Source organism: Danio rerio, chromosome 20 (assembly GCF_052040795.2).
Source record: "Danio rerio strain M-AB ecotype USA chromosome 20, GRCz13ab, whole genome shotgun sequence".
NCBI classification, from domain to species: domain Eukaryota; kingdom Metazoa; phylum Chordata; class Actinopteri; order Cypriniformes; family Danionidae; genus Danio; species Danio rerio.
Window position 1 is genome coordinate 25,103,260 of NC_141040.1, and position 144,179 is coordinate 25,247,438.

At 37.0% G+C, this 144,179-nt stretch overlaps 1 protein-coding gene and 4 long non-coding RNA genes across 13 annotated transcripts; 2 read left to right on the forward strand and 3 right to left on the reverse strand.

Moving 5' to 3' along the window:
• The first annotated feature begins 3,044 nt into the window (after window positions 1-3,044).
• Window positions 3,045-87,912, forward strand: jag2b (jagged canonical Notch ligand 2b). Of its 2 annotated transcripts, NM_131862.1 has the most exon segments (26): window positions 3,053-3,268; window positions 3,724-4,044; window positions 31,608-31,662; window positions 39,351-39,608; window positions 42,266-42,326; window positions 50,778-50,908; window positions 51,491-51,610; window positions 52,992-53,105; window positions 54,855-54,968; window positions 60,784-60,897; window positions 61,207-61,253; window positions 61,337-61,513; window positions 65,072-65,234; window positions 66,588-66,752; window positions 67,975-68,088; window positions 68,176-68,289; window positions 68,390-68,503; window positions 71,320-71,436; window positions 71,583-71,610; window positions 75,320-75,405; window positions 75,792-75,905; window positions 78,022-78,137; window positions 78,212-78,463; window positions 79,958-80,089; window positions 82,048-82,198; window positions 85,863-87,900. In NM_131862.1, coding segments are annotated over 26 exon segments (3,765 nt in total). In that variant the 5' UTR covers window positions 3,053-3,199; the 3' UTR covers window positions 86,381-87,900.
• LOC147839144 (uncharacterized) lies at window positions 41,158-49,605 on the reverse strand. The gene is made up of 3 exons (XR_015518346.1): window positions 48,763-49,605; window positions 44,716-48,275; window positions 41,158-43,612 (listed from the first exon to the last, which is right to left on the reverse strand). It is a non-coding gene; the product is annotated as an uncharacterized LOC147839144 (long non-coding RNA).
• A 2,842-nt stretch (window positions 87,913-90,754) lies between the features above and the next one.
• LOC141379560 (uncharacterized) lies at window positions 90,755-109,143 on the forward strand. Of its 2 annotated transcripts, none has more exons than XR_015518325.1 (3): window positions 90,755-90,824; window positions 92,442-92,628; window positions 107,842-109,143. It is a non-coding gene; the product is annotated as an uncharacterized LOC141379560 (long non-coding RNA). The 2 variants fall into 2 exon arrangements; XR_015518326.1 differs by having other exon boundaries at window positions 90,755-90,796.
• LOC147839145 (uncharacterized) lies at window positions 95,857-96,691 on the reverse strand. Its single transcript, XR_015518309.1, has 3 exons — window positions 96,564-96,691; window positions 96,304-96,389; window positions 95,857-95,981 (listed from the first exon to the last, which is right to left on the reverse strand). It is a non-coding gene; the product is annotated as an uncharacterized LOC147839145 (long non-coding RNA).
• A 24,410-nt stretch (window positions 109,144-133,553) lies between the features above and the next one.
• Window positions 133,554-137,120, reverse strand: LOC147839146 (uncharacterized). Of its 7 annotated transcripts, none has more exons than XR_015518293.1 (8): window positions 137,076-137,120; window positions 136,442-136,514; window positions 135,428-135,485; window positions 135,245-135,338; window positions 134,964-135,121; window positions 134,773-134,868; window positions 134,481-134,598; window positions 133,554-133,707 (listed from the first exon to the last, which is right to left on the reverse strand). It is a non-coding gene; the product is annotated as an uncharacterized LOC147839146 (long non-coding RNA). The 7 variants fall into 7 exon arrangements; XR_015518292.1 differs by having other exon boundaries at window positions 134,469-134,598; XR_015518291.1 differs by lacking the exon at window positions 136,442-136,514.
• Between the last annotated feature and the right edge of the window lie 7,059 nt (window positions 137,121-144,179).

The window sequence follows — 144,179 nt, forward strand, 5'->3', positions numbered from 1 at the left end:
CTTTTGACTCACCCTGAAGTGCTGGCAAACCTTTATAAGTTCCTTTGTTCTGTTGAACACAAATGAAGATGTTTTAAAAATAGCTGAAAGCCTGTAACCTTTGACATCCGTATTGGGAAAAGCAAATACTATGGAAGTCAATGGTTTTCCAGCTCTCTTCAAAATATCTTCCTTTGTGATCAACTGAAGAAAGAAAGTCTAACAGGTTTGCATTAAGTATATGGTGAGTAAATAATAACAGAATTTAAATGCTTGGGCGAAGTGTCCCTTTAAAGGTTTTTTGGGAATCATATGATCCTTCTATGATGCCACTGATAAAACTCCATTTTGTAACCTCTGTTTTTAAGAGAGCATCTTTATCAAAGCAGCATGTAATGAGGGTAATCTCAAAATCTAAGCTTGAGTGTTATGTTTAAACTCTAACTTCAGGCGCTACATAAATATGTGGTCTACTGGAATTAACTAAATTTTGATTAAGTAACTTGCTAAAATATGCCTTAAAATGTGTGTGTGTGTACAGTTAATGTTATACACTTTATTAACTATTCTATGGCTAAACAACTTGTAATATGCGAGATGAGACATTTTCACTATTTTACTTTCAACTTTGATTTTTACATATACTCTCAGGTCTTTGATCTTTTTCTTGATCAGCCAAAAACCATTCATTCATTCATTTGTTTGTTCGTTCATTTGTTCGTTCATTCCTTTTGTTCGTTTATTCATTCATTTATTCATTTATTTATTCATTCATTCATTCATTCATTCATTCATCTTCCTTCGGCTTAGTCTCTATTTCAGAGGTTGCCACAGAGGAATAAACCACCAACTATTCCGGCATATGTTTTACCCAGAGGATGCCCTTTCAGCTGCAACCCAGTATTGTGAAACACCCATACACACTCATTCACGCACACACGCCCTCATACACCATGGGCAATTTAATTTACTCAGTTCACCTACACCACATGTCTTTGGACTGTTGGGAAAACCGGAACGTAACACTTGGAGGAAACCCATGCGAACATGGGGAGAGCATCCAAACTCCACACAGAAATGCCAACTAGCCCAGCTAGGACTCAAACCAGTGACCTTCTTGCTGTGAGAACAGTGCTAACTATTGAGTCACCATGCAACCCAAAGCCAAAAAACAAAGACGTCTTTTTTTTTTTTTTTTTGTGAAATGAAAGTACTTTGGTGGTATTGAACTGCTGTTCAGCCAAGCTACTTTTCTCCACACCATTCATAAAATCACGCAAGTTATGGGCTATGTAGACATTGTGTTTACACCGGTAAGTTAATTCACCTGGACCAGAGAGAGAGAGAGAGAGAGAGAGAGAGAAAGAGAAATGAAAACATTGACTTAACATTCACAATGTAATTTATTGACTGAAATAAAAGATACAAAAAAAACATATTTTAATGATGTATGTTTTGCAAAGGAAGTTACCAAATGCCCAACATAATGCTGGCTGCTGTGCTAAATCTGATGTGCAGTATGTTGTGAAGTTTTGAGAAATTGTTAAGGACTCAAAACAGAGCCAGGGACAAATTCATGCATGCACAAAAAATAAATAAATAAAATTCTGCTGCAAGGGGATGTGTTTCTGATGCCTGTCATAGGCAACATCATGTCTATAAGGAGAAAAAAACAGGTGCGCTTGAGCATTCTGTCCTTTTATAGTTGCAGCTTGTGACATCATGCTTTTGTTTTATGTACTGTAGGTGTCATTGGTTCATGTTGAATTCATATTCAGACACACTTTGTAAGTGTACTGGAACATTCTTTATTAAAGTACATTCAGTCTGCTTTATGGCTTGCTCCATGGTTTGCATGGCAGTGTACCAGTTTATTCCACAGTGAACCACAGCAACAGAGCAATCTCATCAGAGTTTGTTTTACTCTAACCAAATCGGATATAAATGAATATTTATACCAGTAAAGAATACACTTTTCTGACACTCAGTTCAGGACTTGAGGCTTTTATTAACAAGATTCTGATATAAATAAAGTGTAAGAAAGAGAGACAGAAAGAAAAAAAAGTGCGTTGTTGGGGTACAATCGAGGACAAGCAGGTCTAGCTGGTCTACCAGCCTAGCCAAGCTGATGTTCAGCTGGTTTAGCTGGTTGGCAACCAAATGGAAAATGCCCAAAATGCATGTAAAACCAGCCCAAGATGTATTTAGATTTGTTTTAGATACTTGATTGGTTTTCAGATGTTTTATTAGACTATTTTGAACATTTCCAGCAAGATTGAGAACTACTACATTGGATGCTAAGGTAATAGGAACTTATATAAATTAATTAGATGTTGAGATTTTGCTTGTAAATGTTTTTCAAAGTTTGTCTTCATCTTGTTAGGATGTCTCTTTCCAGGTCAATGCGAGGATGTACAGTAGAGGGCGCTCTCACCTGTGGCAAATCACACTAGCAGGCTGAGCACGCATCAGGACATCAGCGGGGATATACAGCTTTTTTGAGGTTTTCAAGGCTAATTTTCTTGGTTTTGTGGTTTCCACATATAATGCCAATTTTAAATGACAATTTAAAGCACTTCCATTCATAAAGCAATTTCATTCTTGTTTACCATAGTTGCTATTGTTTTAATAAATGTGCCACAATGGTACAGTAAACAAATGAAACAAATGAACAAACGTTAACATAGTGTCTATTTAAATGTAAGAAAATATTCTTGAGAATATATACACATTTCTAGTCAACATGTGGGCACTTTAAATGCGACATCTCTGTTATATTTGTAGTCTGGTCATCACTGTGTGTTTAGAAATCATTAACGTGATAAAAATACTAATTCTGCAAATTACGCATTACAAATATCCAAATTCCTGACAGAAAAGAAAGCACGCTGTTTAATTGCTCGTTGTGAAACAGAGGGAATAGAGCTCGTAAGTTTTTTGGCCAGGCTCCGCCCCCGAGTGGCGATTGGCCAACCGCATCAGCAGGGGGGATACTGATTGGCCCTTCCAGCTGTCAATCACGCGAGATCTCCTCAGGCGTGTGGTAGCCGTGAAACATATCATTTGCCGTGAAGTGATCAGACCGAGGGAGAGATCAGCACAGACCATCACCGCGCAAACACACCACGCTCGTGAATTTTTGCATGTCAGGAACGGAGGATCCTGTCGCCGGTCATCGGCCGTTTTCCATCTTGCGTTTATAACACATCAAATCGGCGGCATGTGGAATTGTATCAGGATTAGGAATTGGCTCCCAATCGCGTGCCTGCTGTTAACGATGTGGACGAAGGTGAGAGCTCTGATTGTTATTAGTGTTGCAGATCGATTTAATTGCCGTAGCACTGATCAGGAGGCAAAAGTTGATGGGTGTGGGCAGACGATTTCAACCGTTTCTGCTTAAAGTGATCGATATTTGAATTACGCAGCCACATGTGCGCGTGCATTTGGAAATGTCAGATGTAAGAAATGTTAACTTGAAACACGATTCCTCATTAAAAGCACGGGTGGATCAATTTTATAGGATATTGTATGAAATAAAGCCGATTTTCTCATCTCATCCGCATAACAGGTTTGCAAAATTGTAGACTGATTCTCTGGAGACTTGAATGCACAAGCGCACGCGACACATTCCCTCAAATTAACATTAGCACAGATTTATCTGCATTTCTGTAATGCACAATCAGCATTATGATTGCTCTGTTTGTTTGTTTATTATTTGTCTTTCTGTTTTCAATGTATTTTTAGGTGTCCCAGTCCTCTGGCTATTTTGAGCTGCAGCTGATTGCTGTAGAAAATGTAAACGGTGAGTTGTGGGACGGGGAATGTTGCGACAGCACGCGGAACTCTCAAGACCAGCGCTGCGTGCGGGACGAGTGCGATACTTACTTTAAAGTGTGTCTGAAGGAGTACCAGTCTGAAGTCACCACCACTGGACAGTGCACCTTCGGCTCTGGATCTACCGACGTTCTTGGTGGAAATATATTTTCTTTTAAGACCGCAAAAAACAGCCCCAGCAAAACGAGCGACGTGGGAAAGATCATCATCCCTTTTCACTTCGCCTGGCCGGTGAGTCCTCGTCTTCTCCATGGGCTGTAATAAAAAACGCGCCGCGGTGAGCTGTCACTGCTCGGAAGTTGAGTGCACTATATTGTTAGGGTGATGACAGGGTCTCTATTTTAATCGTGGGGCGTGTAGGCTGCTGTCTTTTAACGATTTTCTGTTATTTCTGTGACTGCTTCATCTGTAGGGCACCCACTTTGCTCTGCGTGTTTGAAACGGGCTGCTTGAAGGTGCATTTAAGGTGACACGCACCTCTTAAAGAGATAGCTCACTGTTGAATGGAAATTCTGCTACTTGGTCACCTTGTTTCCCACCTGTGTTGGTTATTTATTTTAGAAACACGAAGTAATTAGATAATATTGTTATTTACTCGAAGAAATATTGATTGAAAGTGAATGGTGACTTAAGTCTGTCATCCTGTCAAGCGGAAGCTTTAAAAGATACTTTCTAACAGAATAGTTTGTTTTAATTGGCTGTGTTACAAATCTGCTTAGTTGTACATCTTGTTTTGGTAGCATAAGAGAATATACAAGGCGGTTTAGGTAGACTGATTTTAATTTTGTTTCAGTTGACTTCTCATTATCAAGGTGCCAATCTTTCTCAAGTAGTGTACTAGCTATTCAAATGTGACGCGCTATCCATACTCATGGCGCTGCTTGGTCTTTATGATTTTGTTATATCGCATTTTAGCAGATTAATACCCCACACAGGTTTTTTTAAAGTACTATATTTACTTGTGTTATTGTTAAAGGAATAAAGTGAGTGATATAAGGCGGATTAACTACTGTAATGCTGTGGTTTTGCCTAAATCTTTGATTCTTTTTACTATTGGTTTGCTTGAACTTGCTACAAATGAATCAAAAAAAGCATGTTTTTGCAGGCAAACTGTTGTATTCACAAGTGAAGCATGGTTTTACTACACATAGTTTAATCATGGTATCTGTGGTAAATGGTTATGCAAAAGGTAGTCAATATGCTTAAAAATGAATGCTAATCTTTTACTGTAACACATAACAATAACACAAAACAAACACGTTGAGCTAAAGTTAGTTTTATATTCACATATTCAAATTTTCTCCATTGGTGTTATTTGCAAATTCTAAATAGGGAAATTATATCAATGACTATGAAAGCACACCATAGTCCACAGTCAATTAAATAGTGCTAATAAGTCATTCTTGCATGAGTTTTCAGACCTCATATTCAAAGTAGCGTGGTAGGGACCATGTCACAAGACAAAATTTAACTAATGTTTGAATATTAAACCAAATTTACCTCAGAAAGTGTGTTGTATATTCACACATTTGGAATTTCTCCTTAATAATATAATTTCAGAAAAGTATTAAAAAGTAACTGTTTTGAAATCATATTAGCAGCCAAAGACTAACAGTGTTGTACATAGTCTAAATAGTGCTAACAATGTTGTTTCGATGTCATACTTGCATGTGATTTCAGAAAGAATATTCTAAGTACCATGGTTAACAATATAGCGAAGGTGTCACAAGTTGGTACTGAAAAAATGTGCGAATATTAAACAAATTTTACCCCAATAACAACACTACTTGATCTTTATTTCAGCATGTTTAATCTTTTAGAATCTTTCCAAAAGCAGCATTTAAAGTTTGATTATTATTAGGTATTTTCTTAATGTCGGCTATTACCAATAAATGTATAATCTAATCCCACCGTAACCTTGATTAGAGGGAAGTTTAGTTGTCATGGAAATTAGTTGTAATGGTATCCGAATACTGATTGTGACTCCCTTGTGCTGATATGGGAAAAAAAAACTTATCGTGTGTCTCTCCAGACACTCAGGCACATTACTGATGCTGATATCAGGTGTCAAATCGCTGCAAATGTTTTATGCAGTTCGGTGTCACACCAGCAAACAACAAAAAGAGAGATGTCACGTAGTGTCAACTCTCTCAGTTTTGGACTGCAGCCCGATGAGACGCACATAAAGTACTCACCTGTGTTCCATGGCAGACCTAAAACCAGCTTTCCTTTAGTCTTTCATTTACTACCTCACTGCTTCCCCCAACACACAAACACTCAACCGTTTAAGTTAATGTGTAACGTGCTATCATACTGACCCTTTCAGGGCCGTCTTTGATGCTACACCTGCTTCTCTTCTGACCCCTGCTTGAAATTTCACCTAGATGTCTCTATATAGCTTGGATCACATGATATGTGGCTATGGTTTTGTGCCTGAAAGCCTGTGATTGAGTTTAAATTTAAAATGCCGTGTTTGCAGTTTCTTAGTGTCCCATGAAAGCTAATGAAATTGCTAGTGGAATGTGTTTCTGAGTGTCTCTGCATCCGGACATCTGTTTGATGTGCTCGGTGTAACCCCATCTAGGGTGCATTGTATAAAGATATCCAGCACCTCGCCCTCAGTATTAGAGACCGAGTTTGTCACCTGTTGTGGTGGCACCTGGTGGAGTTTGTTTTCTTGTATCACTGAGTTGTTTTGCTAAGATTGGTTTTGAGAAGCCTTTGCCTTCGTGGTTTGCTTTTGATTAGATTTCTTGCTTTGATTTGATAGAAGCTTTTGGTGTCATTCGAAGCTGATTTTGATTCTATTTTCTGCGGCATGTGGTATTCAATTAAACTTTCAGTTGCACTTTAACATGTTTTTATAGCAATGTGTGAAATTTGTGTATAATTATGATTCATTTCTGAAAAATTCAGTTTTCTGTTGATGAACCAATCGTGAATTAAATGGCCATTTCCAGCTGCAATTTTATAAGCAAAAACTGGCTAACTTTAAATAGGGTTTTTAAAAATAGATTTCTTCTAGTGTAAGATAAAAGAAAACATTAGATTACAAACTGTTTATTGGCTCCGTTACATGCAAATTTGACTCAACCACTGTATTTTAATAACAGTCCAAGAAAAATGTTTGAGTACATAATGTTACAGTTAAAGTTAGAATTTTTAGCCCCTCTTTGAATTTTTTCTTTTTAAAATATTTCCCAAATGATGATTAACAGAGCAAGGACATTTTCACAGTATGTCTGATAATATTCTTTCTTCTGGATAACGTCTTATTTGTTTAATTTGGCCAGAGTAAAAGCAGTTTTTAATTTTTTAAAAACAGTTTTAAGGTCAAAATTATTAGCTCCTTTAGGCTATATATTTTTTCGATAGTCTACAGAACAAACCATCATTATACAATAACTTGCCTAATTACCTTAACCTGCCCAATTAACCTAGTTAAGCCTTTAATGATCACTTTAAGTGTCTTAAAAATATCTAGTCAAATATTATTTACTGTCATCATGGCAAAAATAAAATAAATCAGTTATTAGAAATGAGTTATTAAAACTATTATGATTAGAAATGTGTTGAAAAAATAATTGGGGTCTAATAATTCAGGGGGGCTAATAATTCTGACTTCAACTGTACATGAACAGTTTTTGATTTTAAATAGTTTTTTTCTCTTCTAAAAGTAAAAACAAACTGTCTGACTTTCCTTTACATGAAACAGAAATGAAAACTGATTGGCAAAATATAATAAAAGCATACATGTGCACTCTTCACTGTAAGTAGGAGTTATTTATAAAATGATTCTGCTGTGTATAATCATGCAAACACTTGTTTGTAGTTTAACTGTTTTCTACAGTTTATTACTCCTAGTCATTTCTCCCATAGGCAACTGAAACGGAAGTTCTAAAACAGTAGCAAAAATGAGCACACTTCCACATTGCAGAATAAGGTCAATAGTGTATCTGTGGTTACCATTGTAAACAAAGAAAAGCCACACTTTTATAAATGGTACTTTTAATCAGAATAATATGAAAATAAAATTAAAAGAAAATACCATCTGAACTAGGGCTGCACAGTATACCGTTTCAAAATCGGCATCGTGATCAATGATCATTCACAATAGTCACATTGCAAGTAAACGCAATGTTGAGTCCGGATGATAATCGATCATTTGCATGTGTTTTTTGAGACCTGTGACTGTATGAGTATTTTATTTATTTAGCATTTAGGCATAATAAATTGTACTGTGTGTAATTTTAATATCAATAAGCAGTTAAAATTATTTCTAGAATGAAAACTATATAGTGTTATTTTTCATTTCTATGTTTGAGTACAATTTCAAGTTTATTTCAGGTGTATCTTTTTCTTTATTGTATTTATGTATGCTTGTAGATTGTTTACCATGCCCTACAGAATCCTCTCAATCCTAATCTAATTTAATATTATAATTGTCTTCCAATTTGAGAGATTCAACACATCTGGTGAAATAGGATTCTTATGGCAATATGGATCACAGAATAACAAAATATCGCAACGTTAGATTTTTCTAATATCGTGCAGCCCTAATCTGAACTCTAAATTCTTCCCAGAAATGTATTAATGTAACCTCTCCTACTTCCAATTAAATTTTTAGTATTTGTTTTCTTCCAATATTTTGTACATTGTGAATTATGAGCTTGCTATGCTTGGTACAATATTTTGTGTGGTGCATCTCTGGCTTCTGTTAATATCTCATGTACAGACTTCATTATAATTCCACACACATTGCATTTTCTTTTTAAATCGCAATGCAGTTTGAGCACACATCTGAAATGGAGATTGTCTGTAATATTGTAAAAAAAAAAAAAAAAACTCTTAAAAACCCAACCGCAACCTTAAGTCAACCTTTTAGTTTTTGATTAGATTTTTAATGATTTGCTTTGATTCACTACAAAAAACTCGTTCATGGAGTCATTTGTTTGTGAATCTTGTCATCTGTATGTTACTGCATGCGACCCATGAGGAAGGTTTTTGGTGATTATTTGATTGCCTTTTTTAAATTGCATCACATTCTATTGTATTTGCAAACAAGGCTAAAACTGTGTGTAGATTCAATGGCGAGGATGTAGGAAATACTTGAATTAGTTAAACATGGATCTTTACAGAAATCCATATTAAGATTAAATATAGATCTCAAGTGCTCCAAAAACAATACTTTGACCCGTGCCTATAGATTATCTCTTTATCAGATGGTTACCATATGATGAAAGCCATGGTCTCTTGAAAGTATCCCTCTGGCCTTTTACTTGTGTAATGAATCCATGCAGTCAGCAGCAGGTTAGTAAGTTGTAGATTTGTGTTACCGTTTTAGTAGATGTTGAACTTCAGGAGCGTGAGAGACCGTACCCACGAGAGCCTCTCTGGTGGCGCAGTGATATTGACGATAGAGACGGCAGCTGTATCTGTCTGTCAGAGGACCACTACGCTTCAAGGCTAAATGGCAGCGTCAGCCACACCTGATTGGGAGCTTGCTGGGCTGTTGCTAGGAGACGGTTACATGGGCCTTTAGTAAACAATTATCTATTGCCCTCCGAGTTCCCTTCCCCCTTAACTGGTCTTTCAGTGGAACCACTCGTTCCCATCTCACCTGGGAAAGAAGTGCCAGAGCCTCACAACTGATTACACTATTGACTGTGTAATTAGCCAGTCACAGCTGGCTGCGTCTCCGGTCAACAAAAAGCAGTAATTGTCCAGTTCAGCATCAGAGCAGGTGGCTGCTGATTGGGGCTGATTATAGATTGCTGCTCCCTTAGGGCCTTAAAATGTCCAAGGAACCAGCGTCCACCTTTTTTGGTTGATGTTTTGGCTTTTTGTGTGGGTTAACCCAAAGCTGCGGTCATGGCTTGGATGGTGTCACGTTTTCCCTGCTACTGCATTGTAAGGACAATACCTAATTAGTAACAAAGTCCCATTTTACTTGGCGGCCATCTTTGAAATGCCTCCTGGGCAGTATGCTCGGGTAAACTTTAGATGGGATACACGGCTGGCCGGAAGTGCGATACGCACATGAATGTAGCAGAATTTTTTTTTTATGGCACTGTATAACAGTTAATATCATTATAGTACTGTGACTGGTGCGTTCGTTTAGCACATCTTGATTTTGCCAAGTGCTAGTTCTGAGAGAAAAATTATTTTATGATGACTTAGGGACAACAACTCCATCAGCCAATCAAACGTCATGAAAAAAAAAAACACCTGCAATTTTTACCAGTGAAATAGACAAGTGAAAAGGTAAAATCATGAGTTTTCTCCTATCAATTTACAGAATGATCGCAAAATAAATATTTATGGATTTGCTTTTTTTTCCAGCTTAGTGAACATTTTACATTATTCTGCATTGACAAATTAGTTAGATTGATGTGCTTTAATGTACTTTCTGTCTCAAATTAAAACAAGATAACAAATTAACAATGTGCCTAGCTATCAAACGCAATTAAACTTGGCCTTTTTCTAGCTTAAAGCGACTGCAAAGTTGTCTAATACTTCTATTTTAGTTGCTATTCTGTTGCTTCGCATTCAGTTTCATTAAAAGACAAATGCCTGAAATGCAGAACAAAACACTTGTTTGAACAAACAAGATTATTCAAGACGCTGACATACTGTAATTCACTGTAAAATCCAGGTTGAGTCGATTTAAACAAATCCTTATTTTGCGATCATTCTGTGAATTGGTAGGAGAAAACTCGTGATCTTAGCTTTTGACTTGTCCTTTTCACTGGTAAAAATGAATTTTAGCGGTCTTTGCATGGGGCACATAATGATGACATCATGATGATTGATTGGCTGATGGAGTTGTTGTCCCTGGGTCATCATAAAAAATGTTGGTCTTAGTACAACTAGCACTTGGCAAAATCAGAAAATGCGTTGGGGTTATGGTAGGGGTAGACAATAAAAATACAATTTATGGAGTAATTTAATAGATAACATAATAAATACTCGATACAACTAATGTTTTTACATCACTGTGACTGTTGGGTTTAGGGTTGGGGTGGGGGTATATGTTAATAAAATACCTTTAATAGGAAATTTTATAAATATTATAAATCATTTTCGCTAACTTCCGGCTGCAACCATATCTGATCTAGCAACAACCATATGCTCGGTCATTCTGTTTGAAGGGGGAAACATCAAATTATTCGTAGTTGCTTGCCAAGCTTAGGATTTAATTTCATATTAGGAATCACCATTAAAATTAAACGACAACTTTGTCTTTAGTTTCATTTTTAAACGTTCGAGTCTAACTAAATCTGCAGATAATCTCATATGGTCTGAGCCCCTCCCCTGGAGAATCCTCAGTCTATAGTGATCGCTGATTGGCTCCTTTACTTGAAGGCAGGCCTTCATTCACCACATTGACCGTCATACTTTTCTCCATTCAAAGGTATACGAGTGAATTGTCTTGTGTCTGTTAGTATTTAGGGTTGCGTGATAAATCACATGCATGTCAGTAATGTGATGAGTGGTAAATTTTATAACACGTGCATTCAGATGAAGCAACGTTTACTACGTTATGCAAAATATCACATTCGATTATTCAAATCATAGATAATCATAATATTGACAACTGTTTGTGTGGCTACTCGGTGAACTTTGGCCCTTTTTAGTAAATGCTACTATTGCTACATCTGAAAGCATGTGGAAGTACCACACATAAACATCTGTTTTTACTCCAAACTCACTTCATAATTCAACTCAGTTGAGTGTTTGAAATAAACCACACAATTGTGCTTCCATGACAAGATGTGGATGGCAACCGCAAAATTTGCAAAATTTCGAATGTGATTTTATTTATTTGTTTGCCGTCCTTTTAGTAATAAATTGATAATTGGCTGGTATAAGTTGGGTATACTGTAATATGCAGTCAGATGTTTTTGTTTAACACAGCATCTTGAAGAACATGAAAAATAATCTTTAGTTTAAAACGTGGTCCTAGGTAATTCAAGGACTTCTTGCACTTTGATAATCAAAGTATATGCTGGATAAAAAAAAATCAATACTAGGGCTGCGTTATATTGGGAAAAAATGACTTTGCGATTATTTATTTATTATTATTTTTTCTGCGATTTATATATAATATATTACTTATATATGATGTCACGTGTGCTCCGAATTGTGGATTGTGATCTGTCTGAATCGCAGATCAACAGTGATACGTTACACTCCTAGCAGACGCACACATAGCGATATTGATGCTGATATTGTGCAGCCATAATGACTACCCATGGCTTCTGATAAAGCATTGAGATCTTAGAAAGTGAAAGAATTGGTCTGTGCATAAAAATGATCATTGAATCAATGAAACTGGCCACAAATTGATGGATTTTAATTGTTAAATTATGTGTAAAAAAGAAACAAGGTTGCCACCAAAAATGCTCCACTAAAGAACAAAGGTGATCTAAGTGCAAGAACATTTACCGTTTTTTTTTTGCCTGTTTTAGCTCACTGCGTCAAAAGCCATTTAATGTTCAAAGATAAATTTCTAACTGTGTTATGAGTGTTAGGAAGGGGTTGAATATAAACATGCAACGCATGTGATGATTTCATTGTCACAAAATTTTTAACAGCTAGTTATTAGCTCTTTAGTTAATGCATAAGTTAGTGGATGATTTGGTTGACCCTGTGGTGCAGCAACAGTCAAAGCAGAGCAGCTTTTGTTTGAGCTGGCTGCACTATTTGCAGTCATCTGCAGTGGTTTGTGATGTTACAGGAAGAGCCAGTATTGATTCCTCCCTCTCCATGGAGATCCGCTGTGGTGATTCACCAGGAAGTTTAAGATCATGAGGAATCTAGCTGGATGTGAGAGTCTCTCTCTCTCTCTTTTCCTGACCCTGAAATAGCTTTTTGTTCTGCCACCACAATAAACATTTTCTTTCTTGTGACCTGGGGCAGAGAGGCTTTTTGTACCCATGTCTTCCCATTAAATGAAGGGAAAGGCTGCATTTTCCTTCTCTTGAATGCAGCAGTCATGGTAGAATTATTTTTAGCAGTGGAAAGACTGGGCCAATTAAGAGACAGTGTGCCTGAGGTGACTTTATGAACAAAATCTGTTATGCTACAGGGTGGTTTGAGAGAGGTCGTCTTTGGATGGCACATTTTGTAAACACAGACTGCCTAGTTTTGACCATGTTTATTTGTAATAAAGCATTTAAAGAGAGACTGTTTAGATTCTCTGTAAAGCATAAAATCCAGGCACTTCCTACTCCATCACTCCCACACGATGGACTCTTCAAAACTATTAAATGGACCTTACTGGTTTGGAGATTGCAGAAGGGCCCTTGCCAAAATGCTGATAAATGATTAAAGGATAAAATGCTTTAACTGAAAATCCACTTAATGCAAGTATGACTGTAATGCTAGGGTTCTGGCAAGGGTCATTTACCATTCACACCAGTAGTCATGGGAGGATAACTGTTTTGTTGGAAAATTCAAGGTTTTAAAACCACCAAACTTTTCTGTAATACCATTCCTAAGGTATGTGTAAAATATTTTTAATTGACATTTTTTTGTTGCTCTTATAGGACAACAGTATCTTCAGGAGAAAATATATCCAAAGATGCCATTTTAAATTGTAAAAATATCTGTGTTTTTGAAACTAATGAAGGACGCAGAAGTCGATGATTCATTTTAATTAATCTGCCTTACATGTTTACTGCTCCAAAATATTTCTAATGTTTCAAAAAATAAAATGCATTGTGTTCAAAGGGGCAAAAAATGTTGTTTTTTTACACAGACATTGCAAAAAAATGTTTTTTTAGAGCATTAATAACAATACCGTGATACGGTGAAGTCGTGATATTTTCATTCAAGGTTCTCATAGCATCTTATATCAGCCAATGCCTAATCTAGAGGTGTGAACCTACACTGGTCTCATGATTCGGTTTGGTTACGATTATCTTGCCATCGATTCGGTTCAATTCGATATCTTGGTGCATCACGGTGCATTGACGATGCTTTCCATAAGCAATTAGATTTTTTCTTCACAACACAATTTTTTTTTTATTAAAATCTTTAAATATATTAATATTTATATTTTATTTGTAATAGAATTTTGTCCTTTAATACAAGCAGTAAGATATATGAACTGTACCTTTAATTTTACCTGCTCAAAGAAAACACACTTTTTGAATGTATGAAGCAAAACTTTAATATATGCACAGAAGACAATATGAGCATTTATAACAAATAAACTAATGTAAATATAATCCCGCTCCCTTTTTGAGGGCTGTCTTCACCCGCTCAACAGAAAGGGCTGCGCTTGGCTTTGGGAATGAAAGCGATATTTACCCATGAGTTACGTGGGAAGAACAGCCGCAGTTACAGTCTATATGTGCATAATATAATAGACAATATGATAGATATGTATTATAGTAATATAATAGACAATAAGATAATATGTGCGTAATAGACACAGTGGAGAAAACTTGCAACTGGATCCACAAGTATCGCTTTAACAGCTGAGAGGAGGAGAAAGTTACCTCACAAACAGGCCAGCGCAGCGGGCAAAGTGTATGTGAGAGAAGCAGAAATGTATTTTTACAGCATCTCCCCCTAGTAGTTAAAACGCGGCTCGTTAGCTGTGCCTTCTTCAGTGTCAACTGAAGACTTTCTAGCATACGAACAAGTAGCTGAACTGTGCATATTTATCTAATTTTTTTTAGTAGGAGCGTTTTATTTACTCGCCCTCGCCTCCTTTGCCATAGTATTCTACTGCGACATTGCTCATAGGAGATAAATGACGTCAGTATGTAATAACCGGTTATGATCTGTTACTGAACCGGTATCGAATTGTTCCCATCTGCATCGTGGTGCACCAAAGAAACAATTCATTTTGACACCCCTGAGCCTAATTTCTACACCAATACAAAAAGTTTTGATAATTATTAAATCTAATTGAGATATGCTCTCAGTGTGCTTAGTTTTCATTTTTGGTGTAAACAAAAGTGATTAGGACTGGCATCAGGAGGAGAGGACTGAAGAAAAACCACTCTTTTGTGCTGTACTTCAGCTAAGTGCTCAAGAAAGCATGTTGGTGCTTTTAGAAGAGCCTGACTATGTTGAGTGTTACCCTCATAAAGAGTGCAAGATAAACTGGTTCCCAAAAGAAGGACTTCCATTAGGTTGAACATACAGAGCTACCAGTGGTGGACATGATTGTATTAGGCAGAGCAATTATAATGGACTTTCTCTCTCCCCTGAGAAGGGTCGTAGAAAACATGGGGTCCTTTCAGTGGGAAGAAGTGGGAGTTAGAGAGCTTAACCCTGATGTCCCTTTCCAATAACACTGGAAGCTACTATGTGTGTGAGAGAGAGCTGTTTCTATTGTTAGTTCCTGCTCTTAACTAATTGTTTTCAACTACCCATGATGCTCTACCTCCCTGGCACTGGGTTCCTTAACGACAGTTTTGCACATGACAACATGAATGATGACTTGCAAGTACACAAAGTGCCTGCTTATTCATTTCCAGCTGTATGAATTTGTTCAGGAAGAGCCGGATTGTTTTTCTTCTTCTGTGTTAGCGTACATGGATGTGGCGCAAGTGGGATTGTGTCTGACTAATGCATGCGCACCTTCCTGAGGGAGCTAATGAATTGCGAGCAGGTGTGCTGCAGTGATTAAAGTGCATTACCGCATGGCAAGTTTAATTCCCGCTTGACCTCTGACCTTGTTCAAAATGATAATGATTGTAATGGAGTTGTTGCTCATGTGACTCTTACCTCTTGGGATGGCAGCACAATTCTAGATTGCTATTCCGCAAGTAGGTCTGTTCTAAATGATGTGAAGCTACTTAGCAAAGGTTCTGCCATTTTAACTTGATGCCAGTAATCGGCAGTACTGTAACTGGACTAGACTGACAGGGAGACAACTGGCTTGTCAGATGGTTTGATGATGAGCTAGCAGTCTAGAGTGTCAAATGGCCGCCTCACTGTAGTAACCGAAGGGCTGCTTGCCAAATGAACGCTTGCCAATGAGTTGAATATGGAATAGTGTCATTCCATATTGAGCTCATAACACTAGTGTAAGAGCAGCTATCAGGTGGAATAGTTCCACAGATGTCATTGATGGATTTACATTAATTTTTTGGAAGCCTACTTTAGAGTAGTATGGCCGGACCGCTGTGTAATACATGGTTTGGAAGGATTGAGAGCTGTGAGATTTGATCCAGGCCAGCGTCTTTGGGAGATCTGTGAGCTGTGCCCACTGGGATATGGCAGCTTCCAACCTCACAGCCTGTTTCGGTTGCTGCCAAGCAGCCATGCTAGTCTCAGTTTCTACAAATGCTGCAGTTAAAACCTCTCTGAAATGAGGAGGATATGAGCAATTGCTTTTTTGTATAATGGTGATTTGATGTAACTTGCCCCTTATGGCAAGTTATACTTCACTATACTATACTAAATTAGATTTCATTAGATTATTGTTTTGTTTTAGGTTGATTTGGTCTTGCTTTAACATAAATTTTTTTACATTTTTTAATGTTTTTTGGAAAATTGATTTGATAAACTGCAATAAAAAAAAGCTTTCTTACATTTTGTTGTTGTTTTAACAGAATAACCTGATTTAAGTGAATTTATTCAAGAACAAGCAAAATAATATGCCAACTGCCAGGTAAAACTATTTTCTTCTTTGTTTGAAACAAAATTATTTTACTTGGCACCCTCACATAGGCATTGGAGGATATAAGATTCTAACGGTATGATAACCTTGGATAAAAACATCATGATTTCTCACAGTATTGTAATTACTGCTCTAAAATATTTTCTTTTTAAATGTCTGGTTAAAAAAACAAAAAAAAAACTTTTCCCCCTTTGAACACAATATATTTTATACTTAGAAACATTTAAGATATTTAGGAACAGTAAACATGTCAGGCTGAATAAATCAAATGAATCGTTGACTTATGCTGTCTTTATTATTTTCTAAAACACTGATTTCTTTACAATTTTGTGATGATTTTCGGATACATTTCTGCTGGAAATACTGTTGTCATAAAAAAAACGTAAAAAAATACAACTTATATCGTAGGATTGGTATTGCAGAATTTTGGTGGTTTTAAAACTTTGACTTTTTCAAACCGCGGTATACCTTGAAAATGGTAATTGTCTCATGCCTACTCTGACATTATATTGCTGGTTCACACACAAAAAATACTCACTTAATTTGAACAAAACATTTATTTGACTTTTCCATAAAATAATTCCTACTTTAGAATTTGTTAGATATTTGGACTAGAATCAAGACAAAAACTGTAAGTAAGAAAAGCATGTGCATGATGGTAAATTTGCCACTAGGGTTGGTTACCGAAACTCAGTGCCACTATGGCACCGGTACCTTTGGAACCGGTATGCACCGGATCAAATCAGCATATGAATTTCGGTGCCTAATTTCGGTGCTGCAACAAGAACGTAAAGCAAGTCGCGCACCAGAAGCACCGCTCGGGGATGCGCATCGCCAGGCATTTAGAATTCGCAAGCCAGGGGCTGTCCAGGGGCATCCAACGGCCAGCCACGACTCATGACTGTTCATATTTCTGCCATGCCACAGAGCGCCATCTGAATAGCTTCATTTTAAATAACATGCGAATATGCACGTCTGGTGTGTGATACTATCAACTGTCATGTGCGCTCCGTGCCGTGGCTCTGAGTGGTGCATCTGCTGTGTGACGTGCTTAAGAAGCATAAAGGGGTGCATTAAAGACACACGTGAGTAAGCGTTGTGTCACACTATCTCTAAATGTTTAATTCTAAATAGCTTTGAGGGATACGGATGTCAGCGATGTCAGACAAAGCGCGCAGTTTAGCGAATGCGGCGAGCGACTCACTTCATCAACACGCAAGATCACGTTCAGCTAATTTGCTTAAACGAAGCATTCTACAGTATGGCTATATTTTACAAGCAAGGATTCTGACACACCAACATGCAGAAGATGTGTTAAAGTTGCGTCTAAGAGAGAAACACATCAAACTTATTAAATGCGAGGGCTCATGGAATCAACTTATAGGTGAGGAATGGACCATCTCTGACAGGTTGTGACATCATCTGACACATTATCTGAGTACGTTTACATGGACACCAATACTCTGATTTTAATATGATTAAGACAATACTCTGATCAAGAGTCTACCACGTAAACAGTGATTTTTTTTAACATCTTAAAGGACCACAGACACAAACTGCGGAGGAAACATTTATAGGCTGGTGACACAATGATGTTACTGATCTATGTGTTATAACGTAGCTGGGAATAAACACCTGAATCATATTATTGTCTTATTCAGATTAAGGCAAATCATTAGATCACTGATGTCCATGTAAAAGTAGTCACAAGCCCCAAACCCAGAAAAAAGGTGCTCCCTGATTTTGATGACAGCCTTTCCACAGCTTAGTAGTAAGCTAATGTTATGTTTTTAGCATAATGCAAATTGTGCATTTATGCTAAAAAACAAATGATCAAAATAAATACATTAATGCAGTTCAAATAAATTAAATATGAATTGATGTTTACTTTTAAACTTGTTATAAATATACATTTATATGGTTCAATTATAATGATAGTGATATATATAAAATTTTATATATATATATATATATATATAATTTTTTTTAAATTTATTTTGTTGATTAATTTTGTGGCTAAAAGGTATCGGTTCAGACACCGTTTTGGCACCGGTACAGTTTTAAAAGTATCGATTTAGCACCGGTATCGAAAAAAACCCAAAGCCACAGTGTGAGAGAGAGAGAAATGAAGTTTACTTTCATTTCTTCCGTCGCAGTGAAGTAGGGGCTTCTGCTGTAACTTCAGTGTCAGTGAAAGGCTGTCCAGTAAACAAACTGTACATTGTGCAGAGTTTTTGCGTTTTAATCACTCGCACTCACCTCCCTTGGCATAGTACTTTACCGCATATGAGATAAATGACATCAGTACATATTAACTGTTTAGGATCTATTTCTAAACTGAGCGAATTGTCCGCATCTGCATTGCGATGCACAGAAGAAACAATTAATTTTGACACCCCTACCACTTACCACTGTTACAAAGTTTTATGTCATGCACTCTTATTGCGAGTAGTACTCGCTCTTGGCGTGAGTAGTAGATTTTTTTTATTTAGTTTGTTTATATAGTACAATTCATAGAAGTGTGATAAGCCATACACACTTTTGCTTGTGTTTCTGTACGTACAGGATCTGACTGTGTGTGTGTTCATGGCCACTGCTGTCCCTTCTTGCTTAATTAGCACCCAGAGGGGAGGGGTTTGTTGTATTGTCATTGCTAATGATCTTGTTGGCATAGCAGCCGAATGCTAAATGAGCCGTGTGTGTACACACTCACCCAGAGCGTGCCCTGCGTTGGCCAAGTCTGCAGCGATAAGCACCACGCAAGCATAATTTTGTATCTCGCTTGGTGCTCCTGCCTTTCAGACTCACCGGACACTTGTCTGACTTGCTTTATTGATGGCGATGTCTCATGGGTCTGCAAGGTTAACTAGACCCATTGTAGTCGATGATAGTGCTTTATTATTGTGTCTGTAGGAACTCAACCCCAGTGTGGGAATTTGCTGAAAGAGGGGAGGTTACAGAGCTCCAGAATATCATTTACTGGCCTCAGGGCTCCGTGTGCATGTTGGTTTGCGGCGTCTTGTCCTCCCATGGTCATAATGCAGCTTAAACAATGCTATTGTCCGCTTTTGTGCCCTGGAAGCCTGGCGGAAAATGACAATTGACTGAGCTGAAAAAAGTCATGTCATATGGACTTGTAGTGTGCAGAGGTCACTGCCACATTTGAAGAGGGATTTCAGAGTTGGAATAAGCAGGGATTTCTCTTATAAGGTTGTGTTGATGATGAGGATAAATGTGAAAGACATTTCTCGATGTGGAGCTCATTGAATCACAATATTTTCCCCTCTCCAGTAGGCATGGGCCGGCATAAGATTCTAAAGTATGATAACCTTGGATAAAAATATCATGGTATGCTCTAAAATATATTCTTTTTAAATGTTTGGGTAAAAAAACGACAACTTTTTTTCCCCTTTGAACACAATATATCTTTTTTTGAGTAACATTTAAATATTTTGGAGTGGTAAACATGTCAAGCTAATTAATTTAAAAAAAAACTTTGACTTCTGTCGTCTTTGTTAGTTTCAAAACTCAGATTTCTTTGCATTTTAAATCAACATCTTTTGAGATCTTTACTGCTGGAGATACTATTGTCCTAAAAATGTAAAAGAAAATCGTACACATACCTTAGGCACAGGGATAACATGAGGCAGGGCTGTATTAAATCTATTGCATATGACAAAGTATTTCATAAAGGTAATTATAAACTCAGAAATGTTGAACACAGTAAATTACTTAAAACTGTATGATTAAAATCAGTTGAAAAAATTAACTTCTTAACTCTTTTTAGGTTTGTTTACTTATTAGATTCATGTGCATTTCTTAATATATTTCATAATAAATACTATCATAAAATAATTGTGGATTTTCGTAAGACATTTTTCAAAATAGATTGCATACATAATGTGTACACAATGTGAATAAACTTTGCAAAACGATTTAAACTGCAAGCACAAATGTTCTAAGTTAAATTAATATATACTAACTGATGTAGTTTTGACAGCAAATTAATGTGTTCACAATAATGCAAAATATATTGAACATTAAAGATTAATAACACAATAATTGTGTATGACTCACAATATGAGGCGATATGGAGAACAATTCGACTATCTCGACTTGCATGGTGTATAGGGTTGGGCTGATAGACGACACTATCGTCCATCGCCGATGGCCAATAAACAACACGATGCTGAGCCGGCATCGCAATCCATCACCCCCCCACCCCCCCCCCCCCCACCCACCCCCCCCACATACTCCATGACCAGTTTAGCTCATGCAATTCACCTATACTGCGCAGGTCTTTGGACTGTGAGGGAAAAATCCACGAAGAAATGCCAACTGCTCCAGCCAGGACTCAAACCATCGACTTTCTTTCTGTGAGGCACAGTGCTAACCACTGAGCCACCGTATTGCCCCACATACAGTACATGAATGCATAAATAATACATCAACTCACAAAATGCATTATAAATAATAAATTATGTTTACATTGACAAACTTGACAGAGTTAAAAAGCTGACGCTTGGCACTCGGTCAGCACTCTGCGAGCATTCAGCCCTCATGCACACACATCTTACAATTCCCATGTTCTACTCTATGTGAATCAGCGGCAACTTACAGAGAAGCACTGACCTGGTCCTCGGTCTGGTTAATGAGTTTTGCTCTCCAAAGTTTGATGATTTTTCAATAGCCCTCATCATTTGATGATAGTTCTCTGTGTCCTCAATGAAGACTCATCAAAGAGAAATTGATGTACTCAAAATTATAACTGATGTGCAAAATTATAACTTGCCCTTGTGGGACTGGTAACACATGCAATATTTAAATAAAATCTAAAATATATTACATTACATTTAACAATGCACTTTCATTTCTCAAGTCAAAGGCCCACATGGCAGGTGTCTGAACATCACATAAAGTTTGCCAGAACCTGTAATTACCTGTCTGAATTTTTTTGATAATTTCAAAGCAGCTTAAAATTTGAAGAAGGTGGCAACCTCATAATTCTTTGTGTAGGAAAAACACTTAGCAAATGGAGCCGCCTTATACTCTGACCTCTTCTGTGCTGTGTGCCCCCTAAGTATTTTCATTTTACATGCAGTGTTGTCTATAAATGTTGCTGTTTGACCTCATCATCAACAACTTCATTGTTCTGTCACAACCAGATAATTTTGGGTGTTGAACTTTCAGTGCATCCCTAATAAATGGCAAATCAGAGTTTATGAATGACAATGTTCAACTTATAGCAAAATCCATATCATGGCACAACATAATACCAGTAGACATGTTCATGCTGGTATAACCCCGACCCTCTGGTGTGACTTTTAAAGACAGCTAGAAATCCCTGTTGAGCTAAACCATTTTGGTTGGGGCTGAATGTGGGGTTGTTAATGAGGGTATATGGAGAAGATCACATTATTCTCGGAATGAAAGGCTATCAAAGCCACCCAGAATCCCTCTTGAGCTACAGGTTGGATGAGGGTTTCTCTCCAGGTTTTTCCTCAGCAATTTTTGCCAGACGTTTTCTTTGATCCCATCCCCTCCCCACCCTACTCTCCTGTCATTACTCAGATCCAAGGAGCTGCTTCCTTTGGTTTAATTAGACTGCAAGCTCACTTGTTTTCCTCTGAGAGTTGTTGTGGCTGGTCTTGTGAAGAAGCTAGATACAAAAAAAAAAAATGCATCGTGGGTTTGGAATTGAAGATGGATGTGTAATCAATAAAGGGTTGACAGACAAGAAAAGGGCAAGAGAAAAAGTGCAAATGAAATGACCTGGTCACCCCCTGTCGACAGTGTGGCTGAGGCCCCTGCGTATTGGTGATGGAGTAGGGGACACCTTTCTCTTGTGAGTGATTGATTACAGAGCTGGCTTTTCAACCTCCTCTTCCCATCACTAAAGCAATAATGTGGACTTTGTGAGGTGACTGGACCTCCCTGACACCCCCGAACATTCCCCTACCAAGTCTAGACTTGGTTGACACAAACATGACCTTGTCATGTTAGGGTGGGTGACAGCCATCAAGTTTCTTGCTTTTAGAGGGGCAGTGAGAACAAAGTGCACTCGTTGTGATCAGTCTTGTGCTGCGGGACCCTAGGGAAGAACAGAGACTGAATCTTGTTAAATTGATCTAAGGGATCGGATTGCACTTCATTTAAGGCTGATTTATACTTCTGTGTCAAGAGCACGCATGTCCTCCGGCGCAGCTTGCACGTGGTTGCTTAGCCCATGCCCTGACCGTCGCCGATGCTGACACACACCTCTTAAAATGTTACGTCACAACAACGCGTAGCACATACTCTGGGATTGGTCGGCTTGGTAGCGCTGACGAGTGTGGGCGGGACTGAGGGCCGCGTGAACCTGTTGAAGCAAGTGTTTGTAAGTGTCGAGTCCCATAAAGGAGGTCCAGATGGAAAGTTTTGTTTTGTGTTTACCTTATGATTAAAGTTGTTGCAGGTCCGCCAGTTCCTGCCTCAAAGTGAGCGAGTTTGAGCTACTTCTACATTAAAGTATCATTCAGAAAAAACAAAACCCCAGCAACGAAACTTGACACAGAAGAACATAACATACTTCCTGTTAGCGTTCATGAAATGTTCCTGCAGAGCAACACAAACGGCACAAAGAAGTACAATTGCACAACGTGCAAAGCAGGGAAGGTCATGCCAATCACTCAACGCAGAAGTATAAACCAGGCTTTAAAGGGCATTTGGATTCTTGCAGTATAATGTGCTGAATTTGCTGAAGAGGGATTTCTTTTTGATTAATATCCATCACAATCCTTTCAATAACTTCCTCCAAATAAAATAGTTAATCAGATTAATCGAAATGAAATTGAGCAAAAGTTGTGACTGTCATGCAGCTCTTGTCAGAGAAGCACTATTCCCTGAAGGCCAGAGGGCACTCTTGAGCAGAATCTCTAGCTATGCCAAATTTGATTATCTTTGAATCCTTCGGTCTTTCATTATTAGGCAAGTAAATTGTATGCAGTGAAAATGTATTATCAACTGATGCCATTTAAGAAACCTGTGATGTTGTTTAGAGTTGCTGATAAAATTTGCATCTTTATTTGATCTGTTTACTCAGGCATAGGTGAAAGCTGGGAACATGCATCCATATCTGGTTAGGCAATGAAATTCATGTAGGATTAACTGTGTTTGACAATTTCGTTTTAGCAATATTTTCTAAAATGGAATAGAGATTTTCTTGTTGCGTCCTAAAATCTACAATTCAAATGAATGGGAAACGTCCTTGCCTTGTTGCAACTTGATACAAAAAAGGATGTCAGTTGCCTTTAATTGGCATGGTGCTGTCTTGGATTTGTAGTAATTGAAGGTTGTGATCAGTGTTGTCCACTGCCTCTCCACCCTTAGTTTGGCCCATATCTCTGTGTCAGTCAACAGTTCAGCTAAAAAGATGGGATTGGCATGCCAGATTAATGGAGATTACATGCTGCAGTTGCTCACCATGGAATGAATAAATGACCTGCAGGTCCCCTGAGGACAATCAATAAGTCTGGCACAGAACTGGTGCGACGTGCTCATTCTTTGAATGAAGGATTTAGTGTGAATGTCAACTTGAATATATCACTTTAAACATGTTGCTTTATACTTTAATGTGAATTGTTTGGGATAAATGAAATTCAAGTGAATATCACTGTATAGCTAGCACAGTTTCAGGTTTCCCTGATCTATTTTGTTTTGCTGGGTGTTCACATCATTTAAGTATTTATGACAATTAGACAGAGCCAACATTATAGGATCTTAATCGAAACACTTGTGGGATTCTAACTTCCAAAAGTTAATTGACCTTAATAATGTCAATGGGTGAAGAGGATTGCATCTTCCTGGTAGGTCAGACGAGAGAGATTTGCCTCTCTCTGAAATTCCTTTCCCAAATGCAGCTGATGAAATGAAGCACTTTTTCTTACTGAGGTCACAGAGGACTGGAGACCCATTTTTTTCCCCTGTCTCTTTCACTTACCAAACCAAAATCTCTCCATTTCTGCTTCTTTTCTCATTCGGTCTCTTTGTAGGGTATTGACATGGTGCTGAAGACCTCAGTACTTTAGATAAGGTGTGTGAAAGCTCTCAGACTGCCTCACCTCACACTCTCTGTCAGCTGCATGTCACTTGTTCGTGACTGCCAGTGGTAAACACTTTACCCTGTTAGCAAATATGATCATGGGTTGATTTAAAATAGACATTGTATAATGTTGTAAACAGAAGACTTACACTTAGACGGTTCTTGTGTGTGAATGCATCAGAGCATTACAGCTGATTGCGTGTGTGTGCTGTTGCCAATTGAATTGGCGGTCTGGGAGCCTTTTGAAGCTGATGAGAAGCCTGATGAAAGGTCTCCAGGGTCATTCTTAGCCTCTCTCACTTCAGCCCCCTCTAATTTAAGCCCTGCCCCTCTTTAAACTGCCCTGTCCACTGACTGTGGGAACCTGCACCTGTGGCTCCCTCCACCACCACCCCGCTAACCACCCACCTACTTACACACGCACTCTCATGGTGTGTAGTCTTAACATCCCGACAAAACTCCAGTACATGCAAGTATATGATTTAGCTTGTGACGCGTATTGACCCACGCCAGGCTGTCTGTGTTAGCTTATTCACAGCCCGCTATAAATATCCTTGCTATCAGCGAAAGTAGTCCATGATATGGAGGAGAATTACTTGTAGTGAAACATGACGTGCATCTCCAAGGGAGCTTGTTTGGGTGTGTTTTGTGCTGCCATTGCATGTGCTGCTTTTAGGGGTCGGACTGTGTGTGTGTGTGTGTGTGGCCGGAGGAATGTTCTCGGAGTGTCACGAGACTCAGGTTGATGGTGTCTCACAGTGATGGGTTTTAGATGGAGGTCTTTGTTCACTGGTCACCTCCCCCACCAGTCTTTATCCGCATCTAGCCCTTTGGGCAGCTGTCACATAATCCAGCTAATCAGAGACCGAGTGTGTGGGAACAGGACTGTCCCCGTGTTACCGTGTCTCTCTCTCACACACACATACCCTCTCACACGCATACACCCTGACATTCTGACCTTTCTCTTTGGGTATGCGCATGGCATGCTCTGGTGCGCATTGACCTCATGTGCGCGACCAACCGGATCAATCTAGCATATTCATTTACTGATGGAGCTTTGGACCAAATCCACATGTCCAGATAAGCGTGCACACACAACAACACGCATTTCACGTTTGCGCAGATGCTCGCTACCACAAGACCCCACTAATACGCTCTCTCACACCGGCCGCCCCTCGTGTTGGGGGAGGGGAGGAGAGGTCAGAAGCCCAGTAGCATGTCGTGGGATGATCCACGTTCATGTCAAATAATCCATCTTTTTAAGACGCATCTGTTGTACGTCTGCATGGATATGCGGCCCACCCACTCCCAATCCAACCCATCCAGACAGACCTGGTGCTGACGCTAATCCCTGACTGCATCCACCAGACCGTACTACAGCCCCCAGCCTTTCCAACACACACATCCATGCTGTCTGGCTCCGCCCCTCTAACTCCACCTCTGGAGAAGCGTGGGTAAATCTAGCAGGTCGCCTCCATCTGTGTTTTTATGTGTGCATTCATCACTGATTGATTGATTAATTAGTCTACAGCAATCTCTGAAATTGTACTCAAATATAATGTGGGTGTATCTTGCCTTTTGTCAATTTGTCCAGTTGTCTGGTTTAGTATTCTTTGCAACTGTTAATTTATTATTATTATTATTATTATTATTATTATTATTATTTTTTGCCGGGTATTATGGAAATTTCCAGCAGGCAAATGTGTCAGTTGTCTGAGGTGATGCTACCAATGCTAACTCCCCAAAGGACTGTTATCATAAAGAATAATTTACATATGAAAATTATATTTACAATATTTTGGCAAACATTCTAATTCTACAGGCTGATTTATACTTCTGCATCAAGCGCACGTGCCTTTGCGCGGTCGTATAGCCTTCGCCACCTCTCAAAAAAAGTAACTACGGCCCAAATTCCGATTTGTTGCCTATATCTGATCATTTTGCTTGTCTGTTTCTACCTTCTTTAATTGTGAGCCATATCTGATTAATGTATTTACACTTGCCATACAATGTACGACGTTGCGCATGCGTAAAGGCGGGTTCTAGCATCTGCTCCACACTAGTCCTTGGTGTCCTTCACCATTCATAGGAATTTGTGGGTACGAGAGAGATCTCAAGTCTGGTGGGAGCAAATAGTGGTAACTGACCACTTTCTTTCTACATGGTTCCTCTAGTGTTCTTGTTTACCGAGTCGGTGTCTCCACACACGCACTTCCTTCCACATCAATAAACTGTGGACGAGTACCACAATATCGCAAGTTTAATGACATGCATAACGGAATGCCCCAATAAGTCTGAACTATTAACATGATAGTCACATACCCGATTTTTATATCCGATTTATTTCCACATGTGATGGAGGCCTGAAACCGATATCTGAATAACCGAATGCTTGTGTTTTTTTTTCGTGTTTACACGGTCATAAAACAGATCTGATCTGTGTCACATATGAGCAAAAATAAAATGGAGTTGGGTCACATTTAACTGTTAGTGTAAACGTGGCCTATACATTGCAATATTGCCTAGCGCAAGCTCTGTGATTGGTTTTATAGTGCAGACGAGTGTAGGTGGTGCTGAGAGCTGCAAGCTTGATTGAGCGAGTATTTACAAGTGTCAAGTCTCGTGAAGGAGCTCTAGATGGAAACTTTTGTTTAGGGTTTACCTCATAAATAAAGTTGTTGCACGTCCGTCAGTTCCTGCCTCTCAATGAGGGAGTTTGAGCTACTTGTAGCGTTCGGAAAAAACAAAATACCTGCAAAGAAGCTCGACACAGAGGAATATAAAAACCTACTGCCAGCTAGCTATTCGGAAGTGTTATTGCAGAGCAACACAAACCGTATGCAGAAGTATAAATGCACGACTAAGCGCAAGGTCCCGTGGGTCACTAGACGCAGAAGTATGGTCAGCCTTAAGAAAATTAGGTTAGGTCCCTATTCTGTCTCATAATGTTATAACTAATTTGTTTTGTGACTGGACCTGTCCTAAAGTGTTGACATTGGCAGACAAACATGCATTTTTTGTTGCACAAGAGCACAAATTATCAGTCTGTATTCAAAAAATAAACATTGATGACAAGAGACATACATTTAGTACACTTTCATCTTTCACTTGGACCAAAACAAATAAAAAAAAATATATATATATAAGGCTGCTGAGTTGATGTTTGCACTATTAAGTCATGACAGCATATTTGTGTGTTAATTCTACCTTAATAAACTTAGTTATTACATTTATTGCTTTGTTTTTCTGCAATATATTGTGATATGAAAATAACTTCACAAGATGACTCCATTTAGAAAGAATTCACAATTTTAGATTGATTGGGAATATTTTGGGGATAAGTTGTAGGAGAAAATTGGCATAAAATGTAATAAAGAAATCACATGCATAGATGAATACTATTGAACAAATATACAGATTAAATGAACCAAGCTTTATAATTTTCTGAGTCAAACATAAATTCAATCATCATGTGTAAATAAACACTCTACAGTGTTTCTTCTGTAAAACTAATTCAATGCAATTGTTCTTTGCTAAAGATTTTCAAAGATGTACAACTTGGTTTAAATTTGCTTAAAATCTTACACATTCCCAGATCTTAAAAACACATGCAAATAAAAATCATTCATTCATTTTCTTTTCGGTTTAGTACTTTTATTAATCTGAGGTCGCCACAGCGGAATGAACCACCAACTTATTCAGCAAATATTTTACCCAGCGGATGCCCTTCCAGCTGCAACCCATCACTGGGAAACATCCATACACTTTCATTCAAACACATACACTGGGGCTGTGCAATTAATCGAAAATCCAGTTTTGATTTCGATTTTTCGGCTTCTAACGATTATGAAAAACCATTAATCGAGATAAACGATTATTCCATCATATACCTGCCCTTTTCAGTTGTACACATTCATTGCTCTGCAAAGCTCAGTTCCACATGAAAATGACTAAAAGCATGTACTGTAATGTAACGTTTGCAGCACAAGATGCGCATCATTCATATTTTTAAAAGCACGAAAGAGCATGTGCTGTTGTGTGTGTGTATTATAGGAAATACTGTAAAAAAACATCTGTTAAACATCATTTGGAAATATTTATATATAAAAAAATTCACAGAAGGGCGAATAATTTTGACTTCAACTGATAATCGTTTTGAATAATTGTAAATACAATTATGACCAAAATAATTGTGATTATGATTTTTTCCATAATCGAGCAGCCCAACATACACTACAGACAGCACGTCTTTAGACTGTGGGGGAAACCGGAGCACCCAGAGGAAGCCAACGCAAAGACAGGGAGAAGATGCAAACCACACAGAACTGCAAACTGACCCACCCAAGGCTCAAATCAGCGACTTTTATGCTGTGAGGTGATCGTGCTACCACTGCACCCCCATGTCACCCAAATGAAATTCTTTTACTCTAATAGTTTTGAACTGTGAAACCATTAGGTCTGAACTCTAATAGGTCTCAACTGTTCTAACTGGTTATTATAATCCTAGCGTGATGTTGCAGATCCTGTGATGTGACTATTGCATACTCTGACATTTAAATATCAATGCTGAAACAATGTATTGTGCAGCTCTGCTTTTCAAGATATACAAGCTGTTTTTCAGTTTAATGAAGTTTCATAATGGCTCATAATCTTAATTTACTTGTTTAATATTTTCATAATAAACTATGGAATTTTTATAGCGTGTAAGTGTGTATAAACAGTCTATACCAATCAAAGTTAATCTAGATGGTCTCTCGGATGTCAGAGGAGCATTAAGAATGTTTCCAGATTTAGTTTGAGCATTCAAGGTGCGGCTGGAAATCTCTCCCTCCCTCCCTCCATCACATGGGTAACCTAACCTTACTCAACTGAAACACTGCCCGCTGTCATTAGAGAGGACTGTAATGGAGCTTTAGCATCTCTGTCATTTCATTAGCTCTGCTTGCTTAGGCAAACATCACTATTTCTATTGCTCATACTTGGTCAAGGGCTTGAATAAAACTCTTACTGAGTATTTTATTTACATTTAACAGACACCTTAATTCCAGAGTGCAATAACACTACTTAAAGTGTCTGCCACCATTTTTTCTTTTTGGATTTTTTAGCGGAGGTGTGCCGTTTCTATGTCCTATTTCACCTTGAGCATATAAAACAGGTCATGTACATTTGGAGGAGCTACCTGACCCATATCTGTCAACCTGGGTCAGTTAGCAACCACCTAGAATACCCTGAAAATAGGGGTAAGATTCTTTTGGGACTGCACAATCCAATCTGATTCTGGGAGTCGTGATTTGATTCCAAGATTATTCTTAATTTACACATTTTCCTATTCCTTCTGCTGCATAAAATATATCTTTCAGACTTCACATTTTGACCAGAATTGGTGTTGCAATGATTTTGTTTTTGATTGGAATCTAAGTGTGACAGCACTGCCATACTAAAAAAGATTCATTTTATCAACAAGGTTCTATTCAGCTTGAACAAGCTCTTAATTTTAAAATGCCAGATAATAAAGAGCAGCTCTTATATCAAAAATATAGCATTGTATAGGTTTTAACTTGTTTATAACCTTTATTCAATTTCAAAGAAATGCAAAAAAGTGTTTGTTAAAATAAAATTTGTTTATTTATGTATAGATTATATTGGAATTGCTTTTAGGTCAGAGCCACAGAGAACTAGTTAAAACAAAGTTGGACTCAATGCTTCATTCATTTGCAACGCTTTTATTTTCATTCACCGTCCGCATTGGCAAGACACAAGCCATGAGTGATATACAGTTCTAGAGGTTATATGCAGAGCTATTGTTTCTTCCCATACCGATAAGCTTCCGGTGAACGATTAATGTAACTTTTAATTTGATACAGTTCCTTTTACAGTAGCAATGTTGTAATGTACTTCAAATACAATCAGTTAAATAGACTTCAGCGTTCATTTAGTTGTTGAAGCGTAAACAGAGATGAAAAGTCATTTACATGTATGCGCCCCTCAGGATCAGCAGGCGAGCGCAAAAACACCATTGAAAATGGAGTAAAATAAATTTTAATATTTTAACAGACATGGCATGGAAAAATGTCATTTAATGCAGTGTTTGACCCAATTTCTGGCGTATATCATTTAGGCAGTGAAGATCGTTGATTTGTTTTTTTTTTATTTTTTTTGTTTTTTTTTGTTTTTTAAAACAGACCTTAAACGTGCCAATTTTGTAGTGACATACAGTTCACCAGAAGCGTTTGTCCAAGGTTACTGACAAATTAAAAGTCTTCTTGCATGCTTCTGCATATACAGTATGGTAGTTGGTGTCCTTGCATCACTTTATTGCCACACTGTCTGTTTTCTGTCATGATTTGAAAGATCTACGGGAACCACTGCATGCACTTCATCTAAAGACACTTGTTCTCGTTTTGCCATGCTGCCTGTAATTTGAACAACAGACACTGGACGAGAAGCGCTTTGCCGTGCCACATCTTAAACATCCCATAGGTTTGTCCAAATGAAGTGAGTTTGGCAACATGTTTATGCGCCTGTCAACACTTACTGTATGTTTCTGTTTCTAGCTCGCACCAATGCAGGTCAGCACCATTGTGATTTAGTTTGAATACAGAATTTATTCAGAACTTTTGAGAATTGCTTCATAATTGTGAGAAAGAATCGAAATGCATCAATGAATTTTTTGTTTCCCACCTCTACCGAATGAACACACGAGAATGCCCAATGTTTCAGTTAGAACCACCACAATCCGCATAGTAATGTGCAATATATTGAACTATGTATGGGTTTTTGTGTGTGCGCGTGCACACCACCTGGACATTGTCCCAAAATAGATTCATGAGGGATGTTAACAGCACTTTTACATTCTTACAATTTTTTTTTTCCCGAAATTAAAAGTACATAAGGTGTAAGTCTACTTGTTGTGTTTTCAGAATTGTTATTGAATTTATTGAATTTGAATTGATTGAATGGGATAGCCCCTTGAGATGAACCATCTCACTTTCGAGGGGATCCCTAAGAAGTACAAAATGTATTGTTATGTATTTTCTCCTAATGTTATTCTCTCTCTTTCTCTCTTAGCGATCCTACACACTCATCCTTGAAGCTTGGGACTGGGATAACTCCACTCAGAACAGTGAGTATTCGTCTGTAAACCCAATATGATTCACTGTTGCTGGCTGCTGTAACCTTTCTGGGTTCCATTTTTTTATCTTTTATTTTTTTGCTCGTAGTGGCTGTAGAGAGTTGTTAGCACTTTAGTGGATGACTTCATTTATAGGTGATGAAGCCTGATCCTTGACGATAAGATGAAAGTGTTGAAGCTTCCCCCGTGATGAATTTACAACATGTCAGGGGTGAATTTGTTTTGGCGTGTCAGGGTTTATCGGTCCCGAATAGGGTTATTTAAGGACCTTGTTATGTGTATTTACTGTGAAAGTTGTCAGTTTTCATGTTGGCATTTAGTGGGTTGGAGGTATGCGTTAGGTTTGATATTTTTAACCACACTAAGCAGGGGCTCATAATTTTTGACAGATATATTGGCTGGATGTGTTGCTTACCCAAGAATCATTACCTGAGCTTCCAAAGCATTCCAGAGCAGGGAAACTCGCACAGATGCGTAGTTTGAGGCTCAAACAAGCACAATCTTGCATCTTCCACACATGCTTCAATAGTGCACGCAAGTCCACCGAGATTTCCCAATAAATCGGATCATTTGAAGACCTCTGTTGGCTGTAACCGCTCTGTGAAATGTCCTGAGGATCTTGAGTGTTGTGTCATACAAATAAATTATGGTTACGAGTTCTTGCCAGACTGTCAGATTGACAATGTTCGATTGTTTAAAACATTACTTGATTGAAATTGTAAACCTTGATCATATCTATAAGCAGAGTAGCAATTATGTTTAGTTGATTTAAGCCCAAATGTGATGAAATTATTATATCAATTAGAGGCACAATCTTGACTTGCAACTACAGTTCTTGAGGGCTACCAACATGTAAAGATGTTGGGGAATTAACACGGGCACCATAATTCCACAGCTGTATCCTGTTTTCTCCCTCAGCTTTTGTCTGGCTTGAGGAATTGTCGGTAGGAAAGGGTCAGGCGAAGGAATTCTACATATGCAAAAGAAAGGTGAACGCTGGTAAAACGGGAGAGACGGAGGGGGAGGGGCTGGCTTTGATCTAAGGATGTGATCTGTAAAATTACTGTATATTTCAGTGTCTGTAAAAATTCCAAATGCAAACACACACCTCACCCTCTGCTTGAAGTCATTACGTCCTGTTTTTCGTTTTCATCTTTGGAAGGACTTCAGCCTGAAACAATGGCCCAGAGTACACTCATTTGACTCGCTGTGCGTTCACAATAAAAGCGGCGAGAGCAAAGTAGCTGGAAGTCTTTTTTTTTTTTTTTACAATGGGAGCCGGTGGCAATAAACAGTGAGGAGGACTTTTCCAGTGTGGCCGCGAGGAAAGTTGAAATCAAGTCAGCTTTATGGTAATGAGCTATGATGCCCGTTTCCACTGAGTGGTACAGTACGGTACGGTTCGCTACGGTCACCTTTTTTCAAGCTTGCGTTTCCACTGCCAATGGTGCCCTTTTGGTGGGTGTGGTGTATGACAGAAAGTGTCAGTCAACGTCATTTTTAATCAAGGAAATGTCAAAGTATGGTCTAAGCAAAGCAATGTCATTTTTTTTTTGTTTTTGGTTGCTGAAACAATCAGTTGCTTAGTTTTTTTTCTGTTTCTCTTTTGTTTTTTTTTGTTTCACTCTGGCGTTCGTCCTTTTCTGAAAGGATCGTCTGATGTCAGAAGCACTTCAATAATCACATGCATGTTATTATCATCAGCTCAAGAAGTTTGTTATTTCAAATGTAGATGTGTGGCTCAAATATAGAACCGCTCGCGCTTTAGACGGTTAACAAATACGGGGCACAGGATAGATTCTGCTCTTCTTCTTGCCTTTTGGCTGTTTATCAAGACGACAACAAGATTTGTTTAAGCTCGGGTCGACCATGGCTCGTAATTATGTGTATATATTATTATAGTGTAATGTCTCGGGTGTGTATTTAAAAATGGCTATTCCTTTGCTTTCATTCTCCTGCTTGTGCACGAGCGAGTGACTTATCTCTGTAGACCAATACAGTTCAGCTGCACGTCTTGCTCCTCCTTTTGGTACCCTTTTGTTGTGCTAGTTATCCTATCCAAAAGGGTACCCAAATAGAATGGTACAGTTCGCTTTTTAGTACCTTTTGACAGTGGAAACGGCCATAAAAGCGTACTGTACCACTTAATGAAAACGGGCCATTGAAGTTCACCGCTTGAGAGGATTCCAGAGAACACAGTCCTGTGAAATTGGGTTCCGACAACAGTTTTAGAGTTTATTGTAGTCACTGGATTTCCAGTTATGGATGATTTCTTACAGGGACATACATTTTAAAAAGTTACTTGTTAGTTGATGTGCAATAATGTTGTATATATTTTTTTGTTAAAGCAGGAATCTCATGCTTATTATAATGACAGTACAAAACCACAACACAAAGCCACATCACACACAGCAACTTGATCTTTCATAGTTAAATTTGATCAACGCTGATTCACACTGAAAACAGAAAGCATGTTTTTTTTTATTTAACTGATTTGCTGCAATGGCCCTTTTAAAAATGGAATTAATGTAGTAATTTTTGATGCTCTCACTGGCAGGGCAGTAGTGGCAGACAGCATTGTGGCCAGGGCGGCCAGTGAAAACTTTAATTCTCTTGTCGCCTTCGATGTAAACGTACAGTCACTCATTTGAGGTGACTCGGCCATCTTGTAGGCCTCTTCTGAGTTTATTCATCTGGAATACACTTAGCATGACTAGGCAGTGCACCCGGAGTTGAGGTAGCATGTAGTTGATTTGTTTGTTATTTAAATGTGTGTAAATTAGGCATGGAAAGAGAACAGTGTTCAGGGTATACCACGGTTTGGAAAAGTCAAGGTTATAAAAATGCTGAAATTTTCTACTATACCATTCTTATGATATTTGTAAGATATTTTATTTACCTTTTTTATTAATGTTTTAAGGAGAAAGGTATCTTCTGCAGAAAAGGTCCCCAAAGGTGCCATTTTAAACTGTAAAGAAATCTGTGTTTTAGAAACGAATAAAGACAGCAGGAGTCAAGGATTTATTTTGATTATTTAGCCTGATATGTTTACTGCTACAAAGTACTTTTAAATGTTTCTCAAAATAAAATATATTGTGTTCAAAGGGGAAAATTTTTTTTTGTTTTTTCCCAGACATTTAAAAAGAATATATTTTAGAGCCGTAATCACAATACCGTGAAACCGTGATATTTTTTTCCAAGGTAATTGTACCGTCAGATTCTTATATTGGCCCATGCCTAGTGTAAACGTATAAACTCAGTTTACATATTAATTTCATTAATAGTATTGTATAATATAAAAATATTAGCATTTTTGTACTGTATTTATATGAATGGTTTATTTTGAATGTGATTAATCGTTTAACAGCACTAATTATTTCATCATTTATTAAGGATATATGATTTATTATAAATGAGGATTTAGGCTTACAGTAGTATTCTCCTGACCAACTGTAAGCAATGGTGACCATTGATCAGAAATGCTTGAAACTGACCAGCTCCCTTTGATGATCTGGAGCACCCTCATTGACTTGGCAGGGCTCTGTTTGAGACAGTGGCTTCATTTATCACATGAGCCCATAGTAGAGTAGGCATGCCAAACATTAATGATCTTGTCATAGAGAGAAAACGCTGCCAAGGTCTGTCTGATGCGACTATCTGCAGTCTGTACTCACTCAAGGCTTGGCAACAAAAGCATCCTCCTCTCTCCAATGCCGTTTGATACTACTTGTTTAGTATGCAGTGTGAACGCTCAGAGCTGCCGCACCTCTTTTCTTAAACCGGACACGTCTCCACGCCTCCTTGTCTGTCTGTCAGAAACCCAAGGGCAAAAAATATCTCTCTCATTCCTTTGCTGGGGCGAATAAAGTTTAGCCTGGACACTTGGAGAAGTTGTTCTAGTTGAACCGATAAAATTAGCAAGCATACATTTTTCATCGATGCCTGAAATGATCTGTCAGAGTGGTTCACATGTGTACGTGTTCCCCGTAGGGCCCTGCAGGCCGCAGGAAAAGTCCTGTAGCATTGTTTACTCTGCAGGAAGGGCTCAGGACTGCCCAGTGTTTAGACATTGGGCAGAATGGGCCGGCAAAAGCTCGCTCCATTGTTCTTTATCTGGAAGCGCCAGGGCTATTTCTGTTTTTGTTGCTTAATTCGGTCGACATTGTCAGGGGACGGGGAGGAAGGTATGTGTATGTGCGCCCCGCATGTGTGTTTGCAAGAGGAGAAAGACGCGGACGCGCTGTCCGCGTCGGGACAGAGGAAATCGCAGGCCCCCCGTTTCCACCGTGATTGTTCACCGTCTCCGATCCCACTGCGATAAAGATTGCTTTCTTTGCAGAGAGGCTGGGAAAGCTTGGGAAAATGGAGCTCTTAATGTGAACGCTAACCGCTCTCAGTAGCAGGAGGGATTCGTGCTGAGGGTCCGTGTCCTCGTGGACCTGGACAATGTACTTGATGATTAGGACTAGGGTGGGATACAAGTCTTTCAAGGACGGCTTGGGCTAAGAGCTGAAAGTCGCCAGCTATGGAGACCAGTGGCTTCCTCTGCCTGCTGCTCTTGCCCAGATCTCCCTGGTAACAGCAGTCAAACTCACACCCCTCCCTCCGGCCAGACATCAGTGTTTTTATTAGAACAACTCCATTTTTGACTACAACACACGAGAAATTGCTTGCACAAGCTGCTGCAATGATGATGAGGTGCTTTAATGCAGTTGATAAGAGTGTTCGATGTGTGTTTAGATAGTTGTGGTGAGGTTACTGTCCAAACCCTTAAACGTTTTTAGATTTTGAACATTTTATCACCTCATCTCACACCTCAGGCCCTACAGTATAATACATGTAAAAATGATAATTGCTGACAATTTAAAGAATAGGTCTCAAACTCAAGGTTGGAGCAAAACTGTGCAGAGCTGCGACCCTCCAGAAATCAGTCAAGCACAATTAATCAATTAATCAAGGTCTTCAAGACTACTAGAGACTATTAAACAGGTGTGAGTTGGAGCTAAACTCTGCAGAGCTGTGGCCCGTCAGCAATTGAGTTTGAGACCATTGTTTTTAAGGGATAGTTCAACGAAAACTGAAAATTCTGTCATCATTTACTCATCTTTTACTTGTTTGAAACCTTTGAGTTTCTTTTGTTGGACACAAAAGAAGATATTCTGAAGAAAGCTAGAAGCTTGTAAACATTAGCTTTGTGTCCATCCAAAGATTCAAATTAAATTTATGTGCAAAGATGGATTATGCATAAAAGATGTGCAATTAAAGCAGCGTTTTCTATCCAATGAGTCAAAGAGAACAAAATTGTCACTCCCTGATAAACTGGCGTCAAAAATCAACCGTAAAAATGGAATTGGCAGCAGTAGGAGAATCTGTGTGAATCTTTTCTTCGTTTAATAAATGACTTGCATCTCAGAAGACATTGCCGACATGTAATAAACCAATAGTGGTGGTAGAAGGCGTGAGATGTGGAGTACAGCCGCTCTTGACAATTAATACTGAAACGGTTAAGGTTTTTTTATGCTGCGTTCACACCAGACGCAGAAGAATTGTCAAGCACGAGCAATTTACATGTTGAGTTGATGCAAAGACGCAAATAGACATCCTGCAGCGTGATATGCACGAATAAGGTGGTGGAATGATGCGACTCGTTCAAGTTGGTAAGTCTGAACTTTAGCGGACATTCAATTCACGTTAACCAATCAGGAGCTTTCTCTTTTAGGGGCAATTCTCTTGACTGAAGGACTTTTGTAGCTGAAGTGTTTTTCTTACAGTGAAGATGTTCATTTTCGAATTGACTTTAAAATCTTGATGTTAACATTCAAAGCCATCCACAATCTCGCCACTCCATATTTGTCTGCCCTCATCCACATTTCTGTTCCTTCTCGCACCCTACAATCTTCTTCCTCTCTCCACTTGTCTGTTCCCTCTTCTCGCCTTTCAGCTATGGGCAACAGAGCATTTAGCCGCTCTGCTCCGCGGCTTTGGAACTCACTACCACCTGCCATCAGAAACATTGACTCCCTCACACTGTTCAAATCAAGACTCAAAACCCACTTATTTAAGATGGCTTTTAATACTTAATTTTATCTGCACTATTGCTGTGTATATTTTATTATGTCTCTTGTTGTTTTATTGCTCTTGTTGATTGTACGGTGTCCTTGAGTTGCTAGAAAGGCGCCTTTTAAATAAAATGTATTATTATTATTATTATTATTATTATTATTATAAAGCACAGTTTAAACATAACATATTTAATAACTAATTTTTAATAACTGATTTTTTTATCTGTGCCATGATGACAGTACATAATATTTTACTAGATATTTTTCAAGATCCTAGTATTCAGCTTAAAGTGACATTCAAAGGCTTAATTAGTGTAACTAGGCAAGTCATTGTATAACAGTAGTTTCTTCTGCAGAAAATCTAAAATATATGTTGTTTAAGGGAACTAATAATATGGAATTGTTAAAGTAGGTTTTGAAATATTTAAACCTGCTTTTATTCTAGCCAAAATAAAACAAATAAGCCTTTCTCCAGACGAAAAAAATATTACAGGAAATACAGTGAAAATGTGTGTTGTGAAGTGAATTTGATACGCGAATGAATCAAGTAAACCCAAAATGTTCATGCATCTATTTACGCACGAATAGGGGAATTTATCCGTGCGTAGCATGTGGTGTGAACACAGCATTAGAATGACCAAAACAACATATCAGATGTTTTACAATGTGCTCAGCCTGCTGGTTTGTCCGTTCACACACATTTTTTTATTATCACATGATCTCTTACAACAAAATCACTTTACCATTTTTTTAATGTCCATACTGGAAAATGTTTGGTAAAAGTGTTTCCATTATGCGCATCTTTTATTTATTTTTTGTCCTACTCAGTTATGTGCATATGTTTTTGATGCGCATTTTCAAAATTTGTTTTTATTTTTTTATTTTTTAAGGGCATATCCAAAACGTGCAGAACAATAGTTGGATAGAAACATAGCTAATGACTATCTGTTTGTCCTACTATGAAAATCAATTGTTCCAGGCTTTCAGATTTCTTAAAAATATCTTCATTTTTATTTATCGGAAGAAATAAAAGTTTGAACCCACTTAACGGGGAATACATCATTTTTATAAATTTCATTTTCATCTGAACTATCCCTTTAACAAGACGATAGGTTGAAATGAAAACCCGCTGTAGTGATAGCTAATAAATTACTTGATTTCAGATGGTTAACTGAGAGCCCTTTGTTTTGGCAGTGGTGTCATTCATGTGTGAGTGTCTTTTTGTTGTGCAGTGATTTGTCTGAATGGATTTGTGAGGCAGGAAGCTGGCAGAGAAAGGACAGTGTGAGTCACTAGCGAGTTTATAGCTTTAAATCAGGGTCTGTCCTGTCTGCTGTCTTACAGCTGATCTACATTCACCCATTTGCCATCACAGTGTACTGGTTGTGTAAATGAGTTTTAGCTCTGTCTCACACATGGGGATTAACGGGAAAAGTAAGTTACGTGTTGTGTATTTGTTGTTTCATTTATTAGGTAATATATTGCTACATTTTCTTGTATTTAACTATGTTAAAATAGCAAAATAAACAGTAAATGTTAATTGCTAATTTGTCGTCATGACCCATACCTAGAAAGAAATAAGGTTGTATATTAATTAATTATTTCCTTTTTCTGCAGATGGTGAAGAAAATTTGATCGAACGGCACATTCACGCAAGCATGGTAAACCCCGGCGACCACTGGCAGTCCATCCGGCACCCTGGCATCACGGCCCACATTGAGTACCGCATCCGCGTCAGGTGTGATGAGAATTACTATGGGAGTAAGTGCAACAAACAGTGTCGCCCACGAGATGACTACTTCGGTCATTACCGATGCGATCCATCTGGAAATATTGTGTGTCTTGATGGCTGGATGGGAGAGGACTGTCGGACAGGTGGGTGACGTTGACCATCTTTGTTTTGTGCTTTGCATTTTAGTTTTAAGTTATATACATTCATTCATTTTCCTTCGACTTAGTCCCTTATCAGGGGTGGCCACAGCAAAATGAACCACCGACTATTCCAGCATATATTTTACACAGCGGATGCCCATCCAGCCGCAACCCAGTAGTGGGAAAAAGTAATGAAGAAAACATGGATAATATTCATACTTCAAGTTCAAGTTCTTTGTTATTATTTTGTCTGTGTAAAAACACGTGACCAGTGTTTTCAATACTGTTACATACATTGTAAAAATTATATGTTCAATTAGTCCTGACAGCATATGTTTTTAGGTTATGGTAACTTATTAAAATAAGTTAATCATGTTCTAATGTAATTTTATAAGTTTTGCAAGCTGTTTCAGATCAGTTTAACACAATATAAGTTCAATGGACTCATAAGGTTAAGGCCACCAGCATTGTTTTTATAGTGTATTATACTATTAACGATACTATTACAGACTAAGTAGATGAAGCAGCAATACAGGCTATCTCCTTGAAAATGACAATGTTTAATTCCTCTTGAGGACTTGAAACCTACAATTAATTTGTTCATAAACAAAACATGGCAAAGGGAATGGGACAACTGCATTAATAATAAATTACTTGAAATTAATGCAAAAAAAAATAAAAGACTCTTTATTATAGTTTTGAGACCAGGCATGATCAAACTATCTATACTAGATGTTGAATTGGACATTCTAGGTTGACTCATTTGTATTTACTGAATAAAGAAGCACCAGCTAAATGTAATTACTGCCAGGCTGCTCTTACCGTAAAACATATTTTGTTGGAATGTGGAATTTGAATACCATTAGACAACATTACCACCAGGAAGAATCTTAAATTATTTATCAAAAATTAAACAGAAAAAATATTTAATTTTGAACTTTTTGTGTACATTTAATTTATTTCTATCTTATATATATTTGTCTAAGTAACTATTTATTGTAATATGAATTTGTTTTTATCATTTAATATTTTTATGTGTATGCATTTTGGCATGAAATTGCCATAAGTTGCTAATGTGGCAATAAATAAATAAATTAATTAATTAATTACATACTATGTATTCATAAATAATTGTACTAGGTTTTTTATTGTTTATTTATTTTAGCTTTTGTAATTTTTGATTCAATAGTTTGTTTTTATTTATTTTAATAATGAATTGTATTTACATTTTTGTGTTCTATTTCAAGTAATTTCAACCAAAATGAACATTTACTCACTTTACTCTCTCTCAAGGGGTTTTAATTTCAAACCTTTATGAATTTCTTTTTTCTATCGAACCCAAAAAATATATATTTTGAAGAAAGCTGAAAACCTGTAACCATTGAGATTCCTGCTTTCTGCAAACATTCTGCTTTTGTGTTCAATCGAAGAAAGCAACTCAAACAGGTTTGAAATAAATAAATGGTGAGTTCACCTTTGGGTGAACTATCATTTTTGTTAAACGGTAAACTTGTTGTTTCAAATTATGCAAGTGAGTTTGGCCATCACAGCTTCTTATTCTAAAGTGTTCAGCATATATAAGTACACCCCCCACAAATCTATCTTTTAAATACCTATTTTTAATCGGAAGCTATACAATGTTATATTTGTGCATATACATATGGAATCTAATCTAACAAATCTGAAGCTTATCTAACAAAATGACTTGCGATAACGGTCCAAAAACTAGTACACCCAAACTTGTATGTTTTAGAAAAATATTAAATACAAATTTTAAAAAGAGGAAAAATGAAAAATTTATTTGAAATTTGGTATTTTTTTTTTTCACAATATTTTGCTTGAATTTAATTATATTATCTTTCAATTTCTAAATATGTTTGGTGACTAAAATAGTATTTTAATAAATATGTATGTTTAATAAATCTGTTTTGTTTAAATGAACCAAAATACACTGAATATATTCTCTCAAAAATGGATGAAAATATTCATTTTTAAAATGGGGTGTACTTAATTATGCTGAGCACTGTACAGTGAAAATAATGGAAATCAATTTAGAAAATTAGCAGTTTAATGAAAGGTCAAGCCTCCCCAATATCTTACAAAGCATTATTAGCCACATTGCCCTTGATGAAGGATGACGGCTGAACTAGGGCTGACAAATGTCTTGAAGTGTACATCGAGACGAACCCTGTTAAATCTGGCTCTTTACCACCCTGTAAAGAGACCTGCTGCTATCAGTGTTTTCACAGCCCTGCGATCTTTGCTTCTCTGCCTGGAGGTGAGATTGTGTTGTAAACGACACCTCTGGAGTCACACTTTCCATTAGCTCAATTAATCTGGGTGATGCTAGGGTTTTTGATTTCTTCAACCCATCACTGCAGGCAACCTAAACACCTTTCTTTTCCAACACTATAAGTCCGTATGTGTGCATATACACCACTAAAGAAAGGCAGTAAATCACCAGACACCATCTTAATGAGGGAGGGTACGAGTAGGTGGGCGTAGCAGGGATGGACGGGGGCAAGCGCATGTGTGTGTTTGAGCAATAAAGTTGTCTTCTGTCACGGCGAGCATGATGAATTTATCTTGTCGCACTTGTAAGGCAACACAAACAAACAAGACTGACCTCTCCTCCCTCCTCCCCTCTCTTTCTCTCTCAGCGATCTGCAAGCAGGGCTGTAATCTGATTCACGGAGGCTGTGCGGTGCCTGGAGAATGCAAGTAAGTGTCTGAGCATCATTTCATGGTCGGTTGGCCCGGCTAATCTAGCTCCTTAATTTCAGCAGGGCCATATGTGCTCATGCTGATAAGGTCTTTTCATTTGTTTACCTTGCTATTAATTAATTAGCGCAGTGAGGACATTGTTTGCGCAAGCAGTTTTTGTTTATTGTGCTTTTTTAAAAATCATGCTGTAGCGTTAAAAAGTTATTATTTGATTGTCATTTGATTAGATTAAATACTTGAAGGCGTCACTAGCACTGTTGTTCATGCTCAAAATGGATAGCTAACCAAAAACTAAACAAAAAAAATATGATAAACACTTTATAGCCTCCATATTGCCTCAAATGCATTTTCAATTATATTTAAAGGGTCACGAAACACCAAAACACATTTTTTGTCGAAACACATGTCGAAAAGTCAGCGCGCCCAAATAGACACTCCCACACCATGCCTCTTTTCTTTCTCCGACACTCCCCCCTAAACAAAGCTGGACACGCCCACTTTCCTTACTTTTTCCAAAGTAGAGGTCTGAAAACACCCTGCTGAAACGAGATGGTTTCATGGCCCTTTAAAACAAAATAAAGACTTTTGGATCACACTTTACAATGAGGTTGCAATGTTTACAATCTTAAAGATTGCCAGTGCAGGAGAAAGAGATTAACATTAATTTTGGGTGAAACACATAAGCAAACACACAATATCAACAAGTGAAGGACAAAATACCAAGACTAACTAAATGCAATGAAGTGAGTTTATTTACAAAAATAACGATAATAATAAGTGCAAAAATATGTATATGAAAAAAAACAGTAAATATTTACAAAAATATATTGACAGACAACAAATGGGAAACAAAATGTTTGAACAGATAGATGAAGGAATTGGAGAGATGACATGCGGGCGGCATCCAAGCAATAAAAATAAATGAAACAAAACAAGCCATTCTACTGGCCCAACCTCTACCTTAACTATCCAAAAGAAAAATATATCAATATAGAGAAGAAAATCTACACTAAGGTAAGAGAAAAAGCCTAGTGTGTCTAACAAAAGTCATATATAAAGCCTACGTGTGCACAATGGATGTCACGCATCATTCTTACCTGGCCCACTCTCCAACCTCAGATGTGTGTAACACTGATGGTAGACAAATGGACAAATAATAATAATAGACAAATAAAAGTGGACGTATACAGTACCAAACTGTAACACACACTGAAAACGAACACATCACAAAAATGTAAGTGTCCCGAGGGCCTGAGTAGCATCCTGTCATCACTTTTATGCCACTCAGTGGCGTAGCGGACAGGCCCGCGTGATTAGGGGGCCCCACGTCGTCGCGATTTTTAATAATTGAAAATCCAGGAACCGCAATAATCAAACTATTGGGAACAACTGTGGCCGGAACCAAAGTTTACAGGTCTGTGTTCTCTGAATTCCGCTCAAGCGGTGGACTACTTCATTCTGATTGCTTGCCGCCGAACCGCGTCATAGCCAATGAAGATGCGCCGCTGTTTCTCAACGCCGGTTCTCGTTAAAAAATGAATGACTTCTGGCTACTTTGACGCTCTCGCCACTTTCGGTTTGTGATCGCTCCTCAGTTTGTGAAGGATTCCCCGCGTTGTCACGCCACCCCGCCTCCTTTCTCCGCTCCTCAATTTGTGACATAGATATATGTACATAAGATATCGCATAGGGACCCTGAGCATGCGTCAATAGCGCCGCCACATTGGTACAGTGCTCCCAGGACAAATGTCATTCAACCGCACTAGTCAGGACAGTGTTATTACGTGAAGATGCTCGACTTAAGCGCTGTCTACGAGTGTAGTAACGAGAAAACAAAGCACAAAGGCAGAACATTTCATAGGATTAAGTTTTTTACGTTTTTGTATGTTTTGAAATTTGTGCTAAACAGGTCACGTTATTGACACTTACTGCATTCACCATAAGGCAAAGTAACACCAACTCGCACTAAACACTCGGTTTATGCTAGGTTTGTTGAATAAATCAGCAAACAATGCAAAAGAAATATGACAAAGAGATGCTGCACTGCCAGAAACTTGTATTATTGTCGGCTAGCGAACGAGTCGTTCATAACGGAGATTCAATCACAAACGAATCGCTCCCTCCGTCAGTATGAGAAGTGAAAGCAGGAGAGGAGGTGTGTTTCAGCACATGATTAGATCAAATTTAACAGGGAGAGTGAATAGTACATTTCCATACACACAAACACAAGCTTTTTGTCAGGAATGCCCGTGCGATAAGTGATCCATCAATGTAGAAAAGTGGTCAAATAAACATTTTCATAATTAAAAAAAATGCATACTTGGGGGCCCCGTCGGTGATCCCTGCAGGGGGGCCTCCGCATTTTGCGCTACGCCACTGATGCCACTGTGGCAGCGGCTGGATTGGAGACCATGTAATAACGTCAGAGAGGGACACTGCAAACAGCTGGGCAGCGTGAGCCAACAGGAGCCACTGTATAAATCCAACTGGGACAAGAGAGAGAGAGAGTGCTATTGAACTATTGAAAGAAAAAAAGTAATAGCCACACAACACAGGAATGTTTTAGTTAATGCCAAACAAGTTGTTTACTAACAAACTAAGACGGAAGAATACTAATCATTTACTAATGCAATATTAAAATTCAAGTTCTTGCAAGTTAACATTATTAATGTACTGTGATTTAAAAAGAAACTAGCAATTAAACAACTTTATTTCCATTAACTGGCATTAACAAAGATGAATAAATACTTTAATAATTGTATAGTTCATTGTTTGTTAATGTTAGTAAATACTTTAACTAGCATTAACAATACAGCATTTTTAAAACTGTATGCATTGTATACATTTAAATGTCAATTCATCAAAACTTCTGACAGAACTGTTGAACAGTCTCACTGCAACTCACACCGTTGAAAAGAGCTTTGGGTTTACGACCATAAACAATAAATACACTATATAGGAAACACACTTTACAACATATTTTGTGTTCTCTACACACATTCACCGCCCACTTTATTAGGTCCAACTGCAGACTGGTTTGAGCTGGTAGAAAGGTAACAGTAACTCAACTAACCGCTTGTTACAACCAAGAAATGCAGAGGAGCATCTCTAAATGCACAACATGTCGAACCTTAAGGCGGATGGGCTACAGCAGCAGAAAACCACACTAGGTGCCACTCTTGTCACCCAAGAACAGGAAACTGAAGCTACAATTCGCACAGGCTTACCAAAATTTTACAACAGATGACTGGAAAAACATTGCGTGGTCTGATGAGTCTCAATTTCTGCTGTGACATTAGCATGGTAGGGTCAGAATTTGGCATCAACAACATGAAAACATGGATCCATCTTGCCTTGTAACCTCAAAGGTTCAGGCTGGTGGTGGTGTAATGGTGTGGGTGATATTTTCTTGGCACACTTTGGGCCCATTAGTACTAATTGAGCATTGTGTCAACGCCACAGCGAACTTGAGTATTGTTGCTGACCATGTCCATCCCTTGATGACCACAGTGTACCCATCTTCTGATGGCTACTTCCAGCAGGATAACGCTCCATGTCATAAAGCGCGAATCATCTCAGACTGATTTCTTGAACATGACAATGAGTTCACTCTACTCAAATGGCCTCCACAGTCACCAGATCCTCAATCCAATAGAGCACCTTTGGGATGTGGTGGAACAGGAGATTTGCATCATAGATGTGCAGCGGACAAATCCTGATGCTATCATGTCAATATGGACCAAAATCTCTGAGGAATATTTCTAGTATTTTGTTGAAACTATGACCTGAAGGATAAAGGCAGTTCTGAGGGCAAAAGTGGGTTCAACTCGGTACTTGTAAGGTGTACCTAATAAAGTGGCCGGCGAGTGCATGTGCATTGATCAATATTTCTATGCTGGCTAAATGATGACTAAATTAAATTGGTTCATTCTGTAAAAGGATCATATCTTTTCAGACATTAACTGCTCAGTTTATATGGATTACTTTAAAATTCTCTTTTTGAAAACTTGGTCGAATGACAAATTAAGTTTTACTAAAATTTGTGTTTTGAAGATGGTAAAATGTACAAGTTTAATATGACATATCTTTAATCGTTTTTGTCCCTTTTAACAGTTTAAAAACCCTTCACAATTTGTCATATAATACCACAGTATATATGTAACAGCAGTTACAATAAGTGATAAAAAAAAATAGACTAGAAATTTATATCTGCTGACCTTTGTGTTCTTTTTTTCAAGGACCTAATGTTGAGTATATTGAACTCACAATAATACAGAACACATTTTGGTTGCTTCAAGAAAGCCCAAATCTCAGTGTCCCATCATGCCTTGTGTTTTGGATGTGAAATGGTGGTGTTTTGCTCTTGCTGTCACAGGAAACTCTGATGCTTCCTGTGCTGGAGCTCAGCGTGAAATCCACCTTACCATTCCACATCACATTCTCCTCACATTCTCTTCCTGTAGCTTGGCTCTGCCCTCTTCCTTTGCCAAAGGAAAAGCTTCCAGTCTTTGGCATGAAGAAAGCCATTTTTTCCCCATGCCACCTTCAACCCTACTAAGTCCAATATCACGAAAATAGTGATGATGACATGCTGTAATCTATTTACAACAAATAGAGGCATCCTTTTTCCAGTGTTCACCACTGCAGAGAACAGATACCTTCCTTCATTCTTCTCCGCTTCTTTACCTGCTGTGAGACCTGGGTGGTTAAAAAGGACATGGGAATTTTCTGTGTCAGGCTTTTAGAAAGGCCAAGAGTGGTGCCTCAAGGGACAGTGGGCTAAAAACATGCCTAAGGACACCATGTACTCAAGCCTCTGGATGGCCTGTAAGAAAGAGCTCCTGGCTAGAAAACAGAAGCCAATATGTTATTTCAGAGTTGAAGTATTTGGGAAGCTCTGTAAGCCTCACTCCCCAGCAGGATGTAGTGACTCGCTTTCCTGCCGTCACTAGCTTGATAGTCCTGGGAAGGAAGGAGGTGGAGACTAGAGGACTGAGTTTGTCAGAGTTTAATCACAGTTAACCAGTGGATACATTAGTGGGCTGCAGAATCGTTGGGTTATTATTGCTAAACCTAAAAGTATAGACTTGGTTTCATTTTTACTTTATTTTATCCTCATGATAATAAATTTACATGTGTAATTTTATACCCTATCTTCATATAGTATGTGTTGAGTATGCTTTGAATATGCTAATTAGTCCTCATGTGTAGTTAATAACTCCAGGTCAGACCTGCTTCTTTTTCACTTGTTTAACTGTAGTACACTTTACTTTATGGGAAGAGACGATGTTGGATTTACTGTTATTGCTACTGTATGTCGATCATTACAGTTTTGAGGATGATTTGATAAATGAATTAATTTCAAATGGATTATACCATAGAAAGTGTGCTGTTCTTATAATCCCTGCAAAGCTGTCATTCATCTTAGGTTATTGGGAACTCACAAAGTTTCATTATAATACTGTAATACGTACAATTATACAGCTGTAATGCTTTATTTAGTGCTCTGCATTGCACCATGAATTTCTCACAGCATTTGAACTTTGTTTGCTAGTGTGTAGCGTGCTGAATAGAACTATAATAGAAGAGAATTAACAAAATATGACATAATAGTAACATAACACCTCTTATTCGCCATTGCATAAAAAGACCTACGGATATACCTCTGATTGGTTAGATTGTTTAACACTACACAAATATTTTACAGACATTGTTTACTAATAGAGATAAGGAAATGAAAGTCTAACCAAGCAAGAAGACTGGATTTTATATATGCTTTGTAACTGTAGAAAACAAGGATCGGGCCAGTGCGTTGACAAATAGTGCAACTAAGTTTGTATCCTGCCTTGGAAGACCTTTCACGATCCCATCCTCCCTTTACAAAGATTTTCTTACTATGGGATAATAAAATGAATGCATTTCTTACCATTGGAAAAATTTGTAACACTAACTAGGTCAGATGAATCAATCACACGACTTTCTCCTTACCTGTCTACAGCCATAGAGACAGCATTAGCATCAGCCATTATGCTTCTTAAGCTAATCATTTAAGTCTTGCTTTCAACAGGCTTTGCCCTTTCACTTTCTGTTAAAATGCACTGTACTATCGTAAGGCAAAAATTAGATTTTTATTTTTTTTTAAAGGATAGTTTAAGTCACGTGGGCCTCAGCCATATCACCCTGTAGGCCAAGACCGGTTAGACTGTAAAAAATGCTTTTCTTGCTTAGATTTTTTTGTCTTATTTCTAGTCTAAATATCTAAAATTTCTTATATCAAGAAGCATTTTCTAGACAAGCAAAACATGTTGTCTTGTTTTGAGAAATAAAATGCCAATATTAAGTGAGTTTCTCCTTAAAACAAGCAAAATAATCTGCCAATGGGGTAAGCAAATTAATCTTGTTTTTTCTTTTGACGTAAGATTATTTTGCTTACTCCATTGGCAGATTAAAACTCACGTAATATTGGCATATTATTTCTCAAAACAAGACAGCATGTTTTGCTTGTCTAGAAAATTCTTCTTGATTTAGGAATTGTTAGATATTTGGACTAGAAACAAGACAAAAAATCTAAGTAAGAAAAGCATTTTTTGCAGTGTACTCACTGAAGCTAAGCAGAGCTCAACCTGGCCAGTACCTGGATGGGAGACCACACAGGAGAACTAGGTTGCGGTTTAAAGTGGTGTTAGTGAGGCCAGAAGGGGGCGCTCAACCTTTGTTCTGTGTGAGTGCTAATGCCCCAGTAAAATGAAGAAAACACTATACTGTCAGTGGGCGGCATCTTTCGGATGAGACTTTAATCCGAGGTCCTGACTATCTGTGGTCATTAAAAATCCCATGGCACTTGTCGTAAAGAGTAAGGGTGTAACCCCGGTGTCCTCACCAAATTCCCTCAATAGGCCCTTAACCATTCTGGCCTCCCAATCATACTCATCCACCGAATTGACTGTACCACTGTTTCTCCACTCCACCAATAGCTGGTGTGTGTGGTGAGCGCACTGGTGCCATTGATATTTGGCTGCTGTTGCATCATCCAAGTGGATGCTGCACACTGGTGGTGTGTATAGAGGACCCCCCCCCCCCACCCACCCATGATTGCGAAGCAATTTGGGTCTATGTAAATGCACTACATAAATACACATTACTTACTTGCACATATTTGTTACACTGTTTAAATACAGCACTGTTGCTGTTTACATTTTCTCCTCAAAATCTGTTTTTAAGCATAATAAAATTACCAGATAGGCATGTAAACAAAGTCCATTATAGTATGGATGACATTTTTAAAAAATAAAAATAATAAATTCATGGAGCCACTGTAAGCCTATGCTGCGAGTCAAATATGAAACAAACAGATTTATGATTTAAGTTTTGGTGGTTGTATTGGACATGTCCTGACACATAAAAGTCGATGCAATGCAACTTTCTGTTTGGAGTGAGTTAGTGAGCGAGCTTATGTTTGGCAGCGCTCAGCAGAGCTGAACGCCCCCATGCGCAGGCAGGGTTCAGACTCTCCCCACACACTCTGCTGCCTACATGCTCTTTCATACAATACTAGTAAGGTTGTTACTGGGCAGCGTGAGGCTGTGTGCACTCTGGTGTAAGTATTCCAGCCTCTGGCTTGCCCCTTGGGTACAGATCTAGGGGGCTATTTCAGAGACCTCATTGGAGATGTTATAAGTGGATTTGGATCAAGGCCTCCATGCGGAGAATGTGCCAGGTGTGTATGCAGTGGCTAAATCCACTTCGCCCACCTCCTCCAAGCCTTATTTAGTATTTAGTAAACATCATTGCTTTTTACCTTAAATGCTTGTAGAGTTGTTGTAAGCTAATGTTAGTCCAGTTATTGTGAAATGTATTGTTCATAGCTATTTCATAATACCTAATGCTCACATGCTGTTAATAAATTAAGTTTCATTTGCAATAAAATGTTCATATATTAAAGGTGAAACATAATTTTATTATTAGTAGAAGCACTGTAAGTTTTGTGGTATTTCCAATCGAACCCATTACTGTCTCCCTCCTTGGGCTGAGGTCGAAATATGCAGACAGCGTCTCTCTGCTTGGCAGCTGGAGTTAGGCCATACCTCTTCTGCAGGAGAGCCGTCTTAAAATAGCCTGCTCAGAAATGACAAGACAGCTGGGTGAGGGGTGTGAAGGGGGATGGCGAGAGCGCACCACTGGCCTTGGAATAGCGGAGTGTTGCTGTAAACCAATGATTAGTTAACCCCTCTGCAGCATTTCCCTCTGCGACTCAACCGTCCGAAGGGGGGAGTATGCATCTGTGCACGATCGCGAAAGTGTTCTTAACCTTTGTCGCCCGGAATGTCGCCTTGTCCTAAGATTAGGTGTCAGCGCAGAGATGTGCAGCTGTATGTTTATTCCTGTCTGTCATTAAGATGTCACAGTTGTATGGCTCTTTAAGCATTAACATGGTCATGTGGTTTTCAGGTGCAACTACGGCTGGCAGGGGCAGTTCTGCGACGAGTGTCTACCTTATCCTGGCTGTTTGCACGGTACCTGTGTTATGCCCTGGCAATGCACTTGTGAGAAGAACTGGGGCGGCCTCCTCTGCGATAAAGGTAAGGGTCCTGAATGCAGCTGACACACTGATGCTGAAAATGTGACCTAGTTAGTTTTGAAAAATTGAGGTCAACCTGGAATTGACCCATAAAAATGGTCAGCAGTAGATCCGAATGATTTGGTTAAGCCTGTGAACATGCAGCCGTGGAGGTGCCAAGGCAGCGAATTCATATCATGGTGTTAAATAGAATTACAGCATCTTACACTGAGCTGGTTTGTTGGCTGCGATGTCAGCACAGGCTGCGCATCATGTGACAACGCGCACACACAAACACGTACTCTGGATATTGTGGTTGTGATTGGAGTGGCGCTCGGATATCTGATCCATCGGTCAGCGTATGTCCTGGAAGGTGCTTAGGAATGAGAAGCAGCTGAGAGGTGCCTACAGTTCTGTTTATTTATTTACTAGCCTTTATGTGCTCGGCCTTGCCTTACAAGGCCTGCTGGGAGCCAAGCAATAGTTTTGCCAACTGTTTTCAGTAAATGTAGGACTAAAAAAACTCTACTAATACAGTGTTAGTCTTTATTTTCCCCATTGCCTATGAAAGTAAAGACATTCATTGCGTTTTGTGTCCCTTCAGATCTGAACTACTGCGGCACGCATCATCCTTGTGTCAATGGTGGAACCTGCATGAACTCTGAACCGGATGAATATAACTGTGCCTGTCCCGAAGGCTACTCTGGCAAGAACTGTGAGATAGGTAAGATGGATGGATAAATGAAGGCGTTGGTGGATTGATTGACCACTGAAGGGATGCAATATTGGATGAATGGAAATTGATGGATGCATCCGTATGTAGAGATTAGAGTATTGATTAGTGGACAGATTGAGCCATTTAAAATATGGAATGAATGGATAAGTAAATGAGTTTAAGACATGGAGTGTTGAAAGGATAAGTAGATGAATGAATTAATACATGAATCTATAGATGCATAAATAGAGGTAAAGATCAATGGATAGATGAATAGAAAAATAGGTTGCAAAAGGGGGGTTTGGTGAATAAATAGAAAACGGATTAAAGACATGAATGGGCAGATGAGTTATCTATTTATTTAGCCAGGAAGAGTCCCACTGAGAATTCAGTCTACAAAACAATCTGCACACAATCTACAAAACAAAATAATCATACAAAACTATTAAAGGGCACCTATTTTACCTCTTTTTCAAGATGATTCTTTTGTGTCTCCAAAATGTGTCTGACGTTTCAACTCAAAACACCCATCAGATTGTTTATTATACTTTTTAAAATAATAAACAAAATGTAGCTGTTTTTATTGCCTGTGCCTTTAATGCTAGTTTTCCTCACCCACCATTCCCACGTTTTCCACCTCGGCTGCATCATATAAACAGCACAGTGATAGACATAAAGGAAGCAGATCTCTTGTAACGTTTGTGAGAAATACTAAAGTAAGAACTTGCCCAATGATTATTTGATGTATTTGTTGTGGAGTCAAGTCAAGCCTTTCTGCAATGATGAGTCACAGATACACTCATGACCAGATACACATTATTATCCACTGCTGTATGGATATTTGTTATGTTAAACCTGATTTAGCGTCCATAAACCATGATTAAACCATCTTATTTTATAATTGTACTGACACGCGGCTGTGGTGATAAAGTAAAGACGGTAAAATCTCTGTACCAATAGCGTCTCTGCAACAATGTGATGTCATGCTGCACGCATTGCTGTTTCTGTGTGAAGTCAAGACATAATACTAACTCTGTGCCATCGGAAAACTATGATCTGTAAAAAATGAGAATATATACAGTATGTACATATATACTCGAGTCCTGATCAGGAGGTAACGTTCAATCTAGTCTGAAACTGCGTGATTGGGCTCGATTTCCGATCATGTGACCGGATTTGGACATCTCTACAAATCAATGGATAGGCTGATGGATTCATAGATAAATGAATGGAAGCAGTCGTAGTGGATAAGTGTAAAACTGCAGGGGAATATGGAGGATTGATTTACGCGTGTATGGTATTTTCCACTTGATATAGTGCTAATTGTTGTAGCTTTCAATGATAGTCGTCAACAATAAATATATCACACACATCATTGCATTTCTTGCAGCTGAACATGCATGCGTATCAAACCCCTGTGCAAACGGAGGCACGTGTCATGAAGTCCCGACCGGATTCGAGTGCCACTGTCCACCAGGCTGGGAGGGTCCCACTTGCGCTAAAGGTACGTGAAGCTTTTGTGCACCTTCCTCTCAGACTTCTTCTGTGTGTCAATCTGTTCAGTCTGGAGACCTAGTTATAGACTTAGACTAGAGCACAGACGCCCGTCCCCTCCCCACATGTGTCCAGATGCTGTTGCCCGAGTGCTGCTTGGCTGCTCGTCATGCTGGGATGTGTCAGGTACATGTCAGGGGAAGCCAGTCCTGGATCTTGGCAGCACAGCAGGGTCCCTTCACGGGGCCGATGAGTTTGAGCTGTTACGGGTCCAGGATTAAAGCCTGGTGATACCCATCACTGAGACAGGGGGGGTGGATTTGCATAATCTGTCTTCGCTTTGAACTAGCATTTGGCTTCACAAATTGAGAACGCAGTGTGGCATGGGCTACCCTTCCTCTTCCACCCCTCCCGTTTGACAAAGCATCCCACTTGAGCTCAAATTTGATCGTTTGCGAATCCGTTTCTCACCTCCAGGATGCCCAGTGTTTTAATTTTTTGGTATTTCTCACACTCTCTCTACATCCTACCTCCTCGGTTTCTTCCACCACACATATGGGGCTGTGTTTCCATCGTCATAGCAACAGTAGGGTCCCCTGCTGGAATTTGGACATTCGCTTCACCCCTCCCTCCCTCCACGATTTCGCCCATAAAGGTTTTCCCCCATCTCTTCTCTCTTCACTTGCCTGTCTGACCCTTTTACACACCCCGCTCCACCCCATTCACAACAATATATGTATAAGACTAAAGGGAGAAGAAAGGAGGGAGGAATTTCTCTTGTTTTTGTTTCCTGTTATTTTCCTTCAAATTACAAAAGGCTGCTGCTCAGTTCTTTGTGTCTTTGTGGCCGTATTAAAACTGTAACGATTTGTGTTCTTATAGCAGCTAATCTGGCGACCTGGATTATATCAAACTCTAATCGCGTTACTGTCTTGCATAAAGAAAAGCCTATGCTTTCACTGATGAAAACGCTGACACCATTACCAACTCTTTCTCTATAGCCATTTAATTGTACTGCCAATTAACAGTAGGTTATTTTTTGTTTTATTTCTTTTATTAGCTGGAAACTACATGATTCAGCAAAGCTCTTTTCTGCTATTTGATTAGAAGTAAAAAGAAATTTGGAGAAAATTTGCAGTTTAAATACCCCCAGACAGTGTCTACTCTGCTTTTGGAAAAAAAATGATGAATTAAACATGTCCTCTTCTCCAACAATGCTGTGTGTGAACCATTATTTAAAACAGTCATTCTTTAAATGACTTTAGCAATAATTATTTAAAACAGTCAAGCAGGCAGTTAAATGGTTAATGCAGCCTTTGTGAATGTAAAAGACATTAAACGCATATAAACTTATTTAATATTCACTTTTTAAAAAATATTTTTAAATTTTCACAATCTGTATTTTATTTATGTTGCAATATATAAATATACAATAACACAGACATCAGTCATAATGTATCGCCCTACTCTCTATCATTTTTTTTCATTGCAGCAGCACTGATCTTTTCTCTAGTAATATATCTGGCGAGTGTGTGTCTGTGTGTTGGGTAGTGGGCGGTGAAATAACCCGCACACCCATGCTGGGTGTAAAATTGCCCAGTTTGAATGTTAATATGGATGAAACCGAAAACATCCCATAATATTATGCCATCTAAATCCTGTAATGGCTCTTTTTCATGCGAGAGGCCTAACAGTTATTTTAAAGCACATATTAAGCATGTTCTGCAGAACGTGACATGATTTTGTGTTGATGTTGCAGACATGGATGAATGTGCCTCCAGCCCGTGTGCGCAAGGCGGAACATGTATCGACCTGGAAAATGGCTTTGAGTGTGTCTGTCCTCCGCAGTGGGTTGGAAAGACCTGTCAGATCGGTAAGATTGAGATCCCCTGTTATTCCTGGATGTTTTGATCTTTTGAAGTTCTTAATGCGCATGTTGTTCATTGCACCATCCATTCATGCCATGTTGTTCGTTTTTGCATTGCCATTGGTTGGAAAATTCAATCCATCATGCATTCAAATGGTTGTAAGAGAGGGTCTCCTACCACCATTTGAAACCATTTGAAATGGTCTTGGGCTGGGAGATATTTGAAGAAAATGATCACAGTAAAGTAATTCGAATCAGTTAACGTCGATAATTATCACAATAAATGTCAGAGAATTTTCTCTTTTAATGCAGATTTATGCTCTGAGTTAAAGCGGGCAGTTAATTTCTGATCTGATCACTACCAAGGCCCAAACCCGATCGCTTAGATCAAATTCTGACTGCCATCTATTGCAAATACCCTGATCTCTTCTCAAATGCAGGGGCGATAGTGCCTTTGCAGTTGTGGGTCCGAAACTATAGAATAAGTTACCATTAAATATCAGAATAGCAACCACTCTATCTATTTTTAAATCGATGTTAAAGACTTTTTTCGAGTGCAATTAATATTCCCTAATGGTGGTTCAAGCCTATACTAAATTGCTTCTTCTTTTGGAAACTTTCACTGTTCTTACTATTGTTTTATATAGATTTTTTTCAAATTGTCGTGTATAGCTGTTTTTTTTTACCCGCTACTGCTATTGTACAGCACCTTGGTCGACCAAAGGTTGCAATTAAGTGTGCACTAGAAGTAAACTTTGATAATTGTCAAAATATGTCAAACATAAATAAAAACAGGCAAACTTTTACAAATTTGAGGTGCTGAGTTTATCATAGTACGTATTTCTAAAACTAAAACTCCTTAGTTTATGCATGTTCTAACAGATGATAGTAAATTAGGGCTGTACAATATTGTAAAAAACAGACATTGCGATATTTTATGTTTCTACGATATATATATTGCGATTATTGAGCATAATTTCACCAGATTCATATAATAGAATGCATTTTCATGATTTTTATAGGGGAGAGCATCTGCAAATAATTATACTGTACAAATAAAATGCACAGTGTTGCATTTTTTTTTTTTTTGGATGTTTAGCAAAATTCAGACAAATTTAAAAATCAAATGTAAAATAACACTATAGTTTTCATCTAATAGTTCATAGTCCATCTCATTTTCAGTGACCAATCGTAAATGTTTTCAAATACAACTCCCAGTCAGTTATAATACCAGTTCAACATTGCAAATTCTGCGATGTGACTATTGCAGATGCGCATTTTGCGATATCGAACCTGAAATGATATATTATGCAGCCCTATATTAAATCATGAAAAAGATTTGTGTTTGAGGACATTATGCAAATGCACAAACACTGTGAATTAATAGCAACAATTACTTTTCATTATAATACATTGCTCCTTTAGAAGATTTAATGCATTTCTACATTAATAACTTAATATTAATTAACAATATAACAATCTTTTTTTTTCCCCAATCCTGCCTCAAAACCACAGTACTACAAAAAAAGAAACATGGTAACCCTATCATACATAAGTGTTAAATCTTCTGTGTGAATTTCTTTGTGACTATTATTTAGAATGTATAGTTTTAATGGCAACATGTCAGGTTTATTACATGACACTACAGCCCTGATGATTTATCTTTTTTTTTTTTTTCCATTGTCTGCAAGGATTGACAATCGTCTTGATTATATTGTGAACTATTTGATAATCCGATTTTCAAATACGTATATTTTGTAAATGGTGTTCATTTGATCTCCCAGCCCTAATCTAAACTGCATGAACTGCTTTTTTTTTAGCTAAAGTAGGATTTGAACCGAGTGATTTGATCAGTCGGTCACACTTTATTTTAACGTACAATTATTTCTATTTACAACCCTTAATGAATACTTTTGAACTCCATAAACTTATTAAATTATTAGTTAATATTTAAGGATGTTAGGGTTGTAACAATGCTGGAATTCAGGACCAATCAATACTGAAATTTTAAAAACATCCATTTCTTGATAACAATTCAGCGCTGTTGAGCTCGTTTCCTATATGGCAATTTTTAAACCGCGTTTTAAAGCAGCGATTTATAAGCGGATCACTCGTATGTCAGCTTATAGACAAACCAGCTGATCGACATGACTTTGAAACACTCCAGTGTTCCTTTATCTGTGGTTACACTCAGTAAACAGAGGTAAGTTCAGTGAACTGACGACCTTCAGAGCCAATCACAGTCATTTCTGTTGAGCATCTGAACATAATAACGCTCAACAGCACTCAAATGTTAGTGGGAAATGGATGTTTTTTTAAATTTCGGTACAGATTGGTACTGAATTCCAGTATCGTGACAACCCTAATGACAATAAGCAGGGTAGTAAGACAGAAATGAATAGTGGGAATTGGTACTTAAACTAAAGTGTTACCCATTAGTCTGCATGAGGATTTGGTAACAGTGGCAACCTGATCCTTGTTGACTGTAAGTCGGCCATATAGACCTGGATCTAAGACTAGATTAGATGGTCCAACGCTGGCGCCACAGGATTTTCCATCATCCTTCTGCTCACAATGGTGTGTAGGCCTTGTCAGGGGAAGTGATGAATGTGAAAGGAAGTGGATTGTGACCTGTAAACAAGCGTGGGGTGGGAACAGGAGTCGGGCTGCTCATCTTACGCTTCGAACCTTAGCCTGCAGCTTGTGTTTCGCTCACCAGAGCCGGGTCTGAGCGCAGTGGAGAGTCGTGTTTCCTGGTGGACAGGTGCGCATGGGAGCGGAGCACACCTCACTAGGGGCCCCTGATGAATTTTTAAACCACTAATAAGCGGCAGTTTTATTTTCAAGTCAAAGTGTCGAAGCCCCCTGAACGGACTGGTCACCCATTTAGGCTTATAGGAGAGAAATGAACAGAAAAAGGGGTGATTTTTATTTTATTTTATTTTTTTGTTTTTATTTTAAATTTTTTTTTAGAGATGCTCTAAGGGGTTTACAATTGTATTATAATTATATAATAATTGTATAACATATGTTATATATATTATATAACATAATTAATCATTCATCATTTAATTCTAGTAAAAATATAATGTATACATTTTCTTAAAAGAACGTATATTTAAAATGTATGGTTCCATTTATGTATTTATTTACGTATTACATCTGTCATAAAATTCAATTAAAGGGATAGGTCACCCAAAAATACACATTTACTCATTATTTATTCACGCTCAGTGGTTTCAAACCTTTGAGTTTATCTTTCTGTTCAACACAAAAGAAGATATTTTGAAGATTTCTGAAAACCGAAGTGTTTGTTTTAACTACTCATAAACAGACCCCCCTTGTTTTTCGCAATTCCACGATCGCTGAATCCAACGCAAAATCAACAGTCACAAATTTTTTCGATCTTGCAGTATTCTTAATTTAATATTCTTAATTTAAATACAAAATAATCACAAAAAATGAAATGAACTCATAAAACATCCAAATTCCAAACCATATAATCAAAATATATTTACTTTAGTTCGCAATTAATTGTTTTGCATGACTTGTAGACGTTGCATACACCGCGCAAGTGAAGTATTTGAGTCTCCTTTGAAAAATGACGTTTCATCTGCGCCCTCACAATCATTACATTAAATTACATTACATTCCATGGAAGGGAGAATTGTTTTGCAGCCTGTGCAGGAAGCGGACGTGGATGAAGCGCGAGTGATTTACATGTGAAGTCAAAGCAAGGATGGGATTAGACATCCTATGGCGTAAATTGGGCGTTTTGTGCATTTGACATGCTTCAAACCTCAAAAGAAGGTGAGAGCAAACATCTAACAAATGGAGCAATGGAACAGAGAGAAAGCAAGCAGCTTACAATGAAATTGGTTCAAGGATGACTGAGTTGAGGGACATTATTAGTGCTTCATGTGTAAGGCTGGTATTATGATGTGCGTCAAACCCATAAATGTTTTCATTTAACTCTTCCTGCAGTTAATGAGAGAAAACGCTTCCGGCAATCCGAGTTTTACAGCAATCCGTGTTTTAGGTGTATTACGGTAGGGGAAGCCCTAAAACATGTCCTGGGTATGAGGTACAAAATGTCAGATGCTCTGAGAGAAAGTAAGATCGTGGATAAAAATAAGAGTTATACAAACTTCTTTTGGCTTAATTCCTACTGTTTCTTGATCTTGTCTTGAGACCAACATAAAGAAGCTCTATTTTTATGATTTGTGTCCTTATCATTGTGTCAGATTGCACACCTAACGTAGTAGTTTATATATATATATATATATATATATATATATATATATATATATATTTTTTTTTTTTTTTTTTTCTCTGGGAATTACCACCACAAAAAGAGATTTTTATCAGAAAAAAAAATCGTGAAAAACTAGGGGGTTTGCATAAATTTTTAAAACAAGTAAAGATTAAGTAAAGGCTGGCTCACACTGTGTTTTTTTTTTTTTTTTTTTTTTACGTAAACAATCTGTAGCGGCAATTTTGCACACAGTATGCCTCAATAATAAAACCAGAAAAAAAAAAAAACTGTTCGCGTAATCGTCTGCAGGAATGTGTCAGAAATCTTCTGACGCTGCCAAGAATGTCGCAACGGGCTTTAAGCAGCTGTCAGTGAACATGTCAAACCAAAAATCAAAGATCATCGATTTTAGCCTAGGATTTCAGGAATCTTTTAGGATTTCCCAAATGTGTCTTGGCTATCATGGCTGAAATCTCACAGTGTGAGCAGGGCTTAAGGGTGCTTCACACTTGGTTCAATTGCCTGGACCGTATCCAAGTTTGATTGTCCCCCTTGCCACCTTCTCGTTTGGTTTGTGTCCACACTGTCTGTTTCCTTCTGAATCCTGGTACGCTTGCGTCATCGAGCTGCTGTTGTGTGTACGGCTGTTGCTAGGTGACGTACACAAAAGCAAAGCGTAAAAATGAAAAGACGTGTGTGCCGCGGCCGTTCTGCTTTTGCACTCGATGTCTGTAGAAGCTGTTTTTAAAGGAGACAAGCAGACATTATCACTGTGTTTGCCCTGGCTCAGTCCCGCTTGTCACCAAGGTGTATAGCATGTGTCACACAGACATGAGCGTTATGAAAACTAAAGTTTGTTGTACAGTTGGCGGTTCACTTCCGTTTTTGGGTAAGATTGCATTCATACCAGAAGTGAACTGAACCAGAAATTGCGTGAACTATACCACAGACGACCTTTTTCAGGCGGACTCAGGTACAATACATGGGTGCGCACCAGAGTTCAGAAGACACGTTCACACTAGCCAAATGTACCATACTCTGATGTCAAACAAACCCGTGTGCGGACTAAAAGTGCTAGTGTAAAAGCACCCTAAATGATCACACATTTTTCATTTTGGGGTAAACTAACCCTTTAAGCAGAACTCAAGCATCACTGTTTTTTGGAACCTTTACTTTTGAGATTGTAAAGATTGTTTTTGTGTGTAATCAAATTTATTGAATAACGAAAGATATTATTAATCTATTAAATTGTGTTTTTCCAGTAAAAATAGCTTTGTTTTTACTAGAACACAAACCAGATACACTAGTAAAGTGTTTTATGTGTGTGTGTGCCTGTGTTATGCTCATTGCTCAGGAAGTCAAGCAGCCCTGGCATCGTTGTGACTGTTAGAGTTTCAAGCCAACAAGCTTTTCAATGGGCTTAATGGTGGTGGGGTTACACAACAAGAGCTCCAATTTCGCCTGCTCCTCTCCTGCTACTCTACACTTCCCATCTCCACTTCGGTCTCGCAATCTACCAAATTGTCTACGAAATCTCCCAACTCTTTCTTTCCCTCACTTTCGCAGATGCAAATGAGTGTATGGGGAAGCCTTGCGTAAATGCTCACTCTTGCAAAAACATGATTGGTGGATATCACTGTGACTGCTTTCAAGGATGGGCCGGACAGAACTGTGACATCAGTCAGTATCTCCTCAAGCTCCTCTCCTCTCTTTTCCTCCATCTTTGAGCTCTATAATGGCAGCCAGGCTTTCCTCTTCAGACACTTGATGGCTTTTGGGATTCTTCACGCTGTATATTTGGTCTTAGGCTTCACCTACTGTTGCATGCTGGGCTTTTTTTTGTGTGCGTATGTTGATTTAAACTAACATTTCCATCTTCACAGCACTCACCAAAGCTCATCTGATTTGAGTTAATTGCACATCTTCAACTGCTCTCCTTTATTTCCTCCACTTAGCCATTGATTAATTTGCTTTGCTCATTGACTGCAGATCTCAATGGCTGCCATGGACAGTGCCAGAATGGAGCTACTTGCAAGGTATGTAGACTTTTAAGGTGCTGTATTGTCGCTTCAGCTAATTGTGCTGTTGGTGAAGTGTGGATTTATTTGTGTCTGTGCAGGAGCTGGTTCATGGAGGTTACCACTGTCAGTGTCCTGCGGGGTTTGTGGGCTTACACTGTGAAGTCTCAAGGAATAAATGTGCCAGCGGTCCATGTCAGAATGGTGGCCGCTGCCATGTCATTCTGGACAGCTTCGTTTGTGAGTGTCCGTCAAACTACGCAGGGATGCTCTGTGAGGTGAGAAGCATTAGTGATTATGGTATTATTATTATTTTAGTTTGGTTTGTATTTTTGGTTGGGATTAATTAATTAATTAATTTATTTATTTATTTACTTATTTATTTATTTATCTATGTATGTATTTTTGTATATCTATTTATCTTTATTTGTCTATTTATTTATTCATTTATCTGTTAATTAATTAATTAATTAATATTTTATGTATTTATTATTTATTTATATTTATTTGTCCATTTATTTATTTATTTATTTTATTTATCTGTTAATTAATTAAATTATGTTTTTATATATTTATATTTTTATTTATTTATATATTTATTTATTTACTTTTATTAAATTATTTATTTATCTGTTTATCTATTTGTCTATTTTTATTTATCTGTTAATTAATTATATTTTTTATGTATTTATATTTATTTGTTTATTTATTTATCTATCTATTTTTTCTTTTATTTATTTATTTATTCATCTGTTAATTAATTAACTAATTAGTTAATAATTTCATTTATTTATTTTTATTTATTTATCTATCTACCTATTCATTTATCTGTTTATTTATTTATTTATTTATCTATTTACTTATTTATTTATCTATTTATTTAGTTAATTAACTGTTGTTGTTTATTTCTTTGGTTTTGTGTCTTGTTTAGTTTTTGTTTTTAAGCTTGTTTGGATGGAGTTTTTGTTTTGTTTCTTTTTGTTTGGTTGTGTTTCATGTTGATTTATATTTGTTTTAGTTTGTTTTTCATTTACTTGTATTTCTTCTTTTTTTGTTTATTTTTGGTTTTTATTTTAGTTTACTTTTTGGTCGTGTGTTCAGACCTTTTTGACATTTGTTTCTATTACTAATAGCCGAAGAGCAGACATTAAACGACAGCTACTTCATTTTATTCAGATTTCATCTGTTACTGTAAGATATCTATTATTTCTCTGTTTGATAATTGAATGGAAATTGTGAGTCTTGATTAATTGATGACATTTAGCACTACAGATGGTGTTACTTCCCTATTCAAACTTTGCTCCTGATAGGCTCAGCTAAACTGGTTGGTTGCATGTATGCATGTTTAAAGCCCTGGTGTAAGGCAGATCAACCCTGCTATTCGGCCACAGGTGCACCAGAGTAACTAGAGTAGGGTTTGGGAGGAGGGTGGGAGTGTTTTTATTTAATTTTCTTCATGTAGCCATTATTGCTGTTGGCGGTGGAGAGCTCTGGTCTGGAGCCAGTGTAAGTCTAGTGGCCAGCTAAAGATGGACTTGCATAGTGGTCCTGGAAGCTGGTCCTGAGCCAGTCTCATCTTACCGTGCAGACTAAAAATAAGTTGTAGTGAATGAGGCAACTCTTCTCTTGGCCTCCTGGCAGTCTGCCCACAAACAGCCCGGGAAAGAGAAGGCCTTGATTTTTACATTATATTCATGCCTGGCGTGCCATTCGCTCACATTAGACCATACCGTCTACAGTCTCTTGGATAGCGAGCACTGTACTAGGCCAGCTTTTCTTTTGGTAAGGCTGTTGCTTGGGCAAATGCACAAATTGACAACATAAATAAAATCTTGTACCAAAAATCTTTTTCAAATCATTATATCTACAGTAAATGCTTTACTAACTATTTCTATTAATCTTTAATGCTACCATTGTCTTCTCATGATGCAAACAGAAAGTAAACTGTTCTAGTCATGGACAAAATGGCTTTGGATCTTTACAAGTATAAAACCAAAATGTATTTACATTTACTAAAGCAATAATCCTCAAGCAGCTGTGGTTTATGAGTGCTAAGGAGTGATAAACCCCCTGGAACCATTTAAAGTACAAATCACTATGAAATATTCAAAGATGTTTTTCTTTCAGTGTTTTAACATTAAATGTTGACTGGTTTTGCTTGCTGTTTGAAGCGTGTCCAGCTGGGTTTGTTCTTGGGATCCGGTACAGATGGATGATTATCTCTTACATCTGCCTGCTCTTGCAGTTTTCTGTAGTCTTTCTTGATACAGTCTGGTTTGCAGACTCCTGTTACATCACTGCTTTGTAAGTGCTCTGTGTAGGCCTTCGCCCTTTACAGTTTTTATTAATGCTAAAAGCAATTCAGCGTACTTTTTATTCAGGAGAAAAGCAAGATTGAAGTTCAATTTTATTTACTTGTTTGTTTTTTGTAAAAATGGGAATTGGGGAGAATGAGAGGGACGCAGAATGCTGCATAATCATCTATAATTAGTATGAGGTTGTTGTAAGGTTTTGCTATTTGCCTGTATAATAGTATATGATTCAAAATGTTGGGGGCCTTAAGATTTAGAATTTAAGTCTCTTATGATCATCAAGGAAACATTTGTTCAATAAAAATAACAAAAAAATATTAATAAATATGGTAATTTAAAATTGCTTTTCTAATTTAAAAGTATTTAGAAAATACTTTATGAAATGATGAATGAAAATTTATATTATATTATATTATATTATATTATATTATATTAGATTAGATTAGATTAGATTAGATTATATGGGTGGTAGTAGAAATGACAGTTATTTGTATAAAAATCTAAGTCATTTAGTCATGCCCTTTGACCCATCAAGCAGTTGACACAGCATCCTAAAAATGTGGCACTCATAATGAGAGACATGATGCAAAAGACAAGATTGACAAATTCAATTGCAAAATGATGGATTGCCATGGACTGTTGGCCAGTTATTGATTTATAGTCTGAAAATCTGCTTCAAAAGCCAATTTTTGCTAATTATATCAACTATTATTGATCTGATATAAAGGCCATTCACCGAAGGCAAAATTGTTTTTTCAAGTAGCTGCCACTTTAAGATTTTTAACTTTAGATTTTTTTTTTAATACTTTTTTTTTGTTTGTTTGGTTTTGTTTCTTGTTTTTTTTTTTTGTTTGTTTGTTTTAGGTTCATGATAAGATTGAATTTTTGTTTTCTTTAAGTTTTTTTTGTGTGTGTGTAGTTTAAGTTTATGATTATATTGAGATTTTGTTTTAAGTTTCTTTTTGTTTGGTTTTGTTTCTTGTTTTGATTTATATGTTTTTTAATTTAGGTTTACATTTAGTTTTATTTATATTTCTCTTAGTTCTTAATTTTTTGTGTAGTTCTTTTGTCTGTTTTAGTTTGTATTTTTGGTTTTCATTTTAATTTAGTAAAGTTTACTTTAGCTTTGATTCATGGAAAACAAACGAAATATCCTTTTAAGAGTTTTTTTTTTTCTTAAAATAAGTTCATGTTAAATATGTTAACAGTTGTGTGAATGATTGACTTCTAAGAATATTTACCAGAACAAGGCCAAGTCGAGATCAGAGGAGAACTAGATGAGCAAAAAGTGTTCCTCGTCCCAGTTGAATTTGCTCCGTAAGAACGGAAGGAGGTCTAAATTTAGCAGCACAGTTTGTTTTGATTGGTCTCTTGTGTGAGTGTAATGGTGCTGTCTCCTTTAGCTGGAGGCTTATGGGAGCTTTCACAGCTTACCTGACTGTTTATCTGTAGTTTAAGAGGACTACATTTTCAAAGCCTAGGCCAAACTCATTCATTAACTCAATCTCTTTTTTTTTTTTGAAGGTGGAGAGTCTGTCTCACCCAAACCCATGTGAGCCGAACCCTTGTCAGAATACAGCTTTGTGCTACAGTCTGCCGGGTGACTTTTACTGCGCCTGTCCTGAAGACTATGAGGGCAAGACCTGCGAAAACCGCAAGGACCACTGCAAGATGACCCCTTGCCAAGGTAACATATTTCCAGTTTGTATCCTGACCAATATAAAACTGCCTAAGAAGTCTATCTTCACTAGCGTTGTCCGAAGTCCTTATTGAAATATATAAATATTTAAGACAATAAAACTGCTTTTCCACTAAACAGTAGAAAAGCTGAACAGTTCTGTTTGGTTAGCTGTTTCAATCTGGTCCAGTTGGCGCAGTAATGGTTACTTTTTTCACTGTGGTGCTGAGAATGAAACTCATGGGAATGTAATATAAATGCGTCAGTCATTGTAAACAGTATAATGTAAATAAGTGTAATGGAAAGAGCGAAATGGATGAGGATCCGATAGTTCTAATTTTTGGACTTCTGTTTTTGTAGTATAACCATGCCCAGAATTTCATTCCAGACTTGGTATGGAAATCTGGATCCATACCTGACCATTTTTACAACAGTTTAGTACAATGTGGAGAAGTGGCTTATGATATCACTTATTTTGATATGTATGCTTAAATATTTGAAACAATACAATACCTCTTGGATTGATACTGTATAATGAACCTTTTAAAACTATGTTGTCATTTTTATTAAAAGTTTGCCTTTCATAGCTAATGCATTGAACTTCACACGTGTTTCAGGTTTCATTCGTTTAAAGATTAAGGTTAAGATGCGGTAAAAAACTCAATACTTGTGTTGTTTGTGTGTTTCTCTCAGCTCATGAATGCTAGGATACCTTTTAATTATTTGTTCTTGCCATTAATTAGGCTAAATACAGTTGAAGTCAGAATTATTAGCCCCCCCTTTGATTTTTTTTTTCTTTTTTAAATATTTCCCAAATAAAGTTTAACAGAGCAAGGACATTTTTACTGTATGTCTGATAATATAATTTTTTTCCTTTGGAGAAAGTCTTATTTGTTTTATTGCGGCTAGAGAGTGGCTAGAAAGCAGTTTTTTATTTTTAAATAAACATCTTAAGGTCAAAATTATTAGCGCCTTTGTTATATATTTTTTTATATATTTTTTTACTGTCTACAGAACAAACCATCATTATACAATAACTTGCCTAATTACCCTAACCTGCCTAGTTAAGCCTTTAAATGTCACTTTAAACTGTATAGTAGTCTCTTAAAAATATCTACTCAAATATTATTTTCTAATAATTTCTATAATAATTCTGACTTCAACTGTATATGTTAAATGTTGTATAAAAAATGCCTATTAACATTTTATTTGCATTATTCATATGGCAATATTTTCCTGTGATTTCAAAAATGGTATTTAATATTGTTATTTATTTTTTAAGGTATTGTATTGAAGTTAGAAATTCCAGTATCATGTCAGCACTAATATAACACACATTCCTGCTTGCTTTCTGTTTGTCAGTGATCGATAGCTGTACGATTGCTGTGGCGAGTAACAGTTCAGATGGAGGCGTGAGACATATTAACTCTAATGTTTGTGGTCCTCATGGCCGCTGTATCAGTCAGCCGGGTGGAAATTTCACCTGCACCTGTGAGCTTGGCTTTACAGGAACCTACTGTCACGAGAGTGAGTCTACTGTACTGTTTTAATTATTTTCCTCATAATAATATTTGTTTAAAAGTTCCCCATGTATTTACTGCTGAGGACACTGACCTAGACAGACTGTTGTGCATATATTTAGTTTATTATATTTTTTTAAACTGTTAAAACATTTATCAAATTTTATTTTTTTTTAAGTTTGTTGAAAAAAAGTATGAGTTTACAACTAGAGCTTAAATATTGACACTATTTAAAATATATTTTGCTAAATAATATTTAAAATATTTAAATTTGTTTTTATTAAATTGTCATTGTATTAACAAATGTGTTAAATTATTTTAAAAAAAATAATAATTAACAGGACAAATATAAATATTTTCCATCTAGGCCATTTAAAAAAACTTCCCAGCGTTTAGCCTTGTATGAGTCTAAAATTTCATTTATAATGGTCTGTAAATTGTCTTAATGTCTAAAGATGTCTTAAATTCAACTTGGTGACACCTGCAGAAACCCTGTTTTTGTTGTTCCTTCTTTAGTCTCAGTTCTTTTTTACAGAGTAAATGGTTATTAAAGCAACTTCAGCTGTATCCTGCTAATGGTTTACTGCTAAAACCTAACTCTCTTGTAGAACTAATTTCACTCGTAGTTTAGCGTTAGCATTTGTTTTATTTTTGTTATATTTTAGAATAGAATAATTATTTATTTAAAATATAATTGCTTTATCATCATTTAGTTTTAAATATTACATGGAATAATTGTTATTAGCACCACATGGGCAAAATAAACATTAAATAAACATAATAACATATAAACATAATAACAATAAACATATTGTCATCAAATATCTTTTATTTACAGTATTATTGAAATATTAACAGTATTAATTGCTTAAAATCTTTTAGATAATCACTAAAAGTAATGTAAAAATAATACAATTTTCTATTTAAAGCATTTCATTCCTAATAATTAAGTACTGATAATAATAACAGCTGAAAAATCACAATTAATTTAAAAGGTTTGTTGCCTCTTTGCTGTATTCATAGTAGCACTTAAGCTGCGTTAAGTCAGCAAGAACCAAATAATGTAAAAACAATGTACATTTCAAAAATGTAAATCTAATCTAAAAAAAAAAACACAAAACTTAACTCTAATTTTGGCTATCAAATGTGTTGTTTCAATTGTGAACTTGTTGTCTTTATTTTATTTTAAAATCTTAATGTTTGTGTAAATTTTACTTGTCGTCTACCAGATGTAAATGACTGTGTGAGCAATCCGTGTCGAAATGGAGGCACCTGTATTGACGGGATCAGCTCTTTCCAGTGCTTCTGTCCAGATGGCTGGGAAGGAGACCTCTGCAGCATCAGTGAGTGTCCCTCATCATCATCATCAACTTTATCATCTTAACCTTTTTTTACGCTCACTTCCTTACCCTTCCTACTTGTGCTTTTAGATGTGAACGAGTGCAGTCGGAGCCCCTGCAAAAATGGCGGGCACTGTGTGGATCTGGTCAATGACTTTTACTGTGAATGTGCCAATGGCTGGAAGGGAAAGACCTGCCATTCACGTCAGTCTTCGTTTTATATTTTATTTTTATTGTTTTTCCTGTCTTCTTCCTATTGTACTAAATATGTGAGCTGACTGATGATATTTTGTGTGTGTTTTAGGTGAAAGTCAGTGTGACTCCTCCACATGCAGTAATGGAGGAACCTGCTATGATCACGGAGATGCTTTCCGCTGTGCTTGTCCTCCAGGATGGGAAGGAAGTACATGCAATACAGGTAAGAAGAGCTCTAGGTACCTGGGTCTAGTTTTCATTAGCGATGCACTTAATTTTCGGCCACCAAAAATATATTACAATATTTTTGGGTATTTATTGCAAAAACAATACTATTGAAAATACAATGCATAAGTATCTAGACGCGCATTATATAAAAATAAAAACAAATAAATAACAGTTGATTTAAATTATTATTATATGTCTTTTTTTCTTAATTTTAAACGTATTTTTAAAGAATAGTGGGACAGTCTATCCAACGTGCTCAACCATAATTAAACACACTGAAGCAGCGAATCAAGCTTTTTAGGATTATATAAAATACACAAGCAGTTGTGCTGAAGCATGTTAAAAACAAAATTTGCAGGATTGTGCGTTCCCAGGAGCAAAAATCAAGACCCAAAAAAATAGTGATCACGCATTGTAATGCAATTTCTGTTTCATTCATACTGGACACTAGATGGCGGCTTCACACATAAACGCCACATATAGATTACTGAAGAAAAGACATCAGCTATGGCTGCCTCAAAGCAAACAGGATAAAGATGATAGAAATGGATTAATGGATCAAACATGAACATAATAAACAAACGCTTATGTCAGTCTATGGATTATTTCTGTTCAAGTCATCCTTGGGTATTTTATTTTAACGCATTATTCAATGCTAATTGACCTAGCCTTTATTACTGTATTGAATAAAATAAAGTAGTATGATTTCTTCAAAGTATGAAGGCAATATCACAGACTCAACTAATGTTATGAAGCGAATGAAATTTATTTAATAAATGTAAATCCAAAATCAAACAAAAAGTGCTTTGGGGGTAGTCAATGTGTCGGTGCTCTTTGAAGAAGGGATTCATAAAGATAAACAACAACATTATAGGTCCAAGCCACTCAAAGTAAGTGAAAAAGTTAAAAAGCCTCTATAAGCATGACTATTGTTTAAACAGCACTATTGTGCACCGTACCTGCTTGTCAGTAACTCAGTTTGTAAACGATCTCATGTATACTGTTTTGCTTGTGTGCTTCTGTAATAAATCATTGCACAAACCAATTATACACACAAACTTTTAATTTGCAGCCAGCCAATGTCAGGGCTTCTGGTGAACTGTAATTCGATTATAGAATCACAGCGTTTGAGGTCTGATTTTTTTAAAAATCAGTGATCTTTGATGCCTGATAGATATACTATATAAAGTGGGTCTCAGACCAGACAAGAAGCACGATGTTAAATTCAGTTTCCCCCCACCATGTCTATAAAATACAACCATATATTTTACCCCAGCATTTTTAATGAAATTTCTACGCTCACCTGCTGATCCTGATGGTTCTATCGGTTTTACAGTCTTTTGTCTTGTTTTACACTTGAACAACTTAATGAATGCTTAAGTCTGTATAGATGAATGTATTATAATTACATTACAACATCAATGCTATTATCGATGTCGAACCTTATGAAATTAAAAATTGTCATATTAAGCATTCACCGGACGTTTATCATTAGCTGTGCACATAGGCCATTGTTGGTTTTATCGTTTTTATTAATTTTTTTTTTTTTTTTGGTGCAGAATTTTTACTGGTATTTTGCAACTGATAAGATATCGGCAATTCCTACAGAAAACTGAAAATGCCATTTTCAAAGAGAAAACATCTAAAAATATGAGCTGAATAATAATAATAAAAAAAGTTATAAAAACGGTTGAAGGTTAAAAAAGTGATCAGCACACTGGTTGACAGTTCCAATATGCACTGTGCAGTCTGAAGCAGCTTTCACACAGGACATAGAAAATATTGCACTACAAAACCCATTAATTTCATTGTGCCACGCATTGTGAATGAATGACTAACTTTAAAGGCTTTTAACGCTTTAACTGCCTGCTCTACCAAATGGTTGACCATGTAATGACTGCTTTAAATAATGGTTTACACACACAGCATCGTTGGTTTACAAGAAAATCAAACAAACATAATCTTGCTGCACTAGTACACTTATTTTTGGTTTTATTGTAAAAAGAAAACATGTTAAATGAGAATCTGAAATAGTTTATGGCATAATTCACAAAATAAAGACGATTTAGTATTTAAAAATGTTTGTATTTTTAATTTTTTTTTTTAAATAAATTGGTCTTTATTAATACATATACTATGATAAATACAATCATTTTATCATAGTATATGTATTAATTCTAGTACTTTTATCATAAACCGACATATCAACCATTTGGTAGAGGTTGATATTTTAGAAATTTTAGGATGTGTTGAAATTGTGACACTGCAAAAAAAAATGCAATTTTTACTTAGATTTTTTTTGTCTTCTTTCTAGTCCAAATTTCTAAAAATTCTTATATCAAGAAGCATTTTATAGGCAAGCTAAACATATTGTCTTGTTTTCAGAAGTAATATGCCAATATTAAGTTAGTTTTTCCTTACAACAAGCAAAATAATCTGCCAATGGGATAAGCAAAATAATCTTGTTTTTTCATTTGATATAAGATTATTTTGCTTACCCCATTGGCAAATCATTTTTGCTTGTTTTAAGGAAAAACTCACTTAATTTTGGCATATTATTTCTGAAAATAAGACAATATGTTTTGTTAGTCTAGAAAATTCTTCTTGATTGAGGAATTTTTAGATATTTGGACTAGAAACAAGACGAAATTGAAGTAAGAAAGTATTTTTTGCAGTGCATTAGGACTTAAGAAATGCTATCCATTTTTTTTATTTATTTATTTTTTTTGGTAGGTGGGGCAGTTAAATGGTCTATATTGCTCTACAGACTTTACTCTCTTCTAACTTTTCCACTCCGTCTTTCTCCCTCAGCGAAGAACAGCACTTGCGCGTCCGGCCCCTGTCTGAATGGAGGCACGTGTGTGGGTGGCGGAGACACGTTCACCTGCATCTGTAAAGACGGCTGGGAGGGAGCCACCTGCGCCCAGAGTGAGTGAATTCCCCCATTCACAACTCCACTGCCAGTGCATGTCTGCATACCACAGAAAACAAACATCACATCCATAAACCTCATCTTAAATTACACTCAACCCATGACTCTCCCTGACTCTGTCTTTCTCTCCGATTCCTCACAGACACCAACGACTGCAACCCTCACCCCTGGTAAGAAAACCTATGCGACTCTCCAGTTGTTCCCCCTTTTATTTACTCTAAGTCCATCTCTTGTGTTGTTCGTGCCGAGCCTCCCCTTTCCTTGTACAACATAGACGGCTAGGAATAACGCGGCTTTCTGCCCTATTCCACCCTGTTGTTCTTGCCCCCCTAACCCCCATTCTCTGAGAGCGGATATACAGAGAGGAGGGGTCCAAGGGGGACGCTGGTTGTAAAGACGGGAGAAGATGTCCCTAAATCACCCCTAAATCCGACAGCTCAGGAGACCCCGGGCTGGTTTTAATGGGGACCACAATAGAGCCGATGGCCCTAAAAGAGCACCCCCAGCGGTGAGGGGAGGAGGGGATGGACAGGCTCTTTTTCTCCAGCCCACTCCGTCCTCTTGCCTTTCTTCACCGCTGACCTAGGAGCAGGGGATTTGGGAGGTGAGGGGGGTGGGGGTCCCAGCAAGGAGCCGCTGAGGGGGGATTTGCATCTGAAAAGTGCCGGTATTGATAAATGCATCCTTCTTCGTCCATCTCTCATCCACGTATGCCCCCTCCCCCCCTCTGTTTTCCTGCTCTATTGATGTGTATTGGGAGTATGATGCGATACAATACAGCTTTACAGTCAGTTCCGCTTTGTTAGATCACAGTCTCTATGCCAGATAAAAAAGATCCAGCCCCAGATGCCAATTCTTGTCAGAAAATTACAGTTTCTTTAAGTATTCAGACAAGTCAGCAGAGTTTCCACCACCCAAACCGGTTAACCAGTATTCAACTCAATTAACAGTCTACTATCAATATAGGAGTTGACTGTGCAAGGAAGCCAGAGAAGAGCAGAAGCTAGAGATGAAGTGATGAGAATAAATGAACAGGGTTTATTGAATAATCTTAGTTGCATTTGTTTCAGTGCGTTCTCATACTTCATCTGAGCAGCACAAACATAACAAATGTTATTATACATCAGGCCACAAGACCTTAAATTAGAGACATACCCTCATATCTCATATCAGTGGAGAAGAACATTTCAGCAGTCATTTAAACAGTCGAAAAAACACGAAAAGCAGTAATGAAAAATCTAAAACTTAAAGAAATTAAATCAATTAATTAATAATATAATAAATGATAAACATAAATGTATTAAAATTGTGAATCAAATAAATGAATGACTGAATAAATAACTAAGATTTGTAAATGATTATAAAGCCACAGCTGAAATTGTCAATGCAAAAGAAATACTAGAAAAATCTAAAACAATACAGAATAGAATAAAATAGAATGGAATAGAATAGAATTGAATTAATTTCATTTAAAGCACACACTGGTTATTACATTTTTCAGGTTTTACAGCTTCATTAATTGGATAAACATAATTCTTATGTCCCAACAACAGAAACTCTTATTTAACAAACTTTGCTAAGCAGTTAAAGGGACTGAATGGATCATAAGGGATTCTTCAGTTTGATTAATATTATTATTATTATTATATTATTATTACACTTATTATTGTTATTTTTATTGTCATTGTAAATTTAGTTTTTTTTAGGTCACAATCATCCACTTGAACATGACAGCATTGGTGAAATAATCACCTTCACAAAAATGACTAAAGCTTTATGATGCTTACCAGTAGTCGACGATGTCAAGTACAAATTCATTTTATGGTTTAGAGACTATCTGCTTGTTAAGTGTGACGTCACGCAAAGTGGCTTTCGGGTCCAAGCACTCTATCAAACTGTATGGGGAGACTCCGTAAATGGTAATAATAAACGTTTACGAACCGATGTAATACTTTCAAAAATCAAGATCGAAATATGTACATGCCTCATATCCATTGGCCAGAAAGTGATTCATTTTTTATAAATGTAAAAAATTTTGGTATTTGTGATGCAGCAAGTCCAGAGACTGTTGTACACCGTGATTTTATTTAAAATTCACTTTAATGTGTGATAGGACTAAAAAGGAATATTTTCTCAATTAAAATGAGTAGCGGCTTGGACCCAGTAACAGTATTTCATACGTCACCTATATTTTACGACTAAACAAGCGGATCGACTATTTTGAGGGATATAAACAATAACAATGGTCCTATCATATTTCCCTTTATACATATTTAATTTCCGTAGCTTCTGAGAATCCAAAAAGATCTACATATTGAAAATGTTATGATAGCTGTTAAATTGCTAAGTCGTGATTGAATTGCCTCTTGTTACATTTATGCAGTAGTTTGACAACAAGCAGGAAATGTTCAAGGGCCAATGATATCACTACATTGAAATGATCTAAAAATCTGTATGAAATGCTGTTGTTAGGTACTCTAAATAAACAGAATAAATGTGTAAAAAGGTTTCTTGTTTTTAAATAGTAAATAAAGTCATGTAGTAAACACATGTACTCAAATACAGAATAACACTCAGAAATATAGAAAAAATAAAAATAAATAAACAAGATTTATGGTCACGTTAGTGGAGAGGTGTATAATGATCAGTTGTCATTATAGCTAATGAATATTGGTAAAAATACTGTCTGTCGTTTTCACATACAGTGGTCACTCACTATAATACGGTTCTCTAAGTTTCGTGGATTTTCTTTAGTGCAATTTGACATGTTTTTTTAACAGCGAATTGTGTTCTTCGTCCTGATTGGCTGTAGACCATTGTCAATCAATCTTCTTTATGTCACTGGTACAGTACATAATGCACTCAGCTTGCCAAATAAGCGTAAAAATTTGATCGCTAGCAATCTGAGTTTCAACAAGAAAGCATAAAGGGTCGTAACTGTCCACAGCAAGACCATCGTAATGGGGGTCGCACACCGGATGTGCCACATTATGCAGCAACATACATTTCAGAATTGTAAACACCGCAAGTCTGCAGCTGTCTGCGGCGCCTAGCTCACTGAAAAAAGTGTTGCATGCAGAACTGTTGCAAATCATTTATTTGAGTTGAATTTAAACAAACAAATTAAGTTGAATAATGTTCAACTTCATTTGTTTGTTTAAATTCAACACAAATAAATTATTTACAACCACTTAACGTAAACAAATTGAGTAAATCCAAGGAATCATCTCTGAATAATTTTTTTAGTGTATGATTTAGGACACTGTTCATATTTCTGCCATGCCACAGAGCGCCATCTGAATAGTTTTATTTTAAATAGCATTTGAATGCGCGTGTCCTGTGTGTGTTGCGTTCAACTGTCATGTGCGTGACCCCCTTTTAGGGTGGAGTCTGCTAGTTTTGTTTATTAGTGACTGCAGGAAAAAGAACATTATGCTGGATGCCAACATTATCCGCACAAAAGCTAAGAGCCTTTTGCTGACAGCGATGAATGTTTGTGCCTGACAACAGGTTTTAATTTTTGGTTTCATTCTATAACACTGGAATTATTTTTCCAGGATAGTTTGAACTTTGAGTGTTAAAACGGGAGAAAAGTGTGAAAATGTTTATCCCTGTCTGAGAAAAGTGAGAAAAGTGTAGTGGCGGTTTAACAGCCTTAAAACATCTATAATAATTGTAAAAAATAAAGCTAATTATTTCGCCTGTTGCATGTTTTTTATAATGTAACTCCTGCGATTAATGAGGGACCCCTGTATTATAGTAGATAATAGTGAACATATTATGATAAAACCTTCACATCTATCATTTAGAAATCAAAATATGTCAATCAGTAGGGGAAAGTTGTCTCTTTCGACTAGTGAACTCATTGTCTTCTTGCAGTTACAATGGAGGAATCTGTGTGGATGGGGTGAACTGGTTCCGCTGTGAATGTGCTCCTGGATTTGCAGGACCCGACTGCCGTATCAGTGAGTATCTCAAAGAGGAAAGAATGGGGACATATAGAAAGAGGGGTGTTGGTGGATTACCGAGCATCCCGTGCCCTTTGACCTCCTCGGGGGTCAAAGGTTGGCCCTCGCTCACAAACAGACAGAGGGGATAAATTATTCAACCAGTGGAAAAATTCCTCTTCTTATGTCTCTTGTGTCCATTGATGCACATAGAAAACACTCCTTAAAGATTCCATGCATTTCCCCAGCCTCATTTTCTGAGGGCTGGTCATGGGAACGCCATCAATCCTGGCGTTTACAAATGCGTATTGATTTGAGATGACAGTTTTAACTTTCTCTGAATATGACATTTCTGCCTGGGCTGTAGCTGCATTGATGAATGTGTGTTCTCTTTGGTTTACCAGACATCGATGAGTGCCAGTCATCCCCCTGCGCCTATGGTGCCACCTGTGTGGATGAGATCAATGGTTTCCGGTGTGTTTGCCCACTCGGTCGCACTGGACCTCAATGCCAAGAGTGTAAGAGTTATTGTTTAATCGTTAAAACAGCCTGTCTCCTTTCAGTTCTCTCACCTAGGCTATATTGAGAAATGGACCCTAAAGTCCCCATGAAATCGATTGGCATTTAGAAAGGAAGTTGGAAAAGGACAAAGTGAACAGCTCAGAACTATCCAGTAGGATTTGTTTATATGGCACCCTTAGGGGCTGATCACACGAACGCCAACTATGTTCCCAACACGCAAGGCGCATCACACTGCCTTTTTTGTTGACAAGAAAAAATGAAGCGCGGTGTGCTTTTTGTATGTCGCTAGGCATGGACTGAGTCAGCTGTGTATTGTGTGCGAGTGCTGCTGTTGATATTAATATGATTCTAATACTTACAAATTTTGTGATATTCAAGAGTTTTGAATGCATGCAGTTCTGGATAACTCAAAACAGCAACCACTAGTCTCTCCTCAATCTTCAAATGTCTCCGTTGTTGTCTTGACAAACACTGCCGGCACCTCAATGGAAACCCCGTCTCTGCTTTCATTTAATTGGAGAATAAAAAACACATGAGTGACCTGACGCTTTTTACGCTCATGATTGACTTTTTTTTTTTTTTTAACTGCAAACGCTCTGCGCACAAGGACAAAAAGAGAGGCGCAGTAGGTGGTTAAAACGTGATGCACGCAGGGTGCATAAGCAGCACGCAAAAATACTCACGGCCGTTAGTAAATCATTCAAATATGTCACCTCTCAACGCAAAAAGGGCGTTTGGCGTGATCGGCTCCTTATTTATTTAGTTGCTAGTCAGAGGCATTTTTACTCTTCAAAGTTTTTGATTGGCCAAAAATCTCTCAAGTGCTGGATGAGTTCTCGGAATTATGAAAAAGATAGTCAATTTTAAATGCATACACAACTTTTCAAACGTTTGGGCTCCATACTATTTTGTTCAAGTCAATAGCTATGTTTCCATCCAAAAAGATGTGATTTAGTTTTTTTGTAAATAATGCAAAATTGTCACTTCCTGATAAACTAGTGGCAAATATCAAATTAAAAATGAAATTTGCTGCAATAGGAGAAGCCAAACTTGACAGTATTTTCTTTTGACTTTTTAATTTTTTTTATATTTAAAAAGTGAATTCAATGTTTACATCAAAATTTATGCAGATTTTTTTTTCTACCGTGTTGTGCACATACCATTTTATGCTCATTTTCAAAATGTATGCACATCATGACGTTTAAATTAAATGGCACCTATGATGAAAATCATCTTTTGTAAGCTGTTCGTACAGAACTGTGTGCAGGTACAGTATAGTGTGTCCACAGTCATATTGGGGTGATAAAAAGACAATAAGTCTCTTCTTTTTTTATTTCTTATTTGTTAAAATAGGATCCAAACCCCCCCTGTTGAGGCCGACCGCAACGTGATGTAAGAGTGCGGTTTCTCCGCCCACTGAATTGATTGACAGCCTCATATTAACATGTCTTTGTAGTATAACAGGTATAATTATACCCACAAGACAGAATGGCTGTGATCATCAATCATCGTCAAATTTGATCAAGAATGAGCTTAAAACATTTTTAAAGGTGCATTTCTGTCACTGTGCTGTTTATCTGATGCAGCCGTGGTGGAGATTGAGGCACACTCTGACAGGCACATGGAAATGTTGGGCGAGGAGAACTAGCATTAAAGGCACAGGCCACTAATACAGCTACATGGGGTTCAGAGCAGAAAATCCCAACATTCTTAAAGGTATACTAAATAATCTGATGGGTGTTTTGAGCTGAAACTTTACAGATACATTCTGAAGACACGAAAGACTCATCTTAAATCTTGAAAAAGGGGTAAAATAGGTTCCCTTTAAAAAAAAAAAAAAAAAGTAAAATGCCAATATGTGCGTAAAAAAAGTAGATGGAAACATAGCTAATGTCACATGATCCTTTAGAAATCATTCTAATATGCAGATTTGGATAAGCTAAAGGCTAGACCTGGAGTTGAAGCCACAAATCAGGGAATATGAAGTAATCGACATGAAAGGCAGACAGCATGGGCATTAGGCATCATGTGACCGATCACTCCAGACAGAAAGGGGATCTGCTCCTAAATTAGAATTGGCTGCAGTCTTACGTTGTTTGTGTTGTGTTGCAGTTATTGGCATTGGGAAGACGTGCCACTATGCTGGACTTCAGTTCCCGCATGGCAGCCACTGGGAGGAAGAATGCAACACTTGTCAGTGCGTCAACGGCAAGGTGGAGTGCACCAAGGTAAGTGACTGAAGAACATGCTCGTCTTTATCTTTTCGTTTCTATATCTATATAAAAGCTTCTCTCTTTCTCAGGTGGTCTGTGGTCGGAAGCCATGCCTTCTGCCAGGGACCCCAGGGCGAGAGCTTCACTACTGTCCAGGAGGTCGTGAATGCCTGGAGCACAACTTCCTGACATGCCTCTCACCCCCTTGTCACCAATGGGGGTTTTGTTCAAGCCCTGAGACCCCCCCAACCCTCCAAACCAAATGCGAGCCCAACTCGGTCTATCTGGACAAGAGCTGTGCTCGCATCACCCTTATTTTCAACAGGGACAAACTACCCACAGTAAGTATTCATGTTTGTAGTGGTGTTTGAACGGATTGCACAAAAGCCCTCATGATACACAGATGATATCAGATGGAATTGCAGTAGTCTATGAGATTTGGCCCAAACATGGTATTACTAAGTAAAAATGTTTTGAAAACAAGAAAATAAACCTTTTGTTGACCTTTTCCGTGTCTAATTTATAAGTCTGGTGAAAGTCTTGGGTCAGTAAGAAGAATACTTTGAATGAATACTTTTATTCAGCTGGGAAACATTAAATTGATCAAAAGTGACAGCAAAGGCATTTTGAAAAAGTATTCTGCTTGAAATAAACCAGAACTGAGTTGGAAAAATATATAACAGTTCAGCACTGTTAGTTATTAAAATTTGAGCACTGTAAATTTGGAAGGTTAATAAAGGATCATGCGAGTAATAGTTGCATGTAGGAATAAATCCCACATACTGTATTAAACAAAACACATGTAATAATTTACAACGTTTCTGTTTTAACTTTATTTTTGATTGAGTATAAAACATAAAATGATTAGTTCATTCTTAATAATTTTTGTAAAATCATTTAGAAAATCTTACTGACCCCAAACTGATACAAAAAAAATTGTATTACCAACATACGACAATCACCGTAGCTGTAGCATAGTGCTCTAGGCTGTGTGTCCACCAAATCATTTTAGGTAGCTAAAAGCACTAGCCCTGTTCTTTTAAAACCATATAGCTGTGGCAGGTTGAGAGCACATTTTCTGAATATGCAAAAGTAAATTGTGTATAATAGATCCCCTTTAGAATAAAATAAAAAAACACTGTGGTGAATGTACAGCTATTAATTATTGCCTGTGTACAAAAAAAAGGGCACTACTGGTCAAAAGTTTGAGGTCTGTAGAATTTTTAAATGTTTTAAAATAAGCATATCAGGCTCACCAAGGCTGCATTTATTTAATTAAAAATACAGTAAAAAATTGTGAAATGTTATTGCACTATAAAATAACTGTTCAACAGTAGTTTATAATTTAATTTAGTAATTTATTTAAGTGATTTTAAAGATGAATTTTCAGCTTCATTACTCCAGTCTTCAGAGCCACATGACCCTTCAGAAATCACTCTAATAATAATAATAAAATTATTATTATTATTATTAGTAGTAGTAGTAGTTTTAGTAGTAGTATTATTGGTAATAGTAATTAAAGCAATAATTATTGGAGTAATAATTGGATTTAAAACGACATGCAATAATACAGTTATTAAAATGTTTTAATAAATATTTAACAATGTAACATTTTTGTTTACATTTTAATAAATGCCACCTTGATAAACAGAATAATTTGAAAAGACAAAAAAAACTGACCTCAAACTTTTGACCGGTAGTGTAATTTCAGAAAAGGCTGCCTTACCAATGCTTTTATAGTAATGTTAACAGTACTTTTATCTCTTACATGTCAGTTATTTAAACATTGTTTCTGTTTCTGAAATATCCCTGTAAAAATCTGCCATGCTTTCTAGGGAACGACGGTGGAGAATGTCTGCTCGGAGCTGAGGTATATGCCTGCCACGCGGAGCCTGGCAAAGGATCATAAGCTGTTGGTTCTGTGTGACCTCTCCTACAAAAACCAGGACGCCGTAGAGGTAGCCATTGTAAGTAAATGTTGACCACTTTTACTTTGTGCACCTAGCAAGAGCTTTCTATGCGCATATAAGAGTAATATTCGGTACATTTTCAATATCAACACACTTTTAGATTCTTATTGTTGCACATTTCTGCTGTTTGATTGGCTCTTAGATCAACAAAGAGTGAAAAAGTCCAGAGCTTATCATTGTTATTGAAATAATATCGAATCACGATGAAATGTAACATTTATCAGCCCAGCCCTATGATGTTGCATTTTTCACTGTCATGTATGACAAAAATGAAGAGAATTAGTGCAGTCATTATTTAAAGTTCAGTAAATGGTTAAACATTTATTTGTATTCCATGGACTTCTAATAATTTTTTGTGTTTTTTTTTACATTTTCCAGCCAAATCACAAACTACAGTATGCTGTGGATAAGTGTAGTTCAATAAAGTACAGCTCTTATAGTTTAAAAAGAAATTCGTCAAATCCCTAATTAATATAGTTCAGGCCATATTTTTGTTATGCATATATTTCTGAAAGCAAAGGACCTTGATTAATTTAGTCACTGAAGACCATGTGATCCGGTGTGACCATTTATGCTCATTTTAAATCAATTCAATAATTAAAGTCAATTCCGCTCAAATTTAATTAGTTGAAGGACCCCATTTAAGATCATGTGACTGAGACCCCCTGTGAAGCCCATGACATGTACCTGCTAAGTGTTTGTTCAGAATTTTTCACATATTTAACTTTTTTGGAGCCACTATAAATTCAGTTTTTTTGTTTTTCCTTTGGTGTGGTGCCAGGTTTCACAAATTATGTAGGGGAAAATGATATAATTCATAATTTTATATGACATAAATAGCACTTTATGAAGGTAAGTGTCCAGCATTGAAGATAAATCACACTTATGCTATTTGTATATTATTAAGAGTTGTTTTTCTTCATTTTTGCTACACCACATCAAGTTGTTTAAGGAATAGTTCAGTAATTATGTAAAACAAAAAACTGAAAGAATTGATAACATTAGTGACCCCTTTATTTTTTTCAAAATTTAGGCTTGAAACTGCATAAGTCTTTTTTTTTTTTTTTTTTTAACTTCAAAAATTGTTTTACCAAAAAAAATTATCCTCTTTTTAAAATTTTTTTTTTACATCCTATTTGTCAGCTATCCATTCATGACTCTGTACCATTCACTTAGCATTGTTTTTGGCCCCTTAAGATCTATTAAAATTCAAAGTCAGAACCACGGGGGTCTTAAGATACAGTACTCATTGTAAAAATCTGTTAATGGATGCAAATTAGATTTCCTCCTCGAATCAAGTGCGGTTCCTCGAAATGCCCGGACGCCCAGAGCAATGCCAACTGGCCCGCTCTTCAAACCAACCCATTATGGTGTAATGAGATTCAGTTGAGTGACCAGCATTGGGTCGTACTGCATTGCAGCATTTCCTCCAGCTGCACACACATCATCTTACACAAAACCTTAGGATTACCACTTTTGTCTTTATATTGTAAAAAAGCTGTCTTTAACAAATATTCAGTGAATTAACAAAAAGCTAATGCTTGTGCATCAATATGAAAATGAATACCTTTGAGCTGCCAGGATAGTTTAGTGTAATTTGAAGCCACGTTTCCTCCGTTCAGTGAAACATTCTGCCTCACGGAAGTTACTTACAAATAGCGGTTATCTCCAAATGCATGCTTTATACTCGGTCAGATTACACTAAATCCCTGCGGTGTTATAACAAGTCACTGAGCGAAGGCCCGTGTTTAACTGGCCTGACTCATTAAAATGGAACCTGTAGGCAGGAACTTTGAACACTGCAGGTTTTTGCATGTTGAAATAATTGAGTCAACCGACTTTTTGATTTGAGTCAACCGCTTTAGTTAAAAGGTTTTTCAACATTTATCTACATGTTTTTGCAGTACAGTCTGATGTTTATAAACCCTCCATATTATTTTTTTGTTCTCCTGCAGTCGTTCCAGCAGGATGAGCAGCCCAGTCACAGTCAAATCCAGGAGGCTGCGAGTACCATCGTCAGCACACTGTCCAAGCGGCACAACAGCACCGTCATGCTTGCCGTCATCGAGGTCAAAGTGGAGATGCCGGTCACGTCTCAGCCAGTGGGTGAGTAGAGCCAACTGGCCTCAAGGCTAAACCAGCCCTCATCCCCCGACCCAGTGTCAATTCCCTGTTTCCAGCAATTAGTGCAGCTTAATTGTCTTTGTGAGTCACAGGAGGAAGGGACTGAGTGGCTCAGAGGATGCAGCAGTTGTGGGCAGGAGGCCATAAACCTGTGTGACAGTCATTCAGCTCCTCCACAGTCCTCTGCCATAGCACAGCAATGCATTTAAGATGGCTCACACTTTATTTTTTTTGGATTAAGGGAATTCTAAATAGGTTTTAAAGTATTTGTAACTGAGCACTGACTACATTGGATATAACTGTTGTCCTCAAGTTATTCACAAAGGTTACTGTTAACTTTCATATGTAAAATCAATGGAATCTGACAAGTGTCTCACAAATGTTGTTGTTCAAGGCTTGTGCACACCGGGTGTCGCTTTTTTTCAATGTTTGTTGGTTGTCAGCATTTTACGAGATGTTGTTCTACATTCAAACCCAGGCAATTTTTAACTGCATTGAGCAGAATAAATGTGCAAAATTACCCCCTGACGTTAGATGGTGCTTTATAATCTTGCAAGTCATGAAAGAAATGTAAAAGTAAACTTACCGCAATATCCTATTTGCTCTGTGTTCAGACACCAATGAAAAAAAGCAGCTCCACATTCATCTTGCCTTGATACATTATCTTTTTCATTGAAAGAAAGTGAAACTGGGATCACCTCAACTGTTTTGCACAAGTGGTGTTTACTGTAACTTCAGCAGCTCCAGGCCCGTGAACAAAAGTGCCAAACGATTGAAGTTTTGATGCGGGGCAGCAAAAGAGTATGGTCTGCCTGCACACTGCAAGACCTGGGGGCGTAACTTGAAGAGGGGTAACTTGTAGTAGAGGCATAACTTGAAGTTGTGGAGACCCACATGTCAAAACTATGTTGTCGGCAATATGGTGCTGATCAGTTTTTTACGTCTACACCTACTCCACACCTAAACCCAACCGTCACAGTTATTAACGTCTAAACCAGGAGTGCATACTCGATACTGAAAGGCCAGTTTCCTGCAAAGATTAGTTCCAACCCCAATTAGACACACCTAAACCAGCTAATCAAGCTCTTTCTATGTATACTTGAAACTTTCACGCAGATATTGAAGGAAGTTAAAGCTAAACTATGCAGGACACCGGCCCTCCAGGACTAAGTTTGGACTGCCCTGGTTTAAACGTACTACAGCTGTTAACCCAACCATCATTGATATTAACGTCTACACCTTCACCATACCTAAACCCAACCATCATCATAAACTTTTACACCTACCACTACCCTAAACCCAACCATTACAGTTATTAACATCTATACCTTCACCAAACCTAAACCCAACCACCATAGTCATTAATGTCTATACCTACCACAACCCTAAACCCAACCACCATCATTAACTTTTGCACCTAGCACTACCCTAAACCCAACCATTATAGTTATTCATGTCTATACCTTCCCCAAACCTAAACCCAACCATCATCATTAACTTTTACACTTACCACTACCCTAAACCCAAACATTATAGATATTATTGTCTATACCTTCTCCAAACCTAAACCCAACCACCATCGTTATTAACGTCTACACCTACCACTACCCTAAATCCAAACATTATAGATATTATTGTCTATACCTTCCCCAAACCTAAACCCAACCATCATCATTAATAACATACAGCTGCGGGTTTTAGAGTAGGCTAACTGTCATAACAAAACGAGTTGCATGGCGGAGTTGCTAAATGAATGAATTTAACCATATGTTAAATTAATAGGTTGTGGATGAATTTGGAGGAAACTCAAACATTTGGTGAAAATGTTCTCTGATAACTTCTACCATCTTGCCAACAACATCTCTTTGTGACATCTCGCATGCTTAAATAGGATCTTGATAAATGCAAGTTACGGCTCTAACCTACTACAAGTTACGCCCCTGTCTTGCAGTCTGCAGACAGATAAACTTGGATCAAAACAAATAACAAGCATTAGGTATCTCTTTTAAAAAATGACACTTACACCTGGGGCCTCATGTACGAAGACTTACTTAAACCTCATGTACGAAATCTTACTTAAACATTGCGTACGCACAAAGCTGTAAATGTGCGTACGCAGGAAAAAATTCAGATGTATGAAACACTGTGTACGCCGAATCTCACGCATATTCTTTTGTACATCTGAATGAACGTGAAACTGAGCGCAACATGCACGAGCACAAAACCCCTCCCTGCCTCCTCCCTCGTATGAATATGCTAATGACTATGCTAATGGAAAACCCAACGAAAAAAGCAATGGCAAAATCAAGCAAAAAGAGAAACTTTGAACAGAATGTGAAATGGAGGTGCTGCTTTCGGAGGTAGACCGGAGAAAAGCGGTGTTATTTGCAAGTTTGTTCTCCGGAATTAACAACAAAAGAAAAAAAATAGAGTGGGAGAGTTTAGCTGATGCGGTTAACACAGTTGGGTCTGAACATCGCACTGAGTGCATTAAAAATAGAAATAGTGTGGTTTATATCTGTAAAATGTTGCAGTACTCTTAGCAGTCTCAGTGGCGCACCTCGTAAGATGCACGTGATCATGTATTGATTCGGTTCGAATCTAGCGTCTGATGAACTCTTTCTTCTTTATTTCCTGCTACATATCAGATTTTGCCCACTATTTATCACGAGAAAGACAAGTAGGAATCATCAATAAGTTTGTGCATCATATTTTATTTGCACATTTATTGAATGGAAATGTTTCTGATTCACGCATGCAAATTCATCTTCAGATAGTGTCTTTATAGCAATGTGCGTGCGGTAGATAGCTCAGATTACATTGGGAAAACAGGCGACCGCTGCAAATTGTGCTTTAATGTTTGGCTGGTCAAATGTATGGTATGGAAACCTTACATACCTACTAGATGAACCCGTCTCATACAGCTGCCATTGCAAGGCTCAGACACTTTGTAGAGAGGAATTTAACACAACTGCCTCTAGGAGTCGCCAATGGAAATAAAACAGACACTCACAAAAAATGTGCGTACGCCAGCCAGAAAGCTGCCGTGAAGCTGCGCACATTCCCACGTTCAGTTCATTGTTAGTAAATCCAAACGTGAGCGATTCTGAGCGTGAAATCTGGCGTACGCAAAGTTTTTGTGCGTACGCAGCATTGATACATGAGGCCCCTGGTGTTTTGCACATTGGTGTTCACGATTATAATGGCGCCATTTGTTCAGTTAAGAGGAGTCAAACATTGACAAATCGCGAGCACATTATGTTCCTTTGTTACTGGGCCTTTACGCCAAAATACCCAGCAAATTCTGCAGCAAACGGAGCTTAAAAAAATTTGGTGACCATACAAGGTGTTTCTAATGCAGCGTCTATGGGGCTGAAAGAAAATTTGATGTTATTCTCTCCTCTGGCTGCCGTCATCAGTCTCCCAAATTTTTTTTTTTCATTGGGAAGTTTTTTTATTTTATTTCAGCAAATGAAATAATGAATTTGAATTTGTTGTATTCTTCCATTCACTTCGCTCCAAGTATACCTATGATGCCTTCCCCTGTTGAGAAACCCAGATCCCATGTGAAAAGGGTCAATTAACCATTGGCTCTTTATTTAAAAGGTGGAATTTGTTCCTGACTGTACTCTCTCTTTCCATATAGATTACCTGGTACCTGTGTTGTGCGTCGTCTTATGCGTCCTCTGGGTCTTCTGCGTCATCGTCTGTGTGTGGTGGACCCGCAAGCGGAGAAAAGAGCGTGAGAGACGTGAGCGCGTTCCAGTGGAGGAGAGTGTCAACAACCAGTGGGAACCGCTGAGGCCTGTGACGCGGCCGCAGCACAAGGACAACCGGGACGCGCAGTTTGAGCGCACCAAACTCATGGGCTCCCCAGACCGAACCTGCAACAGCGGGGACGACGAGGAGGACATGGAGGAGGATGAGCTGGAGCTGGTGGAAGAATGGTGCGGGACGGAAGGAGGCAAGCATCCCGTCCAAAAGTACTCTAAATCTGCAGCGCGGACCAAGAATGGGCTGATCTGCACCACGAGGAGCACCAGCGGCAGCAGTAGCCCTTCACTCAAAGCAGCCTACTGGACAGGCTTCAGCCCAAAGGACAACAACTGTAAAAATGTCAATAATGCCACCGCCGGCCAAGAGCACAAAGAACACTGCGTATGAGCTCCGATGAGCAGGACGAGGAGACCAAGGCCATCTCAGAAACCAAGACTGAGTTTGTTTTTTTTCCCCCATGTGTTGTTTTATTTTTGACTCTTTGGAGCGTTTTGAAGCTGAAAAAGTGGCAAATTTCTTTCCCTTTTTTTATGTACAGAGGAAGCAGACTGTATTTGTTTATGAGGAGGCATCGAGAAGCCTCGTTTTTGTTTTCGGGAAGAAAAAAAAACTAAACTGCTGGAATGGAAGCAAGACTAAGGAACTTGCGAATTTTATGTTGTTGTTTACAAACATTTGTGCTTTTGATTTCGTTTCGAGTGGCCCAACTTCGGTGCAGACCACGTGGGGACAAGCGTTCATCTGTTCTCCTTCCGCGCCTGCCTTACAGAGCTCGACGTTCACGAGGAGGGCTAGAGTGCCTATAAAGTGGCCTTGTTTTTTTTTCTGCCGACTTGGCTGAACGCTCTTTAAACAAACGGATTGCAGTATTTTGAGTCGTTCGCAAGTGCCTTCAGACAAGCCCCTCGGTTTCAGGGTCTCCAGCCCCGGTAGATCACGAAAAACACACACACGCGCACACACAAAAAATAGGTGGAGAGGCTGGTCCCAAAAGCAGCTCCCATATCACCATCAAGGTATTTGTTTAAAGACGAGATCTGTAAATACGTGTAAATAATAAAGGAGTCGCTGTGTATATTTGAATTTAGTAACTTAAGTCACTTTTTTTATTATTATAATTATTATTATGATTTAAATATTATGATTATTATTGTTTTTTATTTTTATTTTCCACCATTCCTTTTTATTTATGCCAGTTGTCATGGCAGGTTTTGTAAGATATACAGCGTCCCGCAGTCAGAGCAGAAATATAATCAGAGATCATCCTATTATGTTGTTGTTTTATTTTTGTTTTTCCACTAGACACCTATACGATCGTGTGCTGTATTGTGGCGTGTGTGTTCGCCTCCTTGAAGACCCACAATCCCTTCCCTTACCAGTCCTCCTGTTGCTGATCATAAAACCGAGACCTGCCGGTTCATGCTTGTTGCTTGTAAAGATGCTGATATGTCAAAATGATGACTTCCAAATGCTTTCTGTTTGCTTGTTTGTGTTTGTTTGGATCGAAACTTTCATGAAGGGAACAATTATGTTGTCAAGCATTTGTACTCGAGGTACCAGTTCAAAGAAGTGGATTATCTCTGAAACGGCTGGCTATGATTTGATTTTGTTCATCATGATGTTCAATATAAGACTCCTAGGAAGATGCTAAAAGTTCAAACTGTTTTGATTGGTTCAAAAATCAGGTGAACGCAAACTAGTAGAAATTAAGTTCAATGTTAAGTCCGTTATGGAAGGGAAACTGAGTGGAGCTGGAGAGGAGAATTTTCTTTGTTTTGTTTTATTTCTTTTTTAAAGATGTAATTTTTTTGTACAGAAGAATTGCTCTGAAAAAAGTTCATTTAGTGGAATTTATGTTTGTTCTTAGAAATAAATCAAACTATTTATTAAAGCATTTTATAACAATGTGCTCACGAGAACCACTGTCTGCTGGTGTTTAGTACTGAAGGCTTGTGGGTAAGTCTTTTCATCATATCGTATTACCGATACCTAAAAAAAAATCCCCCTGATCCTGCCAGAGGTGAGGACGACTCTGGATCGATACAGGAACTCTTGCTTCCAGTCGAGATGCTACCGTTAAGAAGCAGCCAATGGAAAGACGTCTCCTGTTCTCGGCTGACTGCTGCCTGGCCAATGGACGATGGCCTTTTCGTGGCTTCATGTGGTGTGAATGTTTTATGAGGATGATTATGATGATGCTGAGTTTATGTTATGGTTTTGTCTCACAACAGGCTCTAATGGAAAGAAGGGTTGGAGTCGCATTACACATCACTCAGAGTACCATAGTGTTGGGTTTAGGTGTCTCTGATGGTGTAATTGAACTTCATAGAAGTGGGGAAATACAGTAGTGCTTTGAGAGAGAACCCATTGAGGAAAAGGAAACCAGTGCTGGGGCCTGTAGCTAATGACAGTTTGGTAATTTAAAAAAGAAAATAGTAAATGTTTTGACTTTCTTTGTGTGTCTATTGTGACTCAAACTTTAATACAGTGTTGGCCATCACTTTAGTGAAATGTGTTTTTAACTTTCTTGAAGTATCTATCATAAAATCCGTCAGAATACTAAAGCATCTTTTTTAAATCACTATTTTGTGTTCTGGATGAACAGTGACAGAACCTGGTGAAAATATTTCCTGATTTGGTCAAGTTTTGATATTTGTTCACACCACATCTGATGGAGGTATAACAAATTGAATAGGGGTCAAAGGTATGTTGAAGACTGTATCAAATTTAATTTACAGAATTAATTTTACACACACAAAAGCATATTACATTCAAATAAAGTGTCTAATACAGGGGTGCTCAAACTTATCAAGGACCAGAAACCCAACTTGATTGAGAATAGAGGGCCGAAGGAAAATTTAGGTAGGGTAATTTGTCATGGGTAATTTCCTAATGTATTTAATAATGTTTAAAAATTACTAGAAACCATTGCTTTATATTAACTTATGCAGGATTATTTACATTGTGAACTTACGACAGTAAAAACAAAATGTAATTTATAACAGAATTACGCTAGTTTTTGCCTTGATTTGCTTGCCAGTCCGTCAAGTGATCGTATTTACATAAAAGAACAGATTCATTTACATTTAGTTGAAACATTTAATTCCAGTCAGCTTTTTTTGTAGCTCAACAATAAAACAAACAAAGAAATGTTACATCAAATTAGAAATGCATTTTGTGTTTTCAAAAGTATCTAATAGATATCCAATACATGTCTAAACACAGTCATCTTGCCTCAAACAAGGCTAAATTTGAGCTGTCAGTGAAAATCTAATAGAGATTTGGCCAAAAGAGTAAGAATGAGTCTAAGAATAGGCCAAAACTAGACTAGTCATCAAATAAACAGAAATGAATGACTACACTTATAAACTCTGTCTAATCTGTGTATCTGACGAATAGTCTAGTTTTGGCCTATTATTATGTCTATTCGATTTTCACTGACAGCCCAAATTTAGCCTTGTTTTAGCCAAGCTGTCTACGCTTGGATGTCTATTAGACTTGTTAAACACAAAATTGTTTGCTAGGGCCCCAATCGCCATCTCATACTCACTCTCCTCTCAAATAGAATGGTGGGCCAAATCAAAGGTTAAAACTTGTCCAATTTTTATTTTATTTTTTTTTTTACTTTGGGCATTTCTGTTCATTTAGATATTTTTGTTAGAGTAAGAAAAGTTTGAAAGTAAAACATCTGAACATGGATCAAATAAAGTTCCATTGACATTACCCTGACCAAAAATATTTTGAAGGATTAAATACTTCTAGTTGACAAATGAGTAAAAGTGGTTTTTAGTGTGGTCTAAAGGATGGTGGCTAGAGGCAAATATATATAGTTTAGGCTTTTAAAAATGTAAATGGCAATTAAGTACTCTGCTATTATGCTTATAGAGCTTTCTAATTGTCATGATTTTTGTTTAAAATATGCCTGACTAGATGCCTACATCTTAGTCATAAAAATGTGTTTAGTAAAAACTGGAAATTATAATAAATGGCAGTTAAAAATATTGCTTTGTTTATTTTGATGCTTAATTTTTTTTATAATAAATACATCACTTTATAAAAGTCTCAAATTGTACACAATTCACATACTTTGGAGCCAGATAGAGCATGTAACTTAACATTTACTGCTCTTATTTTGTTAAAAGTGCAGTATATAACTATATTTTTTTATTATGCGAAAAATGAGAATACATTAAATCAGAGTACATTTTAAAGAAAATGGAAAGACAAAAAGATAACATTACTGGAAAAAGAAACGACAACAAGCAGTAAGAGTATACATTACACATTAAAAAAAAAAGATATAATTTACAAATTTCAGTTGTTTTTAGAGCTTTTTTTGTAAAAGAGTTAGAAACAGTTTTATAAAAATATTTTTAAAAAAGGTTTTTGGTTTTTACATTTATGTATGTAACATTTTGTTAATAAGATAAGAAGAATAAGACAATATGTTTTCCTTTTATGTATAGCTCCTGTTTTGTAACAAACAAAACCAAACAAAACATTTCACACAGTAAGGAAAAGTCTTTATCAACATTCTCAATTACAAAAAGAGAAACATTTTTTCCAAAGCATATTAGAATTACTGCATTGCCCAAATAAGTGAAATAGGGACTCAGAATAGTGCTTACAAAACGAACAATTTATCAATATATTGTTTATATATCTTACTTAGAGAGAATTGACTGGGTATGTACCATGAATAATTCTAAAAGGTGCAGTATTTTTCATTGAGAAAAAGCCCGTCTAATGACATCATACTTCAGGAAGTGACATCTTTTGGAGGGAAAGCAACAAACCGCGAACGTAAGAGTTAAAAGTGGGCCCGAATGTGGTAATTTAAAGTTACTTTGTTTAACATTTCATTGATTTTAAATGTGGAGAAATCTGTATGATTTCAAAACCTGATTAAAAGAATCAAAAGAAGCGCGTTTGTTTGGTTTAGCTGTTAGCGGTTAGCCTTCCAATATTTTTTACAAAGGTTGTTAAATTAAAATGTTTTACTGCTAATTAACATGTTAGTTAACTTACATTGAGCAGAATATATTCTAAAACTCTGATCTATTTGCAGAATATATTCTAAAACTCTGATCTATTTAGAAAAAAATAAGTATCATAGCAGCCACAATATTCTTCCACTGCTACAGTACTTTGCTACAAACTTTACTGTAAGAGATTATCATTTGAGAAATGTCTCAGTGGGCTATTTTAGTTTTTTTTTTTTTTTTTTTTTAACAAATGGCAAATTCTTCTATTTGATTCTATGTCAATGTATGTGTTAGTTTTATTGCAAATGTCACATCTGTAACTGGCATTGCCTATATACTGATTACACAAAAATTCTCAACAATATGTTTTCTTTAATTTTATGGGCATATAATGACAATGTATCCTCTCCATCATGAAATGAGATGTTAGTCAATGAACTCTAATGCAGGTCTGGGGAGAATACATTATTAAATGATACATGTATTACTTAGTTATTAATTAAATGAACAAATGTATATATATACTATATATATATATATATATATATATATATATATATATATATATATATATATATATATATATATATATATATAGTTCTATGTATGTATATGTATACAACTATACTATGAAGTAAGACATTTTTAAACATTAATTTCTAATAACTGATTTATTTTATCTTTGCCATGATAACCGTACAAACTATTTTACTAGATATTTTTTACCAGTTTTTAGCTAAAGTGCAATTTAAAAGCTTATCTAGGTTAATTATATTAATTAGGCAAGTAAGTGTCATTGGGCAAGTCATTGTATAACAATGGTGGTATAACAATGGTAGCATGCTCGCCTCACAGCAAGAAGGTCGCTGGTTCGAGCCTCAGCTGGGTCAGTTGGCATTTCTGGAGTTTACATGTTCACCCACATGTGCGCGTGGGTTTCCTCCGGGTGCTCTGGTTTCCACACATGCCAAAGACGTGGTACAGGTGAATTGAGTATTCTAAAATTTATCGTAGTACATGAATGAGTGTGTATCGATGTTTCCCAGTGATGGGTTGCGGCTGGAAGGGCATCCACTGCGTAAAATAAATGCTGGATAAGTTGTTGGTTCATTCAGCTGTGGCAACCCCAGATTAATAAAGGGACTAAGCCGAAAAGAAAATGAATGAATGAATGAATGTATAACAATGGTTTGTTCCATGGATAAAAATTATATATTGCTTAAGGGGTCTTATGATATTCACCTTAAAATGTTTTTTGTTTTTTTATAATTAAAAACTGCTTTTATTCTAGCTGGAATAAAACAAATAAGACTTTTACCAGTAGAAAAAAAACATTACAGGAAATACTGTGAAATTTCCTTAAAACATCACTTAAGAAATTTCTCAAGTGATTAAACATCACTTGAGAAATGCTTGAAAAAGAATAAATATTATCTCTTATTTAAACTAACGTGTTTTCTCAGGCATGAGTGACCTACATGTGTGATGGAGTCTATAAAGTCACTCCATCCATGTCTCCCTGTGCAAGACGACTGCATGTGGCTGAAAGCTGATCCCAGATTCCTGGAGTGTTTCTCGGCAGTCAAGGACGTCTGACCCGCACTCATTTATACAACATTTTGTGCCTGTCATGATGACCCGAAATGAAAGGTACGCCAGTCTCATCCAGAACTCAGTCAGATAGTTCTTTAAGAGAAACTTCTCTTAATCTAAAATCTACACATTTAAAGACAATCAAAAATAGCTTTTGGGGCGTCACGGTAGCACACTGGGTAGCACAATCGCGTCACAGCAAGAAGGTCATTGGTTCGAGCCTCGGCTGGGTCAGTTAGCATTTCTGTGTGGAGTTTGCATGTTCTCCCCATGTTCATGTTGGTTTCCTACGAGTGCCCTGGTTTACCCCAAATGTCCAAAGACATGTGGTAGGTGATTTGGGTAAGCTAAATTGTCTATTGTGTATGTGTGTGAATAGGAGTGTAAGGGTGTTTCACTGTGATGGATTGCAGCTGGAAGGGCATCCACTGTGTATAACATATACTGCATAAGTTGGCGGTTCATTCCGCTGTGGCGACCCCAGATTAATAAAGGGACTAAGGCCAAAAGAAAATGAAAGAATAAAAATGGCTTGTGTAACTGATTTAAGTGCATTTCCCTTTGGGGACGGGTTGCTACAAGATTTTTCCAAATATACCAAATTAAGAAATTCTGGGGTTTCCGAAACCGCCTACTACTTGATAGGTACTGCATTTGAATTTCATCAAACTACTCGGCTGTTAGAAAAGTACGTTCTAGAAATTAAGAACCTGAAAAGTATGAACGGAATTCGGACGTACTACATCCACCATTTGTCATGGTCACGTGACCTACCTGCGTCAGTTGCGTTGCTTCATTCCCATTCATAAATTTTCTCACGGAGCATCATGGAATATCGCAGAGTGCATGGGATCTGCCGGAAGTAGTAAGTCATCCAGGTACTTTCGCATACTGATTTTTGAATTCTATGTATTCGGACAGTCGGTTCATTCCGCTGTGGCGACCCCGGATTAATAAAGGGACTAAGCCGACAAGAAAATAAATGAATGAATGTATTCGGACATACCACTCGGCTCGCATACTGATTTTAGCGTACTGTATAGTATGGAAGTATGCAGTTTCGGACGCAGCCTGGGTTAACTTGTGGTCTGTTGAGCTTTTAAAGAGATGACGGAGTTGATCTGAAGCTCAAACAAATGTGGCTTTACAGAATTAAGCAACAGTATGAGCCAATTGATATCCATTCCTTCAATAATAATTCCTCTTGGCATTTCATATCTCCCGTTTGGAGTTGTAATTGGTAACACTTGAGGAACACCAACATAGACTATTTACTTTTGCGACTGCCAACTTTTTGGCGCCCAGTGGAGATGGAGGATTATCCTTGTCTGGATTTAAAACGGTTCAGTTATTAGTATCCAGTCTAATAATTTACACAGGCAGATTTGATTTAAACTTTACTTTTGTTCTTTGGTTGCCTTCAAGTAGATCCACATTTTATCTGCCAGCCTACTGTGTTGGATTGTGTATTTAGGAACATGTGTGCTTTCAAAGCAAAAGTTTCATTTAAGATCAAGTAAATATGATTTTTTTTTTCCTGTTTATGTTTTAAAATACATTTTCAGGGGTTAATTTAAATGATTTTAATATGCAGAGCTTTGTTGGATTTTATTTAATTCCCTCATTAAGTATACAGTTTTTGATTTTGAATAGTTTTTTGCAGCATGAGTGAGCTACTTTAAAATGTCAACTTGTATATCATTCAAACACCAATTACAATATTTTTGCTGACAGTAAATATTGTAGACCCCTATATGTTCATTCATTCATTTTCATTTCCAGCTGCAACTCAACACTGGAAAACACCCATCAACTCTTGCATTCACACACATAGACTACGGCCAATTAACCCCTATATGTATGTTGTAACAATGTGTTTTCCATAAAAGAATCAGGCCATTTATTGGATGGAGACAGGTAGGCTGTATGAGAACTTAAAGTTGATGAAAAGGGGCAGATTAATAACAGACAAAAACATTGGAGAAGTCCAGCATATTTCCTACTTTTTTGTCAATGTCAATGTCAATAATAATTGCTGAATAATTGGGCGAATTCCATTTTATTTTGGTACCTATGGCCACATTAAATGATAAAAGTTCTTAAATTTGCTGGTTAAATGTGTGAAGACTATCACTGCTCCTTAGGTCCAGGGTAAACGAGTTCCATAGCCATAGAGCTTACAGATCTGTCCCCCATTGTGCTTAATTGAGTGCGAAGTGGCACCAGGCAGAGGATATATAGCTGACATTTTCCAGCCACAAATCCGCTCAAAATATTAAATTATAATTGTATTTAATTTTAATTTATTTAAATTGAAAATAACCTTTGTAGTTACTGTCATAATTTTGAACAATACAGCAACTAACACCAGCAGTCACAGAACCACAACATAACCAGATCACATCGAAACACTGCCCCCTCTCACCCACACACTGCACTTAATATTGTGTAGCTTACACTACACAGCAAAATATGGGGACCCAAAACAACTCTATGGGTGTTAATTTCAACACTTTGAAAGTGTCTCATGGGGTCCACTCAAAACAGAGTTAAATCAACACTTTCAAAAGGGTTGGCATATTGACACCGAAGTAAGGGTTAATTTTAACTCTGGGCAGAGTTAAAAAATGTAACTATATTTAACACCGCCTGGTGTAATATATTATTTTATTCAACTCTCTTGAGTGTAAATATGGTAAAAAACTCAAATAGACTGTAAATTACAAAAGAAAAAACATTTTATTTGAAAACATTCACCACTTCAACAATTCATTCAGTTTTTAAAATGCAACAATGTCAAATATGCTTTAAATGTTTTATTAGTACAGACAGTATCAACAAAATATGTATGACCAGTGCTCAAAATGGCTGTTTTAGTCCTTTGGTCCAAACTTTATGTTTCATCAGAGCAATTTGAAAGTTCAATATACAGTATCGTCACTCATAGTTTTCTTCTGAGCGCATAGTTTTCTTCTGAAATTACATTTTAAACAACTTGGCGTGCAAATCTTTCACTTCTGGTGTTTTTCCTTGGTCCTCCATATCAAACACAGCAGTTTAAATGAAGGTACAAATGCTGTAAACTTGTGTGAAAACAAACTGGAGCTAGGAAATCTCATCAAACATGTCCTGTGAATGAAGTGCTTCCCAGCCACAGGGTGACCTTTTTATCCATGACGATGTAGTAGCTGCTGATCCCTCGACTGCTGGTTCCTGATGCACGGAAATAGGGTGATGCTCATCTAAGAACTCTTCAAGACTTCAGCATGACTAAGAAAAATGTTTGAAAACAAATTGCAATCAAATTCTATGATATATTTAAAAGAACATTTAAAGTAAATAAAACATTCAAGAAATCTAAACTCGCCTTTTGAAAATCTTCATGATGATCCACAACTTGACTCTCCCAGCTGGTTGAGGTGACAGGATATGGAAAAGTAGAAAAAACACATACATCACTGTTGGATCTCCAAAAACAATTAGGTTAACCACTATGACTAGAACTGGAAAAACAGGCAGCTGTCTGTCCAGAATCCTCAATTAAACACAACACTTGGAGCAAAATTTAGAGGAGCTTAAAATCTTTTATATCATTTAGTGATGCTGACTTCCCCAAAATATTGGCCACAGTGTAAAATATATTCATAAACTTACAGTTTTCTGTAAGCGTGTGCGTGTGTGTGTGTGTGTGTGTGTGTGTGTGTGTGCGTGCGTGCGAGCGTGTTTCTTTACCAGATTCAACTTGTTAAGCCCTTTCAGGTCCAGTATTGACGCCACCTTTCCTGGAGTCTAGCAGATGTTTCAGGTCCAAATATAATCTTAACTATTAGGATAAGCAGAAGAGGAAAAGTGCAAAGCAAAGAGAAAACATTATTTAAGGAACAGTTCACCCACAATACAAAATTATCACCTTCATGTCATTTGTTATTCTCTAATGCTCTAATACCCTCTCAGCTTATTGTGAAACACATACAGAACTTTATCAAACATACCTTCATTATTATCACCACATATGACCAAGAAGGTGTGCTTGGTCATTTCACCAACTCTGGAAATACACCATCCGTCTCTAATCAGCCACCGACACAGGGTCTTGTGTTATTGTATAGAGAACTGTGGCTGTTAAAAAACAACAAAAAATTAGTATCTAACACATATGCATAACCTTCAGATAAAAAGGAGAGATGAACATCACAAAGTATGCCTCACACTTTTTCAGATATCTTTTGATTCAGATGTTGATAATTGATAATAAATCTACAAATCAAACCTGTATCATCATTAGGCTGCTCAAATATGAATCAGTTGATTAATTTTACAGACAGGTGGCTGTTTACAACGTACTAAATTGTCTTTAATAAAACGGAAATGTTGTGTACAGTACATGCTAAGTTTAGCCTATAGTTTTAAGCACAATATCATGCGGGTGAAAAAGCTTGACTAAGATGTTCCTGACTACAGAAATAGCCTAACTTACTAACGTCAGACATCCCGAGTTGGGAAAAGTCATTTTCGGGGGATACAGAGTTGATTTGCGGGAGGTAGCGGTAGAGATGGGTACCTGAAGAGCGGTGGGGTGATTTGCGCGCGACGTACCTGAAGAGCTGGGAGGGATGCGGTGGAAAGGGGTGTGCAAAGTGTTTAATGACCGGGCGGGAGACGCGCGATTTCCGGGAGATTATCATTCATTTGCGGGCATCAACTTGGGCATCTGGGAGTCTCGGTGCATTTGCGGGATAACGTTAACGTTAGTCCCGCAACTCCGGGAGACTTCTGTAACGTCAAATGTCTGAGAAAGTGCAAACGCGGTCATTTAAAGACATTAATGTTAACATTCCGACTTTAATGGTTGTCAACACTTAATATGATTCAAGCTTACGTTATCACGCGAGTCTATGGACTAACGGTTTATGGAAGGCCACGAATGAACCAGTTTAAAAGGGCTGCGGTGTTTAAAATAACCAAATTAACATACACGGATAACAAACAATCATAAATTTTAGTCAGGAAGCCTTTTACAAGTAAGCATATGTTCATTTACTCACCAGATATGTTTTAGAAACTCTCCAGAGCTTATGGAAACCGTCCTGTGTTGCCGTTAGCATCCGGGCAGAGTAGGCTAGGCTGCTCCGGGAATTCCCTCGCTAGTTTGCTTAGAATTAAAGGAGAAGTGTCGATTTTATTTTACAGATGGGTAACAACGCACAAAATGGCATTAAGCGTGACAGAAATGTGTTGAACATGTACATTTGATGTTTTTATGCACTATGTATCCGTTAGCATACATAAAAACATTCTTGAAAAGAAGTCGATAGTAATGCAGTTAAGCTAGATACACAAACGACCATGAATGAACCGCAGAAGTTTAAAATTGTCACTACATTCTAAAGTTATTAACTTAACAATATGTTTACAACTGTATTTCCTTAAAGAAACTAATGCTTAAAGAAAGTCAGTAAAATACCAACATTTAGGTAGTTTGACTCACCAGTTGCTGTTCTAAACTTCAGATGGAAAATGGCGTCTGGAAAATTCTTCAGTGACTGGGGCTGCATGAATTCCCGGATGTTGGAAATAACACCACCAAGTGTAAAAAAGATAACTCCTTGATTTCGCACTGAATAAAATCAATTCTAACTCTTATTATATTCATTTATCAAAATCTAACTCTTTAACGTCAACACTTTACTCTGAAATGCTTCAACACCGAGAATTTAACTCTGATGAATTTGCTGTGTACCTATTAGATTGTTTCACTTTTGAAATGGGGTGTAGATTCGTCCCATTTGGCATTTTAAATTCTTTTTAACACAATTTATTGCAGCTCGTCAATCAGACAGTGCTTCTATGTTTGTTCTTGCTGTCAATTGTGGAAAAAAATCATCGATAAAAGTGTCATGATAAGCTGCTGTGAGTTTACCTGCAGGCGCTGTATGATGCACGTGCACGTGAAGGGGAGTCAGATTTGTCCGGGGAGTCAGATTTTGATACAACTTTCCTTCAGCTTTTCTTACATGTGGGCTCACACGGTTTACGGTATGCACTGGTCACTATTAAGTGAATGTAGTAGGAGCACACAGTTATGTTTCGTTAAACATGTTGCATATAAAATTTACCTTTCAAAACTGCCCAAATGTTGTCAACCCGCCAATGCCATTTTTTATCTGCACAAAAAATATAAAACCGCCCAATTTGGCAGGAAATCATCCAATCTGGCAACACTGGGAGTGGGGAGACCCCCCTCAATCAGTAATTGTGAAGTGCTTGGGGTGTATGACCACACATAATAAACATGCTATATACATACATATTACTTGCTAATTAAAAAGCAGTCTGTCACTCTGCTCTATATACAGCTTTATTTTATTATGAACTGCTTCTGCCCAGGTAATTATGATTCAATCTAAGATTGTCACTCACTCTTTGGCTTCTGATTTGGCCTTTAGATGAGTTTGACTGGGATGTCAAGGCAGAGATTTACACCAGATCCCGGGAGAGCAGGAATGCTCACATGTGTCACGTGTGTATGTTTTAACCGTAAATGTGACACACCATCATTCCCACCATTGAATGAGCTTTTACTTATATCCTTGCACAAACAGTAGAACATAAGTAAAATATTCATTCATTAAAAGGATAACCTTTGACTTAATTGTATCACAAGCTATATTTAGCCCTTTTCCTCACAGCGTTTGAGACCTGTGGCAGAGCTGGCCCTTGAGTTAGCAGTGGCTATCGGCCAAATTGGTGTACAAGCCCATTTACAACAAGAATGATTACTACAGAGACAGTATTAGCATCCACACCAATGCACAATTAAGTTGTTTATTTTAAGTAGACTCTAATTTGTCATCTTTCACTTTGAAGGTGGTTTCTGATTGGCTGTAAATGGCCAAAAGTGTAGCCAACTCACTTATTGCCTTGCTGTGCTATAAGTCAATAGCTATGTTTCCATCCACCTATTTTTATATGCATTTGCAGATGCGCATAAAAAAACAGTTGATGGAAATGGCAAGGTTCGCATAGATTTTAAAAATGCGCATCAAAAACGTATGCGCATAACAGAGTAGGATCAACTTTTTATTCAGTGGGAAAAAATGTGCATAAACTACGATGGAAACACTTTCACCGAACAAATATCAGTATGCATATTAAAAAAAAGTCATGTGATTTTGTTATAAGAGACCTTGTGATGATAAAAAATGTGTGTGGATGGACAAACCAGCAGGCTGAACACATTTTAAAACATCTGAAATGTTGCTTTGGTCATTCTAAAACACCTTTATCATTTCAGTATTAGTGTTATTATACTATTAATTACCTCCAGAACTGTCAAGAGCATTTGTGTTTCACGTCTCATGCCTTCAAACATCACCATGCGTTTACTGCTTGTCGACATTGCCTTCTGAGTAGCAAGTAATATAATAAATAAGGAAAAGATTTATGCAGCTTCTTCTACCTCAATTAATTCCATTTTACTGCTGATATTTGGTGCCAATTAATCAGGAAGTGTTGCACGAAGTGGGGGTTGGGGGGTTGTGGTGCGCGCAAACTGAACAGCGTGGAGCGCGTATGAAGATGGTTCCGTGTTGGGTTGGTGAAATTGAGCTGATGGAATTCCGGGAGTTTTCCGGGAGACAGAACAATACGGGAGATGGGTGGGAGATGGGTCTGAAACGGGAAAAACGGGAGTGTTGGCAGTTATGTAATTGGTATATTTGGATGGAAACATAGGTAATGACTTTTGCGTGAAGGTACCTTACCATAGTGAATCCACACAGACTACAAAATGCTTGATAACAAAGTCTTTATTTTCTTGAATAAAATACAAATTTCTCAATAGAAATATGAAAATTGAATAAATTGGTCATCTTCACAAAAACTGACCACCAGACACAACTTCTCAGATCTCTTAGGATCGAAAATTGAATGAGATGGATACATACTACAGTATGCATACTTCAGAAATCGACCAAAAGAAGGTCTCTCAGTAGACAGGATATGACTCAATTTGATTCAGACTTGATTCAGAGCTTGTTGCTTTTCTGTATGTTGAAATTTTCAGACAAAGCAAATGTTTCTTCTGTTCATTGAATAGATTTCTAAAAGTTCTAACAGTGACTCTGTTGATATTCTTTTTCTAATAAAGAATAGGTGACCTTTTTTTGTCAGTAGAACGTTAGAGAATATTTGAGCTAAAACCTTGATTTATTAAATGCCAGAAAGCAGCTACTGGCAGTTTGAGAGCTGCATACACATACAATGGCAAAACTCAGCAATGTTTGCTGAGGCTGTGGGTTAAAGGTAAATATGTTATGAAGAATGTTCAGTTTCTTGCTTAGAGCGATTGTGTATCACATCATAAGACCTCAGTGTATCATCAGGACTTCAGTTTTTACTCCCAAAGTGCCAGTTGACTTACATGTTATGAATCACAAATGAACGCAATTTCAATGTTGCAGTAAATAAATTTAAGTGTTCGTGAATAAATCAAATAACTGACAACACATACTGTAGATGAAATCATTCATTGATGTGTTTATTTCAAATGACCTCCATCTAGATATGGGATGGAGCAGATGAACTCCACCCAGGGGCCTTTATTCCAGCAATGAGGCATGGATTATGCGGCAAGGTCTCATGGGTAAGGCTTTGGCAGCACGATAAAGGTCATGAGCCCCCATGCAAGCATCACCCCCTCCATACAAGATCAAGAATTACTCCCATGGCAGGAACTGTCATCATGTGTCTATGTTCAGATTCATCTAGCGCAGCTCAAGATTGAGGGTGTGCCTTGAATCGTGTTTTCTGCTGCATTCACTTGATGAGAATCATCACTGGCACAGTTTGCTCATGTCCCACAGTCTTATATGCTACTGGGAAATTTATCACACTGCCAAGGAACAGCTGAAATGTTATCATTGCTGGAGAAGGTGAATTCAGAAAGGAAGAAGAGTACAGGCGGAATGCCCTATTCTTGAGAACACGCTGAGTTGATCTGTTTACTTTGGGACGGTCTTGCTTCCTCCGACTTGAAGCCAGATCTTCCTATTTTCAAAGTCAGCTGACATTCAAATAATGCTTTTCTCAGCTTGGATGGAATAACTGTTGATCACTGTCTTGGTGACCTAGAAAGCGAAATTTTCCCACTGACATCAAAGAGAGGGCCTTCCAAAATATACACATTCATACGGATTCACCTCTCAAATATCCACAGGCTCTTGCAGCCCATGGACATCAAACAGACTTGAAAGAGACTTCCTGACCCTGATGTGACTTATTCATTGTTCAAGTTCCCGTTCCTGGTTTCATTTTCCTTCAGTTTGTGCTGGTCTTGTTAGTATTTTCACTGAGGAAACATCAGTGATAAAGTTGTTAATTTACTGATTATATTAAGAAATTAAGGTCAACTATATATAAAAGTTTAAGTTAATGGTAATTTTACAAATAAATCTGGGTGGAAACAATAATATAATTTTAATGTAATTCAGAGTGTTTTCTCTTCAGCACAAACACTCATTATTTCTTTGTCACTTCATAGTTTCAAAATACTACACTGAAAAAAATAATGTCTGCAAGATTGTTGCAAACAATTTATATGTGTTGAATTTAAACAAACCCATTAAATTAAGTAATGTTCAACTTAATTAGTTTGTCTAAATTCAGCCCAAATAAATAGTTTACAACCACTTAACTTAAAAAAAAAAATTAAATCCAAGGAATCATCTTTGAATCATTTTTTTTCAGTGTACCAATGTCTGTTCGTGGAGATATGACTACACGACACAATGGCAAAGAAAGCATTCTTGCAGGACTTCCAGAGTTCATCAAGATTCTTTGGATTCATTTTTAATGCCTCCTCCTTCAGTTCCCCAGGCATGCTCAATCATGTTCATGTCTGGTAACTGGGCTGGCCAATCCTGCAGCACATTGACCTTCTTTGCTTTCAGGAACTTTGATGTGGAGGCTGAAGTATGACAAGGAGCGCTATCCTGCTGGAGAACTTCTCCTTTCCTGTGGTTTGTAATGTAATGGGCAGCACAAATATCTTGATACCTGAGGCTGTTGATGTTGTTATCCACTCTGCAGACCTTTCGCATGCCACCATACTGAATGTAACCCCAAACTATGGTTTTTTCCTCACCAAACTTGACTGATTTCTGTGAGAATCTTGGGTCCATGTGGATTCCATCAGGTCTTCTGCAATATTTGTGATGAGTGGGATACAGTTCAACATGATTCATTGGAAAACTTTTGTCAGGTAGTGTAGTTCTAAAGTATTTTGACACAGTTCTTAAAAGATAAAGCAACTAACATGTAAAATAAACATTTAACATTTTAATTAAATTAATGTTAAATTAAATTAACCTTACCAAAATTAAGGAATGTTTTCCCAGCACCATAATTTCTTAGGGTTGTTATCAAACACAATAAATCATTTCAAACAGCAAACAATAACAGCCGAACAAGCCAGAGTGAAAAGTGAGCCTTTTTCTCCACTGGACCAAAAGTGCTTATAGTTGAAGAAACACCCTTATAAAGGCCTATATTTTTTTCTCTTTATCTCCCTGTGGATCTTGTCATATTTTCCTGCCAGATGTATTTTGAAGAACAAATCTGATAGAATCATTTTGTAATATCACATTCCAATGGCAGTTCAGGCTTGTCTTGAGAACCCTCAACTTTTGTGGAACGCAATTTTCAAAAGAATGATTTCACCTACTGTACTTGAAAGGTATGAAAACCACCGGGGGCATTGAATAAAACGTTGACCACTGAGCACTGGGATATCGTGTCTCAGTGTAATAACTACTATAATCATAATCCTGTGCACACCTTATTGTCTCGTGTCCATTAGAGAGGGCAGAACTCTGGCATTATCTGTGAACTAAAGCCCAAGGAGTTGGTCAAATGCCGCAGCAGGGTTGGGTCCTGCTGCTGCTCTGGACTACAGATGTTGTGTTTTCCAGCAGCTGCCTCTACAAAAGCTTAGGGAGTGGTGGCCTTCATTGGAGTTGTGTCTGAAAAGGAGTACAGATCTAGCAAGTATTACTTTTACCTATTTTTTTTTCACAAGCCTGAACAGGAAACGGGCACTAATTCGTCATATGTTAAAAGGACATGCTGGGGTAATAATGTGATGTCGATTTTTTTGGCACAAGGGAGAGAAGGGACCTCCCCACGAAGCTGCAGCTTGTTATGCAAAAGGTCAGGTTTGAACACGATAGACGTGGGCATGGCAGGAACAACTGGGGTTGGCAGGTCACCATGTATGCTGGCACACTGCCCTGCTGGCTCGGATGCTGCTCTTTGATCTTTCGCACAACATGTGGAGTTCATGGTACCCAAAATTCCCCTGGGAGTCTTGTCTGCTGGTAAAAATATGGGCTAGCATCTGACACCAGGATGCTGCACGTCATCTTTGTCTCTCTGAGTGCTATGTTCTATTTATTAGATCTGATTATTGCACAGCGCACCAGAATCTGTGATTATGATTGGCCAGTCGTGCCATTCAGCAGTGGCTTATTTGCAAATGGAGCACAACAGTCACATAAATAAAAGTCATGCTCATTATCCCAGAAAGGAAATGATTCTGATTGATAATGATAAGCTGTGAGATGCAATATTGTACAAGCATTGTTATACACTACCTGACAAAAGTCTTGTCGTTGATCCCACTTGAAAGAGCAACAAATAATAACTTGACTTCTAGTTGATCATTGAAAAGTGGCAGGAGGGAAGGTAGATTTTCCTGATGAATCATCTGTTGAACTGATAAATCACAAATACTGCAGAAGACCTATTAAAACTGATCTCATATGAAGTAAGAGATCGCAATGACATATGATGATGTATGCAGGTGCTGTAGCGGTGTCTCAATTCTTAGGGGTACATTTTGAAGCCCTTTCCCTTCACACTCGGTTGTAAGGGCCAAGGGGAAGGGGTACAAACATAGAACTGGGATTTGGCCTTACGCCTGTTTCACACCGCAAGCGTCAGCGGCGCGTGAGCAGAGCGTGAGCAGCGCGTATGTCGAGCAGTAGCAGCACGCAGGCGTTTGCCTTTCACACCAGCTGCGTCTGCAGCGCGCAGCTCTTCGGCAGCTGCTGCTGAGATCAACCTATCTCTGTCTATTCTATCTAGTTACCCATGTCTCTCTATATACAAATACACCTTTTAAACTTTTCATCTGTCCAGCGGCAGAATAACAGCTCGTTAATTCATGCTCGTGCAGATGATGAGACGGACAAAAGTTACCAATGCATGCCATTATTTTACTTATTTTCGTGTTGTCAGATTCACAGTGCAAACAGCTCCCGGTAGGAATAACTCGAGTGAACATAAAACAAAGCCGATTAAAACTTTCTTCCTCTGCTCAGCTGCACAGAACACAGCGAGCTCACATAATCCAGCATGCGTGTCGAACTACACTACCCACAATACACTTCGCCATGGACTACAAATCCCGTAAATATTCTATTTCCCCTCTCCTACAACACTAGTGTGCAACTTAAGCAAAACTGATACTAAAATTGTTTTACATTTGGTTTTGTAGTTCGGGCCTAAATAAATGTTTGTTGCCGTTTTAAATCGTTTTAAGTTAATTTGAATGACCATATATAAACCATTTGACATTATTAACGCATTTATTGGGTAAAATTGCTACTTTTTACTGTCATTCAATGTGTTTTGGTCATTATCAATGCACTGTCACTTTAATTGAGCGTGAGCAGCGCGTCAAAAATAGACCCAGCGCCGAAACTATCGCTGCACTGCTGCTTCGGCGACGCTCACGCCTCGCTCTGACGCGTTGCTGCTGCGTGCGGTATGAAAGCTCTAATCTGTTAACATGGACGCCGAAAACACACGCGCTGCTCACGCTCTGCTCACGCGCCGCTGACGCTTGCGGTGTGAAACAGGCGTTAGTCTTATTTAAATACTTAATTTAAGGTGGGCAAAGTGTGCCAAGAAAATGTTCCCCATACCATGTCACAACTAACTTCTGGATGGTCCTTTTACATTTATTTGTTATTAATAATGTAAGCCTACCATGTCATCAAACACAAACTCTCAGTCACTCCGTCCAACTGGGTCAATGAGATGTCAGTAATTTTGGAAGAGGTCTTATTACTACCTCAAAGAGACTAGCATGAGGCACTGACTAGCACTGCCAATGATAAATGCAAAAATAGGTAGTGTGGAATGGAGGGTGACTTACTGCTGAAGAAAAAAAGAACTGTAAAGTCGTTAAGCTGTAGCTTTGTTTTTCTCGAACCAGCAGACATCACTAGCGTAGGGTTCCCTGTTGTTTTGGGGGTTGTTGCGGTGACTGAGGTCATAAGAAATCTTCCTGTCATCCTGTACAGCTGGAAGAGGCATCGACATGGCACTTGGTGCCATGCTCAAACTGGAGCTGATAGCGCTCTCTTGACAAGGTGTCTGATTTGATACCTCGAGCCCTTAACTTATCACAAAGAGAGAGATTATGAGACAGGCAGACACTCTGCACTTTATAGATCACATAGGCTGTCACAAGATGTTCATAGAGCTAATTTCAATTTGACAGGACATCAATCAGGATTTATTCCTTATCCTTATTAAATTGATTTTAACAGCTGTAGAGAAATTGACCTTCTTGTAAGATGTCTGCCACTAAAATATTGCGTATTGAATTATTGTATTGTATTGCGTAATGAATTAAAAAATAACACAGATATATATATATATATATATATATACATACATACATATATATATATATATATATATATATATATATATATATATATATATATATATATATATATATATATATATATATATAATTTTTAGCTTAGGTAAATAAGCCTCTGGTGTGAACAAACACATAAGTATGAGCTTCAAATTATATTTGATATTTTTTATATATTTTAGATTTATTTTATAAACTATTATTTTATTATCTAACTATTTATTGATCAATTTTATTGATAGATTTATTGAAATGGCATTTACTGTATTTTTTTGTTGTAGTTTATGAAAACAGATTGTCTATGTCAATTTATTTTCTGAATAAATGTCATTATTGGGCAAATTCATTGTTATAAATATATTTACATGCAAATGCTAGACATACACTCACCGGTCACTTTATTAGGTACACCTTACAAGTACAGGGTTGGACCCCCTTTTGCCTTCAGAACTGCCTTAATCCTTTGTGGCATAAATTCAACAACGTACTCGAAATATTCAACGTTTTTCGTTCATATATGCTTTTTTGCATACCTCGGTTGTACTGAGTGGTTATTTGATTTACCATTGACTTTCTATCAGCTCAAACCAATCTGGCCAATCTCCTCTGACCTCTGGCTTCAACAAGGCATTTGTGCCCACAGAATTGCCGCTGGATATTTTCTCTTATTCTGACCATTCTTTGTAAACCCTAGAGATGGTTGTGGATGAAAATCCAAGAAGATCAGCAGTTTCTGAAATACTTGGACCAGCCCGTCTGGCACCTACCACTATGCCACGTTCAAAGTCACTTAAACCACCTTTCTTCCCCATTCTGATGCTCGGTTTGAACTGCAGGAGATCGCCTTGACTATGTCTACATGCCTAAATGCATTGAGTTGCTGTCATGTGATTGGCTGATTACAAATTTGGGACACTTGTACCTAAAGTGAGTGTATGTGTAATTAGAAATTGCATTAAAGTAAAAAGTATTAACTGCTAATCCTAAAACTAAAAATGTGCAAGATAATATACTAACCCTACATAAAATGAAGGCAATTGGCCCCCGGCATGTGCAGAAGCACACCCTCCAGACTATAATGAACGCTCAGTACAGTCTCCAGACTGTTCATTTAAGGTAATAAATAATGTTCTGTTTCCTGCACAGATTGATTGTATTCACCTCATAAGACCTGAATGCATTGTCAGGAGTATTCATTTTATTTTGCCTGTATATGTTTTCTTGACTCACAGTTTGACAGAATTTTCCATGTATAGTAAGTTATGTGTACTTACTTCTATATGTTGAACTGGTTGAACTCTTGTTCTGGAGGCCATTGATCAGTGCTAAAGATAAATCTATTTCAGGGGCATTGTGTGGGTCTCTCCACATCAACAGCTCTCAGTGTCTCTCCTTCTGCACATTTCCAGCTGCAGTGCCGCACTGCCTCCCATGGCCAGCCTTTACTCACAATGCTGAGACAGCTTGTCATTCTAAGCTCAAGTGTTGACATATATTCTCAAACTGTCTCAAATTGTATTTCTCTCGTCTTCATTCAGGGCTCCACTCCATCCAGGTTTATTTATGACAGCAAACAGCCATCCTGCTGCCTGCACTTCAACAGTCTGAGGATGTTTCTGATGTATCAAATATCAGACAGAGTTCCTGATGGTGTCTTCAGTCTGACTGCAGAGTAAAGGGAGGAGCTGATCTGCAGCATCTTCTCTCAGTGTGACCTCTGTCAAAGACACACTCTGATGAAACTGTGGCTAATATTAACTCAGGTTGACTCAGGCCAAGTTGGTTTGATTCAGGTTAACTGAGTGATTTATGTTTCCCAGTACAGGGTTGCAGCTGGAAGGGCATCCGCTGTGTAACACATATGCTGAAATAGTTGGCGGTTCATTCTTCTGTAGCCACCTCTGATAAATAAGAGACTAAGCTGAAGGAAAATGAATGAATGAATAAATTATATATTTTTAAAGGGGATGAGAAAAGCTGAGCAGGCTTTTTAAGTTTTTTAATAATATTAATTGTTTAGCATTAATATTTTATAGCCTTACCTATTAAAAATTGTTTTTCTAAGTGTGATTTTGTGCTGAAAATGTTGTTGCTTATCAAAAATCCTTAGCCATGCATAATAATGATCTGAATGCTACATGCGTCTGGGTTCTCTTAATGACGTCAGGTTCGGATGAATGACCTAAAGTAGTCATACATGCAAATGCGGAGGGCATGGACCGGAAGTCTTGTCACAGATTGTTTTGTACTCTGATCTGCCTGTTGTCCACTAGGCTTTTACACTCGTGGAATTTACATGATAACAAGTTAACATTGTTCTCTGAGGCTAACAGTATGTCCATTTCCATATACTGATCTCTTGTTATGCTACTATGCCTTGGTATACCCAAATTTTAATTATAGGGCACCTTTAAAGAGTTATTCATTAAAAAGTTGATTCAAATGATTCAAATCATCCTTTTTTGTATTACTTTTTAAAACATCCAATAAGATTAATTGAAACAGATTCATTCAGGAACAAAACACCACAGAATTGTCCCTTTGTTGTACAAACATCCCTCTGACTTTGTTTGGAGCTACTGTATTTTCATTGAAGATACAGGTAAAACAGGCAATACAGAATTTAAAATGTCTGTTAAACTTGTATCACTAAATATATTGTGATTTCATTCCTGTGCTGATCTTCATAACTAAAGCTTTGATCATGCTGTGAATGCTTTTTGACTCTTAAGACATATTTTTGACTAAAATGATTGCAGACAATAAATATCGAACAACCCTGGTTGGACTACAGTACTTGTTAGTGTTTTATGTTTGGATTTAGAGATTTAGAAGAGTCTTGAGGTTGTGGTTATGGTGAAAAGTAGCAAACATAAAAGACATCATTCCATCTGTGGTTAGAAGCTCCACTTTTCATTGAAACATTTCTGTGATGCACACTTGGAACTGAACATGCGCAAAATCCTGAAATACATATGGTATATTGTCAGATTTTGTAACTGATTTGAAATTTGTTTTTTTACTGTATATGTGCCAAGCCATATTTGAGATTTCAGGCTTGGATGCTCAAAATGGCTGCCCGGAAGCATTGCAAATATGACTGCCAAGTAAAAAACTAGTTTTTGTTTGTATATAAGAAATTGAATAGAATAAAAGTGTATGTATTTATTTAGTTTTTAATTCTTATGTGTGAGGGTGTCCTTAATAATTAGACCTTTTTTACTGGGCAAAAACAGTGATTTCATACTTTGACAATAGTTTCTGGAAGACACCAACTAGAATAATTCATTGTAAACTTATTATATACCAACATATATTTTCAAGCATATTTACAACCGTTTGGTTGTAATAGTAGAAGATGGCAAAGTAGAAGAGGATCACAGTGCTACCCTAAAAACTATTAACTGTCTAATCCAGGGGTCACCAACATGGTGCACGTGGGCACCAGGTGGCCCGCCAGGTTCACATGAGTTGCCCGTGGGCCTGTTCTAAAAATAGCTCACCATACCACCACATTTGAGTAAGCTGCATCTAATATTTTTACAGGTATTCTTTTTAAATCACACTTGCATTGGTGTAAATTTGAAAATTACTTTAAGTTATATATTAAAAAAAAACTTTAAAAACAATTTCAGACAAATGAAGTGTTGCATATCACTATATTTATCTAACTTGTTAAATCATTGTTGACAACTATTGTGAGAAATCATTAACATGATCAATGTCTTCACATAGATGAATATTATTAATTATTAATAATAACATATAATTAAAAGTAAATTAGGAAAAATGTGTTATTTAATAACTGGTAGCCCTTCACACTAATCGGTACCCAAGAAGTAGCTCTCAGTTTCCAAAAGTTTGGTTACCCCTGGTCTAATCTTTATACTTTATTGTTGTCCTTTACACAACTCCTGTACGTTTTACCTAATTGTCAGCAAGAAGTTAACTTAATATTATGAAATATAGCATTATCACTTATTTTTTTAATAGTTCCCAATGAAAATGGATCACTATTTCACCCACTTTTTGTCATGTAAACTTAAATAAATTTATATATTAAAAAAAGTGTATACAACTACAGTTTTCATATTTTTAAAACATTAAAATATGTGATTAAGAAATAACTACATTTTATTTTTCCAACTCCATTGGCCATTACAAAAATGCTTGGTGTTTAGCCCCATAGCTGTCTAAAATTTCCTTCATAATTGTCTTAAAATTACTTTAAAAAGCTTAAATTTGACTTGATAAAGCCTGCCGAAAATCCTATATTTTCATAATGTTATGTTTATTTAAGACATTTAAGTAGACACTAAGATTTTAATATGCTTTCTGTGCATATAAAATCACATTTTTTATAAGTTTGATAAAGAATGGGATAAGTTGTGTGATGAATAAAGGTTTTTGTCCAACATATTAATTTCTTATTATAGTATATATTTTTAACAAGCAATATAAACTGTGTATGTGTATAATCCTGTCCTGTGATAAAACAACGCTGTCAAAACCCCCCTGTATTCTGACAAGCCCACCTTGCCTGTGAAATCGACGTCTTGTTCTGACTCACCTAATTACACTAAGACTGGCAAAGGAAATACATGGAGAAATACTTGAGGGGAGGAATGAGAAGTTCTGTGTTCGCATGCGAGTGGAAGTAATTACACAGTTGACGTACCATCGCTCCTGATAGAGAAATGTGATACATGGGTTATGAGACTTAGCAGAGCTTAAGCTGTCACAAAAAGGCCTCAGTAACCAGATTAATGTTCTGACGAGGCTGTCTGATTGTCGCCATGAGGCTAATGATTAAAGGAAAGAAGACGCTGTGTGCTGTCACTAAGGGCGTTTGTATTTTGCATCTCAGCCTCAAATACAGGCTCAACTTTGGCTTCTTTTGTCTCGCCGAACATAAATAGGGTCGACGTGCAGTATTGAACTTAAGACTGTTATTAATTACATAAAAGGCTGTTAAATGGTCTGTTTGGTGGTACAATATAACTGGTCAGTGTGATGGATTGAGGATTACATTAGAAGGGGTAACCATTCAGAGCTTCCTGCTATAAGTTATATCCTGTCAAATCCATTGTTCGAGAATCTTTCTTTGGTTTGAACACTCACTACTTCAGTGTTTGAGCGCAGAAACGGCTCCCAGCCCCTCAGTCCCCAGAGCTGATTACAGAAAGCCCCTTAACGTGTATTGTAGGAGTCAAACAATGACAATTCCATAGTAGGAACTGTAAGTTCCTGTTGATAAGCAGCCCGCTGTTCCAAGCCAACTAGTGTTTATGTGTGTTTATGCACCGGGTGAAAACAATATCTGATCGCTCAAGGAGAACAAGTGTTGGTGTAAAAATAGCGATGCGTGGTTTAGCATCAAAGGCCAGAAAATTCCTTCCAATAAACAATGTTTTGCAAGAACTTCACAAAGAATTCAATCCCACACATTTATTTCAAACTCAATTGAATGTTTCTTAGACACATTTGTTTGGGGAGCTTGAATAATGTTGTTTTCTAAAGTTTTCCATACTGTGAACTCTGGTCCACTCTAACCTATGGTGGAGTTTTATGAATGCAGTACATAAATATGTATTACTGAAAGATCAACAGAGGCTAATTTGGAAAATGAATAGAAAGAAAACTTAATGGGTGAATTTTATCTTTATGTTTTTCATTGTTAATTGAAAAACAAAGTTGGAACAAAATAAATAGCGTAGTTTAGTTTGGCTTTTGATTTTGTTTTGTTTGATTCCTGTATTTGACATCATTAATTTTTTTTTAATTTGTGTCACAAAATCTGCGTAAATGTGCTATATGTTGAATGAAGATAATGTAAGGCGATCAGCATGAAATTGGTTGGGTTTCTGACATGCCAGAAATTTGGTTTGCTCTTTATGAATTTATTGCACAGTTGAAGCAGCACATTTGATCCCTGAATAAAAACTGGTTGCCCTACTGAGCCTTTGTGAAAGCAAAGAAATGTGTAGTATAGATCAAAGCTATGTATGTTGGCTATACTTGTATCATTGTAAATACATCTACAGTAACAAGCTGACATATTAAGGTCTGGGTAGATTGGTCAGAAGCCTACTGTCAGGCTACTGTCTTATAGCCTGTTTCCACTGAGTGGTATAGTACAGTACGGTGCAGGTCGGTACGGGTCACCTTTATCGGGCTTGCATTTCAACTGCTAAAAGGATACCAATGGGCGGGTGTATGATAAAAAGTTTTAGTTGACGTCATTCTCGCTCAAGAAAATGTCAAAGTAAAGCTTTACAGGTTGTTCACATATCACATGAGAAGCACATCTCAAAAAACTATGTATGTACTTGTGTATAAATGTTCATTACTAACCTTTCTATGAACATGAGTTGATTAGAACTGCAGAACACCGATCTGCAACATCTACAATTATAAAATAAATAAATACATGCAACATATACGAACACATACAGCCCCTTAACAGTCTCCGATATGTTACAGAAATAGCATAGATTTAGTCCATATTTGGCTTCAAAAACTACACACAACATATAGCCCACTCATGCTTTTAGTCTGCCTCGTAAACAACAGGAGATGGTGGATTCAGCTCTTCTTCTTGGCTTTGTGTGTGTTCATTAAGGATACCACAAGGCTGACCATGGCTTGTTATTATATGTATACATTATATGTTTTCATTACACTGGCTTGTGCACACGCTTAGTGGCGTTTCTTTGTAAACCAACAGGGTTCAGGTGCGTGTCTTGCTCCGCCTTTTGGTACCATTTGGTGTACTAGGTACTCTTTAGAAAGGGTATTCCAAAAGTGGTACGGTTCACTTTTTGGTACTTTTGACATTGGAAACAGCCATAAAAAGCATACTGAACCATACCGTAGCATACCACTCAGTGGAAACGGGCCATTAGTCAACATGTTAGATGTCAGAGAAATAGGCAGGAATATATATTTGAGCATCTTTTTACAAGGGCCACATTGTTATGGTAAGCTAACCAGGCTTACTATCTAAGTAACACCAAAGCTTGCGGGCTGTTCCCAGTCATCAGTGGTGAGAATTTACCAACAGTGGTCAACAAAGACAAACCACAAACCAAAGACAGAGTGACAAGGGAATGAAGACTATACTGTGTGGCCAAGCTAACAGAAGGTCTACTGTCACACAAGACAGACAACATAATAATGATGGTCATGAGAACAGTGTGTCACAGTTCAATATGCTGAGTGTGGGGTGGAGTATCTGCAGACCCATCAGAGTGCATTTGATTACCCCTGCACACTGTTTAGATGTCTTACAATGGGCATGCGAAGCACCTGGTCCAGCAAGTCCCATTGTCTTTTATACTGTAGCATGTGGGTGACTGTATGAGTATGCTGTTGACCTTTCTATGTCATGGCATCAGGATGCATCATGGGATGACAACCCTGTTGTAGGGATGCTCTGGGCTGTGTTATGCTGGGAACTTTTATTCAGGCCATGATTACTCTCTACATACTGTAAATATTGTTACAGTCCGCACCCCTTCATAACAGTGGAGTTCTCTGGAGAAGCAGCCTCTTAAAGAACCGAAAGAGTTCAAGATGATGCACTGACCTCCAAAATCTCCAGATCTTGGTCCAAATGAGCTTCAGGGGATGTGCTAGACCAACAAGATCAACCCATTCATTATGGCTCTAGCTTACAAAGACTTGAAGGATCTATTCCTGTTGTTAAGTACCTCAAGACACCTTCAAGAGTCCCAGTGGGCCACAGTTTTTGTTGGCACATGGAGGACCAATAGCATATTATTTCGCTGGTCATGTTTAATTACTTGATTGCATAATGAGACTGGGCAACTCTGATACTGAAGATCTACATTCTGCAAAGATCTGCAGAGTGTATATCTAACCCTATTAATGCACAATTTGAATAAGCTAATCAAGGTCATATACTAAACATTTACAATGTGGGGAGCTGGGGATAAACTCTGAAAGAATGTTGCCCAGCCCTGTTGAATAAGTTCAAATATTATTTGAAGAAGAGATTGAAAGATGAGAGGGGATGTCTATGGTAAATAAAAACTAATAGTTTCCTAGAAGCACCTTGCAGATGCAATTTGCAGTCTAAATGAATTAAATTTAGCCTGTGCGGATCTATTTATTTGTGACCTTTGGTTCTGCCTCTTTACTCCAGATAGTATTTAAAACATAAACCACAAGGCGTAGTGAAACACAATCTCTGTTTGATATGTCACTTCAGTCATATGCTTAGGCCAACAACAGCTGTCTTGTGCGACTGAAGACGGGAAGAGGTTAGTAGCTTACCAGCAGCTCTTTGAACTTAATGCAGGTTATTTACTGACTGGCAGCACGGAGAAACACCCTGGTTACCCTGTTCCCTCCTGTTTGCTAAAGAGGCGGCACTGAAAGAAATGGATTACGCTGCTTGCTTCTCTTTGTGCTGTACCTATAACTGCACCATAATAGGTCAGGTGCTGAAAAATTTGGGGGGCTTATTTGAATTTGGTTTTCTTAAGTCTTTGCATTGTATCCGCATTGTGACCGTAGCTTTATGGTCTTCAGGAAAGTGAAGGACATCATGAAAGTGTTCTCCGAGGAGCTTGTTCTAGAATCTACAGTACTTCATGTTGACACTCTAAAAATAGAAGTCTGGTCACTCACAGCACCCCCTCATCACTTGATCAAATAACCCATGAGACGGGGTCCTGAAGAATATAGGGTTCTGCTAGAGTCCTGTCCAGCTGAGTTGCCCAAAAGGAGAGCAACTCATTTCAGAGCTGACAGTTTGTGTACTCACTGCACTGGTTTTAAGTTTCAGAACAACATAAGCTCTAATCGAGGATATGATAGGAAAGCGCACTTGTGACTTCAGAGAAAACTTCTGCAAGATTATATGGGATATATGGAGAGCTTATTTGCTCCCTGTTGGGCTTAAAATTGTTTACCCGAAACCATTTAACCTGGGTAAATGTAATCTTAGGTTACCTTGTTTCATACTGTTCATATTTGTCTCTGAGTAAGTCATTAATCCTAGGTAGTCAGGTTTCAATATGTGATACTGTATATGTGTGAACTCTACTCCTGTTATTATTTGCATTGTTTATAAGTAGGCCCACACGGAATCTGCACGCCCAGAATTACGCATATTTTGAGCCCACAATTGATTCTGTTTTTTAACTTGTGTAAATGTGTGAAAATTTATATTTATTCAGTTTTTAAATTAATTTCAGTAATATTATCGACTACAATGAAAATTTCATACAGTATGATTTATTTATAATATGCTTTGTAAAGTAATATTTTCTGTCTTTTAATTCATTTATTATATGAGAGACTTGCTTTTTTACCACATAAAGTGGATCTAATTGGATTTGCGTTGTTAACATTAAATAAAAGTTAAAAGGGTTTTTATTTTTATTTCATATATACATTATTTGTTTATGATACTTCTAAAATCCTTTCGCATAAATCCGCAGAGTTTCATCATTCCATTTTACAAAATTCAGCGCAAAATTAGCAAAAAATGCTTCCGATTCTATCTGGCCTTTATGAGTTTATCAGTTTTGTAAAACTGATTGAAATCTCGAAATGTCTCCTAAAAAAAAAGAAAAAAAAAGAAATATTGATAATGAAATATTAAAGTCTGCATGAACTGAAAGCTGCAGCCATTTATTTTATTTTATTTTTTGTATTGTGCTGGAGTTATAAGAGAAACGGAATGTTAAATAAGAAAACAGTGGGTGTGGCTTGTTTTTTCTGCTGCGAGCTGATTGGATGTTATAAAGTAGGCATTTCATTTAAAAAAGATCTGGAAAAGGGTTTCATTCTGCGATATATATTGAGATAGGAATACATTTTCACTAGATGAGTTGAATAACTATTTGGAAAGAATTTTTAATTTTAGGTTGATTGGGATGATTCTGTAGGAGAATGCATATGCATAAAATATTAAAAAAAAGATCTGCAATAAATTCAATAAACAAAAAGATACAAATGAAACAAACATTCATTGTTATTTTACTGTTTTATTGTTTTCAGGGAAGTCGAACTGTATTTAGGTAAACAGTAGTTGTATAACCAAATAAAAAAATAATAATTCTGCAGTCTTTGTTTTATAAACAATTCAATAAAATTAATCATTATTCATTTGTCATTTATACAAACGGTACAATTTCTTATGCCTGAATGCTTTTAAAATCCTCACGCAGTCACCGAACACTTGCAAAATTCTAAATTTACAATCCAGACTCAACATTGCGAAAACTCACGATTTGACTATTGCTAATGATAATGTTCACATACAAATATAATGCCTTAGCCTACACCTAACTTAAAATAATGTGTCAAAAGACCTCATTAGGTATGAAAATTAAGTATTTTAAGTATTATGAGGACACAAGGCATGCCCTTTTAAACTATTCATTCATTCTTTTTTTTCGGTTTTGTCCCTTTATTAATCTGGGGTCACTACAGCGGAATGAACCGCCAACTTATCCAGCATATGTTTTATGCAGTGAATGCCCTTCCAGCTGCAACCCGTCACTGGGAAACACCCATACACTCATTCACAAACATACACTTCAAACAATTTAGCCTACCCAATTCACCATGTCTTTGGACTTGTGGGGGAAACTGGAGCACCCAGATGAAACCCACATGAACACGGGGAGAAAACTCCACACAGAAATGACCCGGCCGGGGCTCTAACCAGCAACCTTTTTGCTGTGAGGCAAGTGTCTCAGCATTGAAGCATGATTAGTCCTGCCAGCCAAGATCTTCTATAGTATGAAGCATTGAATATGTGTGTAAGGTACTCATGACAGCAGCATCTATCAGTGACTGATGGGCTGATGTGGATGCCTCAGGTTTCTGGCTTTGGCTGCTGACTGACTGAAGACTCGCTGCCGTTGCAGTCTGATATTTTAATCGGATGCTCTATTGAGTTAATGGACACCCAAGGCAGGATGAGGCCCCAGGAGCACAGGTGGAGCTTTCTCTTTCATTTTGATGCGTGCTTAGTCTTGATTTCAGCTATCACATGGTCAGAGCTGTGGCGCAATCATACCTGCTGCTTATTGTGATGATGACTGAAACAAACATAAGAAGCACTAGTTAAAAATACTGCTGTAATAATAAATAACTCATTGATGGATTTATGAAAGAAGATTACTTCTGTCACAATATCCACCTGAGACCCCTGAGAAATGTGATTTCCTACATCCTTTGTGTTAAAAAAATTCTACAATTTAGATTTTTTTACATTTTGTTTTTATCTTTAATTTTACAGCATGTCCTCTGTAGTGGACCAAAGGACCATTTTAGTTTGAAACGACTGCCACTCAGACAACAAAACTGTACAGGATATGGCTGCAAAGGGATATTAATCCAATATTAATGTAACAAAAAGTAAACTAAAGCCATTTTTTCCTTTTGTATTCAAATTCCTAAAACAGTTTAGTCTAGTGAAAGAGAGCCGAACTGTCGAAAAAAAAAAAGAAGTGATGTTTATCCAAAACAAATTTAACATAAAAGTGATTGTCATTCTCTAATTGTCTGATTGTCGGTCCTGGTGTCCATTATACTGGATATTTAACAAAGGATGATATTATGAAACACAAACAAGTTAACAGCTTTGAAAGCTAAATTTATTGTTCCTGACACTTTAATAAACAAATATAAATATGTATTAATAATAGTAAAAAAAACATTTTAAGAGCTAAATTTTACATGCCTCTCTCCTTCCCATAAAACGTGCTTTTTTGTATGTAGGCCATTTTTGATGCAGTGTAAGAAGTGGTTCCTAACATGCCAGCCAATTAAATGACATAACACTAGAAAGCCCAGGATGTCCTCTGAACAGTACAACAAGACTGGACAGAGTATCTCAAAAAACTCAAAGAAAATTCATGTAAACACAATGTTCACTACATAGGACACAAGTCAGTGGGCGGGTTCTCAGGAGGATATTTATTTATTTAGGTGTATTTGTGTGCATTTGTGTTTGTTTGTTTGTTGTTTGCAGATCTCTGATCAATAAGCAGATGATTGCAAACATATTAATCAAAAAGGTTTGGCCTTTCTCAACATTATGTTTGTTTGTTTGTTTGTTTGTTTGTTTGTTTGTTTGTTTGTTTGTTTGTTTGCTTGCTTGCTTGCTTGCTTGTTTGTTTGTTTGTTTGTTTGTTTGTTTGTTTGTTTGTTTGTTTGTTTGTTTGTTTGTTTGTTTGTTTGTTTGTTTTCTTATGTAGATCTCTAGCCAAAAAGTAAATAATTCCTGAGCTAAAATGGGATTGGTCAGTTGATTGATTGATTGACCTGCTCATAAAAAGTAAGATTCGTATTAAAATTTGTTATTTATTTATTTTTTTGTTTGTTTTCTGTATGAAGATTTCTGATAAAATAGTATATGATTTCTGATCTATTTTAACTGTAATTGATCTAAACTGTAGACAAACCCAACAGTGTCTATTTGTACATTATACCCGAACCCAACCTGTGATTTGTTAGGTATTACTAATTGTTGTGTTGTTGTCTTTAAGAAGATGTGTGTGTAATTTCTCATTTGGGTTGAGTCATTTGATATAACATTGCACTGAAAACCACAAAGCTTTAGACAATAAAATATGGAAAAATTCTACTAAGTCATAACGTATTCCCTCTGGATGTGTTAGTCGTGCTCAAGCTATTTAGTTGATGTCATTTGTTTGGTTTAAACTTGTCCTCATGTGTATTCATAATCACCCAATCTTATGTCTGTGCTTATATGCTAGAGTCTGTAGAATACTGACTCTCCTCGTTTTCATCATTCTTCTGTTTGCCTCTACATACCTGACCCCTCCTGTTTTTTCATCTTTCTTTATAGGAATCACTGCCAGATATTCAATTACACTTCTTTTTTAAATATCCTTCTTATGAGCCTCCCATGATTCAGATCATCTGCAATGTATTTGATTAGATTCCATTTATAACATCTTGAGGCCAGTTTTGAGAACTGAAATAACTTTGACCACACTGTAAATATTTTGAACCTGAATGACTTGGCAGCCCTGATTCAAAACTTGAGTAATTTCTTATAGTCTATTTCTTTAATTATTCATAATAGATTTTTGTAATTTATTACTAGTAGGCTTAGGGGAGATATATTTCAAATATTTTACACACGCAGAAGTGTTTTTTTTAGTGGTTCATACATTCAATTTATTGTAAATACTAAAAAGGTTATTTTCCGTCCAGTACAGCCTGTACTTAAAAACATACCCATACCAAAACATATTCACGTTTTAGCAAATTGCCAGCTTATATTTACACTTCCTTTCTTTTCGAAGGATGAGGTACAGGTGAATTGGGTAGGCTACTGTAAATGGCCGAAGTGTACATGTGTGAATGAGTGTGTATGAAGGTTTTCCAGTGATGGTTTGCAGTTGGCTGTTGATTCCCCCATGGTGATCCCAGATTAATAAAGGGACTAAGCCGAAAAGAAAATGAATGAATGAATGAATGAATTATTTCAAAAGTGTTTGAGAAGTTGTTTTTTATCGACTTTTTTTCATTTCTTAAAAAAGCCACATATTGGACAAGTTTCAGTGTGGGTTCAGTGCTTAGTATAGTACTGTATAGTGTTAAACAATTTGTTATTAGCGGTGAATTTTGCGAGACATGGGATATTGGCCCTTCTGGGTCTCAGCTCGGCTTTTGACATTGTCAGTCAATCTGTTGGAGAAGTAATTTGGAATTGGAATATATGATGGTTTGCATTCTTTCCTATAAGGATCTTTCTGTATCTGAGAAGAAATTGACCTCTTTCAGTGCACCATGCCCATGTGGGGTACCACAGTGTTCCATTTTAGGGCCTATGACTATATACAGTAGTCAACATTTGAAGGAGATCAAAAAATAAATAACAATTGTCTGAAACTATTGAACAACACACATTCTTGTCTTGGGACAATTTTTAAAATCTTTTGTGATCTACTTCAAATGTTGACTGCTGTATATAAGTGTGTATGTATAATATATAATATATGTGCATATACTGTATATGGCAAAAGTGTTGGATGTTCTGTGCTGCTAAATTTCTAAAATATTGCATCCTATAACTTAAGCTGTAGGAACTTGTGCTCAGAATTTAAGTGTTCGTTTCATTTCGGTAATTCAATTTGATAAACAGATACATTCTGGTGTAAAATCTGCATTTTTTTAAATTGCTAGAATAAAATATTGTTGTTTTTTTTCTAAGGGTCTGTAAACTCTCATAAATGCATTTATCTCAAAAAGATTATATTACTGTTACTTTATTTTTAGGAATTACTCAGTATTGTTAACTTGTTTCCAGGTGGTCCAAAATGCTTCAGCCAGACTTTTAACAGGGACCGAAAAGAGGAAGTATTACTCCAGATTTGATTAGTTTGCATTGGCTTCCTATTGAGTTTAAAATTCAGTTTAGGGCTGTTTAAATCTATGGCATGTTTGGCACAGTCTTACTTATTTGATCTTCTCTCATACTATGTGACCTTTAAGGTCATCCAGTTCTTGTCAGTACCAAATTCCGTTTATTCACCCTTTACTTGTTTAAAACCTGTTTGACTTTCTTCTTTTTAACAGAAAAGATGTTGAAGAAAGCTGGAAACCTCTAATCTTAGTATTTCTTTTTCTTACTTGGGAAGTCAATGCATACAGGTTTTTAGCTTCTTTAGTGTTCAACAGAATAAACTTCTAAAGGTTTGATACCATTTGAAGGTGAGTAAATGGTGAGTACATTTTCATTGTTGGGTGAACTATCGCAGTTGCTTTGGTGGCAGCACCAATAATTGGCAATATATAATGATTAGCCTTTTCAGGTTTTTACATCCTTACTTATAATATATCTTTTTAAATCTGCTTATTGGAGTAAAATTTAAATAATAAAAGTCAGTAGTTTTATTTAAAGCAAGTTAGTAGTGACTTGATTGTTTCTTGTCATTTAAAATGCCCCGATGGATTCTAAAAGGTTTATATTTTAATTTGCAAGTTGCCATCTACAGGCTGAAATACATTCAAACCATTTATGTCTCCTATATGTTTGTTTAGCGATTAATTTTTCCAAACCTCTCTGTTTTTTTATATTAATCTGCGGTGATTGGTCAATTGTGTGTAGCTCATGTTTGAAGCAGAATGCTCAACACAGCTCATCAAGTGTTGCAGCAGCAATGGTATAGTATATGTGTGAGCACAATGCAGTAACAGATTAGCTGTGGTTTGTAGACTAGAGTAATAAAAATGAATCTAATCAGTGTTAATCGTCACGACAAAAGTTGAACTTTTTAAAACTTTGACCATGCTGTGTGCGTAAACTTGTTTCCAGGTACTCTGCTGTGTGTGCACTGTGGCTGACATAGTTCAAGCCATTGTTATGAATAGATTTCATAGCGCAGTGCAGCACATTCCGCATCCAGTGTGAAAGCCTACAAGCTGTGCAGAGAGAACACAACACAACTAAATACATATTTTGCATGTTACAGAGACTAAAGAGGCAACCACTGTAATCACATGTACAGGTTGTGATTCAAAGGAAGAAGAAGCTGGACTAAATTACCTGGGTACTGACAGAGTCTGACAAAGTCCCATGCACATCTATAGTCTTTGGCATCGATCCATACTTTAATAACAAAAGGCTGGCAAATCCCACGTTGTAGTGGGATCGGCAATCATCGGTAAAATGTCAGGAACATAGCACAAGGTTGGGGCTATACTGTGGTTTTGTTGTGAAAATAAATTTGAATCCCTGATTCCTCATAGCATTGTCTTTAGGCAGTACAAAAAAAGAGATTTTGCCAGGTTTGCACAAACAAAATGTGGATATTTCACGGAGGTGTCATTACAAAAAGTCTAAAGATAGAGGACAACTCATATTATCGATTCTTATTGACTCACTTTTTACACTTTCAGATTAAAATAAGATTTTTTTTATTCACTTAAAGCTATGTTACACACTGAATGAATGATAATTTTCACAAACCCATTATAGGGGCACTTTTCATGCTGAAAGAGTTTTACAGCATTATTCTGATTTACTATACACATATAAACACAGTACTTCTGTATTGTGATCCAGAAATCTGTTTTAATATCATAAATCACCAGACGGACTCCTGTGTGTCAGTTTGGTCATCAGAAACAATCCTGTTTGCTGAAGCCTTTGACAGCAGTACTCACTGCTCAGCGTCCAGCTCAGCTCAGTTGTAAGAGAGATCCATTGACAATAGACCTCAGCTCCCCCACCTCCACACTGCGTTCCTGCCTGTCTGGCTCACAGTCTGATCTTCTTCCTGGCTGGATATCAGTGGCTAATTGCCAGTGATGTTTAGTAATTCTGTGCATGAGACAACGCGTCTGATATCCAGCGAACAAGCCACTTTACCCCTGATTCACTTTGCATCTAAGTCCGTAATCATGACCAACCCCTAGACTTTCTTTCATGTTGTCTTTCCCACGCTTGTCCCAGCCATGATCACCAGTACTGCAAGTCGGGACGCTGTAAATGTGTGTGTGGCTTCAAATCAGCCCCCTGTAATTGGTGTTTCAGACATGAAAGGCATTGTGGGATTAGTTGTTGCATGGACTCCCTCTGTGGCTAAGATGAATTAGAGTATATTAGAGCATTAAAGGTCATGCACAAAATACCATGGCACTGCTGTAAATGCAAGTGAGCTTCAGTCAGGTGAGGAAACCTGCAATGGTCAAGACTGATATATTTTAATAGAATAGTTCAGATGAATATTATGTCAATAGCTATGTTTCCATCCAAAAATGTAAATTAACTATATTGCATAAAAGACGTGCGAATAAAGCATTCCCATCAACGAAAACAAAATCGGCACTTCCTGATTAACTGGTGCCAAATATTAAAAGTAAAAATGAAAATTGTTGCGGTAGGAGAAGAATCTTTTCCTTATTTAATAAATGACTTGCTGCTCAGAAGACGATGCCGACACGTAAAGAACATGTGGTGGCGTTTAAAGGTGTGAGATGCGTAGCACAAACTCTAGACAGTTTTGGAGGTCATTAATAATACGTTAATAATTAATTATGTGTTTTTAGAATGACCAAAACAACATTTCAGATGTTTTACAATGTGGTCGGCCTGCTGTTTGTCCATTCACACACATTTTTATCATCACATGGTCTCTTTCACATGATCTTTTTAATGAGCATACTGGGGTTCGTTCGGTAAAAGTGTTTCCATTTTTTCTTATTGGATAAAAAGTTTAACCTACTCAGTTATACGCATCTTGGCATTTCCTTCAACCTATTTTTTATGCTTGTATCCAAAATGCGCATAAAAATAGCTGGATGGAAATGTTTATCCAGCCTTGTCTCATGTAAACTATGTAGAATTTATATGAATATGAGTCTAAAACTAACAAACTTTTTTAAAAAAATGTAAAAAAAAAAAAAAAAAACCTTAGTTGTCTGATCCACGAGAAAAAAACTATGTTACGTTTTGTCAGTTCAGTGGCAAATTTACTTTCAAGTTCAATCATACAAAAATGTACAAATTTAAACAGGAGGCGTGGCACCCAACCCAACCCCGCCCCTAAACCCAACCGTCATTGAGGGATGAGCAAATCGTACTAAATTGTACAAAATACATGGTTCATATTCAAAGGAATTAGCCACTGAATCAAAAAGTCATGAATTGCTGTAAGATTGTATTGATATATCTTCCTTTAAGATAGATAAGGTTTAAGATATGTATACTTTATATGACAGGATAACTTCTATAACATAATATATACATCTGTATATCTTTGTGTTAAGAACAGAATTAAAAAAAAATCTCACCAGTGAGCTGTTTACCATTACATTTGTACTACAACAATGTATTAAAAACTGAAATTTGTCCATAAAGTGAAATTGGGAAACAAAGCAAAAGTTTAACTTTTCAGGCGCCCAAAACACGATTGTTGTGTCAATGAACAGCCAAAATGCATGAAAATATTTCTATCATGAATTGCAAAAAAAATGCCTGCACAAAAGACAGTCAATGATTTGGAATTAAGAACTAGATTAGTCAGTTTTGTGAACACATCGCTCAGGCTAGTTTCTCAGTGTCAACTGATTCATTGAAAAGATACTTCTTAAATCAGTGATTCATTCAGGAATCAGACATCACTCATTTCATTCAACTTACAGCTGAGCCAAAGAATATGTTTTTGATGTTGTGTACTTGCAGATATTTATGTTACATTTTAAAAATGTCAAACTAAAATTTGTCCCTAAATAATTACTTAATTGTCCCTTAAAAAATTGTTTTTATAACATTTTGACATGCTATAAAGAATACATTTATTATTATGTTTTGACTACATATGTAAAATACTTTTTTAACTATGGTGTGTTTTTTGATATAATATTAAAAGAACAAAGTATTTATTCCTTTGAATGTTACTTTTCAACTAGTGTAATCTCAACGCTATCTCACGATTTAGTGGCTAATTCGTATGAATTTTTATAATCTCATTTATACAATTGAGAACGATTTGCTTATCCCCAACGGTTGGGTTTAGGGGTTGGGTTGGGTGCCACACCTCCTTTTAAAATTTTACATTTTTGTACGACTGAACTCATTCTGGTTATGTAGTTGTTTATATTTTTGTTTTGTATTAATGCATGCATGTTAAATAACTGTTAATATAAGGTGAACAACCGTAAATTGACTTTTCCCAAAACTCACTGCATGACACTTTATTTCTTTTTGTTTGTTGATGTTTTATGTATGCCTACATCTAATTTTGATAAATAATTATTAATTTGTTACTTGAATTTTATTCATTACCATGATGGTGTTTAGTTGTTGTGTGAAAGACACTGAGAGCCAATACTAGTGTTTCTCTGCTTGTGTAAAAGCTGCTTGTGAAGAACATTGCTTTATCATTTGATTTTCTCATCACCACCTGCTTTTGTATGGAATAAAATCACTGTCATAAACATTTTGTGCGTAAATAAAATTCACGCATCCGTAATTATAAAATCGTAATGGAAAACGAAACATACTCGTAATTTTACGAGTGTACAATCCCAAAATCTGCAATTAGAACAGACACAGATACGACATTTTCTTTGTCTGTTTGTATATGATGAATAAATTTATGATGGGTGTACTTTACAAACACGAAATACAATTTCACCACAGACACGACAACCTGATTACGAGTACAAATCAAAAAGCGACACTCCACCGTCAAAATTACGTCACCGATGTCACAGGCATTAATAAACTAGCGAGAGCCATCGATCACAACGGTGATCCCACACAAGATTTTTGTTATTCCCTCTTTGAGAAATGTCTGTCATGAGCTGTAATAAAGGTGGAGGCTTGATGAGGTCCATTTTTGCTGTGTTTTTTGGACAATTTACATAATCAATCATTAAGAACGGTCCTGGGATAGTGAGCATAATGTCAGTTAACGTTACAGGTAGCGAGCGCAAAAATTTCTCTGTGAATCACTTAACAGTGTTTAACTATAACATGACATTTGTTGATTAAGTAGTTAAACATATTGGTTAAGTTGTGTTTTTTTTTGTCTGTAATGACAAGTGTATAACGAGATGCAAGTTATGTATGACATTGATGTATAGCAGTATAAAGTAATGAAATACGGTAATTTACCATAAAAATTAGAAAAAAGGGGACATTTATTTTTACAGCATCAATAAAACTGAAGTTAGCTTGAGTAATATTTGCCTCAGGATTACTTGGGTTCAATATTTACAACATTATGCCAGGAGATTATGAAAATCCCCAACATGTATAAACTTCTGCTCCCACTGCACTGGATAACTGACTGGCATTTGTAGATAATACAGTGGTGCCAGTTGTCTTTTCTGGCATCACCGTTAGTGGCGTCTGGTTGTGGTGAGGGTAAACCAGCGTCCACCAGCCTCTGTCTGTCATGTGACTGCAGCTGTTCCTTCACTACCACAGTCTCATCTCAGCCGGTAACAGCCAGTCTAAAAGAGGGGAATATGAGAGAGGAATCAGGGAAGGTGATGTGCATGTGTGGCACTGAGACACCTATCACTGCCCCTGTGGAAAGAATGAATGACTGTCCTCTTTTGTGTCAGTTGGCAGCTTCTCAGCTCACACTTGATAAAGGGGTGTGCGGAGGTTGTCAGGGATGTGGTCGCAGCGGCATCTGTATGCTGAAGGACCCGAGTGTCAGCTTGGGGGAGATTTCAACACCACCAGATGCTGGCTGTCGGAGCTAATGAACCTGTTCCAAGCCTTATTTTGACAGTAAAATGTTGCCTATAAATAAAAGATATGCTTAGTAGTCAAGATGCACAGCCATTGGGTCCGTGCACTTAACGCGCATTTTTCAGTGTTTGCTGTTTCTGGAAAGCTGAAGATTAATGTGCTGTACACATAAATTCTGTTTTCATTTTTCTGGATATCTCACATTTTCCATTTGAAATTTTGGACTTATTTTATAATTACATTTACAGTTTTACTGCTTAATGTGATTATTTTTTTAACATTGTATGACATTTTTTTCCATTACTAGAAGATTTTTTGATTGTTGCATTAAAGGTTTGGTGAATATGTTTATTGTGTGGCATGTGGTGCAGTGAGTAGCACTAGATATCAGCTTTAATATAAACGGCCATGGGAGTAAGTAAATATGTTTGTTAGTAGTGGTAGTGTTACTTTGAGAGGTTAAATGCCTATGTATGTCACAATTTCTTAATTACTGTTTATTAATTTATAATATTTGAAAGCAGTTTTTCTTGAATAAAATGGCAAAATCCAAGCCATTAGCCATAAGCCATTGGGTGTTCGCGGGGTCTTAAAAAGAATTAAAGGTTGATAAATTAATTATGAGCGAATTAAGGACCTTAAAAAGTCTTAATTGCGTTTTTACGAGGTCTTAAATTTTGTTTGAGCGCTGTCTAAAGTTTTTGACTCCAAAAAAGCATAAATGTATTCGATTTGCACCTAATATTAACAACAACAGCATGCTCAATCCACGCAATTGGCTCAGGGCGAGGCGCGTCCGTCCAGATGCTGTCACGTAATTTGCGACAAACGCGGGAAGGTGATGTGACGCTCTCCACATGTAGCGAAACATAGAGCGAAACAGACAGCAAAACTGGAAAAATGCAAGTTTGCGTACTCCTGGTTAAAAAAAGACTAGTTTAAACAGTGGCTAAAGCTTGCCGCTGGAAACAGCCGGGTAATTTATTCTTTCAAGCTTTGTTTTTCCCAAGCTTATCTGAGTTCTGTTGCATGGGGGTGCTCCATTGATTTATTTAACTACAACTGTTTATTAAGTCAAATGTTTGATACTGATTAGACCTTGAAGTGGCGATCAGGTCTTAATATATTCTGAGAAGATCTTTATAAAGTCTTAAAATGGTATAGAAATTACCTTTAGGATTTCTGCATATACCCTGATTAGCCATTGCATGTTTATTTCCATTTGCAAGTGGCAGCTACAAAATATGAGTTCACACTTTATTTTGATGGTCCGTTTGTTGAATTTAAATCCCATTGCATCTACATGTCAACTAATTCCCATTAGATTATAAATAGACTGTTAGGTTGGGGTTAGGGTTAGTGTCAGTTTATATGTACTTGCAAAGTTTCTAATGGTCAGTTAAATGTCTGATAAAGAGCAGTATCAACTGATATTAAGAAGACAGTCTACTAATACTCAAATGGACTATCAAAATATAGTGTTACCAAATATGATATTGTCATAAAAACATAGACAAATGATCATCATCTTGTTCCAACTAAAGTGATTTAAATGCATCTAATGCCATAATTGTGGCTTGTCAACTGTTTATTCATCAGATCGGACACATTTGATCTTACAACATCCTCCTTGTTATAAACATGTGATTTAACCATTTAAATCTGAACATACATTGCCTTTAGAGCAATGCTTAAAGATTAGTTATACATACATCATCACGCTATAGGTCGCCTATTTCACATGAATTAAATACTTTACAATTTAGCAAATAGAGAAAAAATTCCAAATGTGAATTAAGTTTCCATCAAGTTGTTAAGGCGGCTGACTAGTATTATGTAATGTAATGTGTATTTATTTCAAGAGTTCACACTTAGCTGATTATCAATAAAGCGTATTTGGCATGCTGTCCCGGGAGAGAGCCCTGAGCTCGTAATATCCTCGAGCTCGGGGCTCCCTCCCGTTAGAAGGGTGAGAGGGGAATTCGAGGTCAGGTAGGTCTCGAGAACTCCCCTGCTTGTCACCGTGAGAAGTGTAAACTCAGGTTGTATTGGGTGATAATTTGTTTTAGTCGATTGCTATGGTTTATGTTTTTGGACGGTGGGAGGAAACCGGGGAACCCGGGGAAAACCCACGCGAAAACGGGGAGAACATGCAAACTCCACACAGAAACACCAACCAGCCCGATGGGTTGGACTAGCGGTGTTCTTGCTGTGAGGCAACAGTGCTAGCCACTGGGCCACCGTGTCGCCCGATCAGAAAAAGTGGGAGGATGTAGGGGTGGAAGGGGGGGAGCTTCAAGACGAAGATAACTGGAGTGGAAAACTCAGGTTATTTATAATGCTTCCGTAATCATCTAATAGGTCTGATTACGGAGCTAACAAGGAGCCAGCCGTGTTGATTATAGGCACGTGATCCTCTCGAAATTAGTTTATGAATAAACCACACTTAGCGCATTTATCATGTATGGCAAAACACCCAAAGCGCTTCACAATCTTAAGGGCGTTCTCTCCACACCACCACCAGTGTGCAGCATCCACTTGTATGATATGACGGCAGCCACAGGAAAACGGTGCCAGTGCGCTTACCACACACCAGCTATAGGTGAAGTGGAGAGACAGTAATAGAACCAATTCGGTGGATGGGGATGATTGGGAGGCCAAGATGGGCAAAGGCCAATGAAGGAAATTTGTCCAGGACACCGAGCTTACACCCCTACTTTTTACAAGAAGTGCCATGGGATTTTTAATCACAGAGAGTCAGGACCTCAGTTTAACTTCTCATCCGAAAGACGTTGATCACTGACAGTATAGTGTCCCCTTCACTTTAATGGGGCATTAGGACCCACACTAACAACAGGTTTAGCACCCCTTGCAGGCCTCACTAACACCACTACCAACAGCAACCTAGTTTTTCTATGTGGTTTCCCAACCAGGTACTGGCCAGGCTCAGCCCAGCTTAGCTTCAGTGAGTAACCGGTCTTGGGCTACAGGGGGTTATGGCTGTGGCTGATATCAAAGCTTTTATTAGAAACCTAGTAATGGAGACAGTTGGAAGTTAACCACAAATGGATTTATATAGTCTAATTTGAAATCACTGCAGATTCCGGCTGATCAAGTAAACAAATAAAAATTTAGCTGACACATTTTTTTAGTTCCTAGTAAATAAGAAGGAAAATCTCAATCTATTACATCACTAATTTTTACAAGTGACGTTCAAGAAGTAAACAAACTAACACACAATATATGCACATCATTCTTTCTACAGTACATTTGCATCAGTTTTGAGAAGTTTCAACTGCATCTTTCTACAGGCAGCGCCACAACATAGGCTTAAATGTTTGGCATCAGGGCACCGTTAGTGTGATCTGGCAGGGATCTAGCACCACTGAAGAAAGGGGATATCATGTACCCGCTTTAGTTGCCCAGAAGAAGTAATAAGGTGATGCAGCCAAGACGGAGCTCGGAAACATCCCTAAATAAATAACTGGGTAAATAAGGAGTTAATCCCATAAAAGGTGGGAAAACTTTTGTGGTCCCTGGCTGGGATTTGGCATGACAGCGGCAGGATTGCCTGGAAGATAAGAGTGGGTGGGATGTAATGCTGAACAGTCATTGGGAAGGCTTCTCCAACACTAGTGACTAGGCTGAGGGGTGACTAGATTTCTGAGCAAGACGAGAATAGAATGCAGACCTCTTTTATAGCAGCAGCCAAACAGAGGACAATATGCCAACAATGGAGGTTGCAGTTGGGTCTGCTAAAGGGAAAACATTGAGTTTTTTTATTTTTAGTAAATAGCGTTTGAACACTCTTGAAAATGGAACACATTTATGCCAACAACAAATGCTTAAATGTAATTTTAATTTAGGAAATCTATCTGAAAAATAATAACTCCTGCAAATTTTGTAAGATAAAATTAAAAGTGCAGTATGTAAGTTTGACACCCATAGCTTGAACTAGGTATTGCATACCTGTAATCAAACCACATGCAAGTGCAGGTTGCCAGATTGATGACAGGAGCAAATGATTTAAACCGTGTTCTAAATAAAGCAAAAGCACTCAATAGAAGGAATATTTTTCATATTAAAAGGAGTTTTTGTCCTAATCAACACCTCGAATTGATATATTAGAAATAGCTTCTATTTCTCACAGGTAAACAACAGAAAACTGACAATGATCACCTCAGGTGTACCTCATGTGCTTTATTCAGTGTCAAATGCTAACAATGTGAGTTTGAATGCCATTTTACAGGACATTTATTGCCAAACTACTGAAAGCAGCAGCAGATAGTTCACCACAGATCTTAAAAAAAAGAAACCATTTACAATTGGACTTAAGAACTAAACACATATCAGGGATTCAGCATGTACATTTAATAATGGTAAAGAGGGAAAATATGTATTAAATAGAGTACAAACATTACTATTTTGTGAGTGAGTGCATATTCTGAGCTTCTTTATGGCTGCATTTAAATTTTTTGTCATGTTTCATCTGGTGCAAACAGCCAAATTGCTTATCACTGCAAATCTCGTAGCGTGTTGTTAGTACACTGAATTACACAACCCAAGCTCATTCTGAAAATGTAGTCCCGTGGACGTTTCTGGAGACCGCGAGATACGTTCCGGGAGGTACGTATGGCTGCATTTCATTTTTTTAAGGGAACGCTACGGGGCGGTGTGACGCCGTTCCCTTTCGCACTTGCCGGCTGACCGCTTACCTCTGCAATCAGTTTGTCCGGTCAGCTCATCGTGTGCGTCGGGGAACTTCAGATGCAGAGAGGAGGAGTTGACAAAGGCGTCCGGGTTCGAGTCCGGGGAAGAGCGGTTCCAGAAACCAGGTAAGACAAAAACAGAATCCAAAAAATAAAGCGAACGAATTCATAACAGAGTGAGAACGTGGTGAAATCCGAAAACGTGGTTAAAAAAATAAATTAAAAAAAACACGAAGGTTTTTCTTTTTCTAGGCGGCTTTTTTAAATTGTTGCTCTGGTTTAGGGAAGTGAGCGGGTGGGCGGTTCAGGGAAGGAGGAGGGTGGGTCAGCCGATTGGCCGGTCGCGCAGTCAATCATTCGGTCAGTCAGACAGCGGTCTCTGGTGGGTTGACGCAAGAACAGCGCGGGCGCGAATGGCACTCGTGAGAGACGTTCGAGATACGAAACAGCGCACACAGCGACCTCTCGCGGATTTGCGAAAACAATAACTGCACAAATGCGTACCTCCCGGGACGTATTTCGCGGTCTCCAGAAACGTCCACTGGACTACGTTTTCAGAATGAGCCTGGGTTGGAATTACAATGCAAGCTGCTCACCTAATGTTTACGCTAGTAATATTTATGTTATTTGCTAATTAATAATCTCATGTGGAACTCTGAATCTGCATCTCATTTCGGAGTCTGCTCCTGTCCACCGGAGGTCGCATTTTGGTTATGGGCGCATGCTTTTAGAGCCTTTTTGAATGATGAACGAAATACGCAGTTTTCACCAAGGCAACCCAGGGTGCTGAAGTAGTTGGTTAAACTGGCATTGGGCAGGTTAAAATGACCAAAACAAAGACAGGCGTTCCGGCACATAACACACATTTTCAAAGTAGAATATCTGACTTCAGCATTGTTTTTCAGATAAGCAAGAATGTTCATTTGACATGTTTCTTAAATATCTGCAAACATATGATATTGTTATGCTTTAGAAGGGTCAAAAAAACAGCACATTTATACAGCACCTTTAATTCTAAAAATGTTGTAAATAATAAAGTAAATAAATGTAAGTAAATAAACCCTTCAAATTTTTTGAAATTGAACAAAAAGTAATCTAAACAATAATGACTGCAAAAAATAAACTCTTAATAAAAGGTTAGCTTACTACGCCAAAAGAAAGAAGTTAGTGAGTAATTCACACATTAAACAGACAATATACATTCTGCTTATTTGTAAGAATTTACAGTTAATTAGAAATGTTTAAATATGACGCTGCTGTCCGATTTACTATTATAGAGAAAAAATTGTAGCCTAAAGGTTACATTACACTGTAATCCCGAATAAGTTGACAAAACTCAAAAAATTTGAGGTAATCAGTTACGTCAAATTTTTTAAGTTATGAAATTATCTATTTTAAGTAAACAGAAACATTAAGTTTTGAGTTTGTTGTACTCATGCAAGACACTTCACCTAACTTAAAATACCCAAGTTACTCAGCTTATACGTTTTAATTGCAATTAACTTAATTGTTTTAATTTTTCCAAACTTTAAATACTTAGTCACCCAGCTCATACATTTTAATACCAATTAACTTAATTGCTTTAATTTCTTTCAACTTTAAATACTTAAATCACCCAGCTCATACATTTTAATAGCAATTAACTTATTTTTAATTATTTATCTCACCTTTACATACTTTGTCACCCAGCTCATACATTTTGATAGCATTTTTTAAAATTAACTTCTCCATCGTCAGTTTCACAAATAAAATTAGCCATTATTTTAATCTTTAAACCCCATAAATCTGTCAAAATAAATCTGTAATTTAAAACACACAGACAATACCATTTTAGACATTTATTGTTAAAGAAAAAATGTCCAACAGTACTTTCAAATTTGTCTCCTATGCAATTACAAATGTCTTAAAACGATAAAAACTATTAGACGTAAAGAGATTGAAAATGAACACTATTCTGAAATTAATAAAAATTACCCACAATGTAAATATGATATCAGACATAAGAGCCTCAAGAAAAAACAACTATAAGTTTGATAAAATTTAATAATACATTAATAAGTGTAAAACTTACTCTTAAGGCATTCGTTAAAAAAAATAATAAGTGCACATTCTGTGAAGTGACTCGTTTAGTGTAAACTACACAGAAACTGTATATATATATATATATATATATATATATATATCTCGTTGAAGTCAGAATTATTCGCCCCCATTTATTTTTCCCCCAATTTCTGTTTAACGGAGAGCAGATTATATATATATATATATATATATTGTAGCGAAGCAGAGGGAAAACAGCGACACAGTTGGATAAGTTTACAGACAAGTCCCCAGAGGGTGCTTTATTTACAACGTGAATGGGGTGTAAACGGTGCTCTTCTTCAAGGTGAGGTGCTCTGGTGCTCCGGGAAGTAAGTGAAGGACAGTGAGTAGTCGGATGTGGGATTGTCACGAGCTGGAGTCTGCTGTGGAGAGACAGAGACAAGCGTTAGCGCATGGAGTCATTGGGTGAATGAAGCTCATCTTCTCCTTGCGTGGGCTTGGTTTATATGCCTCTCCACTTGATGACATCCAGCTGTGAACGATCCTGTGTTGATGATGGTCCAGCTGGGTTGAATTAGCGACCAGGGCGACGTGGCATGTGTGCGCTCGTTACAATATATATATATATATATATATATATATATATATATATATATATATATATATATATATATATATATATATATATATATATTCAGTCTTGGTTGAACTATGATTCTGTCATTTACTTATTCCAAACCTGTTTGAGTTTCTTTCTTCTGTTGAAAAAAAAAAAAAAAAGCTGAGACCTGTAACCACCGATTTCCACAGTATTTGTTTTCCTATTAGAAAGTCAGTGGTTACAGGTTGTCAGCTTTACTTAACTTTTGTGTTTAACAGAAGCAAGAAATTCAAGCAGGTTTGGGACAAGTGAAGAGTTAGTAAATGACAGAATTTTACATTTGGACAAACTATCCCTATATATAATAAAATGCATACTTACCAATTAAAGGTAAATAAATGTTTTGAAGTTACTACCCCAGAGACAGTCTTTATTAAGTTAAAAAAAAAAAAAAAAGCTCTACATCAACTCATTCTTTAAGGTTTCCATGCTACGAGACTTTTTATTTTCCATCATCCATGCCAAGCAAAACTTTTTGCACAAGTTCAAAGTCCTTTACTATATATTATGTGAAGAGCATACATTAATCCATACAAGACAAGAAAGGTCTGGAAGTGTGCTGTGGGTGGTGTCCAATTCATTCTTCAGGACAACAGAGACCCTCAGTGAATGCAGGGCCAATAAAGCATCTTCAGTCAGCAGGATTATCAATCTAAAAATATAATTCAAGGATATTAATGTAAGGACAGTAACAAAATGACTGAGCCAATATTATATGATTCATCAACTATTCTTGATTACAAATATGTTATTAAGTAAAAGTTTTCAAAACTTTCATCTTTTCATTAAACATGCCTAATTGTGAAAAGAATGAATGAAGTCTTACCATGGTGTTCCTAAAGAATCTTAAGTCACGCTCACGCAGCAAGACCAAAAGACCTCTGATAACAGTAGTCCGTCATGAACTGACATCATTCAGTTCCTGGAAATCAAGAATCAATTTTTTAAAAATTAAAAAAATAATAATAATTCAAATTATATTTTAATGTATACTTTAACACGTGACCCCAAACATACCTGCTCATCATAAACCTTTAAAAGATTAGCCAGGGTATCTGCTGTCTTGCCAGTTTTGGATGCTGTTTGCCTTAAAATTGTCATCAAATGAAATAGGTGGTGGTCCAGTTTTGCAAAGAATTTGTGGGGAAAATTCTCATTTGTAACATGTTGGTACTCTGCAAACAGCAAAAAGAAACAAGAGAGAATTTCATAAAACAAACCCACACCACAAAATATACAATTCTAGAAAAAATGTATTAATATTATTATTATGTTTCATTTACTTATCTATTTTTTACCTCAGATGAAAATCAGGTGTTGATCAGATGTTGAAAGCAGGATCTTCATGTTGTAAACTGAACTCAAGGTCTAGCTGAAGTTTCACTTTCCTTGCTGCAAAAGTATCATTGATAAATACACTGTAATATTTATTTTATCTGGATATGCCAGGCATAGTAGTACAAAATAAATATTTTACCCACCTTTCACATGCCTCCATTTAAGAACCTATCTGTAGTCAGCAACACCCGACCTACAATTCTGTATGTACAAAAAGTCACAGTGTCATTTAGCTGAGAGTGGAAGTAGTACAATTGCATGATGTCTAACGTTAACCTCCAAAACGGTTAGCAATATAGCTGATTATCATATTAGTTGCTTTGATTCGATGAACACAGATTTAATTTAAACAGTTTTGAAATTTCTAAAACTGAATATGACGACAAAGAAATTTAAGGCCTGATTTTAAAAGCTAGAAATAACAAAACTTACCTTATTGTCTAATGATGTAAAAATATATAGACTAAAATATTTATATTTTTAAGATATAAATATATTTTAAGCTACAAAATTTGCACATCAGAAAACTATGTCTTGTTTAGCACGTCTTGAATATTTTGTTTTGTTATTATTTTATTTAATAACATAATTTTGTATTAATGTGTTATAGATATGCATACTTTGTTTTTTAGGCTGTTTATATTTTCTCCAGAGTAAACATTTAAAAAAATAGACTGAAAAAAAAAACTTTTATCATACCATTAAAATACATTTTACCTAAATGACATTTAAACTCATTTAACTGATCGCATTAATCAGGTAATCATTGATATGCAAAGATGTCATCTTAAGCGTGAGGAAATATAAAGTGTTGATCAGTGCTGGTGATTGAGGTAAAGTTAGTTTTATATTTACACATTCAGACTTTCTCCTTAATAATATAATTTCAGAAAGGTAATTTTTGCATATTCTTAATGGTGAAATCATATTAGCAGCCAATGACTTTCAAAGTACAACATTGTCCAGTCAAAAAAATATAGTGCATTTAGTGTAATGTTGTTTTCATGTCATACTTGCATGTAATTTCAGAACAAATAGACAAAGTACCATGGTAAACAATTTATGGAGCGAGTCACAAGTTGTTACTAAATGAATGTATGAATATAAAACCAACGTTACCTCAATGTGGTAGTGTAAAATGAAGCTCTGCTCTGTACCTGCTCAGGTGAGGAGCGCAGCTTAAATGTTCTCCGTCAGGCTATCCTCATACATGGATCAGCAAGCAACAAGCTGCGTGTGACAGAGTTAAGTTTTGAGACTACGTTTTTGCGCGTCATCAGAAAATACCGTTTAGTGTTTAGGCGGAGATCATTTGAGTTATGATTAACGTCACGTTTCTTGCGCCTTTCGTTTCCGAAGTGCCTACAGATCGCGAAGATAATACCACATTCACATACTGGATGGAGTTCAGCGCAGCGCCATGACATGCGGTTGTGAGAGTGCGCGTCTCCATGACAACTTCAGCACAGGCTGAGAAAAGGCATACTCGCGCCAAGATTTAAATTTTTTTGAAAAATGTAATCTGCCGATTTTAAATATTTTTGTCTTTATCACACTCTGTTAAAATTCAGAGTTAACACATTACAACTAACGCTAACGTTGCACTGATTCTAACTTTTTAAACAGTAATGTTAACGTTAGTTAGCAACAAGTGAGGCTAAACATGTTTTCTGTAATGTACGACATGTAAACACACCCTGATTAACTCTACATTACATTGAACTGTTACTGTGATTATATTAATTAAAACATACATTTAATATTTCTTGGATTTGTAAATATTTTACTTACTGTAGTGTGAAGCGAGGCCGATCCGCCATCTTGAAAAAAACGAATGAAGCATGAGCACGTACGTGAACCTGGATGACGTCAGACGCAAAATCATTGGGCTGACAGATTTTGAGTTAATGAAACTTTAAAGAGACATTTTGTATAAATTAAACCCAGCAGAATTGTTCACCTTACTTGAAAGATTAAATTTTTTCAAACTCAAAAATAAGAAAAAGTTCTAAATACTCATCAAGGTTAATTAAGATAAGCGAATTTTAATGATTTAAGTTAATAGAACTCAATTCAATTAATTAGTTACAGCATTAGGGTTTACAGTGTAGTTTACATTTTAAGATGTTATTCATTTTCATTATACTGTATGTACATAGTTTTTTGTAAGCAATTTTGTATTTCTCATTTTGCACATTTTGAATATGCCTCTAAAACTGAAAGTTAATTCTATTTAAGAGTTTTGAACTCATTGTTGACTGTAATGAGTTCATTAAATACATCATTAATTCAACTTAAATAGAGTAAGTTCACAGTACTCATATAGATTAGTTTTTTTTTACTCAAATGGTTTGCAGCAATCGGTTTCCTCAAACATTTTGAGTTTCCTTAACTTATTGGGTTTTACAGTGTGCCTCTATACAAGTTATTTTTTATTTTTTTATTTATACTTTTTCCTGTGCACAAATTGTTTCTTTTACTCAAATGGATTAAGTTCACAGTACTCATTAGGATTAGTTCTTTAACTTAAAGGGTTTGTTGCAATCGTTTTCCTCAAATGGTTTGATTTACCATAACTTAATGGGTTTTACAGTTTGCCTACAGGTATTTTTTATTTATTTATACTTTTTTCTTTGTCCTTTTACTATAACAAGTAAAAAAAAAAAAATAGTTATATGCCTTTAGATTCAGTTTCTGTTAACTGTAATAACTTGGGGTTGTTGTTTGTTTTGCTTGTGCTTTTAAAGATTCACATTAAACAACACTAGCTTTAGACTTCAGCTTACTACTGTAAACTGCAACAGAATCCCAACAGAATATTATAAAATGCCTTACAATTTAATCTTCACATATGAAATCTTGTTTTTGAAAATGCCCCTATTTATGCCTCTATATAAGTTTTTATTATTATTACTTTTTTGTCATTTTAGTATTACAAGTTAAAAAAATATTTTTTTATGGCTTTAGTTTCAGTTTCTGTTTACTGTAACAACATTGTTTTTTTGTTCTGTGTTTTTAGGGATTCACATTTAACAGCACCTGCTTGAGACTAGACAGCTTACTATTGTAAACGGCAACATAAGCCCAACAGACTATTATAAAGTGTGCTACATTTTAATCTCCATGTGAAATATTGTTCCCTCAAACCCAGGTAATTTCCAACCTTGTTAGAACATTAAGAAAGCTGCATTTACTGCAGATTTTTTGATGCTTCATACTGTATTCAACACAATACTAATGCAACTCAGCTATGTCTTAGGTGAGAATAGTTGTACATTAGTGTAAGAATCCTCTGGATTAAAATCAACGTGTTCGAGGGAGTTCAGAAACTAATTGAGTAATAACCCCGTGGAGTGGAGTTTGTACTTTCTAAATTTGCACACATTTGTTATGTTCAACACAGCGTCATTACAGACTAAAAGTGTAAAGAGAACTCCTTATAACCAGTATTGAAATCTTGACGTTGTTTTTGTGGTGAAACTATATAAAAAATAACATTTTTATGACTTTAGTTTCAGTTTCAATTAACTGTTAAAACCTTGTTTTTTAAGTATTTTTAGAGATTCACATTTAACAACACCTGCTTGAGACTAGTCAGCTTACTTTTACAAACGGCAACAAAAGCCCAACAGACTATTTTAAGGTGTGCTACATTTTAATCTCCTTGTAAAATATTGTTCCCTCAAACCCAGGTAATTTCCAACCTTGGTAGAACATTAAGAAAGCTGCATTTACTGCAGATTTTTTGATGCTTCATACTGTATTCAACACAATACTAATGCAACTCAGCTATGTCTTAGGTGAGAATAGTTGTACATTAGTGAAAGAATCCTCTGGATTAAAATCAACGTGTTCGAGGGAGTTCAGAAACTAATTGAGTAATAACCCCGTGGAGTGGAGTTTGTGCTTTCTAAATTTGCACACATTTGTTATGTTCAACACAGCGTCATTACAGACTAAAAGTGTAAAGAGAACTCCTTAAACCCAGTATTGAAACCTTGACGTTGTTTTTGTGGTGAAACTATATAAAAAATAACATTTTTATGACTTTAGTTTCAGTTTCAGTTAACTGTTAAAACCTTGTTTTTTAAGTATTTTTAGAGATTCACATTTAACAACACCTGCTTGAGACTAGTCAGCTTACTATTACAAACGGCAACAGAAGCCCAACAGACTATTATAAAGTGTGCTACATTTTAATCTCCTTGTAAAATATTGTTTCCTCAAACCCAGGTAATTTCCAACCTTGATAGAACATTAAGAAAGCTGCATTTACTGCAGATTTTTTTGATGCTTTATAGCCATGCTGGACGGCTTTCAAAGAACCAGAAGACAGACTGTCTCTAATTGTTATAGCCGTGCCAGTCCAGGCAACACCAGCAAGAAACCCTGATGAGGGTGTAGATGTGGATGAAGCAGAAGGTTTTACTGCCCTGAAGCTGCATCATTATGTGAAACCAAGTTTGAGTGTGGAACAGAGCCAGACATTTCAGTTTGTGCGTCGTATGTTTGAAAGTGCGCACTATGGTATTGGATTTCATGAGTGTCAATTGCATGTTGCTGGTTGAATCCAATCAAATCCACACTGCCTCCTGCTGGCCAGTGTTGTATATTCAGAAAAGCATCCTATTTGTTTAATTCCCCAGCTAAAGGGAATCTCAAAGCAACAACTAGTGTTGAGGAACACTTAGACGGTATGCGGTCATGGAATAATGTGTGAGACATCGAGAAAGTACTCAAAAAAAGCCTGCATGTAGAAGAAAGTTTCATCAAATAATGCTTGGACATGCATAGCTTGAGGCTGGCAATCAACGTTACTCAGAAATACCTGTCAAGTTGCCAATCGTGAAAGCATATTCATGCACAGGCAGTATTTCAGCCAGCCGATGACACGGACGAAGCTGATGCGCGTAAACGCCACTGTTACTCAACCAGTTGTGCACGAGTAGTTTAATCATTACCCCAAGCATCTATTTAGCAGGCCAATTAATGGGATCTCATACATTTAGAGCTGTATTGTGTGGACACAAAGAATGCCTTTCTGAGCCAATGTTATAAATCAGTCGGTGATGTCACCTAAAGACAATGCAGGACAATGTGGCTGTGTGAGTGTCCAGTGCTGGACAGCAGGGGGAGGTGATCCCTGGCCCTCTGTGCACCCACTGGTATGGGACCCCTGTCCAAGTTGAGCTAACGAGTTATCATAATTCACAGTTACAGCTTCTGCTTTCTTTTAGCAACAACCAAAACATCTGAATTCATAATATTCAATACATCTTCTTAGTTTAAAACTTGCAAGCTTGCCAGTTGGTTTGTAACCTTGTCAGTTGGTGTGCTCAAATATGTCAAATACACATAAAAGCATACAAAACATGTCTGTGAATAGTTGGAGAAGAAATGACGTGCATCAGCAACAGTGGCTGTATATGAGCGTGGCCAAGCCAAGCATTTTCAATTTTACATCGGCTTTCATTCGTCGCAATGTATTAAATGAAAATGGATTACGTTTTTTTTTTTTTTCATTTTACAGCAAACATTGCACATATGTCTTGGAAAATGCTAACTGAAATACGGAAATACACTGCCATTTAACAAATCGTCACCTTAGAATTATAAGGTTCTATCTGCGTTCTGAATGATTTAGAGATATTGAGCTTCAAAGTTTTTGCACAAGTCCAAAGACATGCAGTACAGGTGAATTGGGTAAGCTAAAATTGACCATAGTCTATGTGTGTGATTAAGTGTGTATGGGTTTTTTCCAGTGATGGGTTGCAGCTGGAAGAGCATCCGCTGCTTAAAACATATGCTGGATAGGTTGGTGGTTCATTCTGCTGTGGCGACCCCAGATTAATAAAGAGACTAAGCTGAAAAGAAAATGAATGAATGAATGAATCTCTATGTAAAGGAAGTGCTTCTAAATCATCACATTTACTCACATCTCAATTTTGTGTCGTGCGGCATTATTTAGCCGACTCTGATTTTCTGTGGTTTTGTCTTTCTGGTGTTTCCCGCTGTCAATGGAGCAGTCTGGTGAAATGACAAAGAAAGCTGATTCTGATTGGCTCACAGAAAGAACCTTATGGAGCCAAGCTAGAGTTTAACTTTGCAGAAATTATTATTATTTTTTTTTTAATAAAAAGTCTTAAAATGAAATCAACTATTTAAAAGCATCCCATAATGTAAAAAAGTTGTCATTTGATAGGAATATGTCAGTAACTAAATTTTGACAAAAATGTCTGACAATAAAGGTGACCACCAATATAGATGACAATATTGCATTATCATTTTGTGTATTACATTTGTAAACAATGTAATTTAATTTTTAATTTTCATTCTGCACCAAACATTGCGCATATGTCTTGGAAAATGCTAATTAAAATACAGAAACACATTTCCATTTAACATATTGCATTGCTGTTTCGAATATTACATTTCAATTATGCTACTTATAGCAACTCAGCCTTGAGTGAGAATAATTTAAATATTAAATATAAACAAAGTGTACATTCCTGGAAGAAACCTTGGGCTAAAATCAATGTGTTTGGGGGCGTTTGGAATGTTTTAATAAAGTAAGAAATAACTTTTTGTAATGGAATTTGTGCTTTGTAGAGTTGCAGATATTTGTTACGGTATGTTCAACACAGCAACATTATATACTAAAAGTGTAAAAATAACTTCTAATTAATGTTTTAAAATCTTGCAATTGATTTTGTGGTGAAGGTGTTTTCATCAAGAAAAAAGTCTTGAAAAAGTTTTGAGTCTGAAGCACTTAACATTCAATAATAACCTGCGTCATTGCACAAACGACAGTAAAAAAGTTAAAAGTAAATATCTATTTTCAATCAAAATGTACTCGTATACAGCTCAAATATTAGGTATTGTTAACATTTAGCATACATAAAGTTAGCCTTCTGACAGAAGCATCAGTCAATTTATTATTTAATAATGACATTCACAACAGTGAACAAATTAAAGAAATGTTTTGCGCAAGAGTGAAACTGATCTCCTAATTTATTCGCCCTCTGGCCATCCTATGCCTTAGACTTTCAGAAAAAACACACTCAAAGCTCTTCGCAGGTTTGTAATTGCATTGAATATTGCATTGAATTAAGCTTTGAAGCTTTGAATGTGCAATAAATCAATTGATCAATACAGGATAAAAGCAACCAATACACAACTAGTGGGTTAAGGGATGGCTTCTAAAATAAATCAGTTGAGTTTTGTAATATATCTATAAAATCTTAAATATCTCATAACTTTTTGCTCAAATAGTGATGACAATGTTTTAAAAATGGATATTTCCTTGCAAAAAACTTTTGCTTTGCTTCAAAATTCATTCATTAACTTGCTTTTTGTTACTTTAAATGCTCAGGCACCCTCCACTGCCATTACAAAACTTGAAAGAGCAACAATATTATTTAATATAACTACAGTTTTGTTAATCTGACAGTAGAAAGGCAAATACACCAAGTATGAGGTGTTGAATGGCAAAGTTTTTATCAACAGCTTTAATGAAAGGTTGTGATCCCCTTCAAATGCTGACTACTATATTCCTTTAAGTAAACAAGTAAAATATTTTTAAAACAAGTCAGCTTAGCCAAAAGAACTTGTAGTTGAAGAAACACTCAAATTCATCCAACTTTTATTAGGCGTACTTCTTCGATTGCTTGTTTGCACTTGCAAAGTCCTTTTTGTACACCCCATACCTTGCACGAACATGATGTGGATAATAGCTGAAGGGTAGTCATTTAAAAAGTTCAATGTAATAGTATAATTTGGAAGTATCCCATGAACTCTTCTGTCGTTGCCGGTCAGCCCTTTGAGCACCTCACTCTGCTCTCCATTGTTTGCTCTTTTCTTTCCTCTGTATTTTGTCTCTGGGTGTCTGTACGGGCACAGGATGGAATGGGGAGCAGGGACGGGTGCTGATGTGTGCTTAATTTCCCCTCCCCACCTCTATGGATCAGCGTTCCACATGGCTAATGACTGACCTCCTCATGGTCCACGGCTCACTCCTTTATGAGCCTTCACAATACCTGACATTCATCTGACATCCCTCCTTTATCCCATCAATATCACCCTCAAATCTGCATTGTCCTTAACTCTGGTCCTTAAAATTGCCTCAACTACCTATCACATTAGTTGACAAGAGCTGGGGGTTGGGCTTTGGTGATGGGTCTTAACCGATTAAATGCCACAAATTTTGACAGTCTGAGAACCAAGATTTGATCTTTAAGCTTTTAATTCATACTCAAACTATGGAACAGATGCTAAAGTCAGGAAAGCACTGATGTTTAGTATGAAGCTGCTGGTCACGCTGTCATATTTTGATGGCTTGTTTTCAGAGCGCGCTCATTGTCGGTGGGATTTGCTCGCTGCATTATGTTGGGATTGCTGATCTCTTTTTCCTGATATTGGTTTCCTGTGGGCTTATGGCCGACACGCAGACCTTTTCCTCCACCCGGGCCTCTCTCCTCCATCCATGATCCAGCCTCTGGGAAAACAAAACACGAGAGATCCGGAGCTCATCCTCCTATCAGTATCAGTTTTGTACTTATAGAAAAGCATCAATGTATAATGCCTTTGGGAGGCTGTAAATATGACGTACAGTTCACACTGACACCTGTGATACTTTAGAATGGATTCAGGAAACAGATACTGTACTTATTCTTGCTTGTTTATGTTGTCAAAAACTGTAGAAATTGATTTTGGAAAAATCTGATATTGCAATATTTAATTTTTCTGTGATAAATTTTTCGATATGATTGTTTGAATAGCACTACTTGTTTTCAGGGGATATTCAGGATATTCAATAAAGAAATTGAATAATCACAATGCAAAAAAAAAAAAAAAAAAACACTTTTCTTACTTTGTTTTGTATCGTTTCTAGTTTAA

Excerpts from the sequence above, each read along its gene's own strand:
- jag2b (XM_087296310.2), top strand. The coding sequence starts at position 3,200 with ATGTGGAATTGTATCAGGATTAGGAATTGGCTCCCAATCGCGTGCCTG. Across the intron at positions 42,327-50,777 it reads GCGGTGCCTGGAGAATGCAA|GTGCAACTACGGCTGGCAGG; the intron begins GTAAGTGTCTGA and ends TGTGGTTTTCAG. Across the intron at positions 50,909-51,490 it reads CGGCCTCCTCTGCGATAAAG|ATCTGAACTACTGCGGCACG; the intron begins GTAAGGGTCCTG and ends GTGTCCCTTCAG.